This window comes from Chanos chanos, chromosome 7 (genome assembly GCF_902362185.1).
Source record: "Chanos chanos chromosome 7, fChaCha1.1, whole genome shotgun sequence".
In the NCBI taxonomy this organism is placed as follows: Eukaryota; Metazoa; Chordata; class Actinopteri; order Gonorynchiformes; family Chanidae; genus Chanos; species Chanos chanos.
This window is the reverse complement of record NC_044501.1, coordinates 35,322,905-35,467,083: the sequence shown is the minus strand read 5'-3', so window position 1 is coordinate 35,467,083 and position 144,179 is coordinate 35,322,905. Positions and strand designations below refer to the sequence as shown.

Genomic DNA, 144,179 nt, shown 5'->3' with positions numbered 1-144,179 from the left:
TTAAATTAAACTGTGACTAACCTGCATATTTATCGAGCCTCCTCAACAAATTATGAGAATAACAAAGGAAAAAATAACTGAACATAGTGAGAATTTTCATACTGGTAGAAGTTCAATTCTTTGTTTACTTTTGTCTTACAACTGCTGCTTTATAATAAATCTACATGCTCCTGTTCATGTCTCTGTGTCCTCTAGTAAAGCACCAGCTCACTAGCTCACAAAAAGGTAGCTTCTCAGGGGACTTTGGAAAACCATTTGAGGGAGAGTCCCCTAGTATCAGTATTTTTATTTAAATTTCCTATTCACAGGTTGCATACATGGCAGTGGACCTACTTTATGTTAGTCCTTGTTTCATCTTCAGTGTCTCACTGATTGTCTTCACTCACCTTACACTTTGGCATCACACCATCCTAGTTCTTATTGTGAGTCAAATTGTGAGTGTTTTCTGACATTTTATAGGACAATTTTTGAATTTCTGTGTCTATTCAAAGAGAAAAGAATCTTTTCTTGAGTCCTTTCCTTTTTAACAGATCACCTCTAGTCACTTATTTGGGACTCCCAGTTACTCATGATCTTGGAGGTCTACCACTGCTAGACATGGCAGGTTTGAGTGAAGCTAGCACACTCTTCCTCCATCAGATGTGAACTCAGTCAGCAGCTTGATTCTTCCTGCCACTAACACTGACCATTAGTGACTACTGCATAGAATTAGGGGGAACTCTAGCTGGGCAAACATGTCCCCTTATCTTTTCTCCTATGAGGACATTTCAGAAAGGTGCCAGCTGGGCATCAAACTGTGAATCATTTCACAGAAACTGGTTTTTGCATGATGAACAATAGTCATGTGTACTGAATTATAACATCATATAATCAAAAGATACTGAATGCCTCAAGAGAAAAGCTTCACTTAAAAGCCCTATAGCGGATTTACAGTTCATTGACTGATCACAGGGTTCAATATCTATGATCTTTATGTTGCGTTGTTCAGGTTAATTTAATTTGTGTTTGCACTATATGACTTATGAGGGAGTCAGTGGGTGCAAACTGGATTCGTTTGCCTGGTCCAAATTCCATTGCCATGTGAAACTAACTTTTGAGGTCGTGTGGCCTTCATAGAAATGCATTCATATCAACATGTGATCATAAAGTATGGATGCTGCTGCAGTGATTTGTTGAACCCGGTGTTTGGTATGAATTAAGTTTTTGCTCTGGTGTGCAATGGTCCTGAACGCAGTAAGGCTAGGGCCATAAAAGGGGCAAAGGGACAGGGAGGAGAGGGAGAAAGAGAGTGAGAGAGAGAGGAAGAGACAGAGGGAGAGAGAGAGAGAGAGAGAGAGAGAGAGAGAGAGAGAGAGAGAGAGAGTGAGAATTAGTGCAACAATAACTTGTCCATGTGAAAACTCTCTCCTCATGTTCTCCAGTTGCTGTGCGACAAGATATACTGTCTGTCATAGCCCGGGGAAAAGGTAGAATTTTTTTGATAGAGTTCTCTCCTTGCATGGCAATTGTTTTGGATAGGTCTCCTGAAATTTCTTAATAACCTATTGAAAATAATGTATATTAAAACAATTTAATGTACATTAAGATTTCTAGATAATAACATACTTGCATTCATTACACATAGATGAAAAACATTGTCTTAAATAAGGCACTTGCCTTTTGAAATAACTGCTCTATGTCATTTTCGTGAGCATGGCAGTTGAAAATTGAATGAAAGGTGAGCCCTTCTCAACATTTATATAGGCAGATGTACCTGGGAGAGAAGGCACAAGATAAGTTTTTTTTTCATGAAGGCAGAAATTTGGTGAAAAATAGAAGATTATTTGTGAAATCATGAATGTTTTTGGTTTTAATGGCTTTGATATGCATTGTTTTTCATATCAGAGTTCACTAATGAAAAATATTTAAGTACATAGAGCAGTCCATAGACAGTGTGGACAACCTTCAGACAGCACAAACCTGGACTGCATGACCTCACACAGCAGAAGTCTTTCTCAAAATGAATTTTTCTTAACAGCCTCAGTACAGTGTCTTGTACAGCTACAGGCCTATTCCTGTCTACAGTATGGCAAAGAAATGCAAGTTATAGACAGATGTATCTGGTAATTTCAAGTCCAGCTCTAAAGAGGCTTAGTGCTAATGGTGATATTTACAAGTCATTACGATGTTTTCAATGATGAAGCTTTCATACTTTTATATGAACAAAAATCACAGCATCCTCTCTTAGTGAGGCATATACAGATGTTCCAGGAGTGGAAAAGGGCAAATATCATTTCAATACATGGGATATATTTGGGATTACTAGGCAAATACAAATTTTCTGAAGCTGCAAAAAATGAGAAAAAAATAATAACTTACACTGCCTACAGGAGTCAATGAGGATAATTTTGGGCTTGTTATGCAGTCCTGGACAGTTGAGAGTGTTCAGGTGGTAGAAGATTTTATCAACAGGGAACAAGTCCTCGATTAAATCAGAATGATGAAGAACACCACAGATTTCACTTTCGTTTCCGTGGGACATGATGACCACAAAGCAGCTGTCTGACTGGAAGTGCTCCTCACGCTCAGCAAAGTCAGCTATCGTAGCATCCATAGCCTACAAAACAAACAACCACAGAAGTTTCTTATCAAAGGAGAAGGCATTACAGTTGGCAAGTGAAAGAGAAAATGAATATTTGAATGGTTGTTTGAAAAGGAAACAGACCAGCTGAGTGGGTGATGGAACAGTCAAGCCTACCTTAGCTGTAAGGTTCCTGTGTAGGACTACATCATAACCCAAGTCCTTCAGCAATCTGATCATATTCAGCTCATCCTTTTCTGCACCTCTAAGGTTTCGCTGGAACAGAAATATACTGTTACTGATTACCAAAGCCAGACGTTTCCTGCGGGGGGACTTCTCAGTTGATGGGTATATCTTGATACAGAAAGATTTAAAAATATTAGTATGGTGAGATGACTACATTATCCTCTCTGACAACTACATCATTGTTTATATGTTTAGAATTGAAAGTTTAAGAATAAAAGTGATTATATTTTTCTGACAAAATAGCTCTTGATTAATCACTTCACCCATTTCCTTCTTCAACACCTCTCTCTTGAACTCAGGTTTACATAGCACCATAGCACCATGCTTTGTGGATTCTTCTTGTTTTTTACATGATGCTGGAGAAACATGAATTGAATGTAGTTGCTCAAGGATCTACAAATAGACATGATGTGTACATACATGAGAACTCAGAACCATAAAAAAACAAAAAACCTTGTCTTGTAACTATGTTTGTCTAAGAACTCCAGGGTGCATTACAAAGGAGTAAATTGACGCGCAGTCTTTTTAGCGATGTCTGCTTATGAGGTATTAGGAATCCGACTGATGCACTGATTGTAAGTCGCTTTGGCTAAAAGCGTCTGCTAAATTCTAAATTGTAAATTGTAAATAAAAAGCAAGCTTAACCAATCAGTTCTCATAGAAAAACCCCTCTCCTTCCCTAGCTAAAGGACATGACAACATTATAACATAAATGACAACATTATAACATGTTGATTCCTCTTCATCACGTTTACTACATCAGTCACATGGTTATCATTCATATAGTTTTTACTAAAGCCAGCATACTATTAGATAAACTGATATCAATTGGAAATTTTTATCAAACCATTATTATTATTTACTTCGATTGTTTATATGTTGTAATATTTTGATTTAATTATATTTAACTCACCATAAATGTTTGTTCTAATTAGGCACTCCAATTACATGTCAGAGCCACAATATCAAAAGTTTTCCAACTAAAAAGGGGTTTGTAACTGAAGCTGAACAGTTACACAGTTGGCATATACCACTTTGTGTCAACATGGTGGACAGAACCTTAAGCCCATGTAATTTTATTAGATCAATCACCAAATGAGATTACAGCCACAAGGCGAAGACTTCAACTCAGGTCATACTTGTAATGAAAACTCTTATTTTTCCTAAAGATTTTCTTTGTCAAAGTACTTGAACTTGGTGACAGAAATACAGTTTCTGAGTTCTTTTTCTACTCCTGCTTTAACGTTAGTGGAACAACCTAATCTTTTATGATGGGTGTTGTTGTCCAGAGACAAGTCAAGAATAAAGAGTGGTATATTCCTTTCCTCTCAGAGTGAGAGAATGCCCATTAAGAAATTAGGACTGACTCCATATTTACCTGGAGATTTTCTTCAATAGCAACCTCAAGGGCTACACGTATGGCAATGAATGGCAATAGACTGTAGGAAGCCATTTGCCTGAGTTATCCTTACGGAGAAAAAAAGTTATGTCAAAACACATATGAGGAGACATTTGGGTACAAATTTGAGATGACACTTGCTATCATTCAAGCACTGAATGCAGAGCATTTTCTTAAAATTATGATTAAGTGGCAATCAAAAGATGTCTTCGAGGCATGACAAAATTCATCTTAAATACACCGTTATGTGATGCTGACTTAAAAAAATGCTTGTTAAGAGTCATATTGCTGATGTAATATATTGAGGAGTTACATCTTCAGTTCTTAAAAAAAACAAACAAAGAATTCAAGGGTTTTTTTCTCTTGGACTTTGAACAGACTACCTCTGTTTAAGAGTGTCATATCAAACTTGATTCAGAACATTTGCATCTTAGTCACTAATGTGGGAGACTAGTGCACTTTTTAAAATCGTAATATCAGCACAAGTTAAAGGTTTGAGAATGAACAAAAACTTGAAATACTTAAGGTGGGTGTTAATTAATTGTGAAGATAAGCACTAGAGGTTCACTAGAGTCTACTGAACATACTCAAACAACACAACCTCTTTAAAGGTTTTCTGGTCTGATGGACAAATAATGCTTTCTACAGCCCTCTCACCAGAACGTGTCTTGGCCAGGCAAGGGATCATCACCTTGTTCTTGAGCCACTCTGGTAAATTGCCCTCTCCCAGATTATGACAATATGAACATGACTCAAGCATGTCATCACATATTGATGGCATCTCCATTACAGTGTTCTGGAGCTGGTTTTGTAAGGAAGCAAGTATTCTGCCTTTATTGTCCTCTTTTAGGGCTTGACCATAGACATTTGATCAGGCATTTTCAATTTATATTCCATTGAGGAAACATACATAAGAATTTGATCAGTCTTTTGATCAGAAGCCACATCCAGTTTTTTTATTGTTATTATTTTTGCCGACAGGACGCTGGCCTTATCAAAAAGTTCTCGATTTGCAGAAAATATCACCTGGAATTGCTGCACTTTCTCTTTGTCTTGTTTTTTCTCCAATAAGGTGGGTCACAATTAAAAAATATACATTAATAATCTTTAATGACATGCCTCTGCATACCGGCAGTCACTATTGTTACTATTTTCAAAACAAGACATTCAGTCGAGGGGGCGGGGACCTGGTAGTTTCCTTGCCAGAAATCCACAGGGAAAGAACGTCAAGTGCAGTTAGAACAGATATGTATAAGCCATGTACAGATAATCTTTTACTTTCATCTTTAACTCCACCTATTCAAAAAACAGGCTGTCTGTTCACGACGTTATCTGATGAACACAAAAACAAAATGTAAGCTAGGATGGTTTCATTACACATGTCATGGAGATATTTAATTAAAAATTGGAGCACTTTCATAGTTGAACAAAACTAAACCAGCAAAAAGAGGACACAGACAGATAAGGCAGGATACTGCCATTCCAACTCTCATATCCAGAAACACACACCCAATAACCCGATGAGCCCAACTGGACATGGGCTCTCTTCTGACATATTGCTCTTTCATTCCAAATACCTTTGGAACCAAGACAAGCATTGAGCATACAAAGTTTCACCCCCACATTACTCAAACAGTTGTACAGTCAAAATGCAGGAGTTACACCTGTTCACGTCAAAATCAGCACATCGACAATATTAAAATGGAATGTGGCAGCCACATGGAGGAAAACTGAAAATCAGATATACTTTGAAGAGAGCAGAATTCATGCAACAGTAGCTAGATCTACATAGCCTTGTAATAGTAAGCTTCACGTGTTGTCTTCAAATGAATGTATTATGTATAGAAGTCAAGTCACTTTTATTTCTATAGCACATTTAAAACAACAGGATTTCTAACCCAAAGTGCTTTCCAGTCAAGGTAGAAGGATTACCAATAGCTAGGGAAAAATGGCACAGAGAGTTCCAGTGAGCAACACGCAAACCGGAAGCTATATAGTTACATATAATGCATTACACGTATGTACTGATAAAGGCGTACCATACATTAATACATATTATTTCTATATTGATTTTTTTTGTAACTTCAGCTTGAATTCTTGAACTATTAGAAATGTCCTCCTCCCAGCATGTTACAACAATGAACAATTAAAACTGTAACAGATTTAAAAACCCAGCCATGAGATGGTGCAATCTGTTATCTTGAGATTATCTTTAAAACATTTTAGGACTGTCTTCAAGATAGTCTAAGATGTGTCCCCAGGTACACACACAATGTATCTAGTACCAAATCTCATAATAAATATACTGAAACTGTTCTCTTATTTTCTATATCAAGCTTAATATGTATTCAGCTATTTACACTGCAAATTGTGTACATAGGGCAAAGTTATGTTATTACAGTGGGCCTGTTTACCTGCGTATAGGTCGGTACCTCCTGTTGACATTTTCAGAATGTAGAACTTTATCTTCTTCATAAAAGTGAATTGTGTTTGTCATTTTATGCATAACTTGTGTGAGAACATAATAGCAACAAATACATATAAAAAATTTCATCTGCCACACCCTTGTTTACTAGCCATTGAAATGAAGTGAACCTGGACTCTTAGGGAAATTCCTGGGATTTCACATTTTATTTCAAAACAGAAAGTTCAAAGGAGGAGAACAATCCAGAACAGCAGGCAGAAATCCAAAATCCAGACACAGGCACGGTTCAAACAGGCAAAATTCAAAAAATAGGACAAAAGGCTAGATGGACACAATCAAAAGGCTGGGACAATCTGACAAACTGGGACTAACAGAGCAAGGTAATAAATAGGCTGAGTGATACAAACACAATGAGGACCAGGTGAGCAAACAATCAGCAAATCATAGAAAACAGCCAGAAACAAACAATGGCAGGAAGTAGACCACAATAGGTGAGGGGCGGGGTCAGAAGCACAGAGTAAGACAAAACAGAGCATGACCAACAGGAGGCCACAGAGTTACTGAATCCAAGCAGAAGTACTGACAGTGAATAGTGTTTAACTTTTTCAAGGTGTCATGTGATTTGCTTGCATTGACGTCACACCTCTGTTTACGGGCCACTGAAATTAAGCTAAATTGGAGTGATAGGGAAATTCCATTGCGCTGTTACAAAACGGGAAATCCCCAATAGATATAAGAAAATTCAGGCTGCTGAGAAGTTAGCTTGATTCATAGCGTATTTGTACTAACATATGGACATCATGACCTTTTTAAATTACAGCTTCTCTTGGTTGATTTCAAACCATATGCAATACTCCATGTTAAGAATGGATTGTCTATAACAGCACTGTAACTTAGCTATGACTTCTCAAATTTATCCAATATGTGTATAGGTTATTCATCTTCCTAAATATCTTGTGAGGGTAATGTTTCCTTTTTGCTTTGGCTTAAAAATGAAACTCCAATTTTACTTCACATTGTAGGAATGGACCTACTTGCCTAACTGATGTGGATGTGCTGGCAGTTCCAGTGTCTAAGAAACAAAAGCAAATTTGTTCAAATTTCATTAACACTATGAGCTCTGTTGGAAGATGTAGTGGAAAGAATGAAACTGACAAAAGACAACTGACAAATTTTAAATCCATTTTTTTACTACAACAAACAAACGTATAACAATTGAATACCAGAGAACTCATTTCTAATATTTGGGTACAGACATAAGAAGAGCGCATAGCGTTCTTGGTATTGTGTATAAGCTACATATAGCTTTACATTGGGCAGGAATGCATGACAAATACCTAAAGGATATTCATGATAATTCGTGATGATTTGTCTTCAGCAAGACTATTGTTTCAGGAGAAACAGCTGGACAACGCCGAGAAGTTCTTAAGACCAAGAGTCATTCAACAATTTTACTTGTCCTGTGGCTGCAGGGGGAGGTAAAGTTAGTTTTATACTGAACATTCACAAAATATTTGGATTTCAGCCCTCAGTGCCTAAGAAACATATTGTCTAGAAGTAGCTATGTATAGACAAAGGATGGACATCAAAGAGGTTTGAGAGAAAAAATGCATGGATGGCAATAGATGTAGTGGCAGTGTAAAGTTCAACTCCAATTTTAGGCTTCCCTCCACCAAAACGTACATGACCAAACTGAAGTGTATTTTCAGCGTGACCTTGCGATAGGTGGGAATATAGTGCATGTAATGTGTAATGTAATTGTTTCAACATGAAATTTTTAGTTGAAACAATAATTCTGCTTGTTTCTTAAACTTACAACGAAGTTGAGGCAGTGAAAACTTAAATCTTCCTTGTTGTCTGGACAAATTCATAGAATTTAGTTATAGCAACCAAAAAAACAGAGTTAAAATAACTAAATCTCAAAATTATTTTTTGCAGTGTCGAAATGAAATATAGATTAGATTTCTTCTCAGTAAAGAAAACCAGCTGTACATCCAGATCACAAAATATGATGAAATCTTCATCACTATGTAATGGATGCCTGAAAAAACTGATGCCTGAACAAAGCAGTAGTTCAGTTCTACAGTTTCTGAAGTACCAGGGAGCTGTAATGTAGCTTTTTTTGGTTTGTTTTGATGTCACTATTAAAAAGAATTTCTCTTAGGCATATGGCAGAGCCAGCTGAATGATTCAGCTCGGGCTAGTAACAGTAAGTTGGGGTCACACTCCCTGTATTGTAGCAACCCCATAATAGGAACTAGGGATGAGCTGTTCAAAGCATGATGAGAGCACAATCAAGGTCACATGCATAGAATCATATGGACACCTGTAGGAAGTCACTGTGTAAGCCTTCATTAGCGTACTTTATATCAGAGTGTAACAAGAAGGTAGAGAAAAAAACTGTTTGGATTATTCATACATGGGTAGTCATAAATATACGCTGTGGACATATTATGTTAATGTAAATATGATATTTTTTCTAAAGAGCCGTTCTTGGATATTGTGGAGAGGAGTATGTGCATGGCCAAAAATTCATACAAATACAGAATGATTGCAACCTGTTCGGACAGCACCCCATGGATCCCTCATGAACCTTCTATCTTGTAGTGAAATGCATTACCAGGTGAGAAAATGCTTTATGGAATAGGTAAAATACTCCACACAGAAGAACAAGAAAAGGTAGTCCACAAGCTACAGCAATCCTCCGTGCATTAATAATTTTACCTATAACACAAAAACCACATAACAGTCATCTAACATACAGAAAAGAATGAGTGAACTCAAAATTGATTCCATAGCACTAACATTCTCACACAGAAAAATCCCAAATCCCAAAGAAAAATCATAATTATTCACAATTAATAAAAGAATAAATATTAGAAAGAAAAGACACATCCAAGTCCAGAGAGTCTTTAATGAAGTAAGCAAAAAAACCCACCCTGTAACTGCATGGGCCTTATGCTCATATTGATTCAAATAGCACAAATAAATCAATAAACTGAAGAAGCACCTCATTATATGCCAATATGATCATTTAATCTTGCTGTGAAATGCAATATGTGTTTTAATCAAATGTAGAATTACTTACTGGATACAACAATCTCCGTCTCTTTTATGTAATCCCTCAGTTTCACTCTGCAGATGAACCTCTCTTTGTTTGTGTCCTGTGCAATGAAAAAATGTTTAACATAGATGCCCTCTGCCTCTCTGAATGCCTGTGTTGCCTTGGCTGTCAGGTGGGTTTCTTCACTGTCCAACAACCAAACCTCAGGCTCAGAGGTCCACCCTTTTGTTTCACAGAACAGACGGACCTTCCCTGAATTTTCATAGCCGTCAAATGTGATCACTGGGTGGGTACCGATAACTATTGAAAAATAAATGAGAATAATTTTCACAGTTCAATTTCAGAAAGTAATGTGCATTCAGAAAATGACTACAGAACAAAATTGTTTGAAGAGAACGTGACTCTTACCTTCGACACTGACTTTAACAATGACGTCATCATACCAGCTTTCAGATTGAATAAAACATTTATATTCTCCCTCATCAGAAGCTCTCACTCTGAAGAGCTTTAATGAAACATTGCCTCTCTGCAGTTCCTCTTTGAACAACACTGTCCTCCCTCTGTAAGACTGAATTTGGTCTTTATTTTTGTCAGCGCCATCTTCGTACAGATGCACCAGTGAGTCTTTTGTGTGGAGCCTAAACCATTCCACTGTCATATCCATAGCATTCACACTGGGCTTCAGAGAACAGGGCAGAACCAAATCCTCACCAGTTACAGCAAGAAGAGTTCCAGATGGACCAACAACCTCAATCTGCTCTGTAATCACAAAGAGACATTTGAGACACAGAGCTGTCGAGAAATATTACAAGTAACTGAGACAGCACAGTTCCATACACAATCACATTACCCCTTTAAGGAAAGATAAGCAGAATGAGCTATGCACGTTTGTTAGTGCATGCCAAAACTGTGCAAATTTAGACATATTTATGCACATTCTTAGAAACACAAAAGGGATGAAATGAAAGTGTACCTGATCGGGAGAGCGTAACATGATGAAGAAGCAGCACAATCACACAAACAAACTTCATTCCTGAACAAAACAGGTCCTAGCACAACTTCACCGTGGTTACCAAGCTAAATTTTCTCTTAAATGTTGTGGATTGAGTCTTGTTCACAGTTCAAGGATACCTTCGTCTGTAAATCAACCCTCCTAGATCATCATTCAGCTTTCTGTTTCATTTCAACAAATTGTACTTCTGCTTTTTTACTGCAACAAAAACAATAGTTGAGCTTTTGTTTCGCTAAGAATGTGGTAAAATGTGTTGAAATACAGTTTTAGAATTTCACAAGAGAGAAACAAAAGCTGAAACAGAGGCTGTTTTAACTGTGAACAAGACTCAATCCACAACATTTAAGAGAAAATTTAGCTTGGTAACCACAGTGAAGTTGTCCTGGGACCTGTTTTGTTCAGGAATGAAGTCTGTTTGTGTGATTGTGCTGCTTCTTCATCATGTTACGCTCTCCCGATCAGGTACACTTTCATTTCATCCCTTTTGTGTTTCTAAGAATGTGCATAAATATGTCTAAATTTGCACAGTTTTGGCACGCACTAACAAACGTGCATAGCTCATTCTGCTTATCTTTCCTTAAAGGGGTAATGTGATTGTGTATGGAACTGTGCTGTCTCAGTTACTTGTAATATTTCTCGACAGCTCTGTGTCTCAAATGTCTCTTTGTGATTACAGAGCAGATTGAGGTTGTTGGTTCACCTGGAACTCTTCTTGCTGTAACTGGTGAGGATTTGGTTCTGCCCTGTTCTCTGAAGCCCAGTGTGAATGCTGTGGATATGACAGTGGAATGGTTTAGGCTCCATACAAAAGATTCGCTAGTGCATCTGTACGAAGATGGCGCTGACAAAAATAAAGACCAAATTCAGTCTTACAGAGGGAGGACAGTGTTGTTCAAAGAGGAACTGCAGAGAGGCAATGTTTCATTAAAGCTCTTCAGAGTGAGAGCTTCTGATGAGGGAGAATATAAATGTTTTATCCGATCTGAAAGCTGGTATGATGATGTCATTGTTAAAGTCAGTGTCAAAGGTAAGAGTCATGTTCTCTTCAAACAATTTTGTTCTGTAGTCATTTTCAGAACGCACCTCTAGATGCTGTGGACTGAGTCTTGTTCACAGTTCAAGGATACTCTCATCTGTAAACCAACCCCCCTAAATCATCACAAAGGGAACAAACAGCCTCTATTTCAGCTTTCTGTTTCATTTCAACAAATTGTACTTTTACTTTTTTACCGCAACAGAACAATAGTTGAGCTTTTGTTTCGCTAAGAATGTGGTAAAATGTGTTGAAGTACAGTTTTAGAATTTCACAAGAGAGAAACAAAAGCTGAAACAGAGGCTGTTTTAACTGTGAACAAGACTCAATCCACAACATTTAAGAGAAAATTTAGCTTGGTAACCACGGTGAAGTTGTGCTAGGACCTGTTTTGTTCAGGAATGAAGTTTGTTTGTGTGATTGTGCTGCTTCTTCATCATGTTACGCTCTCCCGATCAGGTACACTTTCATTTCATCCCTTTTGTGTTTCTAAGAATGTGCATAAATATGTCTAAATTTGCACAGTTTTGGCATGCACTAACAAACGTGCATAGCTCATTCTGCTTATCTTTCCTTAAAGGGGTAATGTGATTGTGTATGGAACTGTGCTGTCTCAGTTACTTGCAATATTTCTCGACAGCTCTGTGTCTCAAATGTCTCTTTGTGATTACAGAGCAGATTGAGGTTGTTGGTCCATCTGGAACTCTTCTTGCTGTAACTGGTGAGGACTTGGTTCTGCCCTGTTCTCTGAAGCCCAGTGTGAATGCTATGGATATGACAGTGGAATGGTTTAGGCTCCACACAAAAGACTCACTGGTGCATCTGTACGAAGATGGCGCTGACAAAAATAAAGACCAAATTCAGTCTTACAGAGGGAGGACAGTGTTGTTCAAAGAGGAACTGCAGAGAGGCAATGTTTCATTAAAGCTCTTCAGAGTGAGAGCCTCTGATGAGGGAGAATATAAATGTTTTATTAGATCTGAAAGCTGGTATGATGACGTCACCATTAAAGTCAGTGTTGAAGGTGAGAGTCAATGTTGTCCTGTAATTCTCTTCAGAAAGTACATTCCTCTCTAAAATTTAACCAAGAAAATCATTTTCATTTATTTTTTACAGGTTATGGTACGCACCCAGTGATCACAGTTGATGGCTATGATTATGTAGGAAGGCTCCGTCTGTTTTGTGAAACCAAAGGGTGGACCTCTGAGCCTGAGGTTTTATTGCTAGACAGTGAAGGAACCCCACTTACTGAAGAGGCTAGAGAGACGTTCAGAGACTCAGACGGCATCTACGTGAAACAAACTGCAATTGCAAAGGAAACAAAGACCAACAGATTTGTTTGCAGAGTGAAGCTGCAAGATTACATGAAGGAGGTAGAGATTGTTGTGTCTGGTAAGTAGTTTAGCAATTGAGTTAAACACACATTATACTTGCCAAAAAGGTCATACAAGTTGTAATTATAAAACATTAATATCAACTGATAAGGTAACAAAATCAGATAATGAAATAAACTGTCATAATGTAATAACATTCACAGCTGCATTGTAATAATATCCAAATAATGTGATTATTGCTGGAAAATATAATAGATTGCAGAAACAACATTTTTACCTAAATACAAATGCTAGTTTTAATACCAGGATTGAAATGATACTACGGCAAAAAAGGAAAAAGACATAACAAACAGACAGATCACCAGTAGTCTATGTCAGAACATACAAAAAACATGAAAGTTTTTTCAAGATAACATTTTTGACAATAATCAAATAACTCAAATTCAATTGAACTTGAGGCCTATTTTCAAGACTGAAGTAGATGGCTTTCATGATGCAATTCTGAGCCAAGATGAATTAATAAAAAAAAAACGGTCATATTTCGAACTTCTATAGAAAGTTGGGATGGTTGACCAATCCATGCTTTCCAGAAATATAATTAGTGTCTGCCATTACTGCTACCACTGTGTCTACCAATTCTGACAGGTTTGCAAAGTGGCAGCAAGACTGTGCCATCAAACTAGATGTCTCTAAGAATGTATAAAACACACAGCACTTTGCAGTATATCACACAGAAGACAGCCTTTAGAGCAAGTAAAACAGATTCAGATTGTATCTCAGTTTGGCACCTTCTTCTGTATGTAGCTAGAAGCTGGGAGTTTAACCCTTTTCTGATATGTCTCAGTGTAAAAACTGGCCTGGAGGGCTGGAAGCTTGTTCTCCAGAATTATCCCTCCTCTGAAGTAAAGGGGGAAAAAATCAAGTTAGTGTATCCCAGATTTTTATTCAAGTTGGCTGCTGAGTCTTAAGCTGCCCAGTTTGTCGCAGATGAGTATATCAGGCATGCTGATTAATTTAAATTTATTTAAAGTAAATTTTGAGTCTTTTCCACGGATTTTAAATTACATGACGTTTGTGTGTAAGATGTGGTACTGGTTTGTCGACAGCTAATAGGTGTGTAGCCTGTCAAAGAGCCGCGTTCATGGTCATAGTGAATGGCAGCCTTTCAGTTAGTAGTTGCAAGTTAGCTGACTGATAACTGATTGTAGTAGTCATACTTTAAAAAGTCCAAATAAAAAATATAAAACAATAAATCAGCCCTACAAGTTACCTACATAATATCAGTGGGACTTTGATAGGAAAGAACATCATGGTCCCAAAGGAAACTGCCCTGATTCAGTTAGTCATCCCTCTGTCCTCTAATGTTTGCACAGTCATAATGGAAGCAAACAATCTGCAGCGTTAGTCACATGTTGGGCAAGTGCCAAAGAAATATCACAGTAATGTCTTACAAAGAATGTCTTGCAAAGCTGAGTTAACCAAACTGAAATTTATGCAGTCAGTCAAGAGAACAAGGTCACATCAAAGGAAGGCTAAGTGCATGCTTAGCCTTCCTTATGTGCAGGTTGCCATCTCAAGTTTGTGTGTGCGTGTGTGTGTGTGTGTGTGTATGTGTTTTAAATAGTCCGGTCTATCAGCAAGCAGGTTTTAATTGTTTGTAAATGTAAATGCTCAAAAATCTCCCACATATCAATTTCTGTGCTGTATAAACTAGTAATATTCTGTTGTATTTCAGATGATGTAACTCGAACATGGAAGGATCTTTTCATCTGTTTTTCGGTTTTCACGACCACTATAACTGCAGCAATTGTGGCTGAGGCGGTTTTGTCCCAGTATCTAGAGTAACTCTTAGACATCACAGCAATATTGCTTACACCCCTGGTTCTTGGTGCACTCCAGCAAGTTGTGATAACTCAGAAAAAAATTGCGATCCCCTAGGGCAAAGTGGCCATTGGCTCTCAGACACCCTCAAAAGAAAATCAAAAAACCTGCCTATTCTTATATATTGCTTTTGTTAGATTTTAATAGCTTATTCAGGCTATGAGAGTTATGGCCCGAGCCACATTTTCATGGCTTAAATATCCTCCCAATCATCACCGTAAAACTTCACCCTCTTCTTTTTGCCTGCACTCAACAATGACTCAGGTTCCCATGGCACTCTAGTTACACATATACAATTCAGTGTAGTGGTTAGTTTATCAGTCTAATGGCTTATGATTACGAGAAATCCCATGGTTGTAGGGGGGAAAACTTTATGATTGGATCATAAACATCAAAACACCCTGAGGATAGATTCTAGACAAAACGGCTGAGCAATGCGTGTGAATCCAAGGCTCTGGAATCCCCCTTTTCCTCCTCCCCCTAAGATAGAAGCCGTATTATTCAGATATTTGTGGATTGTGAGGAGAGTCTAGTATAATTTTATGATGTGGAGACTGCTGATAATATATAAACTAAGGGGACTTTCTGACTGTTATAAATGTTTATAAAATGGCTATGTATTAAACACAATTCTCAGCCACTATAGAAGACAGAAGCATTCTCAATTTATCGACCCTTGATTAAACAGGACTCCTATTTGATTGTTTCGTGTAAAATTTATCAAATATGTCAGCATTTACAATACCTTGCTAAATTTCAAATAAATGTCACACAACAACAAAGCAAATTAATATTTTTATTATTTATATTTTTAAAATATTTTTTCATGCTGACTAATTTCTACACTTTCATCTACAGACATACTGCCTATTAATCTGAATATGTATTATCTCATAAAAAAATCCATGAACAATTATTAGTCATTTGTGAAACATGTAACATTTTTAATCTGTTGAATATTTTACCTGTAGTTAGCAAAAGGTTTGTTTTGCCAGCATAGTGTCAACATAAGCATTGCATGTAATAATCACATTTGATGTTGACCTTTGTATGTTTAGTGAAAAACCACATCACAACCTCTTAATAAAATGCACCTATTTACAGTGGAATTTCCCATCTGGTTCTTTTTTTCCTTTTTATTAATTAGCAGATATACTTACACCAAAGACTGATCTTGCAGCCAAGAGAGAGGAGCCAAACTTTCTACAGCTAAAGCAGCCTTTCAAGTTTATTATGTAATCTCTGTCAGGAAAAGTTAAACAATTCAATACAAGTCACAATGGAGAGTACTGTGTGGCCAGCCCATGGTGAGGGTTTCCTTTTTAATGCATAAAATTTGCGACAACACCATCTGAGGTCTCACCTCAAGAGTCTAGGAGCAAATAGCAAAGTAGGAGGGGTCCCACAGTAGGAGGGGTTCCCACACAGTTAAATTGGTAGATTGAGAAGTAGAAACATGATTTCAGTTATGCTAATAAGGGTTTGCTTGTAACAAAGCAATGGAACTGAAGAATGAAACTGGAATTACAGCTGCCTTTATTACCACCACCATGTTAAAATACAATTATAGAACAGTAAAAATGATTCATGTGTAATCAAACAAACAAACAAAGTGCATAAAACTCTAAAATAGCAGCACTGACTGGGGGAATATGAAGAAAACAAACATATCACCGGTGGAGGGTGGAGGGCTGACGACAGGGGCTTTATTAGGACTAAGGGGAGAATGAACTACTCACCACCACGCATGCTTGTGCCAGTGCCTTTAGGTGTACACATACTGCCAACTGAAGTAAATAAAAAGTGTTAGGGCCCAGCCTATCCCATCAAGCAGTGAATGTGAACATGCAATGTTATTGGGTTGGAGGTGAGGATAACTATACACTCCTGCCAGTGCAGCCTCAGATCACTCCACCAAGAACCTATTAATGGAAACAAAACACTTAAACAGAGAGATGGCAAAAAGAAACATTGAAAAACCCAATTACAACAATAGAACTTAAGAAAAACAGGTGAAAGAAAAGTTTACAAACTGATAAATGGAATCAAGCACAGTCAGTGGGCTAAATGAAGCACAGTACTAAAACTCTGAATTGAGGATCAAGAGAAGAAGAGAAACACGAATGACAAAAAATACAAAGAAAAGAAAAAGGAAACACTAGCCAATTGGCAGTATGCCAAACAACTAATAACTAATGACAGAAAAGAGGGAACAGCACAAAATAGAAAAGAACTACACACACATACACACACGTTTGTACTCATAACCTAGTGGGGACTTCCCATTGACTCCCACTATCCTGTAAGAATATTAATCTATCCCAAACCGTGACCTTAACCAAAGAAATGTTTTGACACTTTTTGTTTTATTAATAACAACAATATAGTTTAGAAAAACTTTTTTCTCCTCGTGGGGACCAGACACTTTTTGCAGATTATGCTATCTTACTGGGGGCTTACAGGTCCCCAGAAAGATACCAACACGCGTACACACACACACACATACACACACACACACACACACACACACACACACACACACATATATTGACATACATCCAGCACCAGACAAGATCAACCAAAGTAGTTACCAGAGCAAAGCAACTGAAAAGAAGAATTAATCAAACAAAATGGCTGGTTTACCGGCTTGCGCTATCAGGCCGCTTCAGCTAGTTCAGAATGCAGCTGCACGACTGGTATTCAAGCTCTGAAAACACTCTCTTGTCACTCCACTACTCACCACACTCCACTGGTTTCCGGTAGCAGCCCGCATGCACTTCAATACACTGGTGCTGGCTTAGCAGGCCACAAGAGGCTCCGCCCCATCCTACCTTCAGTGTCTGATAACTCCCTACACCCTAGCCAGAGCTCTCCGCTCAACCACCTCTGGTCAGTTGGCGGTCCCCTCACTTCAGTAACCTGGCAGCCACTCCTCTCAGCGATCTCTCTTCACTGCTCTTGTTCCACAGTGGTGGAATGACCTGCCTCAATCAGTCAGGACTGCGGAATCTCTTGTCATCTTCCACAGGGAACTGAAAACCCACCTTTTCAGAACCCACCTGTCCCCCACCGCTTAACCTCTCTTTCTGTTTAGTGTTATAAAAAAATAAAGCACTAACCCTGTCCCTGTGTGGCAGGTCTTGTTTATTGTCACAGAATATACAGGAGTGTGATACTGAGATTAATTTATTTGCATTCTTACGGCAATCTTTCGCTTATGGGGTAACTTAACCTGACTGATGCACTTATTGTAAGTCACTTTGGACAAAACCATCTGCTAAATGCCAAATTGTACATAGTAAAATAAGTTAGGCAAATGAAGCCAGGCAAACCGATGATAAATACAAAACCAACCAAATGCCACTGAAGCAAAATCAATAAAAAAAAGATAAATCCATCAAAGTAAACTGAAGCAAAGCAGCAGTGGCGTAATTTCTCTCCAGAGCCAAATCCCTCTCAGGTTACTTTGCAGACGGCAGGTAGACTACTCAAATCATGTTACCTCACTGTATTGACAGAGCACACATCCTGCTCAGCTTTGTGTACAGTACAAAAAGAAAAAAGAAAAAAAAACAACGAGCATGGAGTACCTGGAGTACATGGACTATCATGCCATGCTGGGATTTACAGTAAAATATATATAGCCTGGCTAAGGTTATGCACCTGGGAAGAGGTGTGTCACTACGGTAGCTGTACTAGGCCAAAACACAGTGAAGGGAAAGAGAAGGGGTAAATTCTTCCACTTATTACAACCGCATAACAGGTCCTATTTGCAGACGTACAGTGAAGTGGAAGAGTGAGGGAGAAATGTAAAGAAAATCAGTAAAGGGCATCTGTGATTCCAGAGAATGAGCAATAACGTGACAAATATGAAGTTTATGCTATTACTCCATTTTAATAGGAAAATGAATTCACATATCTTAGCATCGTTATGCATTTTACTCTGCCTATTGGCAACCCAATAAAAATGGGTCTGTTTTGGGTAATATTACACCCTGAAGAAGTCTGATAACACAAGACTTACCACATCATGCGCCACCAAAGGCTGAGAGAGAAGATAAAGACTTAGATGTTGCTGCTGCTGTGTGTATTTCAAGAGTCAGAGATGTCTATGTAAGTCGTTTTTGAAAATTGAATCCAGATGAAATGATTATGTTCTGTCATAACACACAGAGCCAATGATCTCTGTATGACCTTCTTGATTTTTGATCTCCGTCATATTGCTTTGCTAACTTACTCCAATGAGGCCATCTACTGGTGTTTTTGTGTCATGAATAATTTATAGAATTTGAAAAAAGGAGACTGGTTTGGATTGTTTTATTATTATTATTATTATTATTATTATTATTATTATTATTATTATTATTATTCCTGGACAGGAATTTACAGCCTCTGAACACACACAACACCACATACTGCAACTTTGTCTTAATTTATCATTTAAATTGTATATTTTTCAATAAATTGCCTCATCTCTTACTTCAGTCTAGTTCATTCTTTCATCTTTGTTTTTGTATATGTATCAACACACTTGTCCTTTGCATCTATGAAATTTTTATTTTAAAATTGAATTTGAAAAAAATCTATTCAGGCCCTGCCCTGCGATGGACTGGCAACCTATCCAGGGTGTTTCCCTGCCTTTTGCCCAGTGAATGCTGGGATAGGCTCTAGCACCCCCCATGACCCCAATTAGGATAAGTGGCTTAGATAATGAGTGAGTGAGTGAGTGAGTATTCAGGCTCTCTTGTTAAAATATGTCTGTATAAAAACTACAGATATCACAAACCTAATAACTCCATATAAAACATTAGTTTGAGACACAATGTTCCATTCCTTAGTAAAGACCTAATATTGGTAGTGCTCAATATAGTTGTCTTAACATTGTCTTAATTCTGTGTTACACTTATCTATAGTAAACTCTAACATGTTGCTGTCAACATTCACTTCTTTTTCATATTTCATATTCTTCAACCCAATCCACCTCAAATCTTTGCTTTGTAACATGGAGCATTGTTATATAAGCACTGACACTCTAAAACAACTACATTCACTCGAAAGAATGGTGTGTAGCTGTGTATTGCTGGAGTGCAATGCATTCAAAACCACTGAGATTTTAAAAGAGGGCATACTCAGAGGCTTACCGAACTCACAATATCACAGCTGTGTTCAGGATTTTGGAACAGGGAAAATACATATTAGTTCTAAAAGGACATTGAAACAGAGACAATTTCTAACTACACAACAGCTGTAAATGCATTGTATTTAGTAGGTTGAGGGATTAGGGGATATATTTGTATTTCACATGTGTCAGATCATATGAATCATGTTTAAAGCTGTTCGCATGCAGCATTGTTAGCAGATCGGCTGGGTGATGACGCAGGGGCTAAAGTGAAAGTAAAAGCTATGATCTTGGGACGTCTTTTCTCTGTTTTTTAACCGGTTCTGCTCGAATGGAACATAACTTTCTAATTTTGAGGGCAAAGAACTCAGGCGACACTGATTTATAAGTAAGTAGGTGAAAGACAGAACGAGAACTCTATATTTATGTAGGACTTGTGCTGATCTTTAACGGTGTGCAAAACGTAACAATGTACAAAATTCTTGGTAAATATACTGTCAGAAGCTACATTTCAGCCTTAATCGAGGATTGCTCATTCATTATTCCTCTCATCAAATCTTTTTCAACGTATTTTGCAAATGTAGATGTTGAAAATTAGGGCACGAAAACATGTTATATGACTGTATTACTGCAGAAGAACGGGGAATACCACGACGTACTGTATGTGTGAAAAACAGGGAAGAGCTATTATCACATGGTTTTCTGTACTGGAGCTCAACAGGATGGTTTATTCAGTAATCTTTCTCGAAAGAAACGTTGTAGCTAGTTTCCGCGATCTGAATTTCTAGTAGCGTTTACAAACGTATCTTATAGTTTAGAATTTTGCTTGCCAGTTGTTTTGTGTTAAATACTTGGACATAGTCACGAGCTTAACTTGTCATTAGCGTGTTTTAGTGGTTTCAGTTGAGTTTAACCATGTTTGACTTTCAATTTTCGCCAAACACAATCGAAACAGCGCTTTGTCTCATTCTTTTATTTGGGATCGAATGTTTTCAGGGAGAGTTACACATAGATTTGTTTACCCCTACAGACCGTCCTATAACTTGCCTAGTCTTGTAAATTTGCCCGTGTGTGTCGCATAAAACGTTCCCATGAGAACAATACATAGGCCTATATCAGCTATCCTGAACACGGTTTCGTGTTTCAACCTGAAAGACTACGCGGAAGGACAAAAAAAAAACTAAACTTGGACTGGAAATTCCATCCATATGAAACAATGAAACAGTCTTAAAGCTGCAAGACAACAAGATGCATATTTACATCTAATTTGGGAAACGACAGAAAGTGAACCATCAAATGAAAGAGAGAGGGCTATAATCGTCACTTAAAACCAGTCTGTTTCACCTTTTGAACTTGCCCGATGCTTAGCACGTAATGTTTTTTGTTATTTTAACTGTGACGGTGTGAGAGAGCACTACGCCACCTCTTGCCAAGACCTTCGGAAATGCGTGATATAGAAACTTTGTAAAAAAAAAAAAAAAAAAAAAAAAAGACGGAGAAGAAGAAAAAGAAAAAACTTTCTCGCTGTCTTCGTATGGCCTTATTTTAAACTTTTTTTTCTCCTTCCCATCTCCAGAACTTTGTGTATTTAGATTGTGGAGATATGGCATCTCCCAGCTGTTCCCTGCCTGAGGACCAGTTCCAGTGCTCTGTGTGTTTGGATGTGTTCACTGATCCAGTCACCATTGCCTGTGGACACAATTTTTGCATGGACTGCATTAAAAAATGTTGGGAGAAGACGACACAGTGTCAGTGTCCGATGTGTAAGGAGAAATTTCTCAGAAGACCTGAACTCAAAGTCAACACTGTTTTCAGAGACATCGTAGATCACTTTAAGAGGAGCAGAGGCCTTGACAAACCTGACGTCCCATGTGATGCTTGTAATGGCAAGAGACGGAGAGCCATGAAATCCTGTATAGACTGCGGTTTAAGTTACTGTGCAATTCACCTGGAACCTCATAAAACCGCTGAAAAACTAAAGAAACACAGACTAATCAACCCGGTGGATAATCTAGACGACTGGATGTGTAAGAAACACGAGAGACCACTGGAGTTGTTCTGTAGAGATCACCAGGTGCTTGTGTGTCAGTTCTGCACTGAAACAGAACACAGGACACACAATATTGTTCCTTTGGAGAAGGAGAGTGCCAAGAGGAAGGTAAGAAACAAAAGATAGATAGAGAGAGAGAGAAAGAGAGAGTGTGTGTGAGAGAGAGAAAACAGTGACCTTTGTTGTTACGATGACAGACTTCCTGTTAACATGTTGCCTGTAACTTCTTTTATACACCATTGACACCTTCATATTCTACATACTCCAGTACCTAATGTGTAAAAAGTAAATATCTGATCAAATATATTATCGTTGATCACACTGAATTTGACTTCAGATTCAGACTAAAAAAAAGAGAAAAACAGAAAGTGCATCAATGAAAAGCACTTCAAGTCTCTCACTGTCTCTGTGTGCAGTCTCAGGTGGAGAGGACACAAACAGAATTACAGCAGATGGTAAAGGACAGACTGAAGAAGATGCAGGATCTCAGGCACTCTATAGTGCTCAGTAATGTGAGTCCTGTAATGATTATGTAAAAACATGTATTCATTTTTCAAACAGTTGGTTTGGTGAATCTGTATGTGTGTGCAAAACCCTTGCGTGTTGTGATAAAGATGGACAGAGAGTCTGAGAGTCTGGCATTCATCAGTTTTTTTGTTTGTTTTTTTGTTCAAAGAGACTATATATATCTTCTTTGGTTGTTTTGACTGGTTGAACCAGTGTTGGTGATACAATGCCACATCGCCTTTGTTGTTTTTTATAGGGCAAGTATATGGTTTCCTGTATGCCCACAAGCTACATAACTATCAAACAGACAAACAAAACCTTTAAAAGGTATACGTAGTAAGGAATACTATTGTACGTGATAAGGAATACTTTTGTACGTAATAAGGAATACTTTTGTGCTCTATAGAGCCTTTTTAAGTTTACTCAGCCTGAGGGCAGAGTTCCCTTAAAAATAAATTTTGTCCCCCAGTTGTGTCCTGGAAACCATGCAGTAGGTTACTTCAATGTTTTGAGGTTGAGTCGTTGTTGTGTTACTTGTTTTGTTTTGCTTTGGTTTTTTTTTTTGTTCTTTGTTTTAAGTTACACTGACGTGAAGGCATCCACCGGTAAATCCGGTGATTCCCTTATCATTCCTTAGTTCCAGTTACACCCTCCAGAAAAATCTCCAGGACAGATCTATACCGTATCGTGGCTTGTGGAGTCATAGCTCTTGTGTTGTGTGTCGAATGCATTTTATTGTCATCATTTTTATCATTTTAATGGTATAGGATTTGTGTTTTTACCAGAAAAGCACAACAAAAGGCCTGGAGTTCCTCAGCGCTCTGCGGAGCTCTATGAAGAGAAGCCTTTCAGAGCTGGCTGAGGTGATGGAGGAGAAGCACAAAGCCACAGAGTGGCAGGCCAAACAGTTCATTAAAGAGTTGGATCAGGAAATCATTGAGCTCAAGAAGAGAGAGACGGAGTTGGAGCAGGTCTCACACGCCGAGGATGACCGCAAACTCCTGCAGGTCAGTGTTCCTCTCTCTCTCTCTCTCTCTCTCTCTGGTCAATGGCAGTGCAGGACTTCACAGGATACCTCTGACCTTACTGAAAAAGTATCTTCCCTCTCCTACTGTGCTGTAGATTTCTGAATCGCTATGCAGACCTCCAGCAACCAAGAACTGGGCTGAGATCCACCTTAATGGACATTTGTATGTGGAGACGATGAAGAGAGCAATGTCTGAGCTGGAAAAGTCATTCCGTATGGAGATGGAGAAAATACCGGAACTGAGTGAGTCCAGAATGATTGATCTCAGTTATGATGCATGTTGAACGATATATTACAATATCTGAACAACAAAAAATTACTGAATCACTGTTATGAAGAATTCTACTCATTCACACTAAAGCCTAAATATAGACTATAATGAGAAAAAAAAACTACAAAACTACAAATATTTATGGAAAAACAAATACGTATGCAAACTATGCTGATGCTTTCTGAAAGTGAAATTTGGCCTTTCTGTCTCTCTCTCTCTCTCTCTCTCTCTCTCTCTCTCTCTCTCTCTCTCTATCATTGTTATCAACACTAGTATAGAGTATGTGTGAATAAGCAAGAAGACTGTAATAGAACATAAAATTAGATTATCAAATTAATTAATTTGAAGAGACTTAATAAATCAATGCATTCTGTCTCCACAGAACTGAGGAGAATTCAGGAGCATGCAGGTTTGTATCGTCTTCGCGTATACTGTAAAACCTAGTTAGTTAAGTTTTACTCAGATTGTCTGAGGAAAACAGTTACTTTGGATCATTTGAATCGTATTGCTATATTTACACAAACGCTCTAAGATGATGAAATAATTTACTTAAATATTATTAATACTTATTTAAGTAAATTTAGTGATAAATTTAAATATAATCTTTTCTGTTTACTTTTCTTTGTATTAGTGGATGTGACTCTGGATCCTGACACAGCGCATAGCTACCTCATCCTGTCTCCTGACGGGAAACAAGTGAGAGATGGAAACACACAACAGGATCTCCCTGACAATCCAAAGAGGTTTAAAAACTATTGCCTTGTCTTGGGAAAGGAGGGATTCTCCTCAGGGAAATTCTACTACGAGGTCCAGGTCAGTGGGAAGACCGAATGGGATTTGGGAGTGGCCAAAGGGTCCATCAGCAGGAAGGGGACGTTGACAGCAAGCACTTCAGACGGACAGTGGACTCTTCTGCTTAGGAACGGGAACGAATACAAAGCACTAGAACCCCCTTTTTCTCCCCTCTCTCTGAAGCAGAAGCCCCAGAAGGTGGGGGTGTTTGTGGATTATGAGGAGGGTCTGGTCTCCTTTTATGACGTGGATGCAAAGAGCCATATCTACTCTTTCACCCGTCAGTATTTCACCGAAAAAATCTATCCGATGTTCAGTCCATGCCGTAACAGCGGAGGTAATAACTCAGCCCCTCTGGTCATCACTCCTGTGTGTTACACCTTGTGACTTTTCAAATGGTCACTACGCCGCATGATCACAGAACAGAACGCGTCTCAAACGGGGATTACGCGTGTTAGATGTAACAATGTGATGAGTTTTCCTTTGAGCTCTTGGATCACAGACACAAACAAAAAACTATTGGTCCTACAGACATGAAAAGACGGTCAAACAAAGAGTCTGAGGTGCCCTTCCTTCCTCCTGGAGCCATGATGGACTCTAGTTTCATTTTCGGTGCTTTGTGAAGCACTGGGCTGGGTGCAACTGCAGCTCAGAGGAAGATTTAAGTGGCAATGTACACTCTCATCTATGCTCAGGAGCACTTCCTGTACGTGGTTATGAGATTAGTCATGAGAAAGAGCAGCAATGGCACCTTGTTTCTTATTGTGGTCTTGACATTCAAGATGAGACCAAACCCAAGACGAGGTCATGTCAACTTAAACAGGCTGGAAAGTACCTAGTATGGTTTATTATTAACACACATAGACCAATCCAAGATATCAGTTTCATACACTGCTTAGTATTGATTTGTTATATTAACATTAAAGTACATAACTCTTTATCTTGACTCATTTCCTCTACTGTTTATCCCAACAAAAGAAGTAGTCACATGTACTCCAGGTGATCCATAATCCCATGGTTTTAGACTGAATGTTTGAGGTTTTACCTCCGGTTATAAATCACAGTCTCTAAATATTTATCCTGTATTTTACTACATCTGTTTTCTAAAAACAGATTTTCTTTTTCAACTGCCAAATGTCAATAGAGAAGAGCTTGGTTCCAGTGGAGAGAAGCTCCTTCAGCAACAACCTGTATATGTGACATACAATGTATAAACTTCGTGTTTTTATAAGCTTTTTATTAACCTCGGGATAAGATGATGTCTTTTATACTGATTGTGTAGATCATGGTGACTATGTTAATAAGAAAATGATACAAAAGTGGATATGTGCTGTCTCACTCTCAGGATGACGTCCCTTTTGCTCTATGCTGAATATTGAATAAGACGTAATATTTTAACCCCTGGAAGCCCTTACAATACAGATACACATGATACCGTCTGTGTTAAAGGTGTCGGAAGATTTTATTTCTGTCTGTAATGTTTACTGTGTAAAACTGAAAAACAGAAATTCGTGCAAGACAAAAATAGTGATATCACAAGAAGTACATCACATGTGGAGCATCAGGACATTTAAAGCCCAGCTGCATGTGTCTTTTTGTTGAATTCTATTGGTCATCAGCTGTGACTGGGAAACAGAAGAGAGTGACAAACACTGATGGGGAAGAGGAGGATGAGAAGATATAAATGGTGCCAGCTTTGAGTGCACTTGCAGCGCCTAAGAACAAGGCATGAATTCAAATAAAACAAAGATTGTAATTAAACAATGATCAAAGCAAAGTTTAGTTGAGAGGAGAACAATGGACAAAGACACAAGAATTTACATCTGCACAGAGCAGGTCACAATGAGAGCTGGAGAACATCATTCATTTGATACAAGCTGGAGTCATTCATAACTGAGCACAGAGATGTAAAACAAGGCCTTTTCTAGACAAACAAAAAGATGAAAGGTGACGAGCAGGTGTGGCTGAGGAGTCAGATGAGTGAGTGGTCAAGTCATGGAAAAGTCCCAATGTGCTCTCTCCACCGCCCTCTGGTGGTGATAATACTGTACTGCTGGCACACACTTTGACAAACACCGATGTGTGTAGGCTATATAAAATGAATATTACATAATAAAGCCTACATCATTTTCTATTGATATTATCACACCAATATCCTCATGCAATATTAAAACAAAACAAAAAAAAAACTACCCTGAAATATTCTGAAATTTTAAAATTTTGAGACAGTCAGTTCAGAGAGATGGTTCACTTACTAACTACAACACTGATAGTGTCACGAACCAGATACCTGAAACATCTTATCATTATTAACATAATCATTACAATTGTTGTACTTACATCTTCCTACTTCTTACTTCTTACTTCTGGCTCTAAGTATAGATGCAAAAGGAAATCAGACCAGAAAGTCGCAGACAGGGAGGGGACATTTTGCATTGCATTTTTTTGCAGAATTGCGGTGCAGCAGCATCCTTGTATTAAGCGTCCGTCGTCCTCATATACTGGCTAAAATTATCTGTCTAACCGAAAGTGTGTGAGTCAGTGGCATGCAGCGGTTCTTTCACCTAGGCAAGCAGAAGTCAGGTCGTCACCCCCGCCCCCCGCCATATCGACACACATGGTGCCTGTAATGGTCCCTCACAGAAAAAAGCCAAAAGAGTTGAAAATTTAAATCAAACATACTGTTTTATGGCCATACAGCATAACCATACTGCTCTCTGGAATTTGTAGTCTGCCGAATATGGTACAACTGTCTGTCTCATGGTTTTCTACTGTTTACGAATTTATTTATTTTTTCTCGGCTTCTTTCGAACGAGGCTTCGGGTATTTTCTTCTTCTTCTTCTTCTTCTTCTTCTTCTTCTTCTTCTTTGGACGAAGAGCGATTTGGACCTCCTGTATCTAGACGGAGGCTGAGCGCAGGCTTTCACCAGACTTTAATTTCCTGCACCTTGAGAATAGCGGCGCTCGCGGCGCCACTGTGCGCGTACAGTACATATTTAACTCATTTTTCATTTAGATCCCAGTGCTCGTGCTTTGCCAGTCTTAACAGCGATTATCACCAGAATCATGACAAAAAAATGAGTAGTGTTAAAAGTAAGGACACTGAAAAACCATAATTTTGAATTTAAAATTGATGTGGTTAAGCATCCAGGAAGAACAGTGTAACAAGGGCATCTGACACGCACACCTTATATCGTCACACCCTATGTCTCTGCGCGCAATTAATATGCAGTGCGAAATTAAGAGAGGGGAAATTCCGTGTTGGTTTTTGTTATGCTAAGTTGTCTATTGAAATAACTTTGTCCATTTCGTGGGCTTTAGTGTTGTATTAGCCAATCCAATCTTGTGGTCAATTTTTTGGACTCCGAAGTACATTAAAATGTTTCCAATGAATTTTATGGTAGTTACGTTTCTGAGATACGAGAACCAGCCTTACAAGGGTTTACTGGAATGCATGATATATATATATGTGTGTGTGTGTGTGTGTGTGTGTGTGTGAGTGAGAGAGAGAGAGAGAGAGAGAGAGAGAGAGAGAGAGAGAGAGAGAGAGAGAGAGTGAGTGTGAGAGAGAATGTGTGATTGAGGGGGTGCGATGCTAATTTGTCCGTAGCGGAGGTGGAAGTTAAGTACTGTGGCTCTGTGACTCAAATGTGGTTAGTCATAGGAAAGCAACCTCGTGTACACGAACGTCTTTAAAATACATTTGAAGTACATACATGCACTGCCTAACACGCTCCTAAGATCATGATAAACTTTCAATATGTAGAATGGTGGTATAAATATAGTTATGCTGAATGCCAGTGATGTATAAAAGTGCTGACATGTATGAATCCACAGATGGTACATATTCAATTTACTTTCGCCGAATTAAAGTATACTATAATATACTATGATATAGTTTAACACTTTTCAAGGTATTACATGTTTTATGTAAAGGACCACACTCACAATTATCAAGATTATGATCAAAATAAAGTGGAACTAGAGGGAAGGAAATGCTAAAATTAACAGTTTATGAAGTTCTTTGTTTTCCCCCTTCTCTTGCTCTCTCTCTCTCCTCCCCCTTTATCTCTTTAGAGAGAGAAAGATGCATATATATATTTATGATACTTACAACTTATTGTCATCTTGTTCTTTTCTTCACTCACTTGTTCACTCCTCTAGCTCATTTTTCACCATTGTGTTCCTGACCTTCTGTACAGCGTGTCACAAACAGAGGACGAAAAGGAGAGGAAAATGCTCAACACATCACTGAATTGCAGCTCTGAATTTCAAGAGAAGCTGCTCCCTCCTATGTATGGAGTTGAATTCTGCATCGGATTTCTCGGCAATGTCTTTGCTCTGGTCCTGCTGCTGACAAAAGAAAGGCAGAACTGGCACACTGGAGTGGTCTTCTCCTGTAACCTCATCATCAGTGACCTCCTCTATGTACTAACACTGCCGCTACTCATCACTTACTACTCAAACGACAAAAACTGGACCTTTGGTGTTGCTGCATGCAAAACTGAGCGTTTCCTTTTCACCTGTAACCTCTACGTGAGCATTTTTTTCATTTTGTGCATCAGTGTAAACAGATATATAGCTATTGTTCATCCCCTCTTCACACATAGCCATGTGCGCCCTAAACATGCCAAGATCACCAGTGTGTTAGTCTGGGTCATAGTAGCTATCATCTCTTCACCAGTTCTCAAATATGCCAGTACACAACCCATAGAGAAAAATAATATTACCCTCTGTGTCTCTAAGATCAAAGGAGCTGAGATTGAACGTTCGCACTTCTATTACAGACTTTCTCTGACTGTGCTCGGGTTCTTGATAACTTGGTGCTGACTTGTGCATCATAGGTCTAGTTAGGGTGGTTTTCAAAAATGCCAAAATCAGGTCAAAGCAGAAAAGGAAAGTGGCTTGGTATACTCGGAGTGCACACTCTATGGCCTGTCTTTTATTTGGCATATTTATCGATATATTCCGAACGGAGACAACGTGGCATTGTGTCGGCAACATTCGGTACGACGCATACCAAATATACATGTGCATTCACCCCCTCCTCTACATGGCTGTGTTTGACAGTACCAAGACACTTTGTTGTGGAAAGACATACTCTTTACTAACAGTATTCACAGACATCGGGGTTGAACAAGGAATCAATAATGCGTCTGTATGTATGTATGTATGTATCTCTACATGCTAGCATTTCTCAGTACTGTTAGTTTGTTTGCCGACAAACGGACCAGATGCTTATCACCATACTGTTGAATTACATACATCTGACTTTTTTAGTCTTGCTAAATAATGGTTGATGTCACTGCCCAAAACAACCCAGAAATTATGGAGGTTTCTGTTCTGCATTGTGGTGACTTTATTTTTACAGTCATTTGTTTTGCGTGAGCTTCCTGTTTGTGCCACATACATACATTACACAGAACAGTTAAGCAAAGGAACGTAAATTTAGCTTTGAAATTTGGACATATGCTTGCATTTCTTTGTTTCCTGAAATAAGTGTATGAATCCATCCCAGCCAAACTATTCATTCACCTTTATGCACTTATTTTGGAGTTTCAAAACTTTTAAACATCACATCTATAATATCTCAAGTCAAAGGACAAATCAAAGGTAAAAGGATTGTAGAGCGAGAAAAGGAAGATATACTCATGTGCAAATGATTTAGTGGAAGACAATTCCAATTATTATTTCTTCTAATAACATACTTGAAATTGTGGATAATCAATTAAATAGTTAATGATAACATGTTGGCAACTTTTTTTTTTCAGTTCATGCATGATGCTCATTGTGATGACAGCGACGGAAGGCCCAAGTGCAGAGCTCTGGTACTTTAATAAATTAGTTCAACATAATCCAAATCAGAATCCTCAGGAACAGTCAAAAACACAAACCAGGGTCAAAAATCAAATGGAGAGCAAACAGGAATCCGTACAAACAATCCAAAATCGAAAGACAATGAGCAGGGTCAAAAGGGCAGGCAAATAGGTCAAACACAGGAACGGAATAACAGATACAAGCACCAAAGAAACATTCAGTAGAGGAAGCTCAATACCTCACAAAGAGGTGCCTGTGACAGCAGTCCTTAAATTCCCCAGTGGTGATTGGGTGAATTTGCTGCAGGTGTGTTAAAACTCAGGAGACTCAGAACGTGGGCGAGGCTGAGCAGAGGATTGGCTGGAAGCAGGTCTGACACTCATATATATACACTTGTAACGCTGGCAATTTCTAATAAAATAAGAGTAAAATTGATGATAATCAACTTTGAACAAATCAAAGGTTCGTAATAAGTTCAAAATAAAGAATAAGCTAAACATATCTAAAAAAAAAAACAACATAATGAAGCATTAAAATTACATCGGATTACATATATTGATCAGTTAGAGGAAACCTGAGATGCTATCAATTTTTAAATACTTTGATTTAATTGGCCAGCTTTTAAGGGGTTTCATGTGTCTAACAATATAAAAAAACAGGTTAATATGGACCTAATAGTGTATTTGAACTGTTGATGGTTTAAGGGAGGAAAGACAGGAAAAATGACATCTATGAGGAGGGGTTCACACTCCTGAAATATCAAACAAATGCTCTCTAATTGGAGTCTGGGAACAAAGGATACATAGACAGGAAGTTATAAAAAAATATTTAAATATTAACTGTGAGGAACAAAAACATCAAGATTATAAAAGGTTATTACAACAATAGGTTATTACAACAAGAGGTTTTAAGGTCAGAGGGAAGAGACACTGGGAAAAACGCGCTACAGTCCGAAACAGACTGTGAGCAGGTACACATCGTCCAACCCTGCCCAGTATCCTGCTTCCAAATATTCAATCCTTGGACAATAAACTAGACGACATCAAGGCCCGGATCCGCTTCCAAAAGAACGCGCGAGACTGCAACATCCTTTGTTTCACAGAGACTCGACTCTCACCTATGGTGCTGGATCATGCCATTCAACCTTCCGAAACATTCCTTGTTTTTCCCATGGATAGGACGGAGGAGTCTGGCAAATCTAAAGGTGGCGGAGTGTGTTTCATGACCAACGACAACTGGTGTGATCCAAGGAATGTTTCTGTTCCGTGGCACTCCTGCTCGCCCATGCTTGAACACCTAGCGATACTCTGTCGCCCTTTCTGCCTGCCCCGCGAATTCTCCTCAGTCATCACCATTGTCGTTTATAATCCACCGCAGACAGACACAAACACTGCTCTGGCCACATTACACAACACCATTAACAAGCACTACACCAAGTCATCCCTGGGCAGGGGCTAAAACCACGTGCTGACCAACTAGCCCCGGTGTTTACCCCCATTTTCAATCTGTCCCTGGCTCATTCTGTCATCCCCACGTGCCTAAAAACGTCCACCATCATCCCTGTACCCAAGAAGCCCAACCCAGCCTGCTTAAATGATTACCGCCCTGCTGCTCTGACCTCTGTGGTGATGAAGTGTTTCGAGAGAATCATCAAAGGCTTCATCTGCTCATCTCTGATTGGCTCATTACAGTTCACCTATCACCCCAGTACGAGTACTGACGACGCCATCTCCCACATCTTCCATTCCACTCTCTCCCACCTGAGCATCGGCAAGGGGAATTATGCGTGCCTGCTGTTCACTGACTTCAGCTCGGCTTTCAATACTATAGTCCCCCTCAGACTGGTTACCAAGCTCAGGAACCTAGGGTTGAGCTCCTCACTCTGCTCCTGGATCCAGAGCTTCCTCACTGGCAGACCACAGGTGGTGAGGATTGGGAAGCACTCCTCCAGCACCCAAATCCTCAACACCAGCACCCCCCAAGGCTGTGTTCTGAGTCCTCCGATCTACTCCCTTTACACCTGTGATTGCATAGCCACACACAGCTCCAACATCACTGACACAGTGACACATTGGTGGTAGGCCTGATCTCCAACAACAATGAGCCTGCCTACTTGGCCGAGGTGGAGGTGCTGTCATCATGCTGTAAGGACAACAACTTGGACCTGAATGTCTCCAAGACCAAGGAGATGGTGATTGACTTCAGGAAGGACAAGCAGGGGATCCACGATGTACGACTCAGGATCTGCAAGACCCTGGTGGAGATTATGAGTAGCTGCAGGTACCTCGGAGTTCACTTCTCTGAGGACGTGACATGGACCACACACATCACCACTCTGGTGAAGAAGGCTAGGCAGCGCTTGTATCAACTCAGACGGCTGAGGAAATTTAAATTCTCTACAGCGCTGCAGAGATCCTTCCATACCACCACGGCAGAGGCTGTGCTCTCTGGAAAGATCGCCGCCCGGTGCGGCAATTGCAGCTCTCTGGGAAGGAAAGCTCTCCACAGAGTGATCTGGTGTGCCGAACGCATCACCAGGACTGCATTGCCCTGCCTCCAGAGCATCTACACCTGCCGGTGCAGATCCAGGGCTAACAAGATCATTAAGGACACTCACCACCCCAACCACAAACTGTTTCAGTGGCTGCCCTCTGGCAAGCGTCTACGCTCCATCATGACCAAAACAAAGAGGATGAGAAGGAGCTTCTCCCCCCAGGCCATACGGTCTATAAACACTTACAACCCCACATAACACACAACCAATACATACCCTTCATCCATTATGCGCACTGTATTTCTGCAGCACCTCACATTACATTACATACCATTACAAACTGTTATACACCTGTACCTTTTGCACGATGCATCCTTGCTACACCTTATGCTAACTGTTTAAACTCCTGCAGTTGTCACTTCTTCCTGTCACACTACCAATGGCACTGCTCTGCATATAGCTTATTTTTTATTTTTTAAGTTTCTCTGCTACTTACTGTATATAGGTTTAATTTGTATATTTCTTCTGTTTCATTTTATTATAGCTTTTTATTATAGCTGTATATATGTTTAGTTTTTATATTTCCCTCTTTAATTTTTATTAAAACTTTGTTTACACTATTGCCTTATGTTCACACAGTTGATGGTGTCGGAGTTGTTGCTAGTCATTTCACTGCTACTGTACTTGAACAATCAAGCATGTAACGAATAAATTCTAGAATCTTGTGGAATGGTAGAAATCTTCATCATCTTCCCAGGGTTCCCAGCATTCAGGCCTCACAGGTGGTGCATCTGTGTTTCTTTAATGGCTCAAATGGCTGGAGATGGTGAGAACAGTGCAAAGGGAACGAGATCATGGCCACACCATTGTCTTGGGCATAGCTGAGGCCATCACTGGACAGTCACTGTAATTCATGATTATCGTGCCTCTTTCTGCGGGTGAAATTGAGATGACCTGTTTGCAACCACACCTTGCCAACATTCTTGTCAGGTCTGTGGACTGTGATCACACCAGTTTCATCCATGTTCCATATATCTTCTGGACCAAACTTGTGCCTTCTCAGGATTTCCTCTAAGTTGTCAAAAAACTGACATTCTCTGGATTGGGCATCCACTGGATTGGAACAAAGAAGTAAACAGCAAAGATGTAAAGATCAACTTTGGCTCACAGATCATAAGGATGCACATTTCTGTACTTGAATTTAGTCACAGTGCCCTCTAGTTTAAGAGATATGAGCTCTGTGACAACCTGTGTGATAGCCACACCTGCTCTCCCCTATGTCAGTTAATAATTAATTCAATTAAATATCCATTGGAATTTCAACATTTATTTTCTGTAATCATGCACTTTATTCTTCTCATAAGGAATCCCTAAGAGTTCTTTACAATAAATGGGAGGCTCAGATGACATGTAAGTGTCTTTCTCTTTCTCCACAAATTGATTTAAAAACAATCATCTGATTTTTCTTTCCTATGAGCTTCGGGGGATTTGTGATACTATCCTCTAAGAACACCGTGAAGCAGATAGAAATCCATTACAACATCACCGCAATGGCAAGACATATGACATCGCGACGCGGAAATGAAAGTGGTTTTAGCAAACTGTATAGGTTATCATTGACCGTAAAGATCTAACTCACCAACAGCAGTGAGAGCTCTATTACTGTGCGCTGGAAAAGATCAGTCACGATCAGCACTGCGCCCAGGGTGAGTAGACATTTTGCATTGTATTTAAATTCAGTTACGTACTCATTAATCAGTGTTTAACTGCAGACATTTAGGTCGGGTCCAGGACCAGGATGAGTGTGTATCATAATGAAAGTATAAAAATTAAAATACGTGAAAATCTCATGCCACCTCTCAGCCACATGCTTCTCGCTTAGCCCACACAGTCTGACCTACTGACGTATCGCCTGCACACTAGTTCAAATGTTTTCTGACCGACTTTTCGATATCAAATCAATTGGTGTCGGTATTAGTAGCCTTCATGTGGAACAAAAATATATTCGGGCCACACTTAAGATGAGAAAAGTGACATCAAATATAGACGTTCCGTTTTCAGTGTGCGACTGTTGTTTATGCGCAGAATTTTCTACCAGCAGCATCCTCTCCGAAATGAGCTTCCGTTATTTTTACATATTCGCTAAACTTATGTGGCTTGCCTGAAGAGTTTGTTTCATGAACTAATCACTATAAGGTAAGGAACGCGGCCGACAAGTCTGGTCCTATCTATAGATGCATCTGTATTTCTAAATAAGAAACAAAAACAGACGCGTTTGTAATGTACGTTTGAAAAACTGCAAGCTTGCTGAGCGCCTGAAACTGCAGCTATTTCGAACTTACGTTTGTGACAGATAATAAGCCTTGCTAGTCCATTCATTCATTCATTGGGCTACTTATCTGAGGGTTTTTTTCTTTCTTTTTTTTCTCCTGAATAATGCTGTTTAGTGAACTTTACTATCAAAACAGGGTTGATCATTTCCCCTATTCTACAGTCTATGTGAGGTTGTTTGGTTTCTCTCAAAGATTCCGTTACACCCCGCTTATTTCTGAAGTTTGAGTTTTTATCAGTATTGCCGCGAACAGAGTCAGTGACAGTGTGTCAGTATGTCAGTTACGCCCACCACGTGCACGTCTCCAAACCTGAGTTGACAACGACAGTTACCATTACAGTTTTACATGTTTGTTTTATAATTATTCTTTATTTTATAAGTATGCAGTTTTTCCCGTCACAGATTACAGAAATTCAGTTTCAAGAACAATTCCATTTACCCCTGTGTCAGTTAACTCTCTCTCTCTCTCTCTCTCTCTCTCTTTTTTTTTTAACAAAGTTTTGAACTATATGCGCCCTGCGCAGAGCTGAGTGTGAGTCAACCAGTTATGGTTTCCTGCACTTTGAAAGCAACTGAGTGTGAAAAGAGTTACATGTTTGTGTCGCTTATAGCCTAGTACTCCAAGTATTCGTGGTTTCCTAAAATTAAACATTGAAAAGCGATGACCACATCCACAACGAAGACCTAAAATGAAGAGTGTTTAAAATGTACGCATATAGGAAGGTCAGGACATAAAAGTCATATGTTTAAGTCTCAAACTGGATTTAATAGAGACTATTGAACAAGGACAACGTAACAAAGGCACGATCAGACGCTCGATTTGTCTTCGTCTACTGCGCGCACAACTTTCGGGAAGGGAATTCATGAAGTGAAACTGCCTTGCTAGCTTGCATTGTGATAAGGTGCGCTACCTGTTGATACAGTTGTGTCAGTTAAATAGGACTTATTGTTGTTTTAGCATGTTTGGGTTATCATTTCCGAGGCTCTGGAAATGCATTACAGTTTTCCCATTGAAAGAATGTGAGGTACACTTACATTAGTAGTCTACGTAAATATACGAATAGATATTTTCAGTAAATTATTTTAGTGGCACTGTTTACTCACATCAGTGCGTATTGCTCCGTGTCTTGTGTTTTAATGATTCTCTCGGTAACGTGTGAATTTTGTTGTCGGAAATTGTAAGTCTCGTGCCTTTGAGACGCGAATGTTTCTGGTAACAGGAAAAGCAATCTTATACTTGAAATACTGTTGAAATACCCAAAACACACGACCTAACAAAATCCTTAGATCACGATAAACTCCCAAATGTAGAATAGTGGTGTAAATGTAATTATACTGAACTTTAATGGTACATAGAAGTGCTGATAATCTACAGACTGTAAATATCTTTTTTCTTTGGTTTTTTTTTTGTAACTTATACCACACTATACTAAAGTTTAGTATAACATTTTCAATGCATTACATGTTTTACATAAATGATTGCATTCACATTTAGCAGGATTACGATCACTCTCTCTCTCTCTCTCTCTCTCTCTGTTTTCTCTCCAGACAACAGAGAGAGAGAGAGAGAGAGAGAGAGAGAGATGCACATACATATTTAATAACTTATTGTCATCTTGTTCTTTTCTTCACATGCTTGTTCACTTCTCTAGCTTGTTCTTCACCGGCCAAGACAAGACGGATAGGAAAATGCTCAACAATTCAGTGAATTGTAGTTTTGAATTTCAAGAGAAGCTGCTCCCTCCTATGTATGGAGTTGAATTCTGCGTGGGATTTCTCGGCAATGTCTTTGCTCTGGTCCTGCTGCTGACAAAAGAAAGACAGAACTGGCACACTGGAGTGGTCTTCTCCTGTAACCTCATCATCAGTGACCTCCTCTATGTACTAACCCTGCCGCTACTCATCACTTACTACTCAAACAACAAAAACTGGACCTTTGGTGTCGCTGCATGCAAAATTGAGCGTTTCCTTTTCACCTGTAACCTCTATGTGAGCATTTTTTTCATTTTGTGCATCAGTGTAAACAGATATATAGCTATTGTTCATCCCCTCTTCACACATAGCTATGTACGCCCTAAACATGCCAAGATCACCAGTGTGTTAGTCTGGGTCATAGTAGCTATCATCTCTTCACCAGTTCTCAAATATGCTAGTACAGAACCCATAGAGACAAATAACATTACCCTATGTGTCTCTGCGATCAAAGGAGCTGAGATTGAACTTTCGCACTTCAATTACAGACTTTCTCTGACTGTGCTGGGGTTTTTGATACCGCTGGTGTTGACTTTTGCATCATACATAGGTGTAATTAGGGTGGTTTTCAAAAGTACCACCATCACGCCACAGGAGAAAAGGAAAGTGGCTTTGTTGGTGGGCTCAGTGTGCACTCTCTATGCCCTGTCTTTTATTCCCTATCACATTCTGCAAACTTATCACTATTCCCTGAAGAAGAGAACGTGTTTGCAGTACGATGCATACCAAATATCGAAGGGATTTGCCACACTCAACATGTGCATTCACCCCCTCCTCTACATGGCCGTGTTTGACAGCATCAGAGTGGTTTGTTGTGGAAAGAGTTCAGAGACCCGTTCAGACACCTGTTCAGAGAGGATTTAATTTTTTATCAGGAACATTTGTGATATTACTGACTTTTATTTTGATTGCTTTTTCTTTCCAAAAACATGTGTTTATGTGCTCTTTGTGCTTGTGTGCATAATTGTTTGGGTCTAGATTTCAAAAACAGCCACACAAAAGCAAAGAGAGAAATGGCTGTAAATAAAGAGCTTCTGATGTCTGACTTTGAAAAAAGGGTTGAAGAAGAAGTCAATAAGAACACACCAGATACATAGCATCAAACCATCCTGATGCAGTACATACATAAAACCCCAAATATGGAGCACAGATTTCTGGTTAAATGGGGATCTTCAACCTGATTTTCTGATGGATATTTTTTTTTTCTAGTCATAATTTTAAATAGCATAACTACCTTGCAGTTGCCAGTTGTCTGATGTGATGTATGATGTACAGTTTTACTTATAGGTGCATGTTTCTGTCTAATGTCACTGCCCAACACAGAAAGTAGACAAATTATGCAGGTTGGTACACAGCAATATGGTGACATTGTTTTGACTGTTGTGTGTTTTGATTGAGCTTCCTGTTATTCTTGATTGTGAACTGAGTTCATCTTACTATGATATGTGTCTGTGCACCCACACACACAAACATTACCCAAAACAATTATGAAAGAGTCAACTTTGAATAAAAGAGAAGCTCATAGTTATAAAAGATGAAAAACAATCTAAAAATGAGCCAAACACGATTACAAAAGAATATATTCAAACATTAAGTTTACTTCTGATCAGATGTTGGTTACTCAGGAAACCTACAAGAAACCTCAACCTATAATGTCTCATACTCTGCCCTTTCACTGATAAGTCTTTCAGTGACAGACTCTATCCATACTTCAACCCTGACCTCATAAAGAATGCCCAAGGGTTCTTTACAATAGATCTGGGACACAAGTGATTTGTAAGTGTATTTTTCATCCTTTCATTTTGATGGGGAAAAAAATCATTGATCATTCTCACCTATGAACTTAGAGAGCTTTGTGATACCACCCTCTAAGTACACCCTGTAACAGACAGTATTATTTCAATGCCAACACAACAATATTACAGTATTATTGCAAAGGCAAGACATATGACATCACAGCACTGAAATGAAAATGACAGTGTGGAGGGGGATTTATGAAACTCTGGCAACTGGACCATTGTCAGTTGAAGATCTTACTCACTAGCAGCAGTGAGAGCTCCTCTGCTAAGCACTGCTGGAATAAAATCCTCACAGTCAGCACTGGGCCTTAGGTGAGTAGAGTAGAGAGAGAAAGGAGGATAGACCTAGGTGCAAATGTTTTGCTGGAAGGTGATTCTCTGACCACATGCTTTAAATTGCTACATGCTTAATATGTCTTGTTGGGGGTTTTTTTCCCCACTTTACGCATGATGCTCAAAAAATAGTTTGTGAGTTGCATACCAAGAATTTTGTTCATTTCTAGTAGAATAAAATAGAATAAAATTCTCAAGCTTCAGAACCTGAGCTTAGCTGAATATAGATCTAAAGGATCAAAAAATGAGTCAGACCAGATTACAAAAATATTACCATAAAAAATCAAAGCTACCTCTGATCAAATACATTGGCTACTTACAGGAAACCTGCTGTATTAGTAGGCGGGTCTTTCAGCTTGTCCCTCAAGAGATTTCACATAAAAGTCATGTCTAACAGAAAAAAAGGAAAACAAATCACATTTGAATCACTGATGAAACGTTTTTTTTTCATTGTTGTAAGACAGGACAGACAGAAAAATGACAACTATGAGTGGTTGGCTACTAACACCTAGTGGCTGGAGGAAGTACTACTATTCCTATGTGCAACACGCATATACACACATATACATCTTGCATAATTTCAGAGCACACATATGCATGTAGTAACAGGCCACTGTGGCAGTTTCATACCCCAACTCCCCCCACAGAGGAGAGCACCTTGGGGCCATAATATGTTTTTAGGTTCTCTATATGATAGGTGTCTCCCTGCTCTGGACTGGTGGGGAAAACTACCAGGTAGTTGGCGGACCCGAACTGCTTTAGGACTATGGCTGGCCCTCTCTATTTTGGGGCCAACTTTGCCATGTAAATAGCATCAGCCCTGGACAGTGGATGGGCTGTGATCCACACCAAGTCCTCTGGTTGGAAATCAACTTTTTTCACCGGGCATTTTAACAGCGGCCTTGTTTTTGGTGGGCCATCATTTGTTTCACATAGACTCGGCTCTCCCCTATGGTGCCGGATCATGCCATTCAACCTTCCGAAACATTCTTTGTTTTTCCCATGGATAGGACGGAGGACTCCGGCAAATCTAAAGGTGGCGGAGTGTGTTTCATGACCAACGACAACTGGTGTGATCCAAGGAATGTTTCTGTTCCATCGCACTCCTGCTCGCCCATGCTTGAACACCTAACGATACTCTGTCGCCCAGGGGTCTCAAACTCCGGTCCTGGAGGGCCGGGGTCCTGCTGATTTTTGTTTTCACCTCTTAGTTACCTGTTGATTTTCACCTTGAAAACAGGTGTGGACACTCTTCAGCCAATCAGAGATTCTATTTAGTTGGTCTACAAGAAAAACAGCAGGACCCTGGCCCTCCAGGACTGGAGTTTGAGACCCCTGGTGTCACCCTTTCTGCCTGCCCCGCGAATTCTCCATAGTCATCACCATTGTCGTTTATAATCCACCGCAGACAGACACAAACACTGCTCTGGCCACATTACACAACACCATTAACGAGCACTACACCAAGTCATCCCTGGGCGGGGGCTAAAACCACGTGCTGACCAACTAGCCCCGGTGTTTACCCCCATTTTCAATCTGTCCCTGGCTCATTCTGTCATCCCCACGTGCCTAAAAACGTCCACCACCATCCCTGTACCCAAGAAGCCCAACCCAGCCTGCTTAAATGATTACCGTCCTGCCGCTCTGACATCTGTGGTGATGAAGTGCTTCCAGAGAATCATCAAAGGCTTCATCTGCTCATCTCTGATTGGCTCATTACACCCGCATCAGTTCGCCTATCACGCCAATAGGAGCACTGACGACGCCACCTCCCACATCTTCCATTCCACCCTCTCCCACCTGGGCATCGGCAAGGGGAATTACACCTGCCTGCTGTTCATTGACTTCAGCTCGGCTTTCAGTACTATAGTCCCCCTCAGACTGGTTACCAAGCTCAGGAACCTAGGGTTGAGCTCCTCACTCTGCTCCTGGATCCAGAGCTTCCTCACTGGCAGACCACAGGTGGTGAGGATTGGAAAGCGCTCCTCCAGCACCCGAATCCTCGACACCAGCATCCCCCCCAAGGCTGTGTTCTGAGTCCTCCGATCTACTCCCTTTACACCTGTGATTGCATAGCCACACACAGCTCCAACATCACTGACACAGCGACACATTGGTGGTAGGCCTGATCTCCAACAACAATGAGCCTGCCTACTTGGCCGAGGTGGAGGTGCTGTCATCATGCTGTAAGGACAACAACTTGGACCTGAATGTCTCCAAGACCAAGGAGATGGTGATTGACTTCAGGAAGGACAAGCAGGGGATCCACGATGTACGACTCAGGATCTGCAAGACCCTGGTGGAGATTATGAGTAGCTGCAGGTACCTCGGAGTTCACTTCTCTGAGGACGTGACATGGACCACACACATCACCACTCTGGTGAAGAAGGCTAGGCAGCGCTTGTATCAACTCAGACGGCTGAGGAAATTTAAATTCTCTACAGCGCTGCAGAGATCCTTCCATACCACCATGGCAGAGGCTGTGCTCTCTGGAAGGATCGCCGCCCGGTGCGGCAATTGCAGCTCTCTGGGAAGGAAAGCTCTCCACAGAGTGATCTGGTGTGCCGAACGCATCACCAGGACTGCATTGCCCTGCCTCCAGAGCATCTACACCTGCCGGTGCAGATCCAGGGCTAACAAGATCATTAAGGACACTCACCACCCCAACCACAAACTGTTTCAGTGGCTGCCCTCTGGCAAGCGTCTACGCTCCATCATGGCCAAAACAAAGAGGATGAGAAGGAGCTTCTCCCCCCAGGCCATACGGTCTATAAACACTTACAACCCCACATAACACACATCCAATACATACCCTTCATCCATTATGCACACTGCATTTCTGCAGCACCTCACATTACATTACATACCATTACAAACTGTTATACACCTGTACCTTTTGCACGATGCATCCTTGCTACACCTTATGCTAACTGTTTAAACTCCTGCAGTTGTCACTTCTTCCTTTCACACTACCAATGGCACTGCTCTGTATATAGCTTATTTTTTAATTTATCTTGTTTCTCTGCTACTTACTGTATATAGGTTTAGTTTGTATATTTCTTCTGTTTCATTTTATTATACCTTTTGATTATAGCATTACATGGACTGTAATGCACAGTTGATGGTGTCGGAGTTGTTGCTAATCATTTCACTGCTACTGTACTTGAACAATCAAGCATGTAACGAATAAATTCTAGAATCTTGTGGAATGGTAGAAATCTTCATCATCTTCCCAGGGTTCCCAGCATTCAGGCCTCACAGGTGGTGCATCTGTGTTTCTTTAATGGCTCAAATGGCTGGAGATGGTGAGAACAGTGCAAAGGGAACGAGATCATGGCCACACCATTGTCCTGGGCATAGCTGAGGCCATCACTGGACAGTCACTGTAATTCATGATTACCGTGCCTCTTTCTGCTGGTGAAATTGAGATGACCTGTTTGCAACCACACCTTGCCAACATTCTTGTCAGGTCTGTGGACTGTGATCACACCAGTTTCATCCATGTTCCATATATCTTCTGGACCAAACTTGTGCCTTCTCAGGATTTCCTCTAAGTTGTCAAAAAACTGACATTCTCTGGATTGGGCATCCACTGGACTGGAACAAAGAAGTAAACAACAAAGATGTAAAGATCAACTTTGGCTCACAGATCATAAGGATGCACATTTCTGTACTTGAATTTAGTCACAGCGCCCTCCAGTTTAAGAGATATGAGCTCTGTGACAACTTGTGTGATAGCCACACCTGCTCTCCCCCACTTCAGTTAATAATTAATTCAATTAAATATCCATTGGAATTTCAACATTTATTTTCTGTTATCATGCACTTTATTCTTCTCATAAAGAATCCCTAAGAGTTCTCTACAATAAACGGGAGGCTCAAATGACATGTAAGTGTCTTTCTCTTTCTCCACAAGTTGATTTAAAAACAATCATCTGATTTTTCTTTCCTATGAGCTTCGGGGGATTTGTGATGCTATCCTCTAAGAACACCGTGAAGCAGATAGAAATCCATTACAGCATCACCGCAATGGCAAGACATATGACATCACGGCGCGGAAATGAAAGTGGTTTTAGCAAACTTTACAGGTTATCAGCAGTGAGAGCTCTATTACTGTGCGCTGGTGGGAAAAAAGAGAAAAAGATCACGATAAACACTGCGCCCAGGGTGAGTAGACATTTTATTCTGTATTTAAATTCAGTTACATACTCCCTAATCAGTTTTTAACTACAGACTTGTTGGGCGGGTCCAGGACCAGGATGAGTGTGTATCGTAATGAAAGTATAATTGTGAAAATATGTGAAAATCTCATGCCACCACTCAGCCACATGCTTCTCGCTTAGACCACACAGATATTTGATAGTTACAGTGAACAACTGTCTGACCTACTGACGTATCGCCTGCACACTAATTCAAATGTTTTCTGACCCACTTTTCGATATTTCGTCAAATCAATTGGTGTCGGTATTAGTAGCCTTCATGTGGAACAAAAATATATGCGGGCCACAGTTAAGATGAGAAAAGTGACATCAAACATAGACGTTCCGTTTTAATTTTCCGTTTTCAGTGTGCGACTGTTGTTTATGCGCAGAATTTTCTACCAGCAGCATCCTCTCCGAAATGAGCTTCCGTCCTATTTCCATATTCGCTAAACTTATGTGGCTTGCCTGAAGAGTTTGTTTCATGACCTAATCACTACAGGGAACGCGGCCGAAAAGTCTGGTCCTATCTATAGATGCATCTGTATTTCTAAATAAGAAACAAAAACAGACGCGTTTGTAATGTACGTTTGAAAAACTGCCAGCTTGCTGAGCGCTATGAAACTGCAGCTATTTCGAACTTACGTTTGTGACAGATCATGGGCCTTGCTAGCCCATTCATTCATTCATTGGGCTACTTATCTGAGGGTTTTTTTCTTTCTTTTTTTCCCCTACTGAATAATGCTGGTAAGTGGACGTTACTATCAAAACAGGGTTGATCATTTCCCCTATTCTACAATCTATGTGAGGTTGTTTGGTTTCTCCCAAAGATTCCGTTACACCCCGCTAATTTCTGAAATTTGAGGTATTATCAGTATTGCCGCGAACAGTGTCCCTGATAGTACATCAGTATGTCAGTTACGCCAACCATGTGCACGTCTCCAAACCTGAGTTGACAACGACAGTTACCATTACAGTTTTACATGTTTGTTTTATAATTATTCTTTATTTTATAAGTATACAGTTTTTCCCGTCACAGATTGCTGAAATTCGGTTTCAAGAACAATTCCATTTACCCCTGTGTCAGTTAACTTTCTCTCTCTCTCTCTCTCTCTCTCTCTCTCTCTCTCTCTTTAACAAAGTTTTGAACTGTATGAGGCCTGCGCGGAGCTGAGTGTGAGTCAACCAGCCTGTTATGGTTTCCTGCACTTTGAAAGCAACTGAGTGTGAAAAGAGTTACATGTTTGTGTCGCTTATAGTACTCTAAGTATTCGTGGTTTCCTGAAATTAAACACTGAAAAGCGATGATCACATCCACAATGAAGAGTGTTCAAAATGTACGCATGTAGGAGGGTCAGGACATAAAAGTCATATGTTTAAGTCTCAAACTGGATTTAACAGAGACTATTGAACAAGGACAACGTAACAAAGGCACGATCAGACGCTCGATTTGTCTTCGTCTACTGCGCGCACAGCTTTCGGGAAGGGAATTCATGAGGTGAAACTGCCTTGCTAGCTTGCATTGTGATAAGGTGCGCTACAGATACAGTTGTGTCAGTTAAATAGGACTTATTGTTGTTTTAGCATGTTTGGGTTTTCATTTCCGAGGCTCTGGAAATGCATTACAGTTTTCCCATTGAAAGAATGTGAGGTACACTTACATTAGTAGTCTACGTAAATATACGAATGGATATTTTCAGTAAATTATTTTAGTGGCACTGTTTACTCACATCAGTGCGTATTGCTCCGTGTCTTGTGTTTTAATGATTCTCTCGGTAACTTGTGAATTTTGAGGTCGGAAATTGTAAGTCTCGTGCCTTTGAGACGCGAATGTTGCTAGTAACAGGAAAAACAATGTTATACTTGAACTTTGAAATATTGTTGAAATACGCAAAACACACGACCTAACAAAGTCCTTAGATCACGATAAACTCCCAAATGTAGAATAGTGGTGTAAATGTAATTATGCTCCTGAACTTTAATGGTACATAGAAGTGCTGATAATCTACAGACTGTAAATACTCATCTGATTTTTTCTTTAGTGAATTACAGTATACCACACTGTACTATACGACAGTATAACATCCAGACAACAGAGAGCGAGAGAGAAGGAGAGAGAGAGAGAGAGAGAGAGAGAGAAAGAGAGAGGTGCACATACATATTTAATAACTTATTGTCATCTTGTTCTTTTGTTCACTCCCTTGTTCACTTCTCTAGCTTGTTCTGCTCTGACCAATACAAGAAGAAGAGGAAAATGCTCAACACATCAACGAACTGCAGCTATGAATTTCAAAAGAAGCTGCTCCCTCCTATGTACGGAGTTGAATTCTGCGTGGGATTTCTTGGCAACGTCTTTGCTCTGGTCCTGCTGCTGACAAAAGAAAGACAGAACTGGCACACTGGAGTGGTCTTCTCCTGTAACCTCATCATCAGTGACCTCCTCTATGTACTAACACTGCCGCTACTCATCACTTACTACTCAAACGACAAAAACTGGACCTTTGGTGTCGCTGCATGCAAAATTGAGCGTTTCCTTTTCACCTGTAACCTCTACGCGAGCATTTTTTTCATTTTGTGCATCAGTGTAAACAGATACATAGCTATTGTTTATCCCCTCTTCACACATAGCCATGTGCGCCCTAAACATGCCAAGATCACCAGTGTGTTAGTCTGGGTCATAGTAGCTATCATCTCTTCACCAGTTCTCAAATATGCAAGTACAGAACCTATAGATGAAAGTAATATTACCCTCTGTGTCTCTAAGAGCAAAGGAGATAAGATTCCGTACTTAAATTACAGACTTTCTCTGACTGTGCTGGGGTTTTTGATACCGCTGGTGCTGACTTTTGCATCATACATAGGTGTAATTAGGGTGGTTTTCAAGAGTGTCACCATCACACCACAGGAGAAAAGGAAAGTGGCTTTGTTGGTGGGCTCAGTGTGCACACTCTATGCCCTGTCTTTTATTCCCTATCACATTCTGCAAACTTATCACCATTATCTGAAGGAGAAAACGTGTTTGCAGTACGATGCATACCAAGTAACAAAGGGATTTGCCACACTCAACATGTGCATTCACCCCCTCCTCTACATGGCCGTGTTTGACAGCATCAGAGTGGTTTGTTGTGGAAAGAGTTCAGAGACCTGTTCAGACACCTGTTCAGAGAGGATTTAATTTTTTATCAGGAACATTTGTGATATTACTGACTTTTATTTTGATGGCTTTTTCTTTCACATGTGTTTATGTGCTCTTTGTGCTTGTGTGCATAATTGTTTGGGTTCAGATTTAAAAATCAACCTCACAAAAGCAAAGAGAGAAATGGCTGTAAATAAAGAGCTTCTGATGTCTGACTCAGAAAACAGGGTTGAAGAAGAAGTCAGTAAGAACACACCAGATACATAGCATCAAACCATCCTGATGCAGTACATACATAAAACCCCAAATATGGAGCACAGATTTTTGGTTAAATGGGGATCTTTAACCTGATTTTCAGATGGATATTTTTTTTCCTAGTCATAATTTTAAATAACATAACTACCTTGCAGTTGCCAGTTGTCTGATGTGATGTATGATGTACAGTTTTACTTATAGGTGCATGTTTCTGCCTAATGTCACTGCCCAACACAGAAAGTAGACAAATTATGCAGGTTGGTACACAGCAATATGGTGACATTGTTTTGACTGGTGTGTGTTTTGATTGAGCTTCCTGTTATTCTTGATTGTGAACTGAGTTCATCTTACTGTGATATGTGTCTGTGCACCCACACACACAAACATTACCCAAAACAATTATGAAAAAGTCAACTTTGAATAAATGAGAAGTTCATAGTTATAAAAGATGAAAAACAATCTAAAAATGAGCCAAACACGATTACAAAAGAATATATTCAAACATTAAGTTTACTTCTGATCAGATGTCGGTTACTCACAGGAAACCTACAGGAAACCTCAACCTATAATGTCTCATACTCTGCCCTTTCACTGATAAGTCTTTCAGTGACAGACTCTATCCATACTTCAACCCTGACCTCATAAAGAATGCCCAAGGGTTCTTTACAATAGATCTGGGACACAAGTGATTTGTAAGTGTATTTTTCATCCTTCTCATTTTGATGGGGAAAAAACAATCATCTGATCTTTCTCACCTATGAACTTAGAGAGCTTTGTGATACCACCCTCTAAGTACACCCTGTAACAGACAGTATTATTTCAATGGCAACACAACGATGTTACGGTATTATTGCAAAGGCAAGACATATGACATCACAGCACTGAAATGAAAATGACAGTGTGGAGGGGGATTTATGAAACTCTGGCAACTGGACCATTGTCAGTTGAAGATCTTACTCACTAGCAGCAGTGAGAGCTCCTCTGCTGAGCACTGCTGGAATAACAACCTCACAGTCAGCACTGGGCCTTAGGTGAGTAGAGTAGAGAGAGAAAGGAGGATAGACCTAGGTGCAAATGTTTTGCTGGAAGGTGATTCTCTGACCACATGCTTTAAATTGCTACATGCTTAATATGTCTTGTTGGGGTTTTTTTCCCACTTTACACATGATGCTCAAAAAATAGTTTGTGAGTTGCATACCGAGAATTTTGTTCATTTCTAGTGGAATAAAATAGAATAAAATTTTCAGGCTTCAGAACATGAGCTTAGCTGAATATAGATCTAAAGGATCAAAAAATGAGTCAGATCTGATTACAAAAGTATATCCTGAAAAATCAAAGCTACCTCTGATCAAATACATTGGCTATTTACAGGAAACCTACTGAACTCTAAAATACAATGCATTAGAAGGCAGGTCTTTCAGCTTGTCCTTCAAGGGATTTCACATAAAAGTCATGTCTAACAGAAAAAAAGGAAAACAAATCACATTTGAACCACTGATGAAATGTTTTTTTCCCATTGTTGTAAGACAGGACAGACAGAAAAATGACAACAATGAGGAGTGGTTGGCTACTCTCACCTAGTAGTTGGAGGAAGTATTACTCTTCCCGTGTGCAACACGCATATACACACATATACATCTTACATCATTTCAGAGCACACATATACATGTAGTAACAGGCCACTGTGGCAGTTTCATACCCTCACTCCCTCCACAGAAGAGAGCACCTTGAGGCCATAACATGTTTTTAGGTTCTCTACATGATAGGCGTCTCCCTGCTCTGGACTGGTGGGGAAAACTACCAGGTAGTTGGCGAATCCGAACTGCTTTAGGACTATGGCTGGCCCTTTCCATTTTGGGGCCAACTTTGCCATGTAAATAGCATCGGCCCTGGACAGTGGATGGGCTCCGACCCACACCAAGTCCTCCGGTTGAGAGCTGTTCGCCGGGCATTGTAACAGCGGCCTTGTTTTTGGTGGGCCTTCTCCACATTTGCCGGACTTCTTCAGCATCTCTGTTTGCCTTTGCGACAACGTGTAGGCATCTTGATCTGGACTGGGAGTCCAATGAGGGAGACTTTGCATCGGTCCCTTCAGTTTCCTGCCTAAGGTCACTCACCTCTGCAGGGGACAAACCTTTGGATTACTGCCAAGCTGTATTTATAGCAAATCGAAACACTGACAGCCAGCAGACCCACTGCTTAACATACGCGGCCATCACAGTCTTTAATGTGCAGTTGATTCCCTCCATAAAGTTGATGAGAAGATGTAAGTGGTCCCAGCTTTGAGTGCACTTGCAGTGCCTAAGAACAAGACATGAATTCAAATAAAACAAAGGCTGTAATCAAACAATGGTCAAAGCAAAATATAGTTGAGAGGAGAACGGTGGACAGAGACACAAGGATTCTGAAGAATTTACACTTGCACAGAGCAGGTCACAATGAGAGCTGGAGAACATCATTCATTTGATACAAGCTAGAGTCATTCATAACTGAGCACAGAGATGTAAAAACAAGGTCGACAGACAAAACGGTGAAACTGAGAGCATGATGAGCAGGTGTGGCTGAGGAGTAAGATGAGTGAGTGGTCAAGTCATGGAAAAGTCCGGAAACTTGCTCTTACTCAACTTGCTTTCTCCACTGCCCTCTGGTGGTGATTGTACTGTGCTGCTGGCACACACTTTGACAAAAAACTGGTGTGTGTAGGCTATATAATATTAATATTACATGATAAAGCACACATAATGTTCCATCGATGTAACACAGAAATATTGTCGTACTCATATCTTAATACAAAACAACAAAAACACAAAAAAATACAAAAAAAACTGCAAAACTGCCCTGAAAGGTCTTGTTAAATTTAAATATTGAGAGATGGTCCCCTTATTACAACACTGATAGTATCATGAACCAGATATCTGAATCATCATTATTAACACAATCATTAGGCCTACAATTGTTGTACTTACTCTCTGGCTCTAAGCATATATGCAAAAAGAAATCGGACCAGAAAATCGCAGAGCAGGGAACCAATTGCATCAGTGTATCACAAGGACAAAAAAAGGGAGGGAACATTTTGCACTGTATTTAAATTAAGTTTCCTCATTAATCTGAATTTAATTTATTGCCAAGTAGGTTGCGCCTACAAGGAATTTTTTTTTCGGTATGATGGTGCTCCCTACAAATACAACATTAAAGTACAATGAGCAATAAAAGCAACAAGTACTGAAAAACAAACAAAGATCAAAAAACAGTGCAAAAGCTGTCCAATGTACAGTAATACTATGAATGTAATATAAAATAGATTCAAAGAGGTAGAGAATAGAGTTCAACTCACAGACACAGGTCAGTTCCTTGGAACAGGTGTTTATTGATTGGGCACGTATTCATATTGTGGCAAACTGGTTTTCTCTGGAATGATGACATTGCTTTTGGCTTTTTTGGCATCAAACCTTTTATTTTGCAACAATGCAAACCAGAAAGTAACAACAACAGACTGACATAGCAGAAAGGAAGCACACCATTCACGAAGACAGTACCACTCACGGTGCACAGATAATGTAAAATTATTACTAGAATTAATAACACAACTCAAAGACTAAATGATGAGCAATACACATACGATTCTACTAGACGCAATGGGAAAACATAAACTGAACAACAATGAACTCAGGCTAGGCAACAGTCCAGGGCCCCAAGGCATGCTGGGAAGCTTCATCCACCCTCCCCCAGCACGCCACACAGCCCCCGCCTGGGTGGTTAGCTGTCCCCAGCAACTCATGTGCCCATGACAAAGTCCCTGAGGCATAGGGGGAACCAACACTTTCGTCCAGCCAGCTTTGGAGGTTCCTCAGTGGCTTTTGGGGATGGAGTGGGGGTCTGGGGCTGGCCTTCGACCCATGACTACCCCTCAGACGAAGCCAAGGGTCGGAAGGGTGTGAGCCAGTCACAGTGGAGCACCACTGCCCGATTCCATTTCACCAGCCACACCCTTTACACAACATCCGACTGTCTCTCGAGCACAGAACAGGGTCCGACCAACTGGCTCATCAGCTTGGGAGAAAGGCCTCTCTTCCACATAGGGCTATATACCCACACCTGTGCCCCAGGGGCAAAGTCACACCCCCTGCAGCAAGTCGTAAACTTACTTTGGACCAGGCATCAGAGAGGTGCTGCCTAGTCAGCTCGTGCACCTCCCAGAACTGTTCCCAGAGGTTGCAGAGTTAGTCCAGGCCAGACCTAAAACATCAAGTCCACAGGAGCTCATTCCCAAACATGAGGGGTGCGGGGATGCACTGGGTGGATTCCTGAACTGCTGTTTGGTAAGCCCTCAGGACCGGGGCAAATGCAGGTCCCAGTCTCACTGTTCGCCGCTGGTCAGGATAGTGAGCAGGGTGAAACATTCAACCAGCCCGTCACTCTGGGGATGGAATAGTGTAGTCCAGATTTTCTTGGTGCCCAGCCACTGGCAGATCCCACCGAACACTCCAGCCTCAAAGTTTTGGCCCGCTCGCTGTGTAGTTGCTTGGGTGCACCAAAGTGGCAGGACACCTTGTGGCAGTAGTGGGATAGTTTTAATTAGTTCAGGCACCAGGTGATATCCACCACCACTCAGACAGAGTGGCAAAAAAATAAAATTATAAGATAATATTGTATTGGCCTTAGGGTAGGTTAACCAAGTATAACAAACTATTCAACACTTCAACTTATTTATTTAAAGAAACACATTCCAGTTCAGATACGTTAAACAGATGTATTATACTTCATTCAGTTCACTGCAACAAACAAAGTCTCCTTAGCATTAAACAAGGCGAGCCCTCCACTCGGAGAAAGAATGGTGGTAGCCGCGGTAACAAGAGGAGAGGGAAAAAATGTTCTTCAGTCAAAGTCCAAACCTAATAGCCTGCTTAGAACAGAAACAATTTCAAACAATTTCAAAACGAAAATTAACATAATAAAAAAAAAAAAAACGCAGGCTTCAGATTCTCTGACTTACTTGGAATTTCAACAACAAGATTAAATTAAATACAATTCATTACCACGGTGCTACATACACAGGCAACCTGGGCGCCAGAGGAAAATAGAAAATAAGACAAAAAAATTTAAATAAACAGGAAATAAAACAATTATCCCAGGACAAATACCCTTCTGGAAGAAATCCTCCCTGATAGCCCAGGCTTTCAGCCTCCTATTTGTACGGTCAGGGACTTGACGGACAAAAGAGGTAAAACAACAAAATCGGACACACCGCTGTGACACAACAAGTAAAGGAAGTGAGAGACAGCAAGAGTGCAATACTACCTGGGCCGCTACTTATAAACAATGACCATGACCCATATGCAGATGCCATGTTTCTTAAAAAATATTTTATCATAGGGACACATGGTTTTATCGCTACAACCTCACTAACTGGGTGTTCGGTGGTGGGGGCGGCACTCCGGTCAGGAACTGCAAATGCCTCAGGCCACTAGGCGAAGTGACCTGTCCCCACCGAGCCGTGGACAAGCTGGAGGACCCTGGGCTGAGCTGGCGGGGCACCAGGAGATGGAAGACATTGTGGTGGCCCCCAGGAGCCTGCCAGCACCGATGGAGGAGGCCGAATCAGGAAGTAACAACTACAGACTGACACAGCAGAAGGGAAGCACATCATTCAAGAAGACAGTAATACTCACAGTGCACAGATAATGTAAAATTATTACTAGAATGAATAACACAACACAAAGACTAAATGATGAGAAATACACGTACAGTTCTTCTAGATTCAATGCGTTAACATAAACTGAACAATGAACCGGGGCTGGGCAACAGTCCAGCGCCCCAAGGCATGCTGGGAGGATCCACCCACCTCCCCCTAACACGCTACAATATATTAGCTAAAATTATCTGTCTGACCAAAAGACTTTGTCTCATGAACTTGTCCTCACAAGGGGAGGGAACTTGACTGACAGGTCTTTTTTTGTTGGTACCTCAGGATTTCTTGAAGAGGAAGAAAACGCTCCTGTATCGATAAGAAGATGCATTTTTAACGCACTGAGAGGTAAGAAAATTCAATGCAATGGGAATGAAGCTTTAAACTACATTCGGGTAGATAATAGTCAGTTCGTGTGTGTGTGTGTGTGTGTGTTTGTCTGTTTATCTGTCTGAGTTTTCCCTAAATACTGTGAGATAACTGTCATTGACACTGTGTCAGTCACACTCCTCAATATTTGCACATCTCCACATCTCTGAGTTTGCCACAACAATAACCACTTCTTCTTCTTTATTTATTCGTTAATTTTTTCCTGGTATTGCACAGACGAACTTAAACTGCGTTAAAAAATACTTGGCTGAGGCAAGTATACAGTCCTCGACGAGATACATCGTTTCATGTTAGGACAATCCGACTGTGAAGAGTTTCATTTAATTTTAGAGTTTACAATCTCTGTGCTCACACACACGCACTGAGAGCAGTGAGTAGTGAATTTAACCTCTGCATTCAACCCATCCTATACACACCGGTAGTGAGCACGCACACACCTGGAGCGGTGAGTACCGGGGAACACACCTGCGCCCGGGGGGAAGTTGGGGATTAAGTGCCTTGCCAGAGTGGATGTTGTGAGAGGGGAAAGCGATGTAAACCTACTCCCCTCCGGTCGCAAGCCCGCTTCTCTAACCATTAGGTGTGGACCTCGGTAATTTTCTTACCTCTCAAACTGGCGTTTTGCATTATGTGTGTGTGTGTGTGTGTGTGTGTGTGTGAATGAACATGATTTTATTGTGTGAACGAAATTGCTTCGACAACGTTATAAATCCACCTGCCGACGCATCTGTTAGGTATGTTAGAGCATAGCCTAAACAGAACAGTCAACAAATCTGAGAGAATTCTCTGTAAGCCCTATGGTCGTATCGATCCGCCAGATAAGACTTAGTTCAACCAATTAGAACTTATTCCTCAGCGACGCGACCGTGTTTCTGTCACATCTGATAGTCGGAGGGGTCGGAACGAGAGCCTACCAGCAGCGAGGAACAAATTAGTGTCTACCAGCTAGCGTCCTCTTTTTTGAAAACAAAAATATGGTCACCCTAAGTACATATTAACGTCACATATCTGTTGAACCTGTCCGTTCACCTACCTGTGGGACAGTAGTGCTTCCAAATATCATTTTTAATCGGCTAAATGTTATCGAGCTGGCAAATTACATATAGAATGCGCTAATTAATAATCGTTCAGTATATTTTCAACTATTTGTCCCAAAAGTCGATTTGCTGTTCATCGGTTACATTGTGATGCACATGCATTAAAAAATCACCAGAATGCACGAAATTACATGTCTGAAAAGCAATGTCGTATACATGAAAGTCTTTTAAATACTTTTGAAATACATAGAACACACTGCCTAACACACTCCTAAGATCATGATAAACTTTCAAAATGTAGAATGGTGGTGTAAATGTAGTTCTGCCGAATTTCAATGTATTAATCCACAGACCGTACATATACAGTTTACTTTTTCCGAATTAAATGCGTTTTTCAAGGTATTAAATCTTTTATGTAAAAGGATGGCACAACACAATTGTCTATATTATGATCAAAATAAAGAGGAACTGGAAGGAAGGAAATGTTCAAACTAATATTTTATAAAGTTCTTTGTCGCCCCACCCTCCCTTTGAGACAGAGAAATGCATATATATATATATATATATATATATATATATATATATATTTATAAAACTTGTTACTTATTGTCATCTTGTTCTTTTCTTCACTCACTTGTTCACTTCTCTAGTAGCTCATTTTTCACCATCGTGTTCCTAACCTTCTGTACAGTGTGTCACAAACAGAGGACGAGAGGGAGAGGAAAATGCTCAACTCATCACGAAATTGCAGCTCTGAATTTCAAAAGAAGCTGCTTCCTCCTATGTACGGAGTTGAATTCTGCATCGGATTTCTCGGCAATGTCTTTGCTCTGGTCCTGCTGCTGACAAAAGAAAGACAGAATTGGCACCCTGGAGTGGTCTTCTCCTGTAACCTCATCATCAGTGACCTCCTCTATGTACTAACCCTGCCGCTACTCATCACTTACTACTCAAACAACAAAAACTGGACCTTTGGTGTCGCTGCATGCAAAATTGAGCGTTTCCTTTTCACCTGTAACCTCTACGTGAGCATTTTCTTCATTTTGTGCATCAGTGTAAACAGATATATAGCTATTGTTCATCCCCTCTTCACACATAGCTATGTGCGCCCTAAACATGCCAAGATCACCAGTGTGTTAGTCTGGGTCATAGTAGCTATCATCTCTTCACCAATTCTCAAATATGCCAGTACACAACTCAGAGAGGAAAAGAACACAACTCTCTGTGTCTCTAAGAGCAAAGGAGCTGAGATTGAACTTTCTCACTTCAATTACAGACTTTCTCTGACTGTGCTGGGGTTTTTGATACCGCTGGTGCTGACTTTTGCATCATACATAGGTCTAATTAGGGTAGTTTTCAAAAATGCCAAAATCAGGTCACAGCAGAAAAGGAAAGTGGCTTTGTTGGTTGGCTCAGTGTGCACACTCTATGCCCTGTCTTTTATTCCCTATCACATTCTGCAAACTTATCACTATTCCCTGAAGAAGAGAACGTGTTTGCAGTACAACGCATACCAAGTAACAAAGGGATTGGCCACACTAAACATGTGCATTCACCCCCTCCTCTACATGGCCGTGTTTGACAGCATCAGAATGGTTTGCTGTGGAAAAAGTTCAGAGACTTATTCAGAGACCTGTTCAGAGAGGATTTAATTTTTTTTCTTTATTTTCTTATTTGATTTTGATTGCTTTTTGATTCCAAAAACATGTATTTATGTGCTCTTTGTGTTTGTGTGCATAATTGTTTGGGTCTAGATTTAAAAATCAACCACACAAAAGCAAAGAGAGAAATGGCTTTAAATAAAGATCTTCTGATGTCTGACTCAGAAAAGAGGGTTGAAGAAGAAGTCAATAAGAACACACCAGATACATGCCAGTTGTCTGATGTGATGTATGATGTACAGTTTTAGTTACAGATGCATGTTTCTGCCTAATGTCACTGCCCCACACAGAAAAAGAGGATAGATTACGCAGTGGGCACATTGCATTAAGGTGAATTTTTTTTTTTCGACTGTTGTGTGTTTTGAGTGACCTTCCTGCTGTTCTTAATTGTGAACTGAGTTCATCATACTATGATATGCGCCTATACACCCACACTACGGATTACCCAAAACAATTATGAAAGGAAAAAGTCAACTTTGAATAAAAGAGAAGTCCACAGTTATAAAAGATGAAAAACAATCTAAAAATGAGCCAAACACGATTACAAAAGAATATATTCAAACATTAACTGTACTTCTGATCAGATGTTCGTTACTCACAGGAAACCTCAACCTACAGTATCTCATACTCTGCTCTTTCACTGATCATTCTTTCAATGGCAGACCCTACCCATTCTTCAGCCCTGACCTTAATGATAAAGGTAAAACCTGCATTGGTCATTACTCCTGCCAGTCAAGCTTAATTGTTAAATTTTTTGTAAGGCAAAAAATTATAAAACCATATGTATAAACTAAACAAAAAGCTGTAAAGCCAGCACTATGATTTTGTTTAGAGCCTTAATGACCTTGTTTCAGCAATGAATGAAGAAATAAAAATGGCATTAAAGTAGAATTAATGGAGATGAATTGCATTTCATCAATTCAGTGTAATTCAGTTTTGCAGGGAATGAGCACACATCATACTTTTTTATACTGCTATTATTTTGACTATTTGAATGGAATGTGAGAAAAGTGCTGTCCAAATAAGTTTCAATACAGTTTCAAGAAAGCTTCTAAAATGTAAACCAAACGATTACATAACCAAATGATTACATAACTGTATCTTTTTTTTTTAATAGCAAGTGGACGGTATGTAAAACCAGACACGTACAACTAACATCTTAGTTGCAGAATTTATGGAATGTCATCGCACTGAGTTTCAGTTTCCAGTAATTCCAATTCAGCTCTGGTTCTGCACCAATCAGAAAGGAGTCATTTCCAATTTCCTGACCTGTATCATACAACTTTGCAAATGTGTTACATGATAAACACAGAATAGAATGTCACCATATTCACATTTTACTTCAGATTTTCCCCAAAACAGCATTATCCTAATTTTCATGAGATGTAACACAGATGTAGCTGACTGCAGCGGCTTCATCTTTTGTTTAGAATAGATCAGAACTACGTTTCAAAAATTGTCCACGGGTTTGAAAACATCTGGCACAGAACATTCAACCGCATCTGGAACAAGACCAGCTTCTCCTGGTGCAAAATGCAGTCAAAGACAAGAAGAAGGCATTAAGAGCTGTCACAACCTGCACCTCCATTTTGGACTTTTAGTTTGACATGTCTTTGTGCGCGTGTTCTCTGTCTGTCTCCGCCCCTCACCTGTTCCCGTTTGTCTAATTATTAACCTTGTTAGTTTCAACCAATCCTGTTTTGCCCTGTTTAGTTTTTCTTCTATTTATGCCCTAGTGTTTGCCTTGTCTTTTGTCTATCGTTGTTTGTGTTTTAGAGCACACTGTTACACATGGACTGTGGTGCTGGGCCTAACCATCTCTCGGGCTGTGTCCGCTCCTGGGTCTCCTGTCTCTGCCACCCTGAATCCCCTGAAGCACCCTCTTCAAGCAGTGTCTCCGAAGGCTCCATGGTGGATGCGCTGCCCAGCGCAAGGTATGCGCTGCCCGGCGCACCATGGAGGGTGCGCTGCCCAGCGCGAGGAATGCGCTGCCCGGCGCACCATGGAGGGTGCGCTGCCCAGCGCGAGGAATGCGCTGCCCGGCGCACCATGGAGGGTGCGCTGCCCAGCGCGAGGAATGCGCTGCCCGGCGCACCATGGAGGGTGCGCTGCCCAGCGCGAGGAATGCGCTGCCCGGCGCACCATGGAGGGTGCGCTGTCCTGCCCTGTTCCCGAGGCCGCTTTCCCGGCCCAGGTCAGCTCCCATGCTGACGCCCTGTCCTGGTCAGCTCCCATGCTGACGCCCTGTCCTGGTCAGCTCCCATGCTGACGCCCTGTCCTGTTCCCGAGGCCGTTTCCCCGATTCAGCTCAGCCAACATCGAGGCTGTTTGGAGGGTGTGCTCCGTTCTCGTTCCTGTGCCCGGTTTGGAAAGCCCGCTCCGGTGTCCGATCCAGCCAACCCCCCCCACCTGCTCGGCCGCAGAGGGGACCCATCAGCAGCACCTTCGGTCATCCCTCTGTGTGCCCCCCCACCCACCTGGTTTGTTCTGAACTTTTTGTTTTGGGCCGTCTGGGAGCCGCCCCTTAAGGGGGGGGGGGCTCTGTCACAACCTGCACCTCCATTTTGGACTTTTAGTTTGGCATGTCTTTGTGCGCCTGTTCTCTGTCTGTCTCCACCCCCCCACCTGTTCCCGTTTGTCTAATTATTAACCTTGTTAGTTTTACCCAATCCTGTTTTGCCCTGTTTAGTTTCCCTCTGTATTTAAGTCCTAGTGTTTGCCTTGTCCATTGTCTATCGTTGTTTGTGTTTTAGTGCACACTGTTATGCTGCACATTTGTTATCTGTTTTGTTCCTGTTTTGCACGTGTATTTTGATCTTCAGTTCCAGTAAAATCCTCCTTTGTCACCTACATCATTGTGTCTTTGCACTTGGGTCCTGCACCACACCACCAGCGTGACAAGAGCATAGTGTAAGCTTCTATCTCACTGGAAATTGTCCACGGGTGTAATTAAAGTAACTAATTGGTAAATTAGTTATTAATTAATATCCATTAATATGTAATCATTATTATGAAACGTTACGTATGATGCTCAAATTCTGTTCATTTCTAGTAGAATAAAATAGAACAAAATTCTCAGGATTCAAAACCTGAGCTTCTAATGGCAAATATGTGACTATAGATATAAAAGATCTAAAAACGAGTCAGACCTGATTACAAAAGAATATCCTGAAAAATCAAAGCTGCCTCTGATCAAATACATTGGTCGTTTACAGGAAACCTACTGAACTCTAAAATACATTGCATTAGAAGGCGGGTCTTTCAGCTTGTCCCTCAAGGGATTTCACATAAAAGTCATGTCTAACAGAAAAAAAGGAAAACAAATCACATTTGAACCACTGATGAAATATGGTTGTTGTTCATTGTTGTAAGACAGGACAGACAGAAAAATGACAACAATGAGGAGTGGTTGGCTACTCTCACTTAGTGGTTGGAGGAAATACTACTCTTCCCGTGTGCAACACGCATATACACACATATACATCTTAAATATTTTCAGAGCATACATATGCATGTAATAGCAGGCAGTTTCATACCCCCCCCCCCCCCCCACACACACACAGAAGAAAGAACCTTGGGGCCATAATATGTTTTCAGGTTCTCTACATGATAGGTGTCTGCCTGCTCAGAACTGCTCATCATACAATATTCATCAAAATGTTCACATGTTACTATAGAAATTGGATAAGGGACAGGTTTCAGGAAAAAGATGTGAAACAATCACCATGCAAAGCCAGTTTGGTTGGCAATTACTACTTGCCTGTAGGAAAGAAACACACATATACACAGGTCACATTGTACTGTTCCTTTGGAGAAGGAGAGTGCCAAGAGGAAGGTTAGAAACAAAAGATAGATGGAGAGAGAGAAAACAGTGACCTTTGTTGTTATGATGACAGACTTCCTGTTAACATGTTGCCTGTATCTTCTTTTAGGCACTATTGATACCTTCATATTCTACATGTTCCAGTACCTAATGTACAAAAAGTATTTATATCTGATAAAATATGTTACTGTTGATCACTATGACATTAAGGATTGACTTTGTTCAGATTCAGATCAAGCAGTGAAACAGAAAGTGCATCAATGAAAAGCAGTTCTCAAGTCTCTCACTGTCTCTGTGTGCAGTCTCAGGTTGAGAGGACACAGACAAAATTACAGCAGATGGTAAAGAACAGACTGAAGAAGATGCAGGATCTCAGGCACTCTGTAGTGCTTAGTGAGTCCTGTAATGCTTAGGTAAAAATTATGTATTAATTTTTCAAATAGTTGCTTTGGTGTATGTGTGTGCAAAATTTTTGTTGTGTTGTGATTAAGATGGACGAAAAGTCTCAGAGTCTTATAACCACCAGAAAAGGCTCTACCTAAACTAAGGCCATACAAAAATATAAGGGGGCTTTGATGTTGATACCACAATATACACAACAGGATTGAGGTGCACGATGATCTTATATCATCCAGATGTGAGAGGAAGACAAAGAAAACAAAACCGCCCCAAAAAATGTACAATTTACAAAATATGCAGTATACAGTCAAACAATGTCCAAATGATTCATGACATGTCCATAGCGAGGCCCAGGTAGCAAAAGTCAGTGAGATTAGCTTGTTATTCAGAGATCTCCAACACGTGGAACAAAAGGGCACAGTCTCACCAAACTGGAGGAATAATCAGTCAATGGGATGATGAAGAAGGATGGATGAGTAGTAGAACAGATGAATATGAGGCTGACTATACTTAATCCAGTTATGGTTCCAGTCAAACAAAGGGAGGTAAGCCTCTTGACTGATTCCCGGCAGGCAATTCATCCATTATTTAAAAAAGTCCTCTATGTGCTGAACAATAAACGCAAGTTTATCAACACAGCTCCTATCCATTGGTTCACACGTTTTTTTTCTAACAAACAAACAAACCCTTCCAGTCACACCCAAGCTCCCCTGTCTTCTTCTTTTGTCTCTTACTGCCCTGAGTGGCTGGCTACTCTCACCTAGTGGTTTGAGGAAATACTACTCTTCCCATGCGCAACACGCATATACACACATATACATCTTACATAATTTCAGAGCATACACATGCATGTAATAACAGGCCACTGTGGTGGTTACATACCCCTCCCCCCTCCAGAAGAGAGCACCTTGGGGCCATAACATGTTTTCAGGTTCTCTACATGATAGGTGTCTCCCTGCTCTGGACCGTCAGGGAACACTACCAGGTAGTTGACAGACCCTAACCACTTTAGGACCATGGATGGCCCTTTCCATTTTGGGGCCAACTTTGCCATGTGACTAGCATCGGCCCTGGACAGTGGATGGGCTCTGACCCACACCAAGTCCTCCGGTTGGAAATCAATTGTGTTCGCCAGGCACTGTAACAACGGCCTTGTTTTTGGTGGGCCTTCTCCATATTTGCCTGGACTTGCTTCAGCATCTCCGTTTGCCTTTGCGACAAAGTGTAGGCATCTTGATCTGGACTGGGAGTCCAATGCAGGAGTCTTTGCACCAGTCTTTTCGGTTTCCTGCCTGAGGCCATTTCTGCAAGGGTGAAACCTGTGGATTCCTGCCAAGCTGTATTTATAACAAATTGAAACGCTGACAGCCAACGGTCCCACTGTTTATGATGTTTGCCAACATAAGGGGCCATCATGGTCTTTAATGTGTAGTTGATTCCCTCCATAAAGTTGGTTTGGAGATGGTAGGCAGTGGTTAGTTTCTGGACCACCCCCCACTGCTTACAAACTTTGTGAATCATCAACAAGGTAAACTGAGGCCCTCTGTCTGAGACAAGGTACACTGGGGTTCCACACCTGGTAAAGACCTCACTGGTAAGGATGATGATTTTTTTTTTTAACTCTTCTCTCATGGGGAAGAGTTCCACCCACTTACTACAGTAATCCACAACTACAAGTAGGTATTGGTTTTGCTTTTGACTCTGGGAATGTGTGGCCGCTATGGCGCATCCAGTTAGAATGCAAGACAAGATGTTTCTTTAGTGGTTTTTATTAAATAGAAAGTGGAAAGTTTAGAGAATGTGTGAATGTGTGGGTATGTATATACAATCAATGTGTATACAGAGTTGGTTGGGGATGTATGTATCTGTGTGTGTTTGTGTGGTTTGGTATCCAAATGCAGACAAAGATTCTGATGAATGCAGAATACAACAGCACTGCACGATGAAGTGTACAAACAATCACAGTCTCCCCACAAGTCTTCTCCCTTTTGAATTTCGCGCCGACATAGTCAGCAGCTGTTGCGGCGGTATTTAGGGAGACTCGTGTGGCTGCGATTGGCGAATCTGATAGAGAAGGACAACCAATAGCAAATGACTGCTTACGCTATTGGTCGCTGCTGGAAACCGGAGGCGTTATTCAAAGTCCTTTGTTACACAGTACAAAATGTATGCGATCAGCTCTGGGAATTTTTGGTAGGTCCCGAGTGATAGCTGGAGCTTCAGGATCTTCCCTCTGGGCAGCAGCGATATCAGCCCAACCAGTAGGAAGGACATGGGTGTCTTTGTTGGCCTGATACACAATATTGTAATTGAGGGTCTCATGGTCTACAGGAGATCTAGAGAGCGTATCAGGAACTACATTACACTGACCTTTCCTGTAAGTCACCCTAAAGTCAAAATCTTGCAGCCTGATAGTCCATTGCACCAACCTTGAATTGGGCTTTGGGTGGTTAAACACCCAGGCTGAAGCAGCATGCTCCGTGAAAACCTCAAAAAGCCCTGCCTTCCAAGAATGAGCGGCATTTACCTACAGCCCGTACAACGGCCAAGCACTCCCTCTCGGACACTGAGTAATTCCATTCTGCCTCCCGTAACAGTCAGGAGGCATAAGCCACCACGTGCTCAATTCCTTCAAACTCTTGGGTCAGCACCACCCCCAAACCAATGTCGCTGGCATCACCTTGTACTTTAAAAGGAGAGCGGAAATTTCGGGGGAAGTAGAATGGGAGCAGTCAATAAGGCTTGTTTCAGATCTTCAAAAGCACTCTGCCACTTTTCTGTCCACACTTACATTGCCCCCTTCCTCTTAAGTGCATTCAGTGGGGTCTGCATGGCCTGTAAAATGTGGGATAAAATGATGATACCAAACCACCATTCCTAGAAAACACTCAACCTCTTTGACGGATTGTGGAACCAGCAAAGCGCACATAGCCTCCACCTTGGCTGGGTCTGTCGACATGCCCTCTCCAGACAACATGTGCCTTAGAACTGTAACTTTACTTTTTGAAATTGAAAATAGAAATTCATGCAAGACAAAAATAGTGATATCACAAGAAATACATCACATTTGGAGCATCAGGACATTTAAAGCCCAGCTGCATGTGTCTTTTTGTTCAGACTCAGAATTCTATTGGTCATCAGCTGTGACTGGGAAACAGAAGAGAGTCACAAACACTGATGGGGAAGAGGAGGATGAGAAGATGTAAATGGTGCCAGCTTTGAGTGCACTTGCAGCGCCTAAGAACAAGACATGAATTCAAATAAAACAAAGATTGTAATTAAACAATGATCAAAGCAAAGTTTAGTTGAGAGGAGAACAGTGGACAAAGACACAAGGATTCTGAAGAATTTACATCTGCACAGAGCAGGTCACAATGAGAGCTGGAGAACATCATTCATTTGATACAAGCTAGAGTCATTCATAACTGAGCTTAGAGATGTGAAAAGGCCTTTTCCCGACAAATAAAAAGGTGAAATTGAAAGCACGATGAGCAGATGTGGCTGGGGAGTCAGATGAATCATTGGTCAGGTCATGGATAAGTCAGCGTGCTTTCTCTACCGCCCTCTGATGGTGATGGTACTGTACTGCTGGCACGCACTGTGACAAAAAACTGGTGCGTGTAAGTTATATAATATTAATGATACGTAATAAAGCCCACATAATTTTCTGCTAATATTATCAAACAAATATCCTCATACTATATGAAAACAACAAAAAAACCTACCCTGAAACATTCTGATAATATAAAATATCAAGAGAATGACTTTAGAGAGATGGTTCACTTACTACCTACAACACTGATAGTATCATGAACCAGATATCTCAAACATCTTATCATTATTAACATAATTATTACAATTTTTGTACTCACCTTCTGGTTCTAAGCGATTGCATCAGTACACCTTAAGCACAAAAAGGGAGGGGGGGCATTTTGCATTGCAGTTTTTTTTTTTCAGAATTGCGGTCCAGCAGCATCCTAGTATTGAGCGTCCGTCGTACTCATATATTCGCTAAAATGATCTGTCTAACCGAAAGACTTCGTCTCATGAACTTGTCCTCACGAGGGGAGGGAACTTGACTGACAAGTCTTGTCTTGCTGGTGCGTCGGGATTTCTTGAAGAGGAAGAAAATTGACGCTCCTGCATCGATAAGAAGATACAGCTTTAGCGCGCTGAGAGGTATGGAAATTCAGTTTAATTGGCATAAAGTTTTAAACTACATTCAGGTAGATGATAGGTATTAGTCAGCGTGTGTGTGTGTGTGTGTATGTGTTTGCTTGTTTGTTTGTCTGAGTTTTCCCTAAATAGTGAGAGATAACTGTCAGTGTGTCAGTCACACTCCTCAATATTTGTACATCTCCACATCTCTGAATCTACCACAACAGTAACGATTACAGTTTCGTGTCTTTTTTTACTGAAATTGTACAGAGGAACTTCAGCGGCGCTAAAGGTACTTGACTGAAGCAGGTGTACAGTCTTCGACGAGATAGGCTGTTTCGTTTTAGGAGAATTCGACTGTAGGAAGAGTTTCGTTAAACACCCCTGCTCCTGTTAACGAATTAAATCTTTTTTCGGCTTCATTCGGACGTGGACCGATTTGGACTTCCTATGTCCAGCTAAGCGCAGGCTGTCACCGGACTTTGATCTCCTGCAGCTTGAGAATAGCGGAGCCCGCGAGACAAGAGCCACTGTGCGCGTACAGCACATATTTGACTCATTTCCCATTTAGATCTCAGTACTCGTGGTTTGCCAGTCTTAGCGGCGATAATCATCCGCACCATGACAAAAACGAACAGTGTTAAAAGTAAGGACATCGAAAAGCATAACTTTGAATGTTAAATATAATGTAGTTAAGCATATCCATTAAGGACAGCGCAACAAGGACATTTTGTATGCACATTTTCTATCTTCGCCAACTCTGCACACAATTTATATACAGCGCGAAATTAAGAGAGGGAAAATTCCGTGTCAGTTTGTGTTATGATCTATTGGAATAACGCTGTCCCTTTTGTTGGATATAGTGCTGTATTAGCCAGTCCAATCTGGGGGTCCATTTTTAGGCCTCGAGAATGCATTAAAATGTTTCCCAATGAATTTTATGGTAGTTACATCTCTGAAATATGAGAATTCGTCTTACAAGGGTTCTCAAGAACGTGTGCCATGTGTGTGTGTGTGTGTGTGTGTGAGAGAGAGAGAGAGAGAGGTGGGGGTGAGCTACTAATTTGTCTATAACGGAAGTGGTCGGAAGTTTAAGTACTGTGGCTCTGTGACCCAAATGTGGTTAGTGATGGGAAAAGCAACCTCGTGTACATGAACGTCTTTTAAATACTTTTGAAGTACATAAACGCACTGCCTAACACACTCCTAAGATCATTATAAACTTTCGAAATGGTGTAAATGTAGTTATGCTGAATGCCAGTGATGTATAAAATAGGGTGACCATACGTCCTCTTTTTCCCGGACATGTCCTCTTTTTCGGACTTAAAAAATGCTCCCGGCCTTGATTTCGAAATCGCCAGAAATGTCCGGGATTCCGCTTTTGCTTTCCACAGTCGCCATTCACTGTGTGTGCATTTGCATTGCTTTGACCTTTTCTTTTAGGTCGCGCCCTCTCGCATGCCACCAATGGACGGTCATGTACACTATCATGCCATAAACAGTGGTTCAACTGCATCGCATCCATTGCCGTTAACGCCACAGCAAAAGCCAAGAGACCTTAAGAAAGCCGTAACGCTACCAAAACTCGAATGGAAAGAAATAAGGTCATCTTGCCACTGTCATTATGCAAGCAGTTATTTGTCTTATTAAAGACAAGCCGGCTATGTATTGCGGCAGTTAAGTACAGATGCAGTTTCACATTGCATTGTCAAGCATCAGCCTTACATGTGCAACGACAGGAACCAAAAGTGACATACACTTAGATTTCCCAGTAACTTAGGAGGGGAATGCATCACCCCGCCCCCGACTCCTTTTTGAAAACCAAAATACGGTCACCCTATATAAAAGTGCCGACATGCATGAATCCACAGACGATACATATTCAGTTTACTTTTGCCGGATCAAGTACACTATAATCAGGGGTGGACAGTAACGAAGTACATTTACTTGAGTACTGTACTTAAGTACATTTTTAGAGTGTCTGTACTTTACTTGAGTGTTATTTTTTTTTTTTTTGGAAACTTATGACTTTTACTCCACTACATTTGAAATACAAATATTGTACTTTTCACTCCACTACATTTCTATGAAGGTTCTCGTTACTCGTTATAAGTATACTTTAACGCATAGCTTTGAAGTCAGCGGAATTTTCTTTTCTAAAATGCGATAGGCCATATTGTGTTCATCACAGGGGAAAACCCAATCACAGTAAACTATTCCAATGCTGTCAGTCAAGTGCGTGCTGCATTTTTTTAACAACTGAACTTGGAGGTTTTACTGATGGCTACTACAATGGAAGATAAAGATGATAAAGATAAAGTTAACATCGGGTCCTGTGTGAATCCACTGCTGACGCATACTAATAGTTAACTAGCGAAAATGCTGAGTTAACGTTACTGACAAATCCTTTCAGAAATATGTTTTAATCTTGTCAGGTAAACACAGTAATATTTGGTGAGGTCAGCGGATTCACGTAGGACCCGGTCCCAATAAGACGAGGGGGGCGGGGGTCAAGCGGTGACGATGGTCATCCAGCTGTTTCACATTTCAGACAATGCTATGTAGTAGAAGTAAAATTAACCTAGCCTACAACATTATGACGTGTTTATCCTTTTAAGGCCAATCTGAGTTAACCTAGTGCCTGTTTAACTGAAGCTATACACTGTCTTTTATAGAGGAAGCATTTGGTTCAACTGTGTTTCTATAGGCTTTGTAACGTATTCCACAAGCTTTTTATTCTACAGGTTCTACAAGCAAGTCAGTGCATTCAGTAGGTTGTTTCAGAGTCATGAGACTCTGTAAATGCATTGTTGCAACAATAGAACAATGCGATGACGTTAAAAAGAAAATGTACTTTTGAATACTTAAGTATTTTTAAAAGCAAGTACTCCAGTACTTTAACTCAAGTAAAAATTGAACTGAACAACTTTTGCTTGTATTGGAGTAATATTTGACCAGGAGTATCTATACTTTGAGATAGCATGGAGTTGTTTACTTTGTCCACCTCTGACTATAATATATACAATGATATAGCTTAACACTTTTCAATTATTAAATGTTTTATGTAAAAGATTGCAGGATCTGGAAGGAAGGAAGGAGTTTATGAAGTTCTTTGCCCCCCCCCCTTGAGACAGAGAAATGCATATATATATATATATATATATATATATATATATATATATATAATACTTATAACTTATTGTCAACTTGTTCTTTTCTCCACTCACTTGTTCACTTCTCTAGCTCATTTTTCACCATCGTGTTCACAAACAGAGGACGAGAGGAGAGGAAAATGCTCAACACATCATGGAATTGCAGCTCTGAATTTCAAAAGAAACTGCTCCCTCCTATGTATGGAGTTGAATTCTGCGTGGGATTTCTCGGCAATGTCTTTGCTCTGGTCCTGCTGCTGACAAAAGAAAGACAGAACTGGCGCACTGGAGTGGTCTTCTCCTGTAACCTCATCATCAGTGACCTCCTCTATGTACTAACCCTGCCGCTGCTCATCACTTACTACTCAAACGGCAAAAACTGGACCTTTGGTGTCGCTGCATGCAAAATTGAGCGTTTCCTTTTCACCTGTAACCTCTACGTGAGCATTTTTTTCATTTTGTGCATCAGTGTAAACAGATATATAGCTATTGTTCATCCCATCTTCACACATAACCATGTGCACCCTAGACATGCCAAGATCACCAGTGTGTTAGTCTGGGTCATAGTAGCTATCATCTCTTCACCAGTTCTCAAATATGCCAGTACACAACTCAGAGAGGAAAAGAACACAACTCACTGTGTCTCTAAGATCAAAGGAGGGGAGATTGAACTGTCGCACTTTAATTACAGACTTTCTCTGACTGTCCTTGGGTTTTTGATACCATTGGTGCTGACTTTTGCATCATACATAGGTCTGATTAGGGTGGTTTTCAAAAATGCCAAAATCAGGTCACAGGAGAAAAGGAAAGTGGCTTTGTTGGTGGGCTCAGTGTGCACACTCTATGCCCTGTCTTTTATTCCCTATCACATTTTGCAGATTCATCACTATATTCCAAAAAAGAAAACGTGTTTGCAGTACAACACATACCAAATATCGAAGGGATTGGCTACATTAAACATGTGCATTCACCCCCTCCTCTACATGGCTGTGTTTGACAGTACCAAGACAGTTTGTTGTGGAAAGAACTCAGTGATTTAAAACTTTTTTTTTTTTTTATGTCAGCACCATTTGTGATATTACTGAGTTTTGATCACTTTTCTTTTGATCACTTTTCATTCCAAAAATAACATGTATGTCCTTGTGTGCCTAATTGTTTGGGTCTAGGTTTAAAAAACAAGTAAAAAAAACCACAAAGAAATACACGGTTGTGAATAAAGAGAGTATTTGACACAGAAATCAGGGTTGAACAAGAAATCAATGATACGTCTGTATTTATGTATCCCTACATGTTAGCATTTCTCAGTAGTAGGATTAGTTTCTTTGCCCTCACCTGATGAAATACATACATCTGACTTTTAGTCTTGCAAAATAATGGCTGATGTCACTGCCTAAGACAGACAAAAAGAGGAAAAATTATGCAAGTTTCTGTCCTGCATAGTGCTGGCATTTTTTTTTTTACAGTTGTGTGTTTTCAGTGACCTTCCCATTTGTCCCATACACATGCATTACACAAGAAACGTAAATTTTACTTTGAAATTTGAATATATGCTTGCATTTCTGAAATAAATGTATAAATCAAGCCCAGCCAAACAATTCATTAACCCTTATACACTTATTCTTTTAAAAAAGCTTTTAAACATCACATCTGTAATATCTCAAGTGAAAGGTCAAATCAAAGGTAAAAGGATTACAGAAGGAGAAAAGGAAGGCATATGTATGAGCTAATGATTTAGTGGAAGACGACCGTCTGATAACACATTTGAAATTGTGGATAATTACAAGGCAACACGTTGTAATCTTTTTTTTCAGTTCATGCATGATGCCCAAATACATACCTGTGATGCTGGTAATTTCCAATAAAATAAAATAAAATAAGATTAAAATTCTCAGTGTTCAAAAGCTTAGCTTGTAATGGCACATATGTGAATGTGGATGATAATCAACTTTGAATAAATCAAAAGTTCATAATAAGTTCAAAATAAAAAATATGCCAAACATACTATATCTAAAAAAAAAACTGAGGCATTAAAATTACATGATTACATGTATTGACTGGCTACAGGAAACCTACAATACTCTCAGTTTTTGAATATTTTGATTTAACTGGCCAGCCTCTGAGTTTCTTCAAGAGCGGTTTCATGTGTCTAACAGAAAAAGCCTGGGTTAACATGGACCTCATATTGTATTTGAACTGCTAATGAAGCATGATTTTTTAAAATGAGTGTAAAGGAGGAAATGACATCTAGGAGGAGGGGTTCACACTCCTTAAAGATCAAACAAATGCTCTCCAATTGGAGCCTGGGAACAAAGGCTACATAGACATCAGTTAAAGTGGACTTATTTTTATCAATTCAGCAGCGTTTACTTAGTATTGCATATCAGACATCTTTTCTTGGACTAACACGGGCATTTTCCCTTGGAGTATTTAAGGTATACTTCACCAAATTAATCAAACCTAGTCTTAAAACTGATTTACTGACTGATAAGTGGAAAGTATTTTGAACTACCCTTGTAGAAAACTGTTTCTAACATGTTAGTTGTAGTATTTATGGAATTACACTCACTGGGTTGTGGAATTTCCTGTAATTCCAATTCAGTTCCTGTTCTACACCATCCATACTGCAGCTATTTCCAATTTCCAGATCTATATTGTAAAACTATGTGAATGAACTACATGATTATAGATGGTAAACCCATAATGAAATGATATGATATTTACAAATGTTTCTATTTCTCCTCGACACAGCATTATTCTAATTTTCATGAGATATAAGACACATACAGCTGACCGCAACTGCTTCTCTTTCTATTTAGAACGACATTTCAGAATTTGCCCTCACACTGGAAAACACCTGGGATAGGCCCTTCAACCGCAAGTGGAACCAGACCAGTTTGTTCTTGTGCATAATGCAGTCAAAGACAAGAAGGAGGCATAGAACACATCCCATAAGATTTTATCTCACTGGAAAAGAGCATAATTTAATAAGTGAAGGCCTAATTAGTAGGGTAGACAAGGACTGGTTGTCATACATGTGTATATAAATATATACATTTCACGTATATATCTCTGCATCAACACATTTCAAAAAATGATTTAAATATTAACTGTGTGGAAGAAAAACATCAAGATTAAAAGGATAAATTCCTCTGACCTTAAACCTGATGTTGTATGAAATGATCATGGAACTTGACTCAGGGAAATAGGGAGTATGGTGGAAGACTGTTACCTGTGGCAGACACTCCCTAGGTGACTGTCATTACCGTGCCTCTTTCTGCTGGTGGAATTGAGATGACCTGTTTGCAACCACACAATGCCACGATCTTTTCAGGACTGTGGACGGTGACCCCACCGGTTTCTTCCATGTTCCATATATCTTCTGGACCAAACTTGTGCCTTCTCAGGACTTCTTCTAAGTTATCACAAAAAAAAAAAAGACATTTCTCTGGATTGAACATAGACGTTCCGTTTAAATTTTCCGTTTTCGAGGTGCGACTGTTGTTTATGCGCAGAATATTCTACCAGCAGCATCCTCTCAACTGAACTTCCGTCATATTTCCATATTCCCTAAACGTATGTGGCTTGTCTGAAGAGTTTGTTTCATGAATCACTACAAGGTAAGGGAATGCGGCTGACAAGTCTAGTCATATAGATGTATCTGTATTTCTAAATGAGAAACAAAAGAGAGGCATTTGTAATGCACGTTTGAAAATTGGCAGCTTAGGTTATATTGCTGAGCGCTATGGAACTGCAGCTATTTCAGACTCACGTTGGTGATAGGTGATAAGCCTAGCTAGTCCATTCACTCATTCATTCGTTAGGCTACTTATCTGAGGGTTTTCTTTCTTTCTTTCTTTCTTTCTTTCTTTCTTTTCTCCTAATGCCGTTTAGTGAATGTTTATGATTTTTGCTATTCTACAGTCTTTTTGAGGTTGTTTGGTTTCTCCCAAAGACTCTGCTACTCCCCTCTAATAACCCCGCTAATTTCTAAAGTTTGAGGTATTATCAGTAGACTATAGCCGAGGACAGTGTGAGTGACAGGGTGTCAGTATGTCAATTACGCCTACCACGTGCGTCTACAAACTGAATTTACAGCAGTAACCATTACAGTTTTACATATTTATTTTGTAATTAGGGTCCTATTCTTTACTTTATTAGCATACAGTCTTTCCCGTCACGGATTATGAAAATTCGGCTTCACGAACAGTTCCATTTATTACCCCTACTTCGGTTAACTTTTTTTAAAATTACAAAGACAGCTTTGAACCATCTGCGCCAGGCAAGGAGCTGAGAGCGAGCCACCAACCTGTTATGGTTTCCTGCACTTTGAAAGCAACTGAGTGTGAAAAGAGCTACGTGTCCTGTGTGTAGTTCAACTTTGTGTCGCTTTTAGTTCTGAGTATTCGTGGTTTTCTAAAATCAAACACTGAAAAGCGATGATCACATCCACAATGAAGACCTAAAGTATTGAGTGTCCAAAATGTTAGCACATAGGTAGGTCAAGACATAAAAGTCATATGTTTAAGTGTTAAACTGGTTTTAATAAAGACTATTGAACAAGGACAACCTAACAAGGGCATGACACAGACACTATTTTTGTATTTGTCGACTGCGCGCACAACCTTTGGGAAAGGAATTCATGAACTAGCTTGTATTGTGATAAGGTACGCTACCTGTTGATACAGTTGTGTCAGTTACAATGGACTTGGTGTTGTTTTAGCATGTTTGGGTTTTAATTTCCGGGGCTCTGGAAATGCATTACAATTTTCCCATTGAAAAGAATGTGAGGTACACTTACATTAGTTGTCTACGTAAATATACGAATGGATATTTTCAGTAAATTATTTTAGTGGCACTGTTTACTCACATCACTGTATATTGCTCCATGTCTTGTGTTTTAATGATTGTCTCGGTGACTTGTGAATTTTGTGGTCGGAAACTGTAAGTCTCGTGCCTTTGAGACGAAAATGTCGCTGGTGACAGGAAAAGCAATCTCTTACACTTGAACTTTGAAATACTCTTGAAATACACAAAACACACTACCTAACAGTCCTTAGATCACGATAAACTCCCAAATGTAGAATAACAGTATAAATGTAATTATACTGAATTTTAAGGGTACATAACAGAGTGTACGTACAGTACAGAAGTGCTGATAATCTACAGGCGGGAAATACTCATCTGATCTTTTTTGTTTGTTTTCTCGTGGCTTACAGTATACCACACTATACTCTAGTACAGTATAACATTTTCAATGCATGACGTGTTTTATGTAAATGATTTCATTTACATTTAGCAAAGTTATGATCAAAATAATGAAAAAGCAATACTGTTTTCTTCTCTCTTTCCTTCTCTCTCTCTCTCTCTCTCTCTCTCTGTCTCTGCCAAATAAGGAGAGGAAAATGCTCAACACATCACTGAATTGCAGCTATGAATTTCAAGAAATTCAGCTATGAATTTCAAAAGAAACTGCTCCCTCCTATGTATGGAGTTGAATTCTGCGTGGGATTTCTCGGCAATGTCTTTGCTCTGGTCCTGCTGCTGACAAAAGAAAGACAGAACTGGCGCACTGGAGTGGTCTTCTCCTGTAACCTCATCATCAGTGACCTCCTCTATGTACTAACCCTGCCGCTACTCATCACTTACTACTCAAACGACAAAAACTGGACCTTTGGTGTCACTGCATGCAAAATTGAGCGTTTCCTTTTCACCTGTAACCTCTACGTGAGCATTTTTTTCATTTTGTGCATCAGTGTAAACAGATATATAGCTATTGTTCATCCCCTCTTCACACATAGCCATGTGCGCCCTAAACATGCCAAGATCACCAGTGTGTTAGTCTGGGTCATAGCTATCATCCCTTCACCAGTTCTCGAATACGCCATTACAGAGCCCACAGAGGGAAATAATACTACCCTCTGTGTCTCTAAGAGCAAAGGAGATAAGATTCTGTACTTCAATTACAGACTTTCTCTGACTGTGCTGGGGTTTTTGATACCGCTGGTGCTGACCTTTGCATCATACATAGGTGTAATTAGGGTGGTTTTCAAAAACTGTCGTGTCACAGGAGAAAAGGAAAGTGGTTTCGTTGGTGGGCTCAGTGTGCACACTCTATGCCCTGTCTTTTATTCCCTATCACATTTTGCAGACTTATCACCATTATCTGAAGGAGAAAACGTGTTTGCAGTACGATGCATACCAAATATCGAAGGGATTTGCCACACTAAACATGTGCATTCACCCCCTCCTCTACATGGCTGTGTTTGACAGCATCAGAGTGGTTTGTTGTGGAAAGAGTTTAGAGACTTAAGTCTTACAATTTTTTTATCAACATTTGTGATATTACTGACATTTGATGACTTTTATTCTGATCACTTTTTGTTTTTATTTCCGAAAACAGCATGTATTTATGTGCTCTTTGTGCTTGTGTGCATAATTTTTTGGGTCTAGATTTCAAAAACAACCACACAGCAAAGCAAAGAGAGAAATGGCTGTAAATAAAGAGCTTCTGATGTCTGACTTGGAAAACAGGGTTGCTGACAAAGTCATTAAGAACACACGAGATACATAGCATGAAACACTCCTGATGCAATACATACATCTAACTTTTAGTCTTGCAAAACAGTTAACTTCAAATAATTTACTTGTTTTTTTACCACATCCCAAATATGGAGCACAGATTTCTGGTTGATTCGGGATCTTTAACCTGATTTTCAGATGGATTTTTTTTCTGGTCATAATTTTAAATAACATTACTACTTTGCAGTTGCCAGTTGCCTGATATGATGTATGATGTACAGTTTTAGTTAGAAAGACACTGCCCAGCACAGAAAGAGGACAAATTATGCTGGTTGGTGTACTGCATTAAGATGACTTTTTTTGACAGTTGTCTGTTTTGAGTGAGCTTACGATTTACAATTTGGTATTTTGCAGAGGCTTTTGAAATCAAAGCAACTTACAATTAGTGCCTCAATCAGGTTTAACTACCTCATGAGCAAAAGATCACAGTAGGAAAGCAAATTAATTCTTTTCAGTGCCACACTCCTGTCTATCCTACAGCGAAAAAACAGAGATCTGCAAACAAAACCTGCAGGAACCTGCTTCCTCTTGCTCTTGATTGTGAACTGAGTTCATCACACTGTGAAATATGACTGTGTACCCACACACAAACATTACCCAAAACAATTATAAAAGGAAAAAGTCGACTTTGAATAAATGAGAAGTTCATAGTTATAAAAGATGAAAAACAATCTACAAGTAAGCTGAACACAACTACAAAAGAATGTATTCAAACGTTAACTGTACTTCTGATCAGATCTTGGTTATCCACAAGAAACCTACAGGAAACCTCAAACTATATTCTACTCTGATCTTTCACTGATCAGTCTTTCAGTGACAGACTCCATCCATATTTCAACCCTGACCTTAAAGATGAAGGTAAAAACCCTATAGGCCATTACTCCTGCCAGTCAAGCTTAATTGGTTTACCACCATTTTACATTCTTGTAAGGTGAAAAACCATAAAACCTTATGTATTAAGTAAACAGAAAGCTCTAAAGCCAGTGTTGTGAAGTGTGTGAGGGACGGTATGGTTCACAGGAAATGTGTGGCCGCTATGGCGCATCCAGTTAGAATGCGACACAAGATGTTTCTTTAATGGGTTTTATTTAAATAGAAATGGAAGTACAGAGAGGGTGTGAATGGGTGGTATGTATCCAAATTTGTCCAACCAAATTTGTCGCTCTACGAAAGGACTGTGGCGATAAGAGCCATGTCCCCTTATAATAAAATATTCTTTTTAAAAACATGGCGTCTGCATACAGGTCATGATCCGTGTCTATAAATACCTGGCCCAGGTAACATTGCGGTCTGTCCTCCACTTCCTCTGCCTGGTGTGTCGCACTTGTGTGTTTTTAGAACACCTTGAGGTATCTGCGCTGTCCGGACGCGCTTGTTTTTTTTTTTTTGAGTATCGGAGAGAGAGCGTTCTGAGCCTTTTTGAACCAGAACAAGTTCAACCGGTAAGCCGTGGTCAGTTCCTGCTTACGATTTTATTGTGATTTTTTTAATCGTATTTAGCAGGTGACACGGCAGCGGTAAGACAAATCTTTCTTTTTGAGGTCCGGTTCCATACTGACCGCTCTTTAGAAGTCGTAACCTTGGGCTATGGCTTGGGGGGTTTTTTAACCTAGGGATAGCTCTTCTGTTCTCTGTTTATTTCAGTTTTTTTTTATTTTATTGTTATTTTCCTAAGGCGCCCGGTGTAAGGAGATCACCAGGTAGCCGGACGCAAGTGCAGAGTTGGATGAAATTTTAATGAAAAAACAAGCGAGTACACGAATACCAAACAAGACAGAAGACAAACGGGTTACAACACAGAATAATACTGACGGTATCCAAAACAGATTCTAGACGCTCAGAATACACATATGGTGCGTGTGGACTTCGCAAAGAAAGAGTGAAACAGAGAGCTTAATAAAGAGGGGGAAATCAGGGAAAACAAAAGTGAAAACAGGTGTAGGTGATGAAGGGACAAGCCGATGATTAGTAAACCGGCGACGCCGATCGCTGAATGGCTGGAGTCGGTGCGGGAGGAGACGAGGTCGTTACAGTACCCCCCCCTTGAGACACGGCTCCAGCCGTGTGACGTCGCCGGACAGGGGGACGTCCCCGAGGGCGAGGGGCTGGCCGATCAGGGTGGTTGCGATGAAAATCAGTGATGAGATTGGGATCCAGGATGTCAGAAACGGGGACCCAGCATCGCTCCTCGGGACCGTACCCCTCCCAGTCCACTAAATACTGCATGCGGCCCTGACGACGTCTGGAGTCCAGGAGAGCGCGCACCGAGTAAGCTGGTGAGCCGTCTATCTCCAATGTGGGAGGTGGAGCGTCCCGCGGGGCCGCATCAGCCAGTGGACCGGGAATCATCGGCCTGAGGAGAGAGACATGGAAGGTGGGTGAGATTTTATAATTTGAGGGTAATTGTAATGTATAGCTAACCGGGTTGACCCTCCGGAGGACTTTAAACGGCCCCACAAACCGCGGGCTGAGTTTACGGCAAGGCAGGCGGAGCTTGATGTCGCGGGTAGAGAGCCAGACTCTGTCACCAGGATGGAAAACTGGGGGGTCCCTGCGGTGGCGATCAGCTTGCAACTTTTGTCGGCGGACGGCTCTCTGGAGATGTACATGGGCCATTTGCCAGACCCTTTCCGCCCGCCGAAACCAGTCATCCACCGCAGGAGCCTCAGTCTGGCTCGGATTCCAGGGACACAAGGGAGGTTGATATCCTAGCACGCACTGAAAGGGAGTTAGACCAGTAGAAGAATGACGCAGAGAATTCTGAGCGTATTCCGCCCAGGGCAGGAACTGAGACCAGTCGTGCTGACGACTGTAGCAGTAGCTACGGAGGAACCTCCCCAGGTCCTGGATGGTCCGCTCTGCCTGGCCATTAGACTCCGGGTGGTAGCCCGATGTGAGGTTAACCGTGACTCCCAGTCTCTCCATGAAAGCCTTCCACACCCGAGAGGTAAACTGGGGGCCACGGTCAGAGAGAATTTCCTCCGGAAGGCCAAAACAACGGAAGATGTGGTGGAACATGGCATCCGCAACCTGGAGAGCAGAGGGGAGAGAAGCAAAGGGAATTAGGCGGCAAGCTTTGGAAAACCGATCTACCACTACCAAGACCGTGGTGTTTCCGTTGGATTGAGGTAGATCTGTAATGAAATCTATTGAAACGTGAGACCACAGTCTCTGTGGAATCGGCAGTGGGAGGAGTTTTCCGGCTGGGACTTCTCGTGGGGTCTTGGTAATGGCGCAAACGGAACATGATCTTACATACCGCCTCACGTCAGAGGCCAAGGTGGGCCACCAAAACTTGTTAGAAATGAGCTGGGTGGTTCGAGTTATTCCAGGGTGACCGGAAGACAGAGAGGTGTGGGCCCAGATGATGATCCTCTTGCGGAGCGTCGTGGGGACAAAGGTTTTATCCACGGGTCGGTTGGGAGGCGCGGGTTCTCTCTCAAGACCCCTTCGGATGTCCTCTTCTATATTCCACAGTATGGGTGCGACAATCAGCGAGGGGGCCAAGATGGTCTTGTCCTCCGAGGAGACTGTGTTCGACCCGTGGATACGCGAGAGGGCATCTGCTTTGCCATTCTTTGTCCCTGGGCGAAAGGTGATAGTAAAATTGAACCGGGAGAAAAAGAGGGCCCACCTGACTTGACGTGGATTGAGCCGCTTTGCTCCTCTGATATACTCCAGGTTGCGGTGATCGGTTAGCACGAGGAATGGTTCCTGAGACCCCTCTAGCCAATGTCTCCACTCCTCTAGTGCCAACTTCACCGCCAACAGCTCACGGTTGCCCACGTCATAGTTCCTCTCGGCTGGGGATAATTTTCTGGAAAAGAATGCACACGGAAACAGTTTAGCTGGCTCACCATGCCGTTGCGAGAGCACCGCCCCCACACCGGTGTCAGACGCATCCACTTCCACGACGAACTGCCTCTGGGGGTCAGGCATTTTCAGGATGGGTGCTGTAGTGAACCGCTTTTTTAACTGACTGAAAGCCGATCTGGCAGAATCCGTCCAACGGAGACGATTAGGATGTCCTTTCAGAAGAGCCGAGAGGGGGGCAGCCACTGAGCTGAAGTTTCGAATGAAGCAGCGGTAGAAGTTGGCAAAGCCCAGAAAACGCTGGAGCTCCTTCACCGTAGTGGGTTCTGGCCAGGATGTCACCGCACTGATCTTATCCTTCTCCATTCTCACCCCCTCTGAACCGATCACGTATCCCAAGAAGGAGACGGTGGTTTGGTGGAACCTGCACTTCTCTGCCTTTACATAGAGGTGATGTTGGAGGAGGCGGGACAGCACTCGACGGACATGTGAAACGTGTTCGGAGAGAGTGGCAGAATGGATCAGAATGTCGTCAATGTAAGCTATGACGAATCTCCCCAGCATGTCCCGCAGCACGTCGTTGATCATGGCCTGAAAGACAGAGGGTGCATTAACCAAACCAAAAGGCATCACCATGTATTCATAATGGCCAGAGGTTGTACTGAATGCGGTTTTCCACTCATCTCCTTCTCGGATGCGGATGAGGTTGTAAGCGCTTCGGAGATCCAATTTAGTGAAAAACTGGGACCCCCGAAGCTGTTCGATGGCTGACGGCACCAGAGGGAGCGGATACCGGTACTTCACCGTGACGGAATTTAGACTCCTGTAGTCGATGCAGGGACGGAGACCTCCATCCTTCTTCTCAACAAAGAAGAAGCCTGCAGAGGCTGGTGAGGTTGAAGGACGGATAAATCCCTGCTGTAAGGCCTCCTCGATGTACTCCTCCATAGCTTGGGTTTCTTTCACGGAGAGAGGATACACACGACCACGGGGCGGTGAAGTACCGGCTAGGAGGTCGATGGCACAATCCCACGAGCGATGAGGAGGGAGACAGGTGGCTTTGGTTTTACTGAATACTTCCCTCAGGTCTTGGTATTGGTGAGGGATCTCAGGAGGCGTGGTTATTGGGGGACTCTCCACTGAGGTGGCGGCACAGATGAGCAGAAGACACCGATGTCGGCACACGGGAGACCAGGCGATGATTTCTTTCTCGGACCAGGAAATGTGGGGGTTGTGCTTTTGTAGCCAGGGGAGTCCGAGGATGAGTGGACGGGTTGATGACTGGAGCACCAAAAGAGCGATGTCCTCCTGGTGGAGAGCCCCCACGGTGAGGGTGATCAGGTCGGTGGCGTGGGTAACCGTCCCGCTGCCCAGAGGACGGCCATCCAAGGAATGCACTGGGATCGGGTCAGGAAGAAGACGGAGGGGAAGATGAAGAGCCCGGGCCATGGAGTGACTGATGAAATTCCCCGCCGCCCCGGAGTCTAGCAGGGCTGCAAGTGGAGAGACCAAGGAATCACCGCAGCGCACTGTCACAGGAATTAAGAAGGGTCTGGCAGATAAAGTGAAACAGGAGGCGCTTACCTTGTGCTGGGGGGTCATTTCCCGAGTGAGCGCCTCTCTCCTAGCTCCTCGAGAGTGAGCAGGGTGGACAGGACAGCTCGACAACAGGTGACCCCCCGCTCCACAGTACAGACACAGCCCCTGCTCGATACGGCGACGGCGTTCGCAGGCGGACAGATGCGCGGCTCCAATCTCCATGGGCTCGGGCTCGGGGTCTGGACCAGACGGGATGGGCAACCTGGTGACTCGGGACAGACGACGACGTTCCTGCAGCTGACGGTCGAGGCGAATGGAGAGGGCGATGAGTGCATCCAGACTAAGACTCTCCCCCCGACAGGCCAGTTCCATCTGGAGATCGTCTCTTAGTCCCCGTCGGTAGATGGAACAAAGAGCTGGTTCATTCCAGCCACTGGCTGCCGCAGCGATGCGAAAAGACAGCGAGTAGTCAGCAGCAGAACTAGTGCCCTGGGTGATCCGAAGCAGGCGCTCACCAACCTCACTCCCCTCCTCAGGATGATCAAACACAGCTCGGAAGTGTTCCACGAAGCAGGCATAGGAGGAAACTTCCACTCCTCTTCGGTCGTAGACAGCTGTCGCCCACTGCCGAGCTCTTCCCGTGAGGAGATTAATTAGGGTGGCAATCTTTGTGGAGTCTGTAAAGGAAGTATGTTGGTCGAAAAACAGCTGGCATTGTGTAAGGAAGCCATGGCATTCAGAGGGGGAACCATCATATTGTTGGGGGAGCTTAACCGGGGAATCTTGGTAATGGAGGTGCTCGGCTGGCGGCGCAGGAGGGGGAGCAGGAGCTGGGGGAGGTCGAGGCAGCGAAACAGTCAAACGTTCCACATGACGGGCTAGATCACCCAGGGCACTGCGAAGGTGGAACAACTCACGCTGCTGATCTGCCACCAACTGGGCCAGGGCTGGATTCGGCGGGGACGCGCCAGGGGGGGCTGGATCATCTTCCATGGGAAGGGGAATTTCTGCTGCGTCCATGTGAAGGCGAAGTCTTCTGTAAGGAGATCACCAGGTAGCCGGACGCAAGTGCAGAGTTGGATGAAATTTTAATGAAAAAACAAGCGAGTACACGAATACCAAACAAGACAGAAGACAAATGGGTTACAACACAGAATAATACTGACGGTATCCAAAACAGATTCTAGACGCTCAGAATACACATATGGTGCGTGTGGACTTCGCAAAAAAGAGTGAAACAGAGAGCTTAATAAAGAGGGGGAAATCAGGGAAAACAAAAGTGAAAACAGGTGTAGGTGATGAAGGGACAAGCCGATGATTAGTAAACCGGCGACGCCGATCGCTGAATGGCTGGAGTCGGTGCGGGAGGAGACGAGGTCGTTACACCCGGGTTGCCCTCTTATTGTTGATGTATTGGAAATTGTGTTTAAAGTTATTTTGTTACGGCAATTTTAAAAGTCGGATTGTCGTAATATTACGTGTATAATTTTGAACGTAATTGTTTGGAAATTGTTTCTTTTGGAAGCTTGCGGTCAGGATTTTTTTCTTTAGACAAATAAATAAATAATTGAATAACTGTGCCTGTTGTGTTTGGTTCGCTGTAGCTTAGGCCGGCATCAGTAACATTTATTATTATAATAACTACTCTGTCTGAGTGGTGGTGGATTTCACCTGGCGCCCGAACTGTTAAAATAAAAATAGTCCCTCTACCGTCACAGGACTGTCAGTGTCCATGTCTGGGATGGAAGGCAGCATAACGAGGCGTGCAACAGATCTGGTGTAAGTCTTGTCCTTGACCTGGATGACCACAGTTCTTATTCTCCCGTCCGTTCCAGGGACAACACTGGTGACGTGGCCCACTGGCCACAGGGCTCTCGGCAGCTGGGGGTCAACCACCATAACAATGGTCCCAGGTTGCAGCTGCGCAGGGTCTTTGTGCCACTTGGAGCGTATCCGCAGAGCAGGCAGGAAGCGTCTGATGAAGTGCGTCCAGAACTGGTCAGCTAGCACCTGCGTGTGTCTCCAATGCCGGCGACTCAGCAGCTCAGATTCTGGATACACCGACTGGGGAAGTGAAGGGTCGAGCCGCCCCATCAGGAGCAGGTTGGGGGTCACTGGATCAGCGTCGGCCACATCTGCTGACACGTAGCCCAGTGGCTTGGAGTTTAGGATCCCTTCCACTTCAATCAGCACAGTCCGCTTGACAGCTTCTCGGCCGTGTAGGATCCAGTACCTGCGGCGTAGCTCCACGAAGAGATGCTCTGCTTCTGGGTGATGGAGCTTCTCATCGGCATCCTTGATGACCAGATGAGTCACTTTATGTCGGGGGACCATGACCACTGGGTGGATGGCATTTGGCTCCAGCTGGTCACTGCGGCGAAGCCTCCCTCCGACCCAGATCAGTTTCACTGTGTCATCATACTCTGGGGCTAAGCAGAGCAATCTGCTGGTTGCAGCCAGGGGCTTACCAGTGCACAGGTGTCTAAGGTCCTCAGCAAAGCTGTCCTGCTGTGCTCGTCTCAGGACCTGTCTTTCTGCTTCTTGGTAGTCTTTAGCAGAAAGACTGACTTGGACAGCTGCCGCCCCGTGACTTGACAGTGCGACCTCCTCAATCAGCTCTTGGAAGGAGGAGAACTGGTCAGGGTCAGGCAGCCATCCACATCCGCTTGCTCCCTCTCTGTCGCCAGCAGGTGCATTGCTTCTTGGTCCTGCCGAGAGTGAGTGACAATTTTCTCACTCTTGTAGGGAAGCACATCCATCTGCCATCGTCTCTCAACATTTTGCAGCAGCTCGAGCAAGAGCGAGAGAGTGGAGATGTGCAGGCACTGCTGGCTTCTGACATGCTGCTTGATGCCGTTGGTCGGCCCCTGAAGTGTCCAGCCCAACCTCGTCTTCACTGCCGCAGGTCCCCCTGGGGGTCCCAGACGCACTGGCTCAACTGGTGTGATGAGATGGGGGTAGTCAGATCCAATCAGCAGCAATGGGCGCACTCTGTTAAGCACCTGGAGGGGAAGGCCCTGTAGGTGCTTGTATTTCTTCTGCAGTGCCATCACTGGGTGCGTGTGCTCCACCAGGCCAAGCTTATCTGCGGTGAAGGCCCTCTGTATCCGGAACAACTTCTGTGGGTTGTCAGCAGAAGAGATGGAGAAGGATACTGAGGTACCGCGCAGAACTCTGAGGTCCTGATGAACAGTCCTTAGTGCGAGATCTTCTGGCTCCCCCTTGAGCTTGAGTCTCTGGGCTGCTGCAGGAAGGAGGATGGTACGCTCGGAGCCGTCATCAAGAATTGCATAAGTCTCTAGAGTGTGCTCACCGTTCTGTAGCAGCACTTTGCTCACCTTAAGAAGAACCTGAGTGCATCCGGACCGTCTGTCCACGTACAAAACTTCATTTGTTGTGCTGACCAGGCATGAAGTGTTCTCAGGTGTAGGCTTGGCATTCAGGTCATGCAAGGCTTGAAGATGTCTTCCTTTGCACTTCTGGCATGCAACCTTCAGGCGGCACTGTGCGGCCTGGTCTGAGCAGCCGCATCGCCAGCACCTCTTCTTGCTCCTGACCCATGCCGTTCTCTGCTCCACTGTCAGCTGTGCGAAGTTGTCACACTGGTCTAGGTGGTGCTGCGTGTTGGAGCAGTATGGGCAGTGCACTGTTCTCTCTGGCTGCTTGGCACTGGGCGGTGAGGTCTGTTGCAGGCATGCTCCGAGCCTGGTCTGTGCTGTGCAGAATGCTGGTGTATCCTGTCTGTCTTGCCGTCTCGGCACTGCTCTCTCATGGGTCTCATGCTGCTCCTCTCTTCCCCTCACAGAGATTCAAACCCCGTCTCCTGAATCTTCAGCTCGTACTCAAGCCAATCAGCAAAGTCTAAAAGACTGGGGATCTCAACGCTCCTGGGGTACAAAAACCTCTTGAACTCTGCCCGCATATCTTGTGGCAGCTTGGATAGCAGCCGTGTGATGTGAGACCCACAGCGGAGTTCAGTCCGTCCACTGTCACCCAGCTGGTCCAACATGCCCACCAGTGCCCTCACGCGCAGGGCAAACCTGCTGAACCCACTGCTGTCGTTGCGCACAATGTTTGGGGCCTCCACCAGGTCAGCAATCTTCCACAAGGCCAGCTGGTGGGGCTGACCATAGCGCTTTGTGAGGCTCGCCATGGTGTCCGTGTGGGGCCGCGGGGAGTTGGTGTAAGACTCCGCAATGAGCAGCGCCTCCTCAAACTTCAGGTGGTACAGTAGGATCTGATATTTGAAGCGCTCTGTAGCGTCCTCAGGCAGCAGATTCTCCAGCGCGACCTTTAGCCTGGCGAACTCTCTTGGGTCTCCCCTAGCGAATACTGGGAAGGTAGGCTGGGGACCTCGGTACACCATCTCACGCTGATGGGAGGGCCGTCGATTGCTGCCCGCAGACTCACTCCCTGCAGTGGTGTGTGGAGTACAGGATCCTGGGGTCGGCAGTCGGGACACAGGATCATGGTGCTCTGGGTGGCGAGGAGTTTCCTCTGGACGCGCTGTCCTCATCTCTCTCAGCAACGCTGTGAGTTCCTCCACGAAGTCCCGTGGTGCTGCAGCTAGTGCTGGCTGGGCGACAATGTCGTCTGCCACAGGCAGTGGTGGCAGCAGCCAATCACTGTCATACCGAGTTTCAGTTTTCAGTAATTCAGTAACCAATCAGAAAGGAGTCATTTCCTGACCTGTATCACACAACTCTGCAAATGTGTTAGACAATTACATGATAAACACAGAGTAGAATGTCACCATATTCACATTTTACTTCAGATTTTCCCCAAAACAGCATTATCCTAATTTTCATGAGATGTAACACAGATGTAGCTGACTGCAGCGGCTTCACCTTTTGTTTAGAATAGATCAGAGCTACGTTTCAAAAATTGTCCACGGGTTTGAAAACATCTGGCACAGAACATTCAACCGCATCTGGAACAAGACCAGCTTCCCCTGGTGCAAAATGAAGTCAAAGACAAGAGGGAGGCATTAAGAGCATAGTGTAAGCTTCTATCTCACTGGAAATGAAGAGTGTAATTAAAAAAATAAAGTAACTAATTGGTACATTTGTTATTAATTAATCTAATTAATATCCATTAATATGTAATCATTATTACGAAACCATCAGGCTCATTCCTCTCATAAAGAATGCCCAAGGGTTCTTTACAACAGATGTGAGAAACAAGTGAGTTGTAAGTGTGTCTTTCATCCTTCTCATTTCAATGGATTTATCACCTTTCCCGTTTTAATGATCTTTCTCACCTATGAGCTTAGAGAGCTTTGTGACGCCATTGTCTATGTACACCCCATGACAGACAGAAATGCATCGCAGTATCATCGCAACAGCAAGACATATGACTTCGCAGCACTGAAATGATAATGATATGGTGAAGGTGGATTTATGAAACTCTGGCAACCGGATCACTGACAGTTGAAGATCTAACTCACCAGCTGCAGTGAGAACAGCAAGTTATCTCCACCCATGGTCTCTCTTACCGCTGTTACGCCGATGACACACAGCTGTTCTTCTCGTTCCCCTCCTCCGACTCTCAGGTTCAGCCTCGCGTTTGCAGCCTGCTTAGTCGACATCGCCTCCTGGGTGGATCTCAAGCTCAACCTGGAGAAAACTGAGCTTCTGTTTTTTCCCGCTAAGAACTCCTCAACAATCGACACCGCAATCACCATTGAGGGATCTGTGGTGTTCCTCTTCAGAACAGCCAAAAACCTTGCCGTGACCCTTGACAACCAGCTGACCTACTCTAGTCACATCGCGGCAGTCACTCGATCCTGTAGATTCTCCCTCTACAACATCTGGAGGATTCGCCCCTTTCCTGACGCAGCAGGCGACCCAGCTCTTGGTCCAAGCGCTTGTCATCTCCCGCCTCGACTACTCCAACGTCTTACTGGCTGGCTTGCCGACCTTCGCCATCAGGACGCTCCAGCTTGTTCAGAATGTTGCTGCACGTCTGGTATTCAACCTCCCAAAGCATTCTCATGTCACTCTGCTCCTTACTGCACTCCACTGACTTCCGGTAGCAGCCCGCATCCAGTTCAAGACACTGGTGCTGGCCTACCAGGCCACAAGAGGCTCCACCCCATCCTACCTTCAGTCCCTTATAACTCCTCATATCCCTGCTAGAGCCCTCCGCTCTACCACCTCTGGTCAACTGACGGTCCCCTCACATCAGGAACCCGGCAGCTGTTCTTCCCGACCACGCCTCTTCTCTGCGATGGTGGAATGACCTCCCTCACTCAGTCAGGACTGTGGAATCTCTTGCCAGCTTCTGCAGGAAACTGAAAACCCACCTCTTCAGAACCCACCTGTCCCCCACTGCCTAACCTCCCTCCCCTCCAGTGTCCTTTGTTGTTACGATGACAGACTTCCTGTTAACATGTTTCCTGTAACTTCTTTTAAGCACCACTGATACCTTCATATTCTACATACTCCAGTACATAATGCACAAAAAGTATTTAAATCTGATAAAATATGTTATTGTTGATCACACTTAATTTGAGGATTGACATCAGATTCAGACTAAAAAAAGAGAAACAGAAAGTGCATCAATGAAAAGCACTTCTCAAGTCTCTTACTGTCTCTGTGTGCAGTCTCAGGTGGAGAGGACACAGACAGAATTACAGCAGATGGTAAAGGACAGACTGAAGAAGATGCAGGATCTCAGGCACTCTGAAGTGCTTAGTAAAGTGAGTCCTGTAATGCTCAGGTCAAAATTATGTATTCATTTTTCAGAGAGTTGCTTTGGTGAATCCGTATGTGTGTGCAAAATTTTTGTTGTGTTGTGATAAAGATGGACAGAAAGTCTCAGAGTCTTATAAGCACCAGAAAAGGCTACCTAAACTAAGGCTGTACAAAAATATAAGGGGGCTTTGATGTTGATACCACAATATACACAATAGGATTGAGGTGCAAGATGATCTTATATCATCCAGATGTGAGAGGAAGACAAAGAAAACAATACCCCACCCAAAAAATGTACAATTTACAAAATATGCAGTATACAGTCAAACAATGTCCAAATGATTCATGACATGTCCATAGCGAGGCCTAGGTAGCAAAAGTCAGTGAGATTAGCTTGTTATTCAGAGATCTCCAACACGTGGAACAAAAAGGGCACAGTCTCACCAAACTGGAGGAATAATTGGTCAACGGGATGATGAAGAAGGATGGATGAGTAGTAGAACAGATGAATATGAGGATGACTATACTTAATCCAGTTATGGTTCCAATCAAACAAAGGGAGGTAAGCCTCTTGACTGATTCCCGGTAGGCAATTCGGTAAGCCTCTTGACTGATTCCCGGCAGGCAATTCATCCATTATTTAAAAAAGTCCTCTATGTGCTGAATGTACTGTTCTCGCTACGTGTTTTATACGACTTGTATGTAAACGTAGATTAAACAGCCAGCCAAACTCAGTTTTCACGAGCCAGGAAGTGAGCGCTTTGCTCCTTTGTTAACGTTCTTCAGGTGCGGCAGGTGAAAGTTTACAAGTGAAACTGCGATAAATAAAAACAGAAAAGACTTAGAACGTCTCTTAACTAGTTACCGTATGACACAACTGACTAATAAACAGAATTACAAGCAAATGGTACATTAACATGGTCATACATTGATATACAAAGTTATCGTAAATTAGCATCGCTACAACAACTGAATCGATTACTATCAATCTGCACACCATGTAACTAACAGTGCATATAGAAGAAAATCTAAGTTACTTATGCTTGTTAAATGAAGAACAAAACAACCAAAAACTTACAGACATTGCTTTCGAGGATATCAAGAAAGTTAAAAACACAGGGGAAGCCTACACACGCGCACATCTATGCTCCATAGCAATTTGCTCCATAGCAACATAGCGCTTCCCTCTCTCACAACTCACAGCAAGTCTCTTACAACGTGTCAAAATAAAAGTCATTCGTGGATTCAATGTAATGCGTGTCTATTTGAACAGCCACTGCATGAACTATAACCAATCATCTTTGGCAACATACAAACTTCCTTCGCCAACTTAAATCAGAGGACAGAACACTGAACAATAAACGCAAGTTTATCAACACAGCTCCTATCCATTGGTTCACTCGTTTTTTTTCTAACAAACAAACAAACCCTTCCAGTCACACCCAAGCTCCCCTGTCCCTGGTCTCTGTCTTCTTCTTTTGTCTCTTACTGCCCTGAGTGGCTGGCTACTCTTGCATAGAGGCTGGAGGAAGTACTACTCTTCCCGTGCGCAACACGCATATACACACATATACATCTTACACATTTTCACAGCACACATAGACATGTAATAACAGGCCACCGTGGCGGTTACATACCCCTCCCCCCTCCAGAAGTGTAACAGAGAGCACCTTGGGGCCATAACATGTTTTCAGGTTCTCTACATGATAGGTGTCTCCCTGCTTTGGACTGTCAGGGAAAATTACCAGGTAGTTGACAGACCCTAACCGCTTTAGGACCATGGATGGCCCTTTCCATTTTGGGGCCAACTTTGCCATGTGACTAGCATCGGCCCAGGACAGTGGATGGGCTGTGACCCACACCAAGTCCTCCGGTTGGAAATCAATTGTGTTCGCCGGGCACTGTAACAGCAGCCTTGTTTTTGGTGGGTCTTCTCCATTTTTGCCTGGACTTGCTTCAGCATCTCCGTTTGCCTTTGCGACAAAGTGTAGGCATCTTGATCTGGACTGGGAGTCCAATGAGGGAGTCTTTGCACCGATCCCTTCAGTTTCCTGCCTAAGGCCACTTCTGCAGGGGTGAAACCTGTGGATTCCCGCTATTTATCACAAATTGAAACGCTGGCAGCCAATGGTCCCACTGCTTATGATGTTTGTCAACATAAGGGGCCATCATGGTCTTTAAAGTGCAGCAGACACACACACGCACATGCACACATTGCTTGGACCTTTAGACTGAAAGAGGTCTACATTACATTGCACTGCATACCCACTCAATATTGCACTGTTCATCTACCCCATCCGATACTGTGTACACCACAACTGTCTATGCTGCTGCACATGCTGTTGCACATGCACTTTAAGACTGTTCGACTCAGGACTGTTCATCCACTACACACTCTTATACTCCTACTCTTATATCTCTTAAATTTTTATATTTCTACAGTTCTGTACATTCTATTTATTGCACATGTACATATATATTCCCTTATATATCTCCCTATATTACTCCGATATTTACCTTTATTGTTCTTTCATTATTATTATTTTTATTTAACTGCTACACTTGTAAGTTGAGCTGGCCCCGAGCCCAAGAATTTCATTGCTGATAATGATGTCCACATTGTTATCTAGTGAATGACAATAAAACTTGAAACTTAAAACTTGAGAAACTTCCCTCCATAAAGTTGGTTTGGAGATGGTAAGCAGTGGTTAGTTTCTGGTGTTACGTCCTTGGACGTATTTTTTTTTACTGCTTGGGTGTTCCCTCTGCGGCTATCTCTCCCTCTCGCTCCCCGCCCCATTTTTCTTTTCAGATTTGCTGGCGGGTTACGATTGGCTGGAGAACAGGGAAGTTTAAAAGACGACGGCTGCGCAGGACACATCTGGCGCGGAACCTCCCGTTTAACTTCTGCTGCCACGTCTTTAGTTATTTTGAACTCTTGTGGTAATGATGTGGACTCGTGAGTCCACATTCAATGAAACTTGTAAATAGGTGTTAATAGTGCATTTTCGTGGCCTGGCTCACCCCCGAAGTTTTTGTGTTTTGTAAATAGTTATATATAGAGTAATAAAAAGCTGACTATTTTATATCGGTGTCAGTATTGGTGTTTTCAGGTTCACTCGGGTGGCAGGAGAAGGAGGTTTTCTCCCATGCATTTATGTTCACCCCACCCTAGACGGGGTCGTAACAATAGGTGTCCCACTAATACATGTCCCCATTACAACATGCAACAGCTCGCGCTACATTGCACAGGTGAATTAAAGGGACAGGCAACATCACAAAAAACAAATGAACACAGAATAAAATGTGTACAGGTGCCATGAAATAAACACAAAACTGTCTGACAGCTACAATGGCTATTCTAGGGGGCCTTGGCTTCTCTCATGGGGAAGAGTTCCAGCCACTTACTACAGTAATCCACAACCATAAGGAGGTATTGGTTTTGCTTTTGACTCTGGAAGTGGATACACTTTATCAATTCCAAGCATATCCCCGTTCTCAAGTACGGGAGTCGACTGCAGTTGACCTGATAACTTGGTCAGGTGCTGTTTATACTGCTGGCAAGTTAAGCATTCTTTACAATGCTGCATGACATCTTTCCTAACACTGGGCAGGTGGGCAACCTCCAACACTCTGAGGAGAGTCTTAAGTCCCCCTACATGGCCGCTCAAGGGACTATTGTGATGGTACTGTAAAAACTGGTTTCTCATCTTAGCTGGGACAAAGTGCTGCAACTTGTGACCTGCTTGCTTGTCGGGCACTTTATTAAGGAGAAAGCCATGATCCAGATCAAAATGTATGTGATCAACCCTGGGAGTTTTTGGTAGATACCGAATGATGGCTGGAGCTTCAGGATCCTCCTTCTGGGCAGCAGCTGTATCAGCCTAACCAGCAGGAAGGACATGGGTGTCTTTGTTGGCCTGATACACAACATTGTAATTGAGAGTCTCATGGTCTGCAGGAGATCTAGAGAGCGTATCAGGAACTACATTACACTGACCTTTCCTGTAAGTCACCCTAAAGTGACTTGCAGTGTGATAGTCCATTGCACCAACCTTGAATTGGGCTTTGGGTGGTTAAACACCAAGGCTGAAGCAGCATGCTCCGTGAAAACCTCAAAAACCTGCCTTCCAAGAATGGGTGGCATTTATCAACAGCCCGTACAACAGCCAAGCACTCCTTCTCGGACACTGAGTAATTCCATTCTGCCTCCCGTAACAGTCGGGAGGCAAAAGCCACCACGAGCTCAATTCCTTCAAACTCTTGTCTCAGCACCACCCCCAAACCAATGTCGCTGGCATCACTTTCTACTTTAAAAGAAGAGCGGACATTTCGGGGGAGGTAGAATGGGAGCAGTCAATAAGGCTTGTTTCAGATCTTCAAAAGCACTCTGCCACTTTTCTGTCCACACTTACATTGCCCCCTTCCTCTTAAGTGCATTCAGTGGGGCTGCACGGTCTGCAGGTCTGATTTTGTTTTCTGTCTGTAAAGTTACTGTATGAAATAGAAAACAGAAATTCATGCAAGACAAAAATAGTGGTGTCACAAGAAGTACATCACATTTGGAGCATCAGAACATTTAAAGCCCAGCTGCATGTGTCTTTTGGTTCAGACTCAGAATTCTATTGGTCATCAGCTGTGACTGGGATAAGAGGATGTAAGTGGTCCCAGCTTTGAGTGCACTTGCAGTGCCTAAGAGCAAGACATGAATTCAAATAAAACAAAGGCTGTAATCAAACAATGATCACAGCGAAATACAGTTGAGAGGAGAACAATGGACAAAGACACAAGGATTCTGAAGAATTTACATCTGCACAGAGCAGGTCACAATGAGAGCTGGAGAACATCATTCATTTGACACAAGCTAGAGTCATTCATAACTGAGCACAGAGGTGTAAAGCAAGGCCTTTTCTAGACAAACAAAAAGATGAAACTGAAAGCATGATGAGCAGGTGTGGCTGAGGAGTAAGATGAGTGAGAGGTCAGGTCATGAAAAAGTCCCGAAACTCAATGTGTTTTCTCTACCGCCCTCTGGTGGTGATAGTATTGTACTGCTGGCACGCACTGTGGCAAAAAACTGGTAAGTGTAAGTTATATAATATTAATAAAACGTAATAAAGCCAACATAATTTTCTATTGATATTATCACACCAATATCTTCATTTTATCTTAGACCAAAAAACCTACCCTGAAATATTCTGAAAATATAAAATATCAAGACAATGACTTTAGAGAGATGGTTCACTCACTACCTACAACACTGATAGTATCATGAACCAGATATCTGAAACATCTTATCATTAATAACTTAATCATTATAATTGTTGTACTTACCTTCTGGTTTCTGGTTCTAAGCATATATGCAAAGGGAAATCAGAGCAGATAATCGCAGAACAGGTCAAGCAATTGCAACAACACACATTAAGCATAAAACAAAGGGAGGGGACATTTTGCATTGCATTTTTTTCAGAATTGCGGTCCAGCAGCATCCTAGTATTGAACGTCCATCGTACTTATATATTCGCTAAAATGATCTGTCTAACCGAAAGACTTCGTCTCATGAACTTGGAATCAAGAGGGGAGGGAACTTGACTGACAACTCCTGTCTTGTTGGTCCATCGGGATTTCTGCTCTGTGCAGATGTAAAACTGACGCTCCTATATCGATAAGAAGATGCAGTTTTAGCGCACTGAGAGGTATGGAAATTCAGTTTAATTGGCATAAAGTTTTTAACAACATTCAGGTAGATGATAGTTATTTGTCCGTGTGTGTGTGTGCGTGTCTGTGTTTGCTTGTTTGTTTGTTGAGGTTTCCCTAAATATTGCAAGATAACTGTCAGTGTGTCAGTCACACTCCTCAATATTTGTACATCTCCACCTCTCTGAATCTGCCACAACAGTAACCATTACAGTTTCGTGTCTTTTTTACTGGAACTGAACAGAGGAGCTTCAACTGCTTTAAAGGTACTTGGCTGAAGCAAGTGTACAGTCTTCGACGAGATACGCCGTTTCGTTTTAGGAGAATTCGAGTTTCATTTAATACTCCTACTCCGGATTATGAATTCTTTTTTTTTCTCGGCTTTTCCGAACGAGACTTTGGGTTTTTCTGGACGACAATTTGGATTTCCTGTGTCTAGGTTGAGCTGAGCGCAGGCTGTCACCGGACTTTGATTTCTTGCACTTTGAGAAATGCGGAGCCCGCGAGACAAGAGCCACTGTGCGCGTACAGTACATATTTAACTCATTTAGATCTCAGTACTCGTGGTTTGCCAGTCTTAGCAGCGATAATCACCAGCACCATGACAAAAACGAATAGTGTTAAAAGTAAGGACATCGAAAAGCATAACTCTGAATGTTAAAACTGATGTGGTTAAGCATATCCATGAAGGACAGTGTAATAAGGGTATCTGGCCGGCACACCTTCCATCTTCGCCAACTCCGCTTCCAATTTACATGCAGTGCGAAATTAAGACAGGGAAAACTCCGTGTTAGTTTGTGTTCTGATAAACTATGTATTGAAATAACCTTGTCCATTTCGTGGGGTTTAGTGCTGTATTAGCCAATCCAATCTGGGGGTCAACTTTTTAGGACTCGGAAATGCATATAAATGTTTCCCAAGGAATTTTATGATGCTTACGTCTCTGGGATATAAAAAAAAATCGTTTTACAAGCGTTTATGGGAATGCGTGACACGTGTGTGTGTGTGTGTGTGTGTGTGAGAGAGAGAGAGAGAGAGAGAGAGAGAGAGAGAGAGAGAGAGAGAGAGAGAGTCTGCAAGCAGTGGCGTGAGGTACTGATTTATCCATAGCGGGAGTGGTCGGAAGATTAAGCACTATTGCCCTGTGACTCAAATGTGGTTAGTGATAGGAAAAGCAACCTCGTATACATAATCGTCTTTTAAATACTTTTGAAGTACATTAATGCACTGCCTAACACGCTCCTAAGATCAAGATAAATTTTCAATATGTAGAATGGTGGTGTTAATGTAGTTATCCTGTCAGTGATGTATAAAAGTGTTGGCATATATGAATCCACAGACGTATTCAGTTTACTTTGGCCGAATTAAAGTATACTATAATATACTACGATATAGTTTAACACTTTTCAATGATTAAATGTTTTATGTAAAGGATTACACACACAATTATCAAAATAAAGAAGAACTAGAAGTAGGGAAATGTTAAAATTAATAGTTTATGAAATTCTTTGCCCCCCCCCCCCCTCTCTAGAGACAGAGAAATGCATATATATATATATATATATATATATATATATATATATATATATAATACTTTAAACTTGTTCTCATCTTGTTCTTTTCTTCACTCACTTGTTCACTTCTCTAGCTCAATTTTCACCATCGTGTTCCTGACCTTCTGCACAGCGTGTCACAAACAGAGGACGAGAGGGAGAGGAAAATGCTCAACACATCACTGAACTGCAGCTATGAATTTCAAAAGAAGCTGCTCCCTCCTATGTATGGAGTTGAATTCTGCATCGGATTTCTCGGCAATGTCTTTGCTCTGGTCCTGCTGCTGACAAAAGAAAGAAAGAACTGGCGCACTGGAGTGGTCTTCTCCTGTAACCTCATCATCAGTGACCTCCTCTATGTACTAACCCTGCCGCTACTCATCACTTACTACTCAAACAACAAAAACTGGACCTTTGGTGTCGCTGCATGCAAAATTGAGCGTTTCCTTTTCACCTGTAACCTCTACGCAAGCATTTTTTTCGTTTTGTGCATCAGTGTAAACAGATATATAGCTATTGTTCATCCCCTCTACTCGTATAGCCATCTGCGCCCGAAACATGCCAAGATCACCAGTGTGTTAGTCTGGGTCATAGTAGCTATCATCTCTTCACCAGTTCTCTACTATGCCAGTACAGCCAGTACAGAGTCTGTGTCTCTAAGAGCAAAGGAGATAAGATTCCATACTTCAATTACAGACTTTCTCTGACTGTGTTTGGATTTTTGATACCGCTGGTGCTGACTTTTGCATCATACATAGGTCTAATTAGGGTGGTTTTCAAAAGTACCAATATCACACCACAGGAGAAAAGGAAAGTGGCTTTGTTGGTGGGCTCAGTGTGCACACTCTATGCCCTGTCTTTTATTCCCTATCACATTTTGCAAACTTATCACCATGTGCCAAAGAAGAAAACGTGTTTGCAGTACAACACATACCAAATATCGAAGGGATTGGCTACATTAAACATGTGCATTCACCCCCTCCTCTACATGGCTGTGTTAGACAGCATCAGGACAGTTTGTTGTGGAAAGAACTCAGTGATTTAATCTTTTTTTTTATGTCACCACCATTTGTGATATTACTGAGTTTTGATTACTTTTGTTTTGATTACTTTTTATTCCAAAAATAACATGTATGTACTTGTGTGCCTAATTGTTTGGATCTAGAAACAAGCACAAAAATCCACAAAGAAATACCGTGAATACTATAAATAAAGAGTGAGTATTTGACACAGAAATCAGGGTTGAACAAGAAATCAATAATGCGTCTGTATGTATGTGTCCCTACATGTTAGCATTTCTCAGTAGTGTCAGTTTCTTTGCCCTAACGATACTGATGAATTACATACATCTGACTTTTAGTCTTGCAAAATAATGGCTGATGTCACTGCCTAAGACAGACAAAAAGAGGACAAATTTTGCAGGTTTCTCTCCTGCATTGTGCTGACATTTTTTTTTACAGTTGTTTCTTTCAGTGGCCTTCCTGTTTGTCCCATACACATATATTGCACAAGGAACGTAAATTTAACTTTGAAATTTGAATATATGCATGCATTTCTGAAATAAATGTATAAATCAAGCCCAGCCAACCTATCCATTAATCTGTATACACTTATTTTGAATTTTAAAAAAGCTTTTAAACATCACATCTGTAATATCTCAGGTCAAAGGTCAAATCAAAGGTTAAAAGGATTGTAGAAGGAGAAAAGGAAGGTATACGTATGAGCTAATGATTTAGTGGAAGACAACCGTCTGATAACACATTTGAAATTGTGGATAATTGCATGGCAACATGTTGTAATCTTTTTTTTTCAGTACATGCATGATGCTCAAATACATACCTGTGATGCTGGTAATTTCTAATAAAATAAAATAAAATAAAATAGAGTAAGATTAAAATTCTCAGTGTTCAAAAGCTTAGCTTGTAATGGCACATATGTGAATGTGGATAATAATAAACTTTGAATAAATCAAAAGTTCATAATAAGTTCAAAATAAAAAATACGCTAAACAAACTATATCTAAAAAAAAAACTGAGGCATTAAAATTACATGATTACATATATTGACTGGCCACAGGAAACCTACAATACTCTCAGTTTTTAAATATGTTGATTTAATTGGCTGGCCTCTGAGTTTCTTCAAGAGCGGTTTCATGTGTCTAAGAGAAAAAGCCTGGGTTAACATGGACCTCATATTGTATTTGAACTGCTAATGAAGCATGATTTTTTAAAATGAGTGTAAAAGAGGAAAGACAGAAAAAAAATGACATCTAGGAGGAGGGGTTCACACTCCTTAAAGATCAAACAAATGCTCTCCAATTGGAGCCTGGGAACAAAGGCTACATAGACGTCAGTTAAAGTGGACTTATTTTTATCAGTTCGGCAGCGTTTACTTAGTATTGCATATCAGACATCTTTTCTTGGACTAACACGGGCATTTTCTCTTGGAGTATTTAAGGTATATTTCACCAAATTAATCAAACCTAGTCTTAAAACTGATTTACTGACTGGTAAGTGGAAAGTATTTTAAAGTACCCTCGTAGAAAACTGTTTCTAACACGTTAGTTGTAGTACTTATGGAATCACACTCACTGGGTTGTGGAATTTCCTGTAATTCCAATTCAGTTCCTGTTCTATACTATCCATACTGCAGCTATTTCCAATTTCCAGATCTATATTGTAAAACTATGTGAATGAACTACATGATTATAGATGGTAAACCCATAATGAAATGATATGATATTTACAAATGTTCCTGTTTCTCCTCGACACAGCATTATTCTAATTTTCATGAGATATAAGACACATACAGCTGACCGCAACTGCATCTCTTTCTATTTAGAACTACATTTCAGAATTTGCCCTCACACTGGAAAACACCTGGGACAGACCCTTCAACCGCAAGTGGAACAGGACCAGTTTGTCCTCGTGCAAAATGCAGTCAAAGACAAGAATGAAGCATAGAACACATCCTGCAAGATTTTCTCTCACTGGAAAAGAGCATAATTTAATAAGTGAAGGCCTAATTAGTAGGGTAGACAAGGACTGGTTGTCGTACATGTGTATATAAATATATACATTTCACTTGTATATCTCTGCATCAACACATTTTAAAAAATGATTTAAATATTAACTGTGTGGAAGAAAAACATCAAGATTAAAAGGATAAATTCCTCTGACCTTAAACCTGGTGTTGTAACAACTTGTGTAACAACCTCATTGTCTTCCCAGGGTTCCCAGCATCCAGGACTCACAGATGGTGCATATGTGTTTCTTTAACGGCTCAAATGGCTGGAGATGGTGAGATCAGTGCAGAGGGAACAAGATCGTGGCCACACCATTGTCCTGGGCATGGCTGAGGCCATCACTGGACAGTCATTGAAATTCATGATTACCAAGAAGCAATGAGGATGGCTTCTCCTTTGATGCCTCAACATACTGGACAACACATTGCAGGAAGTTCTCAAAATGTCATTCCTTCATCCAGCCCATTGGATTTACTTCTCCTTTATATCAAACAGGTCCTTTTGCAATGAACTGATCGTGGAACTTGACTCAGGGAAATAGGGAGTATGGTGGAAGACTGTTACCTGTTGCAGACACTCCCTAGGTGACTGTCATCAACGTAGCCTCTTTCTGCTGGTGGGATTGAGATGACCTGTTTGCAACCACACCATGCCACGATCTTGTTAGGACTGTGTATGGTGACTACACCGGTTTCGTCCAAGTTCCATATATCTTCTGGACCAAACTTGTGCCTTCTCAGGACTTCTTCTAAGTTATCACAAAAAAAAAATGACATTTCTCTGGATTGAAGTTGTTAGCTCAAGAAAGATGTAGTAGGAGGTTTCCTCGTGGAACAGAGACTTAAACAACAAAGAAGTAAAAATCAACTTTGAACTTCATCATCATCATCATCATCATCATCACTGTCTGCCGCTTATCCGGGACCGGGTCGCAGTGGCAGCAGGCTGAAGAGGGTAACCCAGACATACCTTTCCCCTGCTACATCCACCAGCTCCTCCTGGGGGATCCCAAGGCATTCCAAGGCCAGCCGAGATATATAATTCTCCCAATGTGTCCTGGGTCTGCCCCGGGGTCTCCTCCCAGTTGGTCGTGCCCAGATCACCTCCACAGGGAGGCGCCCAGGAGGCATCCTGACTAGGTGCCCGAACCACCTCAACTGGCTGCTTTCAATGTGGCGTAGCAGCACATTACTACTCTACTCCGAGCCCTTCCCGGGTGTCTGAGCTAACTTTCAACAACTTTGCATTAACGTATTAATAATGGGGTTGCTCATCACATCAGAAATGTTTTTATTGGTTAAAAACACCAACTCTGTGGTCACCTCTCACCATCATAACTTTAACTTGCAGGACCAAGATGGGGGCTCACTGATCATAAGGATGCACATTTTTGTACTTGAATTTGGTCACAGCGCCCTCTAGTTTACGAGTTATGAGCTCTGTGACAACTTGTGTGACAACCATACCTGCTCTCCACTACTTCAGTTAATAATCAGTTCAATTAAATATCCATTGGAATGTCAACATTTATTTTCTGTAATCATGCACTTTCTTCTTCTCATAAGGGTTAAGAGTTCTCTACAATAAACAGGAGTATCACATGAATTGTAAGTGTCTTTCTCTTCCTCCACATATTGATAACAAAAAAATCATCCGATTTTTCTCTGATCTTCGGGGGTTTTGTGATACTACCGTCTAAAACACCATGAAACAGACAGAAATGCATTAAAGCATCACCGCAATGTCAAGACATATGACATCACGGCGCGGAAATGAAAGTGGATTTAGGAAGCTGTGCAGGTTATCATTGACAGTGAAGAGATCTAACTCACCAATAGCAGTGAGAGTTCTATTCCTGTGCGCTGGTGGAAAAAAGAGAAAAAGATCAGTCACGACCAGCAGTGCGCCCAGGGTGAGTAGACATTTTGCGTTGTATTTAAATTCACTCATTCATCAGTGTTCAGCTGCAGACATGTGATGTGGGTTTGGCCAAGGATCGGTGTGTATCGTAACGAAAGTACAAATATGAAAATATGTAAATATGAAAATCTCGTGCCACCACTCAGTCACATGCTTTTCACTTATCACACACGGATTTTGTTAAAAGCAATAGTAAACAACTGTCTGATCCACTTATCTGTCGCCAGCACACTAGTTCAAATGTTTTGCGACCGACTTTCCGATATTTCGTCAAATCAGTAGTAGCCTAGAATATTGCCTCCATGTGGAAACAAAATATATTCGGGCCGCGGTTAAGATGAGAAATAGTGAGATTAAACATAGACGTTCCGTTTAAACTTTCCGTTTTCGAGGTGCGACTGTTGTTTATGCGCAGAATTTTGTACCCGCAGCATCCTCTCATCTGAACTTCCGTCATATTTCCATATTCCCTAAACGTATGTGGCTTGTCTGAAGAGTTTGTTTCATGAATCACTATAAGGTCAGGGAATGCGGCTGACAAGTCTAGTCATATAGATGTATCTGTTTTTCTAAATGAGAAACAAAAGAGAGGCGTTTGCAATGCACGTTTGAAAATTGGCAGCTTAGGTTATATTGCTGAGCGCTATGGAACTGCAGCTATTTCAGACTCACGTTGGTGATAGGTGATAAGCCTAGCTAGTCCATTCACTCATTCATTCGTTAGGCTACTTATCTGAGGGTTTTCTTTCTTTCTTTCTTTCTTTTCTCCCAATGCCGTTAAGTGAACGTCTGAGGTTGTTTGGTTTCTCCCAAAGACTCTGCTACTCCCCTCTAATAACCCCGCTAATTTCTGAAGTTTGAGTTATTATCAGCAGACTATAGCCGAGGACAGTGTGAGTGACAGGGTGTCAGTATGTCAATTACGCCTAACACGTTCGTCTCCAAACTGAATTTACAGCAGTAACCATTACAGTTTTACATATTTATTTTGTAATTTGGTTCCTATTCTTTACTTTATTAGCATACAGTCTTTCCCGTCACGGATTATGAAAATTCGGCTTCACGAACAGTTCCATTTATTACCCCTACTTCGGTTAACTTTTTTTTTTTAATTACAAAGACAGTTTTGAACCATCTGCGCCAGGCGAGGAGCTGAGAGCGAGCCATCAACCTCTTATGGTTTCCTGCACTTTGAAAGCAACTGAGTGTGAAAAGAGCTACATGTCCTGTGTGTAGTTCAAGTTTGTGTCGCTTTTAGTTCTGAGTATTCGTGGTTTTCTAAAATGAAACACTGAAAAGCGATGATCACATCCACAATGAAGACCTAAAGTATTTTGTGTCCAAAACGTAAGCACATAGGTAGGTCAAGACATAAAAGTCATATGTTTAAGTGTTAAACTGGTTTTTAATAAAGACTATTGAACAAGGACAACCTAACAAGGGCATGACACAGACACTATTTTTGTATTTGTCGACTGCGCGCACAACCTTTGGGAAAGGAATTCATGAACTAGCTTGTATTGTGATAAGGTACGCTACCTGTTGATACAGTTGTGTCAGTTACAATGGACTTGGTGTTGTTTTAGCATGTTTGGGTTTTAATTTCCGGGGCTCTGGAAATGCATTACAATTTTCCCATTGAAAAGAATGTGAGGTACACTTACATTAGTTGTCTACGTAAATATACGAATGGATATTTTCAGTAAATTATTTTAGTGGCACTGTTTACTCACATCAGTGCATATTGCTCCGTGTCTTGTGTTTTAATGATTGTCTCTGTGACTTGTGAATTTTGTGGTCGGAAATTGTAAGTCTCGTGCCTGTGAGACGCAGATGTTGCTGGTGACAGGAAAAGCAATCTCTTACACTTGAACTTTTAAATACTGTTGAAATGCACAAAACACACTACCTAACAGTCCTTAGATCACGATAAACTCCCAAATGTAGAATAACGGTATAAATGTAATTATACTGAATTTTAAGGGTACATAGAAGTGCTGATAATCTACAGACTGTAAATACTCATCTGATTTTTTTTGTTTGTTTTCTTGTGGCTTACAGTATACCACACTGTACTGTAGTACAGTATAACATTTTCAATGCATGACGTGTTTTACGTAAATGATTTTATTTACATTTAGAAAAGTTATGATCAAAATAATGAAAAAACAATATTGTTTTCTTCTCTCTTTCTTTCTCTCTCTCTCTCTTTCTCTGCCAAAGAAGGAGAGGAAAATGCTGAACACATCACTGAACTGCAGCTATGAATTTCAAAAGAAGCTGCTTCCTCCTGTTTATGGAGTTGAATTCTGCGTCGGATTTCTCGGCAATGTCTTTGCTCTGGTCCTGCTGCTGACAAAAGAAAGACAGAACTGGCACACTGGAGTGGTCTTCTCCTGTAACCTCATCATCAGTGACCTCCTCTATGTACTAACCCTGCCGCTACTCATCACTTACTACTCAAACGACAAAAACTGGACCTTTGGTGTCGCTGCATGCAAAATTGAGCGTTTCCTTTTCACCTGTAACCTCTACGTGAGCATTTTTTTCATCTTGTGCATCAGTGTAAACAGATATATAGCTATTGTTCATCCAATCTTCACACATAGCTATGTACGCCCTAAACATGCCAAGATCACCAGTGTGTTAGTCTGGGTCATAGTAGCTATCATCTCTTCACCAGTTCTCAAATATGCAAGTACAGAACCCACAAAGGGAAATAATATTACCCTCTGTGTCTCCAAGAGCGAAGGAGATAAGATTCCGTACTTCAATTACAGACTTTCTCTGACTGTGCTGGGGTTTTTGATACCGCTGATGCTGACTTTTGCATCATACATAGGTGTAATTAGGGTAGTTTTCAAAAGTACCACTATCATGTCACAGGAGAAAAGGAAAGTGGCTTTGTTGGTGGGCTCAGTGTGCACACTCTATGCCCTGTCTTTTATTCCCTATCACATTTTGCAGACTTATCACCATTATCTGAAGGAGAAAACGTGTTTGCAGTACGATGCATACCAAATATCGAAGGGATTGGCTACACTAAACATGTGCATTCACCCCCTCCTCTACATGGCTGTGTTTGACAGCATCAGAGTGGTTTGTTGTGGAAAGAGTTCAGAAACTTAAGTCTTACAATTTTTTTTTATCAACATTTGTGATATTACTGACATTTGATAACTTTTATTCCGATCACTTTTTGTTTTTATTTCCAAAAACAACATGTGTTTATGTCCTTTTTGTATTTGTGTGCATATTTTTTTGGGTCTAGATTTCAAAAACAACCACACAGCAAAGCAAAGAGAGAAATGGCTGTAAATAAAGAGCTTCTGATGTCTGACTCGGAAAACAGGGTTGCTGACAAAGTCAATAAGAACACACCAGATACATAGCATCAAACCATCCTGATGGAATACATACATCCACCTTTTAGTCTTGCAAAACAGTTAACTTCAAATAATTTACATTTTTTTACCACTTCTCAAATATGGAGCGCAGATTTCTGGTTGATTCGGGATCTTTAACCTGATTTTCAGATGGATTTTTTTCATTTTAAATTTTAATAATTTTAAATAACAGCATTACTGTGCAGTTGCAAGTTGTCTGATGTGATGTATGATGTACAGCTTTAGTTATAGATTCATGTTTCTGCCTAAGGTCACTGCCCAACACAGAAAGAGGACAAATTATGCAGGTTGGTACACTGTATTAAGATGACTTTTTTTGACAGTTGTATGTTTTGAGTGAGCTTACGATTTACAATTTGGTATTTTGCAGAGGCTTTTGAAATCAAAGCAACTTACAGTTAGTGCATCAATCAGGTTTAACTACCTCATAAGCAAAAGATCACAGTAGGAAAGCAAATTAATTATTTTCAGTGCCACATTCCTGTCTATCCTACAATGAAAAAACAGAGATCTGCAAACAAAACCTGCAGGAACCTGCTTCCTCTTGTTCTTGATTGTGAACTGAGTTCATCATACTGCGAAATATGACTGTGTACCCACAACAATTATAAAACGAAAAAGTCGACTTTGAATAAATGAGAAGTTCATAGTTATAAAAGATGAAAAACAATCTACAAGTAAGCTGAACACAACTACAAGGGAATTAACTGTACTTAAGTTTAAGTTTCAGTGATTGCACACACACACTGTGAACAGTGAATTTGTCCTCTGCATTTAACCCATCCAACACACCAGTAGTGAACACACACACTGACGCAGGAGCAGTGGGCAGCCTTCCTTGGTGAGCGCCCGGGGAGCATTGGGGTTAAGTGCCTTGCTCAAGAGCACACTGCCATGGAAGTTGGGCCTGGGAATCGAACCGGCAACTCTCCAGTCATAGTTCTCTAGTTCCCAGTTCTCTAACCTTTAGACCATGGCTGCCCCAGAAAGGAACATTGACGAGGATGGGATGATCTGATACTTCTGACCAGATTTTGGTTATTCACAGGAAACCTACAGGAAAGCTCAAACTATATTCTACTCTGATCTTTCACTGATCAGTCTTTCAGTGACAGACTCCATCCATATTTCAACCTGGAGAAAACTGAGCTTCTGTTTTTTCCCGCTAAGAACTCCCCAACGATCGACACCGCAATCACCATTGAGGGATCTGTGGTGTTCCTCTCCAGAACAGCCAAAAACCTTGGCGTAACCCTTGACAACCAGCTGACCTACTCTAGGCACATCGCGGCAGTCACTCGATCCTGTAGATTCTCCCTCTACAACATCTGGAGGATTCGCCCCTTTCCTGACGCAGCAGGTGACCCAGCTCTTGGTCCAAGCGCTTGTCATCTCCCGCCTCGACTACTCCAACGTCTTACTGGCTGGCTTGCCGACCTTCGCCATCAGGATGCTCCAGCTTGTTCAGAATGTCGCTGCACATCTGGTATTCAACCTCCCAAAGCACTCTCATGTCACTCTGCTCCTTACTGTACTCCACTGGCTTCCGGTAGCAGCCCACATCCAGTTCAAGACACTGGTGCTGGCCTACCAGGCCACAAGAGGCTCCACCCCATCATACCTTCAGTCTCTGATAACTCCTTATATCCCTGCTAGAGCCCTCCCTCTACCACCTCTGGTCAGCTGACGGTACCCTTACTTCGGGAACCTGGCAGCCGTTCTTCCCGACCACGCCTCTTCTCTGCAGTGGTGGAATGACCTCCCTCACTCAGTCAGGACTGCGGAATCTCTTGCCAGCTTCTGCAGGAAACTAAAAACCCATCTCTTCAGAACCCACCTGTCCCCCCACTGCCTAACCTCCCTCCCTTTCTTTATATAAAAAAAAACAAAACAAAAAAAAACCCAAAAAACCTACTAACCTTGTCTTGTGTTTATCGTATACTGTCACAGAATTCCAGGAGCGTAATACGAAGGGTAATTAATGGAAACCTACTGAACTCTAAAATACATTGCATTAGAAGGCGGGTCTTTCAGCTTGTCCCTCAAGGGATTTCACATAAAAGTCACGTTTAACAGAAAAAAAGGAAAACAAATCACATTTGAAACACTGATGAAATATGGTTTTTGTTCATTGTTGTAAGACAGGACAGACAGAAAAATGACAACTATGAGGAGTGGTTCACACTCCTGAGAAATCAAACACATGTTCTTCACAGAAGTCAGACAAGAAGTCAGTATAGCATCCCTGGCTGATTTAAGGTCCTGGTCTTCAACGGGTGGTTTATGAAATTTGTTTTATTGGCCATATATTCCTTACAAACACACCGTAAGAGCTGACGGAAGAAACAAACGAAAATACAATTCAACATTTACATTAATACATCATGAAATACAACAGAAAGCTACCTATGCTACTATTTCTTGGCATACAAAAAAGAATGTAAGCTACAGAGAAGATTATAAACGGTAAAATCAAACAATGTACGCTAAATTGCTTAAATTAAACTACATCGCATTTGTTTTAACGGGACCAAAAGAGGGGAGCACAAAACGATATATCTGCATTGTTTTCAAACATAAAATATACTCTTACACAAAACAACCAAACAAACACAGACTCACTAACCTTGTGCCCCTCAGCCGGGTGCTAAACATTAGAATGCAAAGAAAACAGCCAACACCTTATCCGTAATAACTCTCCGTTTTACCGCTGCTACTATTAACGATTGCGCATGTACACTAGATAGCGCAACTGAATTTCAAAATAAAAGCGCGTTTTCCATTTTTCCAGAAATCGTAAATCAATAGATATAAACATAAAAAAGGAGATACAAAAATAACTGTAAAACTCAGTGAAAGGTTATTTACAGTCAGGCTCATCATACAATATTCATCAAAATGTTCACATGTTACCCTAGAAACTGGATAAGGGACAGGTTTCAGGAAAAAGATGTGAAACAATCACCATGCAAAGCCAGTTTGGCTGGCAATTACTAATTGCCTGTAGGAAAGAAACACATATACACAGGTCGCATAGTACTGTTCCTTTGGAGAAGGAGAGTGCCAAGAGGAAGGTTAGAAACAAAAGATAGATGGAGAGAGAGAAAACAGTGACCTTTGTTGTTATGATGACAGACTTCCTGTTAACATGTTGCCTGCATCGTCTTTTATGCGCTATTGATACCTTCATACTCTACATGCTCCAGTACCTAATGTACAAAAAGTATTTATATTAGATAAAATATATTATTGTTGATCACTCTGAATTTGAGGATTGACTTCAGATTCAGACTAAAAAAAAGAGAAACAGAAAGTGCATCAATGAAAAGCAGTTCTCAAGTCTCTTACTGTCTCTGTGTGCAGTCTCAGGTGGAGAGGACACAGACAGAATTACAGCAGATGGTAAAGATCAGACTGAAGAAGATGCAGGATCTCAGGCACTCTGTACTGCTTAGTAAAGTGAGTCCTGTAATGCTCAGGTCAAAATTATGTATTCATTTTTCAGATAGTTGCTTTGGTGAATCCGTATGTGTGTGCAAAATTTTTGTTGTGTTGTGATAAAGATGGACAGAAAGTCTCAGAGTCTTATAACCACCAGAAAAGGCTTTACCTAAACGAAGGCTGTACAAAAATATAAGGGGGCTTTGATGTTGATACCACAATATACACAACAGGATTGAGGTGCACAATGATCTTATATTTTCCAGATGTGAGAGGAAGAGAAAGAAAACAAAACCGCCCCAAAAAATGTACAATTTACAAAATATGCAGTATGCAGTCAAACAATGTCCAAATGATTCATGACATGTCCATAGTGAGGCCCAGGTAGCAAAAGTCAGTGAGATTAGCTTGTTATTCAGAGATCTCCAACACGTGGAACAAAAAGGCACAGTCTCACCAAACTGGAGAAATAATCGGTCAATGGGATGATGAAGATGGATGGATGAGTAGTGGAACAGATGAATATGAGGATGACTATACTTAATCCAGTTATGGTTCCAGTCAAACAAAGGGAGGTAGGCCTCTTGACTGATTCCCGGCAGGCAATTCATCCATTATTTAAAAAAGTCCTCTATGTGCTGAACAATAAACGCAAGTTTATCAACGCAGCTCCTATCCATTGGTTCACTCGTTTTTTTTCTAACAAAGAACCAATCCTTCCAGTCACACCCAAGCTCCCCTGTCCCTGGTCTCTGTCTTCTTCTTTTGTCTCTTACTGCCCTGAGTGGCTGGCTACTCTCACCTAGTGGCTTGAGGAAATACTACTCTTCCCATGCGCAACACGCATATACACACATACACATTTTACACATTTTCACAGCACACATAGACATGTAATAACAGGCCACTGTGGCGGTTACATACCCCTCCCCCCTCCAAAAGTGTAACAGAGAGCACCTTGGGGCCATAACATGTTTTCAGGTTCTCTACATGATAGGTGTCTCCCTGCTCTGGACTGTCAGGGTAAACTACCAGGCAGTTGATGGACCCTAACTGCTTTAGGACTATGGCTTGTTGGATTTTCTTGTGATTTTACAAGTAAACAAACCGGAGCAAAAGCGCGCTTGGAGAACAGCTTTATTTGGTGGTGGTGGAATCTGGCACCACGTCTGCTTGCGCCGCAGCTTAACTCAGAGAACTGTTACCGTGATCGGCCTTTTATACCATGAAGCAAACAGACAATAGGTGTACAACATTGTTTGATGCAAATCAGAATCTAGGTGTTAATGCTAAATTCCCCTTTTGTCTGTGATGGCTGCCATTCGCCCATTACCGGTTGTATTTTGCCTTAGTCAATTGCTCTTGGCTCCAACAGTAATGCAGCGCCAAAGGTGTGAAGCTTTCTTTGTATCTATGGTAATAAGACCATCAGGTTAAACAGTTCTCCTATCATGAACCATGTCTGTTCAGATGTCACTATAATCTTACAGGCTGGCCCTTTCCATTTTTGGGGCCAACTTTGCCATGTAACTAGCATCGGCCCTGGACAGTGGATGGGCTCTGACCCATATCAGGTTTGCGACAAAGTGTAGCCATCTTGATCTGGACTGGGAGTCCAATGAGGAAGTCTTTGCATCGGTCCCTTCAGTTTCCTGCCTAAGGCCACTTCTGCAGGGGTGAAACCTGTGGATTCCTGCCAGGCTGTATTTATAGTAAATCAAAACGCTGACAGCCAGCAGTCCCACTGCTTATGATGATTGTCAACATAAGGGACCATCATGGTCTTTAATGTGCAGTTGATTCCTTCATAAGTTGTTTTGGGGATGGAAGGTGGTGGTTAATTTCTGGAGCACCCCCCACTGCTTACAAACTTTGTGAATCACCAACAAGGTAAACTGTGGCCCTCTGTCTGGGATAAGGTACACTGGGGTTCCCCACCTAGTGAAGACCTCACTGGTAAGGATGATGGCTGTAGCTCCCTCCGGTTTAAATGACGACACGAGTTTCCTTTACTGGCAGTTTATTGTTGAATACACCGATAAACTTAAGCCATGAGAACTAAATAAAGCATACAAATGAATTTATACACAAGTTCAAAGAACATAAATGAAAAATAAACACAATCATATTAAATAAACTTAAACGTACCTCATTGGTCGCATAACCAAAAAGTGAGAGTGAGTAACGAATGTTAAGTGAACTTGACTTGAAACTTTGATAAAGAACAACTTCCCATGAGTAGTGTGGCTGGCATTTTTTAAATGATAGGTGTCCCACTAATACATGTCCATATTGCAACATGCAACAGCTTGCGCTACATTGCACAGGTGAATTAAAGGGACAGGCAACATCACAAAAAACAAATGAACACAGAATAAAATGTGTACAGGTGCCATGAAATAAACACAAAACTGTCTGACAGCTACAATGGCTATTCTAGGGGGCCTTGGCTTCTCTCATGGGGAAGAGTTCCAGCCACTTACTACAGTAATCCACAACCATAAGGAGGTATTGGTTTTGCTTTTGACTCTGGGAATGGATACATTATATCAATTCCAAGCATATCCCCATGCTCAACTACGGGAGTAGACTGCAGTTGACCTGATAAGTTGGTCAGTTGGGGTTTATACTGCTGGCAAGTTAAGCATTCTTTACAATGCTGCATGACATCTTTCCCAGCACTTGGCAGGTGGGCAACCTCTGAGGAGAGTCTTAAGTCCCCCTACATGACCGCTCAAGGGACTATTGTGATAGTAGTGTAAAAACTGGTTTCTCATCTTAGCTGGGACAAAGTGCTGCAACTTGTGACCTGCTTGCTTGTCGGGCACTTTATTAAGGAGAAAGCCATGATCCAGTTCAAAATGTATGTGATCAACCCTGGGAGTTTTTGGTAGTTACCGAATGATGGCTGGAGCTTCAGGATCCTCCTTCTGGGCAGCAGCTGTATCAGCCTAACCAGCAGGAAGGACATGGGTGTCTTTGTTGGCCTGATACACAACATTGTAATTGAGAGTCTCATGGTCTGCAGGAGATCTAGAGAGCGTATCAGGAACTACATTACACTGACCTTTCCTGTAAGTCACCCTAAAGTCAAAATCTTGCAGCGTGATAGTCCATTCCACCAACCTTGAATTGGGCTTTGGGTGGTTAAACACCCAGGCTGAAGCAGCGTGCTCTGTGAAAACCTCAAATACCCTGCCTTCCAAGAATGGGTGGCATTTATCAACAGCCCGTACAACGGCCAAGCACTCCTTCTCGGACACTGAGTACAGTGGTCCCTCGTTAATCGCGGGAATTACGCTCTAAAAATAACCCGCAATAGGCGAAATCCGCGAAGTAGTCAGCTTTATTTTTTACATTTATTATAGATGTTTTAAGGCTGTAAAACTTCCTTTAGCATGTCCAGAAGTCCAACTTTTTGTGCGATGGTTAGCGTCTTCCTCTGCCTTTTGGGTGCTACCACAGGTGGCTTTGACGGTGCAGAACGTTTCGTCGACATTGTGGGGTTTGTTGGGGAGAAAACTTGCAATCATACAGTACAGCACTTCAGAGTCACACTGCTAGCGATCGAAGATTTATATAAATTTGCCAAGCTGAACGCATTCTGTACTATACAGGAGACACGGCACGGAGGAGATTGATTGACAATGGTCTACAGCCAATCAGGACGCAGAACACAATGCGCTGTAAAAAAAAAAAAAAAAAAAAAAGCATGCAATATTACACTAAAAAAGATCCGCGAAACTGCGAGGCCGCGATAGGTGAACGCGTTATAGCGAGGGACCACTGTGATTCCATTCTGCCTCCCGTAACAGTCGGGAGGCATTAGCCACCACGTGCTCAATTCCTTGAAATTCTTGGGTCAGCACCACCCCCAAACCAATTTCGCTGGCATCAGTTTCTACTTTAAAAGGAGAGCGGCTGTGACTGGGATAAGAGGATGTAAGTGGTCCCAGCTTTGAGTGCACTTGCAGTGCCTAAGAACAAGACATGAATTCAAATAAAACAAAGGCTGTAATCAAACAATGATCAAAGCAAAACACAGTTGAGAGGAGAACAGTGGACAAAGACACAAGGATTCTGAAGAATTTACATCTGCACAGAGCAGGTCACAATGAGAGCTGGAGAACATCATTCATTTCATACAAGCAGTCATTCATAACTGAGCACAGAGATGTAAAACAAGGCCTTTTCTAGACAAAAAAAGGTGAAACTGAAAGCATGATGAGCAGGTGTGGCTGAAGATTCAGATGAATGAGTGGTCGGGTCATGGAAAAGTCCCGAAACTCAATGTGTTTTCTCTACCGCCCTCTGGTGGTGATAGTACTGTACTGCTGGCACGCACTGTGACAAAAAAACTGGTAGGCTATATAATATTAATGATACGTAATAAAGCCCACATAATTTTCTATTGGCATTATCAAACCAATATCCTCATACTATATTAAAACAAAAAACTACCCTGAAATATTCTGAAAATTTAAAATATTAAGACGATGACTTCAGAGAGATGGTTCACTTACTAACTACAACACTGATAGTATCATGAACCAGATATCTGAAACATCTTACCATTATAAACATAATCATTACAATTGTTGTACTTACTTCTGGCTCTAAGCATATATGCAAAAGGAAATCAGAGCAGAAAATCTCAGAGCAGGCAAGCAATTACATCAACACACATTAAGCATAAAACAAAGGGAGGGGACATTTTGCATTGCATTTTTTTTTCAGAATTGCGGTCCTAGTATTGAGCGTCTGTCGTACTCTTATATTCGCTAAAATGATCTGTCTAACCGAAAGACTTCGTCTCATGAACTTGTCCTCACGAGGGGTGGGAACTTGACTGACAAGTCTTGTCTTGCTGGTGCGTCGGGATTTCTTGAAGAGGAAGGAAACTGACGCTCCCGGAACGATAAGAAGATGCAGTTTTAGCGCGCTGAAAGGTATGGAAATCCAATTTAATTGGCATAAAGTTTTAAACTACATTCAGGTAGATAGAAGTTAATAGTGCGCGTGTGTGTTTGCTTGTTTGTTTGTTGAGTTTTCTCTAAACAGTGCGAGATAACTCTCATTGTGTCAGTCACACTCCTCAATATTTGCACATCTCCACGTCTCTGAGTTTGCCACAACAGTAAAGATTACAGAGTCTTTTTTACTGAAATTGTACAGAGGAGCTTCAACTGCTTTAAAGGTACCTGGCTGAGGCACGTGAACAGTCTTCGACGAGATACGCTGTTTCGTTTTAGGAGAATTCGACTGAAGGAAGAGTTTAATTTAATTTAATTCCCCTACTCCGGTTTACGAATTCAATTTTTTTCTCGGCTTTTTTGAATGAGACTTCGGGTTTTTCTGGACGACGATTTGGACCTCCTGTGTCTAGCTAGAGGCGGAGGGCTGGCTATCACCGGACATTGATTTCCTGCACCTCGAGAAATGCGGAGCCCGCGAGACAAGAGCCACTGTGCGCGTTCAGTGCATATTTAACTCATTTCCCATTTAGATCTCAGTGCTCGTGGTTTACCAGTCTTAGCAGCGATAACCACCAGAACCATGACAAAAATGAATAGTGTTAAAAGTAAGGACATCGAAAAGCCATAACTTTGAATGTTAAAACTGATGTGGTTAAGCATATATATGAAGGACAGTGTAAGAAGGGTATCTGGCAGACACAACTTCTATCTTCGCCAACTCTGCGCACAGTTTATATGCAGTGCGAAATTAATGATAATGATAAGTTATGATAAGTTATCTATTGGGATTTAGTGCTTTGTTAGCCAATCCAGTACGGGGGGCAATTTTTAGGACTCGGAAATGCATATAAATTTTCCTAGTGAATTTTATGGTAGTAACTTCTCTGGGATATGAGAATGCGTCTTACAAGGGTTTACGGGAATGTGTGACGTGTGTTTGTGTGTGTGTGTGTGTGTGTGAGAGAGAGAGAGAGAGAGAGAGAGAGTGTGTGTGTGTGTGTGTGTGTGTGTGTGTGTGATCGAGGGGTGCGATACTAATTTGTCCATAGCGGAGGTGGAAGTTTAAGTACTGTGGCTCTGTGACTCACATGTGTTTATTGATAGAAAAAGCAACCTCGTGTACACGAACGTCTTTCAAATACTTTTGAAGTACATAAATGCACTGCCTAACACGCTCCTAAGATCATGATAAACTTTCAAAATGTTGAATGGTGGTGTAAATGTAGTTATGCTGGATGTCAGTAATGTATAAAAGTGCTGACATGTATGAATCCACAGACCATACATATTCAGTTTACTTTGGCCAAATTAAAGTATGCTATAATATGCTATGATATAGTTGAACACTTTTCAAGGTGTTAAATGTTTTCTGTAAATGATTACACACACAATTTTCAAGATTGTGATCAAAATAAAGAAGAACTAGAAGGAAGGAAATGTCAAAATTAACAGTTTGTGAACTTCTTTGCCCCCCCCCCCCTCTCTAGAGACAGAGAAATGCATATATATATATATATATATATATATATATATATATATATATATATATATATATATTTATAAAACTTGTTACTTATTGTCATCTTGTTCTTTTCTTCACTCACTTGTTCACTTCTCTAGCTCATTTTTCACCATTGTGTTCCTGACCTTCTGTACAGCGTGTCACAAACAGAGGACGAGAGGGAGAGGAAAATGCTCAACACATCATTGAACTGCAGCTCTGAATTTCAAGAGAAGCTGCTCCCTCCTATGTATGGAGTTGAATTCTGCATCGGATTTCTTGGCAACGTCTTTGCTCTGGTCCTGCTGCTGACAAAAGAAAGACAGAACTGGCACACTGGAGTGGTCTTCTCCTGTAACCTCATCATCAGTGACCTCCTCTATGTACTAACCCTGCCGCTGCTCATCACTTACTACTCAAATGACAAAAACTGGATCTTTGGTGTCGCTGCATGCAAAATTGAGCGTTTCCTTTTCACCTGTAACCTCCACGCGAGCATTTTTTTCATTTTGTGCATCAGTGTAAACAGATATATAGCTATTGTTCATCCCCTCTTCACACATAACCATGTGCGCCCTAAACATGCCAAGATCACCAGTGTGTTAGTCTGGGTCATAGTAGCTATTATCTCTTCACCAGTTCTCAAATATGCCAGTACACAACCCATAGATGAAAGTAATATTACCCTCTGTGTCTCTAAGAGCAAAGGAGATAAGATTCCGTACTTCAATTACAGACTTTCTCTGACTGTGCTTGGGTTTTTGATACCGCTAGTGCTGACTTTCGCATCATACATAGGTCTAATTAGGGTGGTTTTCACAAGTGTCACCATCACGTCACAGCAGAAAAGGAAAGTGGCTTTGTTGGTTGGCTCAGTGTGCACTCTCTATGCCCTGTCTTTTATTCCCTATCACATTTTGCAAACTTATCACCATATTCCAAGGAAGAGAACGTGTTTGCAGTACGATGCATACCAAATATCGAAGGGATTGGCTACACTAAACATGTGCATTCACCCCCTCCTCTACATGGCTGTGTTTGACAGCATCAGAGTGGTTTGTTGTGGAAAGAACTCAGTGATTTAAAACTTTTTTTTTTCATGTCACCACCATTTATGATATTACTGAGTTTTGATTACTTTTGTTTTGATTACTTTTCATTCCAAAAATAACATGTATGTACTTGTGTGCCTAATTGTTTGGATCTAGAAACAAGCAGAAAAATCCACAAAGAAATACTGTGAATACTATAAATAAAGAGAGAGTATTTGACACAGAAATCAGGGTTGAACAAGAAATCAATAATGCGTCTGTATGTATGTATCCCTACATGTTAGCATTTCTCAGTAGTGTCAGTTTCTTTGCCCTCACCGTTACTGACATACATCTGACTTTTAGTCTTGCAAAATAATGGCTGATGTCACTGCCTAAGACAGACAAAAAGAGGACAAATTATGCAGGTTTCTGTTCTGCATTGTGCTGACATTTTTTTTTACAGTTGTTTCTTTCAGTTAGCCTCCTGTTTCTCCCATACACATACATTACACAAGGAACGTAAATTTTACTTTGAAATTTGAATATATGCTTGCATTTCTGAAATAAATGTATAAATCAAGCCCAGCCAAACTATTCATTAACCCTTATACACTTATTTTGAATTTTAAAAAAGCTTTTAAACATCACATCTGTAATATCTCAGGTCAAAGGTCAAATCAAAGGTTAAAAGGATTACAGAAGGAGAAAAGGAAGGTATACGCATGAGCTAATGATTTAGTGGAAGACAACCGTCTGATAACACATTTGAAATTGTGGATAATTACATGGCAACATGTTGTAATCTTTTTTTTCAGCTCATGCATGATGCTCAAATACATACCTTTAATGCTGGCAATTTCTAATAAAATAAAATAAAATAGAATATGATTAAAATTCTCAGTGTTCAAAAGCTTAGATTGTAATGGCATGTATGTGAATGTGGATAATAATCAACTTTGAATAAATCAAAGGTTCATAATAAGTTCAAAATAAAAAATATGCTAAACATACTATACCTAAAAAAAACATAATGAAACATTAAAATTACATCTGATTACATATACTGATTAGTTAGAGGAAACCTATGATACTCTCAATTTTCATGTGTGCAACAGAAAAAAAGCCTCGGTTAATATTGACCTCATATTTTATTTGGGAGCAAAGGCTATATAAACATTAATTAAAGTGGACTTATTTTCATAAATTCCGCAGTGTTAAACTGGTATTGCATATCAGACATCTTTTCTTGGACTAACACGAGCATTCAAGGTTTTCCCTTGGAGTATTTAAGGTATAATTCACCAAATTAATTGAACGTAGTCCTAAAACTGATATACTAACTGGTAAGTGGAAAGTATTTTGTGCTAGCCTTGTAGAAAACAGTTTCCAACAAGTTAGTTGTAGAATTTATGGAAAAACAACTGACTGAGTTGTGGAATTTCCTGTAATTCCAATTCAGTTCCTGCTCTACACTATCCATACTGCAATCGTTTCCAATTTCCAGATCTATATCTCTCTCCTACCATTTCTCTCCAAAACCCTGGAATGTGCAGTATATAACCAATTCTCTCCATATCTTCTGCAGAACAATCTCCTGGATCAGAATCAATCTGGATTCAAAGCCGGCCACTCCACCGAGACGGCCCTCCTTGCTGTCTCGGAGGAGCTCCACTTGGCCAGAGCGAACTCTCTCAGCTCTGTCCTCATACTCCTAGACCTCTCTGCAGCATTTGACACGGTCAACCACCAGATTCTCCTCTCATCCTTTGCTGGGCTGGGCTTCGCGGGTTCTGCACTCGCATGGTTCAAGTCCTATCTGTCCGACCGTTCCTACCAGGTCTCTTGGAGGGAATCGGTTTCCTCCCCCGCCCTTTCCACACGGGAGTCCCACAAGGTTTTGTACTTGGTCCACTCCTCTTCTCTCTCTACACCAGATCACTCGGTCAAGTTATCTCCGCCCATGGTCTCTCTTACCACTGCTACGCACTGATTGTAAGTCGCTTTGGCTGAAAGCGTCTGCCAAATAACAAAATTGTAAATTGTAAATATTGTAAAACTATGTGAATGCATTACATGATTATAGATGGTAAATCCACAATAAAATGATATGACATTTACAAATGTTCCTATTTCTCCTCGACACAGCATTATTCCAATTTTCATGAGATTTAAGCAGAGGTGGACAAAGTAAACAACTCCATTACTTGAGTCAAAGTATAGATACTCCTGCTCAAATATTACTCCAATACAAGTAAAAGTTGTTCAGTTCAATTTTTACTTGAGTTAAAGTACTGGAGTACTTGCTTTTAAAAATACTTAAGTATTCAAAAGTACATTTTCTTTTTAACGTCATCGCATTGTTCTATTGTTGCAACAATGCATTTAAAGAGCCTAATGACTCTGAAACAACCTACTGAATGCACTGACTTGCTTGTTGAACCTGTAGAATAAAAAGCTTGTGGAATATGCTACAAAGCCTATAGAAACACAGTTGAACCAAATGCTTCCTCTATAAAAGACAGTGTATAGCTTTAGTTAAACAGGCACTAGGTTAACTCAGATTGGCCTTAAAAGGATAAACACGTCATAATGTTGTAGGCCAGGTTAATTTTACTTCTACTACATAGCATTGTCTGAAATGTGAAACAGCTGGATGACCATCGTCACCGCTTGATTCCCGCCCCCCTCGTCTTATTGGGACCGGGTCCTACGTGAATCCGCTGACCTCACCAAATATTACTGTGTTTACCTGACAAGATTAAAACATATATTTCTGAAAGGATTTTGGTCAGTAACGTTAACTAGGCATTTTCTCTAAACTATTAGTATGCGTCAGCAGTGGATTCACACAGGACCCGGTCTTATGCCCCACATAGTTTTCAAGCCTGGTTTCCGTACGTGTTCACACACTGTTAACAGTAGAAGTTGTGGTCTGCCTCTGTCACCAGATTCGTCACACATTCACAAACATATAAATCGCAATTTTCAAGTCACATCTCATATCTACTGTGGCAAATGATTGTAGGTGTTAGGCGAACACAGCGCGCGAACGCATACGGGAGACCATTAGCTTGGAAACCAGTTGATTTAAAAAATCTCAAACATGGACTTAAGATATGGCCATGGCTGCTCTTGTGAGGACCCTTTATCTTTATCATCTTTATCTTCGATTGTAGCAGTCATCAGTAAAATGGCCAAGTTCCGTTGCTAAAAAAAATGCAGCACGCACTTGACTGACAGCACTGGTGCAGTTTACTGTGATTGGTTTTTCCCCTATGATGAACACAATATCGCCTATCGCATTTTAGAAAGAAAATTCGTCCGCTGACTTCAAAGCTTTGCGTTAAAGTAACGAGTAACGAGAACCTTCATAGAAATGTAGTGGAGTGAAAAGTACAATATTTGTATTTCAAATTTATTGGAGTAAAAGTCATAAGTTTCCAAAAAAATAACACTCAAGTAAAGTACAGATACTCTAAAAATGAACTTAAGTACAGTACTCAAGTAAATGTACTTCGTTACTGTCCACCCCTGGATATAAGACACATACAGCTGGCCGCAATTGCTTCTCTTTCTAGAACTACATTTCAAAATTTCACCCTTCAACCGCAAGTGGAACAGGACCAGTTTGTCCTTGTGCAAAATGCAGTCAAAGACAAGAAGGAAGCATAGAAAGCATTCTGTAAGATTTTATATCACTGGAAAAGAGCATACTTTAATAAGTAAAGGCCTAAATAGTAGAGCAGACTCTAGTAGTAGGGGACTGGTTGTCATACTTGTTATTTTTATGCATATATCTCTGCATCAGCAAGTTATGAATACTTCTTTAAGTATTAACTGAAAGGAAGAAAAACATCAAGATTATAAAAGGATAAATTCCTCTGACCTTAAAACCTGGTGTTGTAACAACTTGTGGAATGGCAGAAATCTTCATTGTCTTCCCAGGGTTCCCAGCATCCAGGACTCACAGATGGTGCATATGTGTCTCTTTAATGGCTCAAATGGCTGGAGATGGTGAGATCAGTGCAAAGGGAACGAGATCGTGGCCACACCATTGTCCTGGGCATAGCTGGGGCCATCACTGGACAGTCACTGTAATTCATGATTACCAAGAAGCAACGAGGAGTTCACAAAATGCCATTACTTCATCCAGCCCATTGGATTTGCTTCTCTTTTTAATCGAGCAGGTCCTTTTATAATGAAATGATCATGGAACTTGCAACCACACCATGCCACGATCCTGTCAGGACTGTGTATGGTGACCACACCAGTTTCGTCCATGTTCCATATATCTTCTGGACCAAACTTGTGCCCTCTCAGGACTTCTTCTAAGTTATCAAAAAAGAAAAGAAAAAAAATGACAAAAAAATGATTGGAGCTGTTCGCTCAAGAAAGATATAGCAGGAGGGTTCCTCATGGAACAGAGCAGTAAACAACAAAGAAGTAAAAATCAGCTTTGAACAACTTTGTATTAACATGGTAATAATGGGGTTGCTCTTCACATCAAAATGTTTTAGGGGTTAAAACACCAGATCTGTAGTAGGGTTATTACAGTTTTGAGATTTTCATTAGTTTTTATTTTTGTTTAGTCTTCCAATTTGGTTTTTGATTTCAGTTTAGTTTTAGTTAGTTCATGAGTGCCTAAGTAGTTTTGTTTTTATTTTTATTTTGGGGAATTGACTAGTGTTAGCTTTAAGTTTTGGGTATTATGAGGAAAGCCTTGATTTATAGAAGCTGAAAAAGAAATAAAGAAAACGAAATGAAAACGGAAACGAAGTTGATTTTATCTGCAGTTCTGTTTCGTTTAATTGGTTTTGCATTGTTCATTGTAGTTTTTGTTTAGTTTTCGTGTTTTTGAAAACTGTCGTTTTTTTTTTTATTTCAGTTGACGAATTTGTTTTTACAGTGCTAGTTTTAGTTTTTGTCTTCGTAAACTATAATAACGCTGATCTGTGCTCACCTCTCACTGCCTTAACTTCACCATCTAGGACCAAGATGGGGGCTCACAGATCACAAGCATGCACAATTTTGTACTTGAATTTAGTCACAGCGCCCTCTGGTTTAATAATTATGAGCACTGTGACAACCAACCTGCGTGACAACCATACCGTCTCTCCCCTACTTCAGTTAATAATTTATTCATTTAAATATACATCGGAATTTCAGCATTTTTTTTTCTGTAATCATGCACTTTATTCTTCTCATAAGGAATCCCCAAGAGTTCTCTACAATAAATAGGAGTATCAAATGACATGTAAGTGTCTTTCTCTTCCTCCGCATATTGATAACAAAAAAAAATCATCAGATTTTTCTCTGATCTTCGGGGGTTTTGTGATACTACCGTCTAAAACACCGTGAAACAGACAGAAATCCTCCTTTACAGCATCACTGCAATGGCAAGACATATGACATCACGGCACGGAAATGAAAGTGGATTTAGGAAGCTGTACAGGTTATCATTGACATTTAAGAGATATAACTCACCAGCAGCAGTGAAAGCTCTATTCCTGTGCGCTAGCGGGGAAAAAAAAGAAAAAGATCACGATCAACACTGCGCCCAGGGTGAGTAGACATTTTACACTGTATTTAAATTCAGTTACGTTCTCATTAATCAGTGTTCAACTGCAGACATGTGTTGTGCGTTTGACCCAGGTTCAGTGTGTATCGTAATGAAAGTATAAATATGAAAATATGTAAATATGAAAATCTTGTGCCACCACTCAGCCACATGCTTCTCGCTTAGCCCACACAGATTTTGTCAAAAGTTACTTTGAACAACTGTCTGACCCATTGATGTTTCGCCAGCACACTAGTTCAAATGTTTTGTGACCGACTTTCCGATATTTCGTCGAATCAATTGGTATAGATAGTAGCCTAGAATATTGTCTCCACGCGGAAACAAAACATATTCGGGCCACAGTTAAGGTGAGAAAAGCGACATTAAGCACAGACGTTCCGTTTTAATATTCCGTTTTCAGTGTGCGACTGTTGCTTATACGCAGAGTTTTCTCAGTGCAGAATCCTCTCCGCACTGAGCTTCCGTCATATTTAGCCTACTTATTCGCTAAACTTATGTGGCTTCTCTGAAGAGTTTGTTTCATGAACTAATCACTACAAGGTAAGGAAACGCGGCCGACAAGTCTAGTCCTATAGATGAAGGCTATCTGTATTCCTAAATGAGAAACAAAAACAGACGCATTTGTAATGCACGTTTGAAAAATTTGCAGTTTATAGGCCTATTATAGTGCTGAGCGCTATGGAAATGAAGCTATTTCACGCGGATGTAGATGATAGATAATAGCTAGCTCATTCTTTCATTCATTACTTATCGGAGGGGTTTTTTTTGTCATAAATAATGATGTCTAGTGAGCGTTACTATTAAAACAGAGTTTATCATTTTCGCTAGGGTACAGTCTTTGTGAGGTTGTTTGGTTTCTCCCAAATACTCCGCTACTTCCCCCTAATAACTCCGCTAATTTCTGAAGTTTGAGTTATTATCAGTATAGCTGAGAACAGTGTCAATGACAGTGTGTCAGTATGTCCATTACGTCAACCATGTGCACGTCTCCAAAATGAGCTTGCAAGGTCAGTAACCATTAAAATTTTACATATTTATTTTGTAATTATTCTTTTTTTTGTAAGTATACAGTCTACCATCTCGGATTACGAAAATTCGACATTGTGCCCCTCGCGGGGAGCTGCGTGCGAGCCACCAACCTATTATGGTTTCCTGCGCTTTGCAAACAACTGAGAGTGAAAAGAGCTACGTGCCCTTGTGTGCAGTTCAGAGTGTCGCTTTTAGTTCTGTCAGACTATTCGTGGTTTTCTAAAATTAAACTCTGAAAAGCGATGATCACATCCACAGTGAAGACGTAAAATGAAGAGTGTTTAAATGTAAGCACGTAGGAAGGTCAAAACATGGAAGTCATATCTTTAAGTGTTAAATTGGATTTAATAAAGACTACCGATCAAGGACAACGTCTCAAAGGCATGAGGCAGACACTCGATTTGTCTTCGTCTACTGCGCGCACAACTTTCGGGAAGGGAATTCTTGAAGTGAAACTGCCTTGCTAGCTTGTATTGTGATAAGGTACGCTATCTACAGTTGTGTCAGTTTGGACTTAATGTTGTTTTAGCATGTCTGGGTTTCAGTTCCCGGGCTCTGGAATCCGTTACAATTTTCCCATTGAAAGAAATATAAGGTGCACTTACATTAGTCGTCTACGTAAATGTATGAATGAATATTTTCAACAAATTATTTTTAGTGGCACTGTTTGCTCACTCCAGTGCATATTGCTACGTGACTTGTGTTTTAATGATTTTCTGGTTAACTTGTGAGTGTTGTGGTCGGAAATTGTAAGTTTGGTGCCTTTAAGACGCAAATGTCGTTAGTCACGGCAAAAGCAATCTCTTATTCTTGAACTTTTAAATACTCTGGAAATACTCAGAACAAACGAAGTCCTTAGATCATGATAAAGTCCCAAATGTAGGATAGTGATGTAAAGTTGTGTTGAAGTTTAAGGGTACATATTCTGTAAATACTCATCTGTTTTTTGTTTTTTTGCTTGTTTTTTTTTCTTTTTTGTGAATTACAGCACACCATAAGATACTACAGTATAGTATAACATTTTCAGTGCACTTTGTGTTTTACGTAAATTATTGCATTCACACTTAGCAAGATTATGATCAACATGAATAAAAACTGTATTGTTTTTTTCTCTCTCTGCCTCTCTCTCAGTCTGTCTCTCTCTAGACTCTCTCTTGAGAGTCTGTCTCTCTCTAGAGACAGACAGAGAGAGAGATGCAGATACATATTTAAAAATGAATCATCTTCTTGTTCTTTTCTTCACTTGCTTTCTCACTTCTCTAGCTTGTTCTTCACTGGCCAAGACAAGACTGATAGGAAAATGGCCCACGAATCACGGAATTGCAGCTCTGAATTTCAAGAGATGCTGCTCCCTCCTGTTTTCGGTATTGAGTTCTGCGTCGGATTTCTCGGCAACATCTTTGCTCTGGTCCTGCTGCTGACAAAAGAAAGACAGAACTGGCACACTGGAGTGGTCTTCTCCTGTAACCTCATCATCAGTGACCTCCTCTATGTACTAACCCTGCCGCTACTCATCACTTACTACTCAAACGACAAAAACTGGACCTTTGGTGTCGCTGCATGCAAAATTGAGCGTTTCCTTTTCACCTGTAACCTCCACGCGAGCATTGTTTTCATTTTGTGCATCAGTGTAAACAGATATATAGCTATTGTTCATCCCCTCTTCACACATAGCCATGTGCGCCCTAAACATGCCAAGATCACCAGTGTGTTAGTCTGGGTCATAGTAGCTATCATCTCTTCACCAGTTCTCTACTATGCCAGTACACAACCCACAGAGGGAAAGAACACAACTCACTGTGTCTCTGCGATCAAAGAAGCTGAGATTGAACGTTCGCACTTTAATTACAGACTTTCTCTGACTGTGCTGGGGTTTTTGATACCGCTGGTGCTGACCTTCGCATCATACATAGGTGTAATTAGGGTGGTGTTCAAAAGTGCCACCATCACGCCACAGGAGAAAAGGAAAGTGGCTTTGTTGGTGGGCTCAGTGTGCACACTCTATGCCCTGTCTTTTATTCCCTATCACATTTTGCAAACTTATCACTATTCCCTGAAGAAGAGAACGTGTTTGCAGTACGATGCATACCAAATATCGAAGGGATTGGCCACACTAAACATGTGCATTCACCCCCTCCTCTACATGGCCGTGTTTGACAGCATCAGAGTGGTTTGTTGCAGAAAGAGTTCAGAGACTTAAGTCTTAAATTCTTTTATCAACAACATTTGTGATATTACTGACATTTGATAACTTTTATTTTTATCACTTTTTTATCCGAAAAACAACATGTGTTTATGTGCTCTTTGTGCTTGTGTGCATAATTGTTTGGGTCTAGATTTCAAAAACAGCCACACAAAAGCAAAGAAACAAATGGCTTTAAATAAAGAGCTTCTGATGTCTGAGAAAAGAGCGTTGAAGAAGAAGTCAGTAAGAACAGACCAGATACATATTATCAAACCATCCTGATACATTCATCCAACTCGCAAAACAGTTAACTTCAAATAATCTGCAACAAAAAGTTGTTACGTCTGCAGGTAGCTACGCAACATCTGTAACTTTAAAGTTCTATTTGCTAGAAGGACTATGTTTCTCAGCGGGTGCCACGAAACAGCAATAAAATCATTAAAATGAAATACTGGGTGAAGCTTCTTTCACTATTTTGACAAATTACTGTATAATATGCGGGATGCGCGTCGGTGTTCGCCCTGTCGGGATTTATTTTTCGATAATGACCGGAGAGCTATTCATTATTCCTTACTTATGAAAGTGTTTTCTTGGCTCGTCTATGTTTATGCTCTTATCTTTACATATTAACTTCCTAGATATGGTATACTTATTTAGCTTCCTGTATGAACACGACTTGACGTATTTAACTGTCTGTATGTCTTCACCAGCGGAGTTACGATTCTATGTGGACACAGTTTCTATAAGGACTGTAGGCCTATTGGTTGCCACTGGGATACACAGAGCTGGAAGTGTCCAGTAGGGATGTACCCGAATCCGAATACGTTATTTGGGAAAGCACGAATAATGCTAACAGATATTTCTTCTACCCGAAGTTGTTCGTTATTTTTCGGGAAAAAAACTTGTATGTGCGACAGCCATTATTCTTCAAATCGATTCATATCATTGTGGATGGCCACAAAATCAAAATGCATCAAAATGCAAATGTTTGCAATACAGTACTTTGATTTCACTAACTAGTTTTATTTGCATCACATTGTTGAAAAGTGATCGCTATTCTGTAGTCGCCCCCACCGAGTCAGGCATTTCCCCCGCAACCTATAGGCCTACATCAAAATGAAGATTAGAGTCTGTGGTTTATAGCTGTATGTGTTAGTTTCATCCATTAAAAAAACAGTCGAAAGTAGTTTCATGTACTACACATTATTGAAATTTGATTGCTATATTCAATAGTCGCACCCATCGAATCAGCGCAAATTACTAAAATAGTAATTCACTAGCGAACTGCAGTAAGGTTAACACATCAGTAGTCGCGAACGCAGCATCATTGTAGTTTGAGATGATTCCCGTCAACTGACGACATTTTTATGTATATTGGTACTGTACTGCAAAACAGAATCTTTCGATTTATAAAACGTTTTTTTTTTTCAGTTTCTGATTGTTCAATGTCACCCAGTTACAGGGATGGTGGGGTTCAGACAGCTCATAAAACTTACTTTAGTTAAAAATAAAATACAAAAACAAAAAGAGCTCGTGATATGAAAAGAACAGTATGGGGATGTAATAAATATATTTCACAATTAATTATATGCCAGTGTTAAATACATTCCTTGACTGTGGGGTGAATTATTGCAAGATTCACCTGAGGCCTCACAGAACCACAGCCAAACTCAAAAAAACGCGAACTAATCAATCCCATGGAGTACGTGGAGGATTATATCTGCAAGAAACATGACAGACCTCTGGAACTTTTCAGTAGAGGTAACTGGAGGTTTTTGTGTTGGCTCTGCACTGAAGGAGATCACAAGATGCACAGTGCCTCTCTATTCACAGTTTCGGTTAGGGGTGAAACAGGCAGAAATAAAGCAGATGATTGCTGCCAGACAGAAGAAGATACAAGAAATCAAAAATGCTGTAAAGTCTTTGTTTTACCGCTGATTCAAAATCTATCCGTAATAATGTTTATGCATAGATGTATTCCTGTGTGTCACAGGTAAAAGAGACATCTAATAATACAGCAAGAGCAAGGAAGAATAATTGCTTTAATTTTATCGGTTTCTGTCAAAAACAATCACTTTTTTTCCTTCACAAACTCAAGAGGTTTGTGTTACAAACCAAAGTTAGAATCTTGCCATTTGTCCTGCCTGAAAATGTGCTTGACAGCATTAACAGTCTTCATTTAAAAAAAGAAAGTACTTCCTTTGGATCAGAGAACCTCAGAGGGAGAGAGAGAGAGAGATAGCACACGGATATGAGGCCCGTAACACTCTGATCCGCTCCATTGAGAGAATGCAAACTGTGTTGGTTAAGCTGCTAGAGGAGACAAATTATACAGCAGAGGAGCAGGCTGAACAGCTCCTTAATGAGTTGGAGGAGAAAATCGCTGAGTTGATGGTGAGAGAAACAAAGCAGAAGCAGCTCTCACGGACTGAGGACCACCTCCATATCCTACAGTTCAATATCTCTCTCTCTCTCCCTCCCTCCCTCTCTCTCTCTCTCTCTCTCTCTCTCTCCCTCCCTCCCTCTCTCTCTCTCTCTCTCTCTCTCTCTCCCTCCCTCTCTCTGTCTCTCTCTCTCTCCCTCTCTCTCTCCCTCTCTCTCTCTCTCTCTCTCCCTCCCTCTCTCTCTCCCTCCCTCTTTCTCTCTCTCTCTCTCTCTCCCTCTCTCTCTCTCCCTCTCTCTCTCTCTCTCTCTCCCTCCCTCTCTCTCTCTCCCTCTCTCTCTCTCTCTCTCTCTCTCTCGCTCTCTCTCTCTCCCTCCCTCCCTCCCTCTCTCTCTCTTTCTCTCTTTCTCTCTTTCTCTCTCTCTCTCTCTCTCTGCTTAGTGACAAAGCGTGAACAAACACTCCCCACACTGAGTCATCTCTAATCTTTCCATTGTGGTTTGTCCCACCACTGTTCAACCTCTCAGAAACCAGAGACTGCACTAACATCAGTGTTAGCAGTCAGCTGAGTGTTAGGTGAACACGAGCAGCTCTGTCTGAGATGGAGGAAGCACTGAACGAGGGGATGAAGGAGCCAAGAAAAACAGGTCATTTTAATGTGTCCAGAGCAACAGCTGTGACATATTCAGCAAAACATGAGAAGCTGTGAGTCAGTCACTGCTGAAATAAGGTCCATTTGATTTGAGTAATATATTCATGCTGTCATAAGTAAACATTACTCTGATATATGAATCCTAAAATATATATTTTCAACCCATACTCTAACTCTATCCAAACCTCAGCCTCTGCTTTCGTCAGGGTGGTAAGAATTCAGCTCCATTGGCCATCTCAGCTGTTCACACTCACTGAATAATTTTTGCAATCTTTACTTTGGGTAACCATTTATTTATTTATTTATTTATTTATTTATCTATCTATCTATCTATCTATCTATCTATCTATCTATCTATCTATCTATCTATCTATCTATCTATTTATTTATTTATTTTACTGATTTGTAAATGGGTGGCGCAGTGGGTAGTGCTGCCGCCTAACAGAGAGAAGGTCTCAGGTTTGATTCCCGCCTGGGCGGCCAGGGTCCTTTCTGTGTGGAGTTTGCATGTTCTCCACGTGTCTGTGTGGAGTTTGCATGTTCTCCCCGTGTCTGCGTGGGTTTCCTCCAGGAACTCCGGTTTCCTCCCACAGTCCAAAGACATGCAGGTTAGGTCAATTGGAGACACTAAATTGCCCTTAGGTATGAATATGAATGTGCGTGAGTGTGTTTGTCTGTGTGTCTGCCCTGCAATGGACTAGCGACCTATCCAGGGTGTTTCCCTGCCTTCCACCCTATGAGTGCTGGTAGGCACAACCCTAATCAGGATAAGCGGCTTAGATAATGAGTGAGTGAGTGATTTGTAAATGTATTTGTATTGTTATGTCACAGATCACAGAGAAGCTGCTTAAATCCGTCGACGTATTCTTTGCTTTCCATCAGTAAGTTTTTTTGGGGTTTTTTTTGCTTTGTGTTTGCTTTTGTTGTTTTTATTTTTGCTTAGACCGGTAAGTACAGTGCTGTGGACACTTGTCAAATAATTAAAGACCGAAGTTTAATGTATTTTTGAGAGGTGTCAAAAACTCGTGGAAATCAATTACAATTACACTTAAACTGCTCTTCTTTGTGTGGACAGTGAGGGAAGAGATGATTAAGTGAGATATACTGTGTCCTGTCTTAAACTTCTCCTTCTTTGTCTGCTGGTAAAATAGACATGGTCACTGGGAGGAAGGGTTTTGTCTTTATTTATTTATTACTGAAATCATAATATTGTAATATGCTGTAAATAATATATGAGTATACTTACAATACTTAAAGTCATCATGTAAGTATTGTAATATACTTTTACAATTGCACCATGTGGTACCATGTGATTTCTATGTATGGCGGGCCTTTTTTGCGGAGGGAGGGGGGGGGGGGGCGTTGTTCAGATAGAAATATTCTGATTCCATATTCTGATTTTTTTATATTCTCATATATTGTATATGTTTAAATAAAGTTTTACACATAATGTACATGAGCTATGCAGTCACATCCATTTTCCCTAATTATTATCCCCTATAGTTGTTACGCCTTACATCCAGCAGAGGGAGCAAAAAAGAGCGGTTCCGTAAACGTCATACCGTAATTTAATCAATTCAGTAGTGTCTAATCTGTGTTGAGTATCACCTATCTTTCCTTACGTTAACATGCTTATTGAAGGTTTGCCTCTGGAGTATTTAAACTATAATTCATCTAATTGTAGCTTAAATCTTCAAAGTTTTGTTCAAAACATTAAACTGAACGAGAACAGATAAGCATTACCACTTTTCAAATTCGTTAGAGTTAAACAAGCTCTGATCAATACAAAATGCTAATGCCAACAAGAACAACACGAACAACAGTAACAATAGCAACAACCAGCACCACCACCACAGCAACAAGAAAACAACAACAATTATAATAATAATAATAATAATAATAATAATAATAATAATAATAATAAACAACAACAACAATAATAATAATGACCCAGAATCAGTCTTCAATTTTAAATTTTAAATTTTAAATTTGATGCAGATGAAATTAAGTAGTATTTTAAGCAAACGCATAATTCTATTTTGCTTCTGCGAATATTGCAACTGATAATCTACACCACCTATATTCACATAAAATGCGTTGTGTATTATGATTAGTTTAGAGGGATGAACGGGATAAATAGGGTTGCCACATTATCTGTGGATATAACATATTGTGTAGAAGCCACTTGGGATTGATGGTGTGAAAATGATAAAAATCGGAGTTGGCCTTATAGCTGAGTGCGATGCTGAACACACTGGCATGATATAGAAGTGTTAAAACATAGCCGCAAGGCGCAAGGATAAGATAACTGCCCATAAAGAACAAGTGTTAGTTCTGCATATCACGCGCAGACATCTTCATCTACATCATCTCTGTCACGGACCGTCACATTTTTCCAATGGGAGGAGTTGTGACATCACAGAGCCGAAACGAAACCAAGTTGAATCTATTGATCAGGAAACGAGTTTTCTCTCCCTTACAGCGGGGTAACCTGTTGCTCAAAGGGATCCGTTCGAGTGGCTCGTTATTCCTTCGTTCTGCAACGTAAGACTGCTATTAGCACTGAAACGTCGGTAAGTAGTGGCGACACAGAGAAAAAGACGGGAGGGTTAATGTAGAAAAAGCATAAAAGTTGTTAAATGCCAGTTGTAGTGCAATGTAACACAGTATTATGTTTGTGCTTTTCATTACAAATAGGACATTCCGTACGTTGAGTAGCAAACAGTGACCCACTGGGTGGAGCAAACCTACAGACAGTTAATTTTCAAACCACTTCCTTGCAACTAATTTCCCAGGTATAGAGAAAGGCAGGAGGGGATAAAACAATAAACGTTACTTAAACTCAGTTTGACAGAATGTCTAACTATATCCTCAGTTTCTGAGTTCCATTAGAGTTCGCAAGTAACAGCACGCCCAACAGTAGTAACCACCACACCTCTCGCTGGCACATCTACTCATGCAAATTCTTAACAAATGTTGACAATCCTGTATATTCCTACATATTTGAGAACAGACAAGGTAGTGGTTCGTGGTACCTCATGTACCTTAACAATATCTTGGCTAGCAAAAGATGTTGATTCGAATAATCAGTTTTACTTTATAAATTAGATTTTCATCACGCACACATCCATTGCTTTTGTTTACTATTATGTTTGTTGTGTGAACACGTCTGGTAACCATTTTGCAGATCTTGTAAAGCTAATTTAATTTCATAGCTGATTCAGTTAAATTTCAGATGTTTCACTTTTTAATGAAATGTATTCAAATTTCCCCCGTTTAGATATGTCTTCCTTCAGCGATCCTTCATCCGAAGAGGAGTTGCAGTGCTTGGTCTGTCAGAATGACTTCACTGATTCAGTTGCTGTTCCATGTGGACACAAGTTCTGCAAAAACTGCATTACACATTACTGGAATACCAACGATTGCTTGGAGTGTCCAACATGTAAACAGACATTTCAGTCAATACCTGAATTCCAGATCGATACAGAATCAGAAGAAAAAGACGAAACCGTAGAAGAGTTTAACGAGACTGAAGTTCTGTGTGATTTTTGTTCTGATAAGAAAGTGAAGGCTTTTAAGTCGTGTCTACATTGTGGGATGAGTTATTGTGAAACCCATCTGGAGCCTCATGAAAATGTCGAAAAACTCAAGAAACACAAACTGATGGAGCCCGTGGAGAACCTGACGGATTATATCTGTCAGAAACACGAGAGACCACTGGAGCTGTTCTGCAGAGATGACCGTTCATATGTGTGTTATTTCTGCACTGAGGGAGAACACAAGTATCACAACGCCATCCCTGTAGAGGAGGAGAATGCTGCGTGGAAGGTCAGAATAGACGACATTAGAGAAGAAGAATGGTCTTTTCATTCATCAAAAATGATCCAGACCAGCTACATGAAGTAGGACAGACGTTGGTTGTTTAGCTTGGAACCTGTAGAGAGTAGAGAAGAGACCAGCCAGGCCGGTTAACCATGAACCATGAATACGGTTTAAGAGTGAATTAATCCGCACATGATGCATCTCGATACACTGTTTGTTTTGGATGCAGACTGGACAGTCAAATACAGGAGTTTCTCTCTGTTTACAGGCCAAGCTGGGGAAGTTACAGGCGGAAGTGAAGCAGATGATCCAGGATAGACTGAAGAGGACTGAAGAAATCAAACGTTTGGTAGAGCTCAGTGAAGTGAGTCCTTAAATTCATGTTTATTTAGGATATGATTATAATAACATTGATGAATTTTATTGTGTTTCAGATGAGCAAATAAATTCTACATTGTGACAATGAGAAACAGAATGCAAACTTTATCATCATCATCATCATCATCATCTGTTTTATTAAATGACTGTTTTGCTTGACATACACGTTTTTTCTCTCTTAGAAAAACGTAGAGATGGAGACAGCAGACCTTTTAGAGATCTGTGCCGCTCTAATTCGCTCCGTTAGGAAAATCCAGGCTGAACTGAGCAAAGCGATGGAAGAGAAGCAGAAAGCGACAGAGGAGCGGGCTGAGGGACTCATTCAAGAACTGCAGGAGGAAATCAGTGAGCTACAGAGGAGAGACTCTGAGCTGGAGCAGCTCTCACACACTGAGAACCACTTCCACCTCCTACAGCTCCTACAGGTGAGTGTCGTCCCCCCCCCCCCCCCCCTCTCTCTCTGCTCTGCGGTGACGCGGGACGTAGGAGCACAGCTCTCCCCCTTACTGAGGATCTCTCCTCTTGTCTATTCTAGGTTTCTCCATCACTCTGTAGCCTCCCACAAACCAAAGAGTGGCCTGACATCCGTATCAACACTGAACTGAGCATGAGGACTCTAAGGAAAGCACTGTCTCAACTTGAGACAGTTCTTGATGAAAAACTGAGTGAAACAGGTTAGAAACTGATATATATATATATATATATATATATATATATATATATGTGTGAGTGTGTATATCGTTTAAGATTATGATATATGTGGTTTAAGAATAGTTTACATATACATAATCTTAAACCGTAATATAACAATCAGCCTATGCCATTTGTAGCAAAGTCATGATAAACAAAATAGTTTAAAAATGCTTTCTGGCGTGTCACCATTAGTTGTTAAATTATATAGCGAGTAATAATTACAAGTGAATTCGTTGAACAAAAAATCTTTTAAAAATCAAATGCATTATGCATTGAATTGCTCTTACTTGATAATGATTTGTTTATGGCACAATGGTAGTTGAATTTTAAAGTTAAAAGGTTGCATTAACATACCTAAAAATGACTAACAATGTTTCTTATGTGCATTTCCCTCTAGAGCTGAAGAAGATTCAACACTATGCAGGTATAGATAAAAAAAATCAATAATTTAAATCATTTCAACAAGTCCATCTCCTGTGAGATCTAGTTCATATTTTTACTTAATAACATAATAAAATAAAATATGGTATATTTAGGCTCACATTCACCTTTTTAACTTCTTTTAACTGGAATTACTGTGTACTGAGATCTTAAGCACTGATTTCTTTATTTCTCTTCTTTATCATCTACGCTTTGCCCCCCGCCTCTCTCTTTCTCTCTCTCTCTCTCTCTGTCTCTCTCTTTCTCTCTCTCTCTCTCACTCTCTCTCTCACTCTCTCTCTCTCTCTCTCTCCCTCTCAGTGGAGGTGTCTTTGGATGCTGATACAGCATATCCCAAACTCATCGTGTCTGACGATGGAAAAGAAGTCGCATATGGAAACACGCGACAATGTCTCCCTGACAACCCGGAGAGGTTTGACACGTGCGTGTGCGTTCTGGGGACGCAGGGATTCTCCTCGGGAAGATTTTACTATGAAGTGGAGGTGAAGGAGAAAACAGACTGGGACATAGGGGTGGTCAAAGAATCGGTTAACAGAAAGGGGAAGATTTCGGTGATTACTAAAAACGGGTACTGGAGGGTTTGGCTTAGGAATGGAAATCGCTATGTCGCCGTCACAAACTTTAACATCCCTCTTTCCCTCAGACAAGAGCCCCGGAAAGTGGGAGTGTTTGTCGATTACGAGGAGGGTCTTGTTTCTTTCTATGATGTGGAGGCGAAATCTCATATATACTCTTTCACTGATCAGTCTTTCACTGAAAAACTCTATCCGTACTTCAGCCCTTGTCCAAATTACGGAGGGAAAAACTCTGCCCCTCTGGTCATTACTCCCGTCAACCACCACTGAATTTTGAATGAAAAATGAAGTTCTCATGAGTAAAATACATTACTCTAACGTATGAACCTTAAAATATATATGTTTAATTCCATTACCAGGTAGAAATAAGAACCTGATTTCACTGAGCTGTGCACATGAGGTTGGGTGGGGCTGGATTGGATCCAAATTTTGAGTTGTGCTTCAGTACTTACAAGAGCAGTTTTATAAAAGAGATGACTGCTGACAAACTCAAGCTTTTTTTCCCTTAAAATATCTCCAGTAGCCTACTAGTGGCTGCTAAAAGTCAGACCACACAAACCTGTGTCATCACTCGAAATACCACTAAACAGAATCTGTTCGTTTTCAGGGTCTACTTGCCACACGCACAATCAGAGACGCATCGAAACCGAACACTTCAATCCATGTTTTTTCACATCTCATATCGCGTCGCAATATTCAATAAGTTAATCGCACATTACATATTTTCCCCCTTTCTCTCAGCCTTAATCCAGAGGCATGTGCCTTAGAAATGGTAACAAATTCTACATCGCTCTGAATTAATTTGCCAATTAGCTAAAGAAATATATTTAGTTTTCAGGTCTTACACGGGAAAGTCAGAATAATGAATCCGAACCTGTCACCATCAGTCATGTTACATACAACTTGACTCTTAACATTTTCTCTTTCTTTTTCTCTCTCATTCGAGATCTTAAACTTAATGCTTGTTATGTGTTACTTTTCATCTATTTCTGTCTACTGCTCTTCCTTAAGTTTTGTTTAGCCTGATTTAGCCATTCACGAATTGTTTGTATGTTGCTACAGATTGTCTTTTTCTAATTAAAGCGTTTTGAATCGACCGTATGAAGACTTCTGTCCTTTTATGAACTTATTTTTTATTATGCTGTACTGTACATTTAATATGCTTTTTGACCAGAAGGGGGCAGACAAGAAAAGCATATTACTGTCTCTTTAAGCGGACGTACAGAATAGAGCGCTTCCTAAGGTCTCTAATCGGTCTTTTCTGCCAGCTCTGGAGAATGTCTTTTAATTGCCTCTGGTTTCGCTTATCTATGACAGACAGACAGAACGAAGGGGACGGTTTTCATAAGTTTCCCGATATGTTCAAACCACACTGTCAAATGTTTCACTTCGTGTTTGTTTCACTTGAATTGTGTACATATGCTATTCATCAGCACATATTAATTTAATTTTCTGTTGTTTTATTAATTTCCTTGTTTGTTTTTCCATACCGTTGTTTTTCACTCCCAAGACTGAGTTAACGACACCTGTCGGTGAGTTTTGTATTGTTTGATTTATTTATTTAAATCTTTAGCATACTTAGAAGTGCTATCAGATGTCATCAGTTTTATTTTAAATAAATCAACTACAGGAGCTTCCACGTATGACCCAGCTAACAAATTTGAGGCTCATGACAATCATTATTTAAATGAAGAAAACTATTTTAGCTTACGTCGTCTCTAGAATATTCTCAACAATTCACAACCGAAATGTTCGAAGTAATCGAACAAATCAACTTGGAGACTTAGACAAAATGTAAACTAAAGCATCAGTTGGTTTAACTGTTTGTTGCTTTTTAGCTTTTTTGAGTCTCCAGGGGTCATGAAATCTAAATGAACATTACCGACTGAACGGTGGGAAAGAAGCTCCCTGGTGTGGTGTTGATTAGTCTATCCGCCCATATGCTGCCATAAGGTTTTAATGTGCATCAAGGGATCAAATGTCATGTCCGATTTGAAAAATGCCTTACATGTTTGTAGGATATGGCAAAAATACCCAAACATATGTTTTCTTTACCTTTCTACTAACTGCAAAATAACTTGTACAAGTTTTTATAATTGTTTGCAGTTGCCTAGATATATTTCATACCTTTATAATGTGCGTTAAATTGTAACTCGAATAACCATAAACGGCATTCAGCACATTGTAACGACTTTTCCTCTGTTCACTGACAGCTTGGTGTCTCGTATTTGGCAAATCTTTCGTCTTTTCAACTCGATAAGTCTAAGTTCTACTTCATTTTCTGCTACTTCTTTTTCATGATCATCTATTCTTTTAGTGCCGTATAGGAGACGCTGTCGCGTCGCAAAGAAAGAGTTGAAAATACTGTAGTAACATCGTGACGAGGTGGCAAGAAAGGAACATCGACGAGGATGGGATTCGAACCCACGCGTGCAGAGCACAATGGATTAGCAGTCCATCGCCTTAACCACTCGGCCACCTCGTCTACATTTTACTGTTAATTTGGCCACGAGTGGATCGTAATTCCGCTATTCTGTACCTGTACATGTACTTGTGAGCCCTTCTAAATAGACGAATTGCTGTCAGCTTGTGTCCAGCACCTTGCCTACAACAAACGGTTACTGCATCGATTTTTAACACCAACTCCAGATGTATTTAACCCCGCATGTAGGGGTCAATGTAGAGGTACAGTTACAGCGTCTGTTGGTACAACGTGTATTTGCAGTTAATCCATAATTAAGAAAAATCCGTTTTAGATTGTGCTCTCCTCTCCGAACATTACACGGATTAACTGCTATCAATAGCTGCGTCAAATTATTCAATGTACTGGTAACACTTTGACTACATCATTTATACGAATGTCTCTCTCTTTTTTTTGTAGAAATGAGGTGTTTTTGTGTACCTCTCCTAATGCTTCTCTGGTCTCCCGTGTCCACCATTGGTACGAAAATGTTCATTTTAATCATGTTTGCATGTGCAGCGGTACATTACAAGGTTTGAGGAGAATAGCATAGCTGAATTTACAACTATTTAGACAAGAGTGTTCACGGAATGTTGAGTTATCTTTTGCCATAGTTGTCTTCTATTTATATTTACGCATCCAGTCACGACATATGCTATCAATATAAACGGAGGTCAAATATTAGTTCCTGTTCCTGTTATTATCACAGAACATATGCATTATCTGAGTATGAATTATCGGATATCAGCATGACTGTTCCTCTGACGATTTGTCATAGTGTGTCATAAGTGTGTATTTGACGTTCGTATTTCTGATTACAGAGAAGTTTCAGGTTGTTGGTTCTACAAAGCATCTTATTGTCTTATCTGGTGAAGACGTGATATTACCGTGTCACCTCAGACCCAATATTAGCGCTGTGGACATGGACGTTGAGTGGTCATTAGAAGATAAGAACGACCTAGTTTATGTATATAGTAAAGGCATTGACAGACCTGACCAACAGAGTGAATCTTACAAAGGCAGGTCGTCATTGTTCAAAGACGAACTGGAGAATGGCAACGTTTCGCTAAAACTTTCCAGAGTCCAATTCACTGACGATGGCGTGTATTCATGCGCAGTTCGCTCCTCAACCTGGTATCATGACACCACTTTTAAAGTCAGCGTTGAAGGTGAGGATCAATTGCTTTTAAAAGTGTATTGCGTTATTGTCAGTTTACCTTGCCCGGTTTTCGTATTTATTTATTTGTTTCTTTGTATGTTTTTGGTTGTTGCACATACCAGCGTGGGGAACTCGGCCAGCGATTACTATGGAACAGTACAGTGTAAATGGAGGACTCAGTCTCTTGTGTGAAACCGAAGGCTGGAGGCCAGATCCCGAGATTTCATGGCTAAACAGTCAAGGAATGAGTCTTCCAGCTGAATACACCAAGTCCATCAGAGAGACCAATGGCTTCTCTCTAAAGCGTCGAATCACTGTGAAAGAGGGCAACACTTTTTACTGTCGAGTGGCTGTGAGAAATCACACAAAGCAGGCGGAGATCACCATTTCCAGTAAATATCCATTTACGTCATTTTCATTCATTTCATGATTGTGCTGAATGTATGCGAATGCAAACATACATATGAGTGCATATTGGAAAGTGTAATGAAACCAGCTTCGAGTGCAGGTTTTTTCATTATTTAAATCCATTGTGTGTGTGTGTGTGTGTGTGTGTGTGTGTGTGTGTGTGTGTTACAGGTTACATGTTTCATGCCTGGACGGCTGCAGTCACCAGTGTTGTGTTTTTAATTTCAGCTATTCTCTGTGGATTAATTCTGACAGCCTGGGATAGGCGTAGAAGGAAAAGTAATTTCTGGATACCAGTATATATATTGTTTTGTTGTTTTCATATATGTATTTTTGTCTAGTTCCTTGTATAAAGTTCCCTGTGGTATCAAGGCTGAACTGGTGTAATGTGCCACTTTTGTAAGTCACAAAATTAATTGATAAAACATTAAGACAAGTAAGTTTAATTTATTTCATAAACACCCTGATTGGATGAGTTGTTTTACTTTTCATATTGCTTTTGTCTGTTTTTTTGTTTTTCAGAATCTGCAAGGAAACAAAGTGAAGAAGGTGAATGTCTTTTTAAACTCTTGTGGGATTAAAGCCGAAAAAACACAACGGTCAAACCGCTGCTTCATATAAAGCATGTTATTTCCCAATTGATGTGGAAATGTAATCTATAAATGTAACTTAACATAAAATAAATAAATTTATGCTTAAAGATTACATGTATACATGAATACTTTAGAACTCTTATGCTATTGTAAAACTTCATCTGTTTGCAGAGTTTGAGAGGAAGAGGAGGACACATCATGGTAAGTGAATGTACTCTAATGTTTTGCTGATCTGTTCAAGAGGGTTTTTGAAATTAACATTTTTTCTTAGTGCATCGTATAGTCAGTATTAGCAAATGCACAAAGTTTTGGAGTCTGGAGAAGAGTAGCTGTGTGGTTTTAAGCAGAATATGTGAACATAATCTACACACACATAAACACACAAACACACAAACAAAAAAAAGAAAAAAAAATCAGGATTTACTTTTTTTTTTTTTTCCTCCGACAGTGGACGTGACTCTCGATCGTGACACTGCGCATCGCTTCCTTGACGTGTCTGACGACGGCAAAGTGTTAAAATTTAGCGACAGCGAACAGGTCAGAAATGGAGAGGAGTTCAATTATGTGCACTGCGTCCTGGCAAAAGAAGGGTATTCTACACAGAGGTTTTACTACGAGGTACAGGTCACCGGAAAGATTTCCTGGTCTTTAGGAGTGGCCAAAGAGTCCATTACTAGGAAAGGACCGCTTCAACTAAGACCTCAAAATGGATTCTGGACTCTGTGGTTAAAAGATGGAAATCAGTACGAGGTTCTTACGGATCCTCCTTTCAGTTCTCCGGCACACGGGGTCAGAAAGGTGGGGGTGTTTGTGGACTGTGTGGAGGGTGAGGTTTCCTTTTATGATGTGGAAGCCAAGTCTCTGATACACTCTCTCACTGATCAGCCTTTAACCGATAAAAAACTCTATCCAATCTTAAGCCCTCATGTGAACTCTGAAGGTCGTAACGCAGCTCCAATGATCATCACTCCTATCAGTATGCCGGCTTAAATTTCCTGGAGGGCCGGGGTCCTGCTGTTTCTCTTGTAGACCAACTAAATAGAATCTCTGATTGGCTGAAGAGTGTCCACACCTGTTTTCAAGGTGAAAATCAACAGGTAACTAAGAGGTGAAAACAAAAATCAGCAGGACCCCGGCCCTCCAGGACCGGAGTTTGACGCCCCTGGTGTATAGTGTTTTTTGTTGTTTCATTTTATCTGCAATGTTAACAGCGCTATCAGTAGTATCCAGACATCAGTAATGCTGACCTTCATGTGTCAGACTGTCAGTGAAAAATCTAGTTTATATTGTTTAAGACAGTCTGTCACCTGACTGCTTCGTTTTTTGTCATATTTTGTAAAGATTTCTGTTTTATGTATGTTATTTATTTATATATATATATATATATATGTGTGTGTGTGTGTGTGTGTGTATATGTATGTATGTATATGTATGTATATGTGTTCCTCTGGCTTTTCCTTCACCCTCTCAGAAATCCCATAAAGTTATATTTAATGATGAAGGGTTCACTAGTAATAAATCTTCTTATTTCTAAATTGGTTTGAATCACAAATTTGTTCATTTTTACATTTCTATATGTAAAGACCTGGAGAATGACAACATACACGTTTATACATTTTATAATGTTTATGTACAGGACACTGCAATTCTAACTCTGCTGTAAAATATTCTTTAAAATGTGCATGTTTTTGTATCACCTGCCCAGGGACTGCAGATGAAATTCAGCTTTCTAGTCAATTCTGGGGCAGTTACCTGTCCATTTTCCCTGTTAAATAAAATAAAATAAATACACTGAATAAAATAAACAGCCTCACTCATCTGCTGTGTCTGTGTATATGAATCAGTATAATCTGTACAGTATTTTGGGTCTGTTCAATAACTGCGTTAAATCAATCAATCCATCAATACAAACCCTCTATTTCCACATTATGAAGTGACACTGAATGATAAGTATGGTAATTATGCATTTTGCCCAGGAGAGGGCAGTAATTCAGCATTAGGTACAGGGTTAAAAGAAATCACTGAATCAAGGGCTCATTTGGTTAATGAATGTCGTTTATGCTTCATGTTGTACTGTGTAGACCTGTAATGAAACCTCTACTCTGAATTCTGTCAACACAAAAAGACTGGAAGTTTGTATGTTTGTATGTTTCCCACCACATGCATGCCCTCCATCACACTCTATACTCTGCACTAGATTACAATCAATGGAATAATTTTCACCAAACGAAACACATTTCATTAGCCTAAATAGCAGTTCATTTCATAACATTATTTAGTTAATTTTTTAGACTGTGTGACACTATCATATACTGGATGGCAGGGCCAGCTCAAGCCTTTTTGGGGCCCTGAGAAGAATTTGATTGGGGGCCTCCTAGCGCCTCCGCGCCGCCAATACTACTGTCAATGCTTTATCATTCCCACACCTACTGTAAATCTAACACACGCATTATCAGTCTTATTAGTTGTAGTTGTGTTGCTTACACCATACCAATGACAGCCTGACATGTTTTCTACCCTATGGTTTTTAATCTTAAAAGGTAGTAAACTCACAAAAGTCGTCTGGTGTTACTTTGCACTTTGATATTCAAAGCGATACAGTACTAAGTGGCATGGCCTACTGAACGTGGTGTACTTAAAAGTAACAAAATAAACCAGCAGACAATGCATTTACTGTAAACAAGTTAACCACTTTAATTACTTTTGGTTTAAAAAATCTGCAACGTGCCAAAGTGCAGAACATAGGACGGAGTATTAGGGCCACATTGAGAGAAAAAAATTCTGAGATTTCGAGAGCAGGGTCATAAGATTACGACAATAAAGTCGTAATTGAGAGAAAAAGTGATAAAATTACGAGAATAAAGTCGTAATTTAATGAGAACAAAGTCACAATATTTCAAGGAGAAAAGTCGAAATAGTACGAGGCTAAAGTCGCAATTTTACGAGGAAAAATATTACATCTCATTACATCTCATAATATTTTACCAGTAACCAACAACACGGGCGAGAGGACAGTCAAGGGCAGCCTGAGCCTGCATCTGGCAACTGCTGTTTGTCTCAGGCGTCGTGCCTTGCCACACACATCAGGTAACTTTACTTAACCATCTTATCCTTAAACGTTTGATAAATGCGGTTTACTTGTTGAGCAAATACAGGTTTACAGTTTCGTTCCTCATTTTAATGCAGGCGGCAGGCTACTCTACCCCTCTAAAATAACACATAGCCTAAAATTACGACACTATTCCGTAATGTTATCATTTTTTTCTTGTAAATTCTCGTAGCCTAATAATATGACCTCGAAATCTCAGATTTTTTTTCCTCAACATGGCGCTAATACCCCGTCGTAAGAACAACAATCAACTACAATTAATATCAGCTTAGAATGAACAGAAGGATATGTCCTTTTTGCGACATCAATTCTTAGCTGCTTTTTCCACTGGCGCAGAGGAGAGGACTGTAACCTAACGTTAATCTGACTGACTGTGCTTGCATCAAAATGCAGTTAACGCCCGTTACAGTGCGCATGCACATGAACATGATACTAGCTCTGACAGAGGCAGGGGGAATTGATTAAACCAGTAATATCAGCTAGTCAGCCAGTTAATGTAATATTGCGTTTTTGTATGATTACCACTGATATATCACAAAGGGAAGAAAAAAATTCAAGAACTCTTATGGGACATTTCATGCGCTCTTGGGGGCCCTCTGGTGGCCACGGGGGCCCTAAGCAGCCGCTTTGTTCGCTTATCTTTCGGGCGGGCTCTGCTGGGTGGGCCCTAAGACAGCTTTCCTTCCTCCACCTGAAATAACTATTTGGCCCCTAAAGTAATTAAATCATTAAGCGTGAATGTGTGTGTGTGTGTGTGTGTGTGTGTGTGTGTGTGTGTTAGAGAGAGATGGGAGAACAATGAGGATAAAAGAGGAACAACGTGAAGAGAATTCTAAACATTCTCTCTCAGAGGGGAAGAATGTTGCTTAACTGAACTATGGGACGGTTTTGATCATTGTTTCCTCCTCAGATGAGGAACAGCGTGACTCCACTTTGTATGCATATCAGTCCCATGCATGCAAAATGCTGTTGTTTTTTTTTTCAATAGACTCATTCACTTATCTATATTTTATTTATATGTACATGAGTGTCTTATTAATGGTCTCTGAGGGCACATCGCTATGGGGGGAAAAAAAGGGCTTGCCGTGAACTGAGCTTGAAGACTTTTCTTTAAGGGGCTTAACGTGTTGTCTTAAGGTTTATTCACTGTGCACACAGGGACCAAATGTAGTAGCTGGCACTTTCAGCTCCATGTTTGCGTATCCTATAATGGTTAACAGGTTTAACTGCCTTTTATTGAAAGTGAAAGTGATGTTTTCACACAGACACGGTTTTTTGAAATTTTTTTGTATGTGAGGAACAGCACAGAGTATGTGAATATCACGTTATCTTAACTGCTTTTGGCGAGTGTGTTCTCTTATTGAATTATTATTCACTCTTTGCTTAGGTGGATTAACGGACAGCAGACTCAACGCTCAGTCATGAACTTGTCTCGTTTGAGAATGAGGTGTGCCTGCATGTTTCTCTTCACGCTTTCCTACGCGTCCACGTCAACATCAGGTAAGGCATATTTTCAGTGGAACGTTTGATATCTTATATGTCTGTGTGGCTGTGTGAATGTATGTGTGCTCAACCGTGATTTTGAATGTTTCAGGTTGATTCGAAAGAAAACAGAAAAAGTTCAAACGGACATTGATGGTTGATGTGTTGCGTTTTCTTTCAGTCACAGTTTCCTCCTTTCTCAGTGAACGTGTAATATCATAACCGCACTTTTCACTCAGTTTCACTTCAGAAATTTTTTTTATCAATGAGTTCATCTCCAGCATGACACGATGTTCTTCATATTATGTCAAATTGTAATACACTTTGGAAAGCCAATAATCAGGAAAAAATATAAAATGACTTGAATGTGCCAACTATTTTTAAAACACCTTGCTGGGAAAACAACTTTTTTTTTCTTTTTAAAAAACATATTTGCACATTGTCACACTTTTCATGTTTTCATTTTGTTTAACCTCTCACCTATAATAATGTTCACCTATAAAACAGAATTCCAGCCATCCATGAAGATGCTTTAATGCTTTGTTTGCAGAGTTTCAGGTTGTTGGTTCAGTCGACCCGCTCGTAGCCGTAGCCGGTGAAGACCTCGTTCTTCCCTGTCACCTCGAACCCAGCGTCAGTGCCGTAAACATGACCGTGGAATGGTCTAGACTCCACGCGCAAGACCCCGTAGTGCATCTCTACGAGGACGGCGCTGACGAAAACAGGGATCAGATTCAGTCTTACAGAGGAAGAACATCACTGTTTAAAGAGGAACTTCATAGAGGCAATGCCTCATTAAAACTCTCCAGTGTGAGACCCACTGATGAGGGAGAATATAAGTGTTACATCCAGTCTGAAAGCAACCACAACAACATAACAGTTCATGTCCGAGTTAAAGGTGAAAGTCCTTTAAACTTATTTTTGGACACAGTTTATAATATGAGGTGATTTTATCGTTTGATTCATATGATTTTGTGGTATGAGGTGTTTCTAACCTCTCAATGGTATTTTCGCACAGCTCTGGGGACTCATCCTCTCATCTCATTGGAGGGTTATAGTCATTTGGGAGGTGCCCGTCTGTCGTGCGAAACCAAAGACTGGTGGACGGAACCAGATGTTCAGTGGCTTGATGGTGAAGGAAACATTGTAACTGATGTTGACACTGAGACGCAAAGACAAACAAAAGGTGTCTCTATAAAAAAACGCATCACTGTAAAGCGGGGTAATGCTGACGTCTTTCTGTGCAGAGTTACACAAAATGATCACATGATGGAGGCACAGCTCATCGTCTCAGGTGAGTGAATTTAAGGAAAAAAAATCAGATTTTATCAACAGCTAACGCTCATGCACATTGCATGAAGATATGCAGGTATACATAATATTTGAAAAATTAGGTATGAGTAAGGTGTATCTATCCATAATATAATAATGTATAAATAACGTATGTACTCAATTTATAAATAAAGTTTATTTATAAATGTATTAAACAAGTTTCATTTGATTCATTTATGCATAGCTAATGCATATAAGCAGCGTGTGAATGATTTATGTAATATGTGAATGCGTAGAGAGATTAATGGTAAACTATTCCAGAACATGTGATATTGACTGATATTCTTTTGGTTTGCATGTTTCAGATGATGTTTTTCATGCCTGGAGGAGTGCTGTTACAATCATCACTCTTTTAATATGTATTATTGCTATTGGAATGACTGCATCCTTTTATTTTATTCATCGAATGAGAGGTAACATCCCGAGTTCTATCTGACTTAAGAGTATTTACAGCTGGATTAAAAACAGCTCCAGAATTAATGTCATTCTAAACAGATTAGGCCACAACTACCATCTCAGTCATTGTCTAAATCAGGTGTAAAGGGCATCAGAAAACTTTTTAAAATCGTTCAAAAATGTAAAGCACTGCTGTACAGCTTCTTTATCACATTCTTTGATGATCTCTGTTGTAACTGTATAAAACATTTTCAGTATATATACATCATACATACATACATACATACACACACACATACACACACACACACACATATATATATATATACTGTATGAAGCTTTGGTGATAATATACACAATATACATAAGATAATAAACATGTCAAACATACTATTTATATGACATGCACATGGTAATAAAGTAGATGTTTATTATAAATATATAGGCCCTAACAATAACAAAACTGAAACATTATTGAGTGACACCGAATACAATGGCGTTTTTGCAGAATACATACTAAATAATCACATACTGATCATATGATTACTGAGGTCTTTTACACTAATATTCATTTTTTATGTTTGCAGAATCACAGACGAGAATAATGCAGGAAGGTGAGAGGTCTCTGTTGCTTATTATTAAGATATTTGCTTTTTAAATCATCAGTCCTCAACATAATTTACATTTGAAGACTAATACTTATGTTTTATGCAGTTTGCATAACGTTTGTTTGTTACTGAGCTTACCTGTTTTCTTTACTTGTTTTCTTTCTTTCTCTATAGTAGTAGTAGTAGTAGTAATAGTAGTAGAAATAGAAGTATTGTGGCTAGATTATGCATAAAGTGTTGAGAATGTCTAACTACTCGCACCAACTGAATCAATCGTACGTATGTTTACAGATTTTGACCGCAAGAGAATACATGCAGGTGAGTGTCTTACCCCACCAACTCACCTCTTCAGTACAGAAACACGTCAGACAAACACTGCCACCTGCTGGAGTGTAGCGTTGTCCTGCCATTAAGGCAGTCGCTTGAAATGAGGTGCAACACAGACCTTGAAACCTATAGATGAGAAATATTAATAAGAATACCACGTGTTTACGTCTTTTATAGGCTGCTTCCAGCTGGAAAAAAACCCCCAAAACATTCCTAATTTGAGGAAAGAGGCAATTTTCCGTATCTGAAAAAGAGCCCATTAACTGAGACAAAATTTAGACTTTTTTGTGTGTCATTTTCATTTACTCTAGCATTAACAGACTGTCAAATTGTTTCCTTTTTTCTCCCTCATTTCCACAGTGGACGTAAACCTAGATGCTAACACAGCAAATGCTGAGCTTATCCTGTCCAGAGACAGGAAACTGGTGACATGCGCGGATACGAAGCAGGATGTCCCTGACAGTCCGGAGAGGTTTGATTATTCTGTGTGTGTGTTGGGAGAGGAGGGCTTCTCCTCTGGGAGATTTTACTACGAGGTCCAGGTTAAAGGAAAGACCGCGTGGGATTTAGGCGTCGTTAGCGGGTCCGTTAACAGAAAAGGGTTAATTTCACCGAAATGTGAAGACGGATTCTGGGCCGTCCGGTTAAGGAATGGGAACGAATATCAGGCTTTGGAGTCTCCTCCTTTAACCCTGTCTCTGCGGAAAAAACCAAAGAAGGCTGGGGTGTTTGTGGATTATGAAGAAGGCGTGGTCTCTTTCTATAACGTGGAAGCCAAAACTCTTATCTACTCTTTCACGGGTCAAACTTTCACAGCCAAACTTTATCCATTCTTCAGCCCTTGTCTTACCAACGGTGGAGTAAACTCAGCTCCTCTGATTATCACTCCAGTCAAGACACAAAATGGGTCCTCACAATGTTAACGGGCTCACAAAAGTCTCACAAATTTCGGTTTCTTTATATATTACAGATAACATACTGTAGGGACTATGTTGGCTTGTATGAGTCGTTTGCATGGGTGACGTAGACAGTCATAATGACCCTTGTAAATATCACACCAATGTAGAGGTTCATTGTGAAATTCTCTGGGTATTTCTCCAAAACCACCAGAGCTAGCAGAGATAACATAGGTTGTGTTGTTTCAATATGATTGTTAATAAGAAAGGATAACTGTATATTTGTCCCACCAAAACTGGCCAGGAGAGTCTGAAAGAACTCTGAAATTAATATTCATCATTTTGCCACAACATTTATGAAAATAAATATTTGTAATTGTCTACATTTTTTTTGTTGCTGTTGTTGTCTGAGTTCCCTGAGATTCTTGAAAAAATATATTTCATTGTCTAGTTATTGTCAACATCTCTCTAACCACATTCTATGAGTCCACTTTTTAATTGCAATACCGTAAAAGTTATAATAAAATTATTCCGATTGTCTGTCATGTTGTTATGTTTTCATGTTCAGATGTACTGTGTGTACGTTTGTTGTGAAAGAACTTGACAGAAGTACAAACCTTCCAGTATTGTTGCTGTATTTCGCACTCATACTGTATACAGCACAATAAATGAAATTAGCTTCATGTCCAGTTGGGGGCAGAAAACTAAAACAAATCAGACAAGCATGACATAGAGGTAGCTTTACTTTATTTACAAAAACGTCAGTGTGCACTTACACACATATGCACAGTTATCAGTGTGCGCACACACACACACACACACACACACACACACACACACACACACACACACTATACACATACACACAAACATACAAATATTTCCATTGAATGTACTTAAAACAAACATACATTTGTCTTATATAAATTATAAAAATAAAACATTCGAATTGAATTGAACACGTATGCACATTAATAAACATTTTTTTTTTCAAAATAAAGAAAAAAAAAGAGAATGTAACACCGCAGGATAATCACATCTATCACACGTGTGATAAGAACCCCCGAGTTAAGCGGGAAGAAAGCAACAACAACAACATCAACAACAAAAAAAAACATTAACCAATTTACAGTGTCTACACTGATTTTTGGGATGTATAAGATACAAAGGGCATTCAAATGGTTTCTCTAGGTCAGAGAATCTAGAGTTTCTAGAAGTTTCCACAGAGTTTCTAAGAGAAACTTCTGTAATAACGTGTGGATTGCCTGCGTACCTATGGTCATTTGTGCTGAGGGGAAAGTGGAGCTACATGCAGCGGACAGATATAGTATCCCAAGAGTTACATTCT

The 144,179-nt window shown here is 40.8% G+C and overlaps 11 protein-coding genes, 1 non-coding gene and 3 pseudogenes across 12 annotated transcripts; 13 read left to right on the top strand and 2 right to left on the bottom strand.

Annotated features, from left to right (window-relative positions):
- Window positions 1-1,448: 1,448 nt before the first annotated feature.
- LOC115816279 (caspase-1-like) lies at window positions 1,449-3,121 on the bottom strand. Its single transcript, XM_030779242.1, has 5 exons — window positions 3,065-3,121; window positions 2,738-2,914; window positions 2,359-2,596; window positions 1,960-1,964; window positions 1,449-1,541 (listed from the first exon to the last, which is right to left on the bottom strand). The coding sequence occupies exons 1-5, from the start codon at window positions 3,119-3,121 to the stop codon at window positions 1,449-1,451; spliced, it is 570 nt and encodes a 189-aa protein (XP_030635102.1).
- Window positions 3,122-21,676: 18,555 nt separating this feature from the next.
- LOC115816278 (E3 ubiquitin-protein ligase TRIM39-like) lies at window positions 21,677-25,107 on the top strand. The gene is made up of 6 exons (XM_030779241.1): window positions 21,677-22,231; window positions 22,540-22,635; window positions 23,416-23,637; window positions 23,753-23,900; window positions 24,311-24,337; window positions 24,560-25,107. Exons 1-6 carry the CDS (start codon window positions 21,677-21,679, stop codon window positions 25,105-25,107), a joined length of 1,596 nt encoding a protein of 531 aa, XP_030635101.1.
- An 11,946-nt stretch (window positions 25,108-37,053) lies between these two features.
- On the top strand, window positions 37,054-37,980 carry LOC115816277 (P2Y purinoceptor 11-like). The gene has a single exon (XM_030779240.1). The coding sequence runs from the start codon at window positions 37,054-37,056 to the stop codon at window positions 37,978-37,980; it is 927 nt and encodes a 308-aa protein (XP_030635100.1).
- Window positions 37,981-45,701: 7,721 nt separating this feature from the next.
- LOC115816276 (P2Y purinoceptor 11-like) lies at window positions 45,702-46,622 on the top strand. The gene has a single exon (XM_030779239.1). It carries the CDS (start codon window positions 45,702-45,704, stop codon window positions 46,620-46,622), a length of 921 nt encoding a protein of 306 aa, XP_030635099.1.
- Window positions 46,623-54,676: 8,054 nt separating this feature from the next.
- LOC115816275 (P2Y purinoceptor 11-like) lies at window positions 54,677-55,603 on the top strand. Its single transcript, XM_030779238.1, has one exon. It carries the CDS (start codon window positions 54,677-54,679, stop codon window positions 55,601-55,603), a length of 927 nt encoding a protein of 308 aa, XP_030635098.1.
- An 11,681-nt stretch (window positions 55,604-67,284) lies between these two features.
- Window positions 67,285-68,184, top strand: LOC115816274 (P2Y purinoceptor 11-like). Its single transcript, XM_030779237.1, has one exon. The coding sequence runs from the start codon at window positions 67,285-67,287 to the stop codon at window positions 68,182-68,184; it is 900 nt and encodes a 299-aa protein (XP_030635097.1).
- A 4,390-nt stretch (window positions 68,185-72,574) lies between these two features.
- Window positions 72,575-73,454, top strand: LOC115816273 (P2Y purinoceptor 11-like; annotated as a pseudogene).
- Window positions 73,455-84,582: 11,128 nt separating this feature from the next.
- On the top strand, window positions 84,583-85,933 carry LOC115816272 (uncharacterized; annotated as a pseudogene).
- A 3,189-nt stretch (window positions 85,934-89,122) lies between these two features.
- Window positions 89,123-94,065, top strand: LOC115816271 (P2Y purinoceptor 11-like; annotated as a pseudogene).
- Window positions 94,066-100,200: 6,135 nt separating this feature from the next.
- Window positions 100,201-101,094, top strand: LOC115816270 (P2Y purinoceptor 11-like). The gene has a single exon (XM_030779235.1). It carries the CDS (start codon window positions 100,201-100,203, stop codon window positions 101,092-101,094), a length of 894 nt encoding a protein of 297 aa, XP_030635095.1.
- Window positions 101,095-111,481: 10,387 nt separating this feature from the next.
- On the top strand, window positions 111,482-112,375 carry LOC115816268 (P2Y purinoceptor 11-like). Its single transcript, XM_030779234.1, has one exon. The coding sequence runs from the start codon at window positions 111,482-111,484 to the stop codon at window positions 112,373-112,375; it is 894 nt and encodes a 297-aa protein (XP_030635094.1).
- A 7,856-nt stretch (window positions 112,376-120,231) lies between these two features.
- LOC115816267 (P2Y purinoceptor 11-like) lies at window positions 120,232-121,131 on the top strand. Its single transcript, XM_030779233.1, has one exon. The coding sequence runs from the start codon at window positions 120,232-120,234 to the stop codon at window positions 121,129-121,131; it is 900 nt and encodes a 299-aa protein (XP_030635093.1).
- A 6,302-nt stretch (window positions 121,132-127,433) lies between these two features.
- Window positions 127,434-130,330, top strand: LOC115816590 (E3 ubiquitin-protein ligase TRIM39-like). Its single transcript, XM_030779572.1, has 6 exons — window positions 127,434-127,979; window positions 128,242-128,337; window positions 128,534-128,776; window positions 128,887-129,025; window positions 129,442-129,468; window positions 129,786-130,330. Exons 1-6 carry the CDS (start codon window positions 127,434-127,436, stop codon window positions 130,328-130,330), a joined length of 1,596 nt encoding a protein of 531 aa, XP_030635432.1.
- Window positions 130,331-132,463: 2,133 nt separating this feature from the next.
- trnas-gcu (transfer RNA serine (anticodon GCU)) lies at window positions 132,464-132,545 on the bottom strand. Its single transcript has one exon. It is a non-coding gene; the product is annotated as a tRNA-Ser (tRNA).
- Window positions 132,546-132,887: 342 nt separating this feature from the next.
- Window positions 132,888-135,671, top strand: LOC115816266 (butyrophilin subfamily 1 member A1-like). Its single transcript, XM_030779232.1, has 7 exons — window positions 132,888-133,001; window positions 133,343-133,690; window positions 133,803-134,072; window positions 134,344-134,384; window positions 134,565-134,637; window positions 134,853-134,882; window positions 135,130-135,671. The coding sequence occupies exons 1-7, from the start codon at window positions 132,944-132,946 to the stop codon at window positions 135,669-135,671; spliced, it is 1,362 nt and encodes a 453-aa protein (XP_030635092.1). The 5' UTR covers window positions 132,888-132,943.
- Window positions 135,672-144,179: the final 8,508 nt, after the last annotated feature.

Coding starts and splice junctions, on each gene's coding strand:
- LOC115816279 (XM_030779242.1), bottom strand. CDS start 3,121: ATGGTGCTATGTAAACCTGAGTTCAAGAGAGAGGTGTTGAAGAAGGAA. Junction 2,915..3,064: donor TGAAGAAGGAAATGGGTGAA/GTGATTAATCAA, acceptor TTCTGTATCAAG/ATATACCCATCAACTGAGAA. Junction 2,597..2,737: donor ACAGGAACCTTACAGCTAAG/GTAGGCTTGACT, acceptor TTTGTTTTGTAG/GCTATGGATGCTACGATAGC.
- LOC115816278 (XM_030779241.1), top strand. CDS start 21,677: ATGGCATCTCCCAGCTGTTCCCTGCCTGAGGACCAGTTCCAGTGCTCT. Junction 23,901..24,310: donor GGAGAAAATACCGGAACTGA/GTGAGTCCAGAA, acceptor CTGTCTCCACAG/AACTGAGGAGAATTCAGGAG. Junction 24,338..24,559: donor GAGAATTCAGGAGCATGCAG/GTTTGTATCGTC, acceptor TCTTTGTATTAG/TGGATGTGACTCTGGATCCT.
- LOC115816277 (XM_030779240.1), top strand. CDS start 37,054: ATGCTCAACAATTCAGTGAATTGTAGTTTTGAATTTCAAGAGAAGCTG.
- LOC115816276 (XM_030779239.1), top strand. CDS start 45,702: ATGCTCAACACATCAACGAACTGCAGCTATGAATTTCAAAAGAAGCTG.
- LOC115816275 (XM_030779238.1), top strand. CDS start 54,677: ATGCTCAACTCATCACGAAATTGCAGCTCTGAATTTCAAAAGAAGCTG.
- LOC115816274 (XM_030779237.1), top strand. CDS start 67,285: ATGCTCAACACATCATGGAATTGCAGCTCTGAATTTCAAAAGAAACTG.
- LOC115816270 (XM_030779235.1), top strand. CDS start 100,201: ATGCTGAACACATCACTGAACTGCAGCTATGAATTTCAAAAGAAGCTG.
- LOC115816268 (XM_030779234.1), top strand. CDS start 111,482: ATGCTCAACACATCATTGAACTGCAGCTCTGAATTTCAAGAGAAGCTG.
- LOC115816267 (XM_030779233.1), top strand. CDS start 120,232: ATGGCCCACGAATCACGGAATTGCAGCTCTGAATTTCAAGAGATGCTG.
- LOC115816590 (XM_030779572.1), top strand. CDS start 127,434: ATGTCTTCCTTCAGCGATCCTTCATCCGAAGAGGAGTTGCAGTGCTTG. Junction 128,338..128,533: donor GTTTGGTAGAGCTCAGTGAA/GTGAGTCCTTAA, acceptor TTTCTCTCTTAG/AAAAACGTAGAGATGGAGAC. Junction 129,026..129,441: donor TGAAAAACTGAGTGAAACAG/GTTAGAAACTGA, acceptor ATTTCCCTCTAG/AGCTGAAGAAGATTCAACAC.
- LOC115816266 (XM_030779232.1), top strand. CDS start 132,944: ATGAGGTGTTTTTGTGTACCTCTCCTAATGCTTCTCTGGTCTCCCGTG. Junction 133,002..133,342: donor GTCTCCCGTGTCCACCATTG/GTACGAAAATGT, acceptor TTCTGATTACAG/AGAAGTTTCAGGTTGTTGGT. Junction 133,691..133,802: donor TTTTAAAGTCAGCGTTGAAG/GTGAGGATCAAT, acceptor TGCACATACCAG/CGTGGGGAACTCGGCCAGCG.